Source organism: Heptranchias perlo, chromosome 15 (assembly GCF_035084215.1).
Source record: "Heptranchias perlo isolate sHepPer1 chromosome 15, sHepPer1.hap1, whole genome shotgun sequence".
Classification (NCBI taxonomy): domain Eukaryota; kingdom Metazoa; phylum Chordata; class Chondrichthyes; order Hexanchiformes; family Hexanchidae; genus Heptranchias; species Heptranchias perlo.
Window position 1 is genome coordinate 11,963,781 of NC_090339.1, and position 144,179 is coordinate 12,107,959.

Here is a 144,179-nt window from a genome sequence, read left to right on the forward strand (position 1 = left end):
CTAGTTTCAAGGCAGGCCCATTGATCTCTGTATCTGCCACTTTCTGTTTAGGCATCAGGTCTGGGACATGCGGAACTCCTCACTGGCTTCTCCAAAATACCTTATGGTCGTAGAGGTTCTACTTCCTCCATTCTCTGTGAGTCCATCTGTCCTGTTAACTTGCTATGTTGTGGAGGGATAGGCAGCTTTTCCTCCACTGGTGCCTGGCATAATAATGAGTTGTCTTCTTGTGTTTTGCATGATGTAGATTTATTTCTTATCTTGTAAGGTGCGTGGGAAAGTATAGATATGAAAGACAATTACCATTTTTGCTGTCAGATTCGCCCATTTCAGCTCCTGTTGCCCCTTGTCAGGTGTCAGCCATGGTTCAGTGGTAGCACTCTCGCCTCGAGTCAGAAGGTTGTGTTTCAAGTCCCACTCCCGAGACTTGAGCACAAAATCTAGTCTGACATTCTCAGTGCAGTTCTGAGTGAGAGCTGCACTGTCAGAGGTGCTGTCTTTTGGATGGGCGTTGAACCAAGGCCCCGACTGCCCTCTCAAGTGGACATAAAAGATTCCATGGCACTTTTTCGAAGAAGAGCAGGGGAGTTCTCCATGGTGTCCTGGCCAATATTTAACCCTTATCCAACATTACTAAAACATATTATCTGGCCATTATCATATTGCTGTTCGTGGGACCTTGCTTTGTGCAAATTAGCTGCCTTGTTTCCTACATTACAGCAGTGACTACACTTCAAAAAGTACTTCATTGGCTGTAAAGTGCTTTGGGATATCCTGAGGTCGTGAAAGGCGCTGTATAAATACAAGTCTTTCTTGATACTTTCCATTGGTTAGTGTCAACACTTGATCTCCAACATCTCACCATTCATGTGCCAAGAATATCCTATTACCAGGAGTTCCGGCGTTAAATTGGAACATACTGCTGAATTTCACTGGGTAACCTCCATTTAAATTTTTTGGACGAGCTCCCGGTGGGATTTCCACTTGCACTTGGGAGCTAACCATTGGGGGGAGGGGGATGTGTGAAACGGCCACTGCGGCAGGCGGCCACTGCTTGAAGAAGATTGTAGGGGCAGGTAATCTCATGCAAAACCAAAAATCCACAGGACCAAAGGTGTAGCAAAATCTTTTTTTTTCTTCCTTCCTTCCTTTCATCCTTTCATCCTTCATCCTGGAGAGCAAAGATAACACCTGGATTCTTTTCCAAAATAACAACTATTTCTTTAATTCCCTCTCCCCTGCCCCACCTGTCCTCACTTCCATCAACAAGTGCGAGGAGTGCATGGACTTTGTCACAAATGTGAAAAAAAATTGCACTGATGAAGTATGGGATGCTGTCCTGCAGCTGGGACAGAGCCGAAGTTTATTCTTTGTTTTCTATACAACAGACCCTGCAATGCCTTACCTGGAAGCACTGGATGTTCAAAACGTAGAATTTCCTCAGGGATTGTGCCAGACTCTGCCATGACACCAGCAGGAGACCAGCAGAATGCACCAAAAAATGCCAGGGACCCAGTTATGCCAGGCCTCTGTCATATCTGAGATTCTCCAGCCTGCTTTGTTAGGGGCAGAAGGCAGTGGCAAGGGTTAGGTTTTACATGGCATTCTGTTCCTGTCCATATTAAACTGCACATTCTCTGCCTTGCTACGAACAACGCTGGGGAAATTCACAAGTAATAGTCTAAAAATGGTACAACTGTGTGCATTTGCTGTTGTCCGTCAAGCTTCCTGTGTCACATTTCAACATCTCACTGTAATTCATGCAAATTTCTGTGTCACACCTGAATGACTCAAATTTCATTTTCCTAAGAGCGCAACAAATCAGAACTCTAGATAACTATGAGCTGTGAGGAAAATATACCAGCAGAAAAGAGCAGAAATTGAACTAATCAAATCACTCAAAAAAAAATCAGCACCTTTTCACCCACAGCGTATCAAAATTCTGCATGTGCAGTGAGGAAAGTTTACCAATTAAAAACAGGAGAAATGGAACCAATCAAATCACTCCTAATATTTTTTCAAAATTTGGCCACCATCTTTTTCTTCAGTGAACCCAACACACACAGGTAACATAAAGTTTATAGCATAATAAAAACATTAAAAAAATATATTTTACAATTATGCGATTATACTTAAAAATATTTTTTGAGTCTTTGAATTGCTCCTAAAAATGTGTTTGTTTGGAGGCCACTTCATATCTGAGCTGCTTATGGTTGTAGCTTAAGGTTGAATCCTCTGTTGCGATTGGTTTTGTGGCCCTTCCATCCTGATTATTCTTTGTAGCCTTCCCATTGCACTTACGTGGCTGTCATCCACACGGGCTGTACCTGCACAATCGATTTTTTTTCTTCACGTGCTTCTGGCTGGTTTTCCCTTCCTAGTCGTGCACTTGTAGAGCATGGCCATCCAACACATGTTCCGTGCAGGTGCGACTGATATTTTTTGATTCAGACAATCTTTTCCCTCCTTTAAGTGTTTCTGATCCTATGGTGCAATTGAGGCCTATTTAATATTGCCTGGCTGTTTTATATGGGGCAAACCTGGACGTTCTCATTTTCAGCTTTCAAATACTTTTTTGAGTCTTTATTTTCGAGTGTACACATTCGAAAACATTTTTTTTTGCTTGAAGTATTTGTTCACGTAGTTTGGATCTATTTCCACGATGGAATTTTAAACTTTGCTTGCCCACTTTCATGAGCTTTGTGTTATAATTTGAGTGCACTTTTGATGTTTCCATATTCCTTTCAGTCGCTTGAAAATTTGAACCACGCAATTGTGCACGGATGGTCAAGGCCCCAGAGGTCAACACACATGTAATCGGGGCCCTATTTTACTTCAGGTCCATTACCAGTTCAGTAGTTCAAGGTTTTTGTGATGATTTTCCACAGGTTTATGGCATAGTTTAACTTTCTTTTTGAATGTTTCTATGTTTATGTTAAAAATATTGTGATTTTTTAAAATCAAGTGCGTCATGAGGGTCTATTTTTCTCAGCCCAGTTCCAATTTTTTTCCCCAACTGTAGTTATTTTTTCATGTACCTTTTTGATGTTTTGTTTTTTTTTGTTCCCCTTTCTTTATTAATGATGTGGTTCACCTGACCTACCATCTGAGGTGAGGTTGGCCAGCTGTTATGTTTTTGGGTCTTTCCTAACCTTCTTACCCTAGATTATTTTGGCTGTTGTATCTTAGAACACTCTCTTGGGTGAGTCCCAGCTCTCCATATCATCGGAGTGTCTATCCTTGCCTTCAGATTTAGCTAAGATTTTAGGTAATGTGCCTGGGAAACAATTATCAACACTTTCTGGCAATTCATATTAGCTGCTGGACTTATCTTATTCATCCATATGCTTTCATATCAGTCTTCAAAAGCAGCAGTGCATCACATCACATTTTGTTTCAAGTTTCAAACATCAAGCAAATTTATTTTACAAAAAATGAGCAAACACAAAAGTATCCGCCATATAATATAGTTATATATTTACAATATACATCTTTCCGCCTAACTCCTCAAGTCGACAAAATAGTAAAAAGATTGCGGGGTCAAATTTCTACAGGGGTTCTTCCAATCGTCTGCCGTAACATCAGTGGATGATCCGCTGTTTCTCTACAACTTGCATTTATATAGTGCCTTTAACATAGTAAAACGTTCCAAAGTGTTTCTTAGGAGCGTTATCAAATGAAATTTGACACCGAGCCACATAAGGACAAGTATTAGGACAAGTGGCCAAAAACTTGGTCAAAGAGGTAGATTTTAAGGAGCGTCTTAAAGGAGGAGAGAGAGGTAGAGAGGCGGAGAGGTTTAGGGAGGGATTTCCAGAGCTTAGGGCCTAGGCAGCTGAAGGCACCGCCGCCAATGGTGGAGCGATGAAAATCAGGGATGCACAAGAGGCCAGAATTGGAGGAGCACAGAGATCTCGGAAGATTGTAGGGCTAGAGGAGGTTACAGAGGTAGGGAGGGGCAAGCCCATGAAGGGATTTGAAAACAAGGTCAAGAATTTTAAAATCGAGGCATTGTCGGACTGGGAGCCAATGTTGGTCAGCGAGCACATGGGTGATGGATGAATTGGACTTGGTGCGAGTCTAGGGTTTCCGTGGATTTTCTGACGAAATTATAATGGACGATCGGGAAAACCCCTGTGGAAATTCAGTTCCTGCAACCTTGTAAATAACTTTTCAACACACACTGTTGATCTTCTATCTTTCAGGAATATCAAACTGACTGGTATTGACTAGTTGCTTCTCTGGGATTTCAAACTGTCTCTCACATGTTATTTTTCACCTGGAGCTGGAGATTTACTAGTACCTTACAATCTGCAGACTTCCCTTACCATATAGCAATTAAACTATAATTGACCTTACACTGTATTTACTTACAAATAATTAGCTTTTGTGGCCTTAAAAGGACCGGCATCATTAAACGTGGCTCCAGGTATGGTACGATTATGAGGTCATGAGTTCAAATTCTACCCAGGCCAAGTTGTGAAAGTGACTCCAATCTTGCACTATGTGGTTCACTCTTAATACCCTCTGAAATGGCTTAGCAAGCCACTCAGTTGTAAATAACCGTTACAAAGTTCAATAAGAAGAAAATCGGACAGACCTTTTAGCAAAAACCAAGGACAAGACTTAGGCAATCTCAGCACAATGGACCCTGTAAGATTCTCCTTAGTAATACCAAGTTGGGAGAAGTGTTTCACAGACTAGTCAAGCAACAGTCTGACATAGCCACAGTCACTGAATCATATCTATCAGGCATCATCCCAGACTCCTCCATTACCATCACTGTCCATTATTATCCAGTCCCAAGGGAGTTAGGAGCACACTGTCGTACAGTTGGGTGGGTGTAGCCCTGGGAGTCCTCAGCATTGATTCAGGATCCCATGAAGTCTCATGGCTACAGATCAAACAACATCTGACACTCAGTTTGGGTTCCACCAGAACCACTTGGCTCCAAATCTCATTACAGCAGTGACACAGACATGGACATAAGAGCTAAATGCCAAAGGAGAGGTGAGAGTGTCTGCCTTCAATATCAAGGGAGAATTCAACCAGGTATAGCACCAAGGAGCTCCAGCAAAACTGAGGTCAAAGAGAAAACCCTCCAATGGTGGAAGTCATATCTGACACAAAGGAAGATGGTTATGATTGTCAGAGGCCAATTATCACAGCCCCAGAACATCACTGCAGGAGTTCCTCAGGGAAGCTTCCTACGATCAACCATCTGCTGCTGCTATCTAGGACAAGTGTCCCTGAATGGAATCCAAGCACTTTGCCAAAGAGTAGAGGGGTAAACTAAATGATGAGTTATCTCACATCGCTTGCAAGCACTTCAGGTGGCTGTCTTAATTGCTATTGGCATAGCGTTGGGAACAGATTGTTTCCTCGCCCTATTGGACATAATATGGCCCATGTACAGAAGCAATGCAACCGAACAGGGGAGATAAATAATATACTAAACAAGTGAGGAAGTTTGCTGAATAGATTTCTTCTTGAAAGGATTGCAAATTCATTTGAAATTAACAACTTTTCACAGGCTCACTTATACCTTTTTGTGTTTGGGGATTTATTTAATTTGCTACAGTACTGTGCCAGATTGATCATGTACTTATACATTGGTGCACCATGTATGATGAGCATACAATAAGATTACAAAACCACACACGCCAGTTTCCATTAAATTTGGCACTTTAGATGGCTTTCTTAGACATTTTTAATGCATCAAAATCTTTTAATTACAAAAATGGAAAAGCTCTATCTGATTGTAATAATTATTGTAATAATTACATTGTCTCAATTCATTTTGTACGTGAAGGGAGTTTAAATGCCTCTTGCCAGCCTTTATAGCACTGACTTATTTCAAAAATAAATACAAAACAATAGGATGAAAGAGAATAAGTAATATAGTTTGCATCCCAGAAAGCACAATTCTATCTGTGTGAGAAGTGAAAAATACAAGTTATTTGCACAAACTACTTCTTGAATGACAATCTAATTGTACTTGAACATTTAAAAAAAAAGGCTGCACTTAGCCCATTGCATCATTTACAGAAATATGGCTCCACTTAAACAATTTATTCCCCTGGTTCATGGAGGGTAAAATGAGTCAGTGTCCCGTTGGCCCCTGCTGGAAAGTATGCTAACGTAGGCAATAGGTTGGGATACGATCAGGCACAGCTGTGATGTCCCTAATGGTGGAATAACCTGCCAATAATCACTGCCTAGATTGCCACATGAAGAATAGTATTAGTAACATATCAGACAGCCACCAGTGCCTTGGAAGGATTCCCCGGGAATCACTGCCTGTAGAAGACAAGAAGGGACAAAAGGAAAAAAATTGGCAAAAAAAGTGACAGCACTACAAAAGAATTAACAAGACATTGAAAAGCAAGTGTGAGATAAATGAAATGTACTGCACAACTATCCCATTGCTATTCCATCAATGTGTTTCAGTATCAGAACAACAACTTACATATAATTACACAGAATGTACAGCGCAGAAACAGGCCATTCATGCCAACAGGTCCATGCCGGAGTTTATGCTCCACACAAGCCTCCTCCCTCCATACTTCATCTAACCCTATCAGCATATTCTTCTATTCCTTTCTCCCTCACGTGTTACCCAGCTTCCCCTTAAATGCATCTCACCTCAACTACTCCTTGTGGTAGCGAGTTCCACTCTCTGGGTAAAGGCGTTTCTCCTGAATTCCCCATTGAATTTATTAGTGACTATCTTATATTTGTGGCCCCTAGTTCTGGTCTCCCCCGCAAGAGGAAACATCTTCTCTACATCTACCCTATCAAACCCTTTCATAATCTTAAAGACCTCTAGCAGGTCACCCCTCAGTCTTCTCCTTTTGAGAGAAAAGATCCTCAGCCTGTTCAATCTTTCCTGATAGGTATAACCGCTCAGTTCTGGTATCATCCTAGTAAATCTTTTTTGCATCTTCTCCAGTGCCTCTGTACCCTTTTTATAATATGGAGACCAGAATTGTTCACAGTACTCCAAGTGTGGTCCAACCAAGGTTCCATACAAGTTTAACATAATTTATCTGCTTTTCAATTCTATCCCTCTAGAAATGAACTCCAGTGCTTTGTTTGCTTTTTTTTAATGGCCTTATTAACCTGTGTTGCTACTTTTATTGATTTATGTAACTGTACCCCCAGATCCCTCTGTTCCTCTACCCCATTTAGACTCTTATTTTCCAAGGAGTATGTGGCTTCCTTATTCTTCCTACCAAAATGTACCACCTCACTTATCTATATTGAAATTCATTTGCCAATTACATGCCCATCCTGCAAGTTTATTAATGTCTTCCTGTATTTTGTCGCAGTCCTCCTCGGTATTAACTATACCCCCCAATTTGGTGTCGTCCGCAAATTTTGAAATTATACTTCCAATTCCCGAGTCCAAATCATTTATGTAAATGGTGAACAACAGCGGTCCCAGCACCAGTCCTTGTGGAACAACACTTCCCACCTTATGCCAGTCTGAGTAACCACCTTTAACTCTTGGTTTTCTGTTTTGTAGCCAGCTTGCTATCCATTCTGCTACTTGACCCCTGACTCCACGTACTCTGACCTTAGTCATGAGTCTACTATGCAGTACCTTATCGAAGGCCTTTAGAAAATCCAAATATATTACATCTACTACCCTTGTCTACCCTTTCTGTTACTTCTCCAAAGAATTCAGTAAGGTTCATCAAGCATGACCCTCCCTTTTGAAATCTGTGCTGATTATTTTTTATTATATTTTCGGTTTCTAGATATTTTTCTATTACACCTTTGGTTAAGGATTCCATTATCTTTCCTACCACCGGCATTAAGCTAATTGGTCTATAGTTCCCTGGGCTTGTTCTAGCTCCCTTTTTAAATATAGGAATCACTGGCTTTCTGCCAGTCCTCTGGAACTATTCCCTTTTGTAATGAATTTTTATATATATGTAATAGTACCACTGCTATCTCTTCGCTAACTTCTTTTAATATGCGTGGTTGCAATTCATCCAGATCAGGGGCTTTATCCTCTCTAAGTTTGATTTATCAAATATCTTCCCCTTTCCATCTTAAATGTCTATGTATCTTTTTTTGATTTCTGCTTCTAACGACCATGTTAATCTCCCTAGTAAATACTGAGGCAAAGTAATTAATTAATATTTCTGCCATCTCGCTGTCATTACCTGTGAGTTTATCGTGTGTATCCTTTAGTGGCCCTATCTCTATCCTGATTTTTCTTTTGTTATTTATGTGGCTGTAGAATACTTTATTATTTCTTTTTATATTCTTTGATAATTTAATTTTGTAGTTTCTCTTTGCCTTCTTAATTGTTTTTTGACTTCTTTCCTAACCATTTCATATTCCCTTTTATCATCCTCTCCTTTGTTGTCTGTGTACTTAATGTAGGCCTTTTTCTTTAGTTTCAATTTTGCCCTTATTTCTTTAATTAGCCATGGTGTATCATTAATGGCTAGTTTGTTCTTGCTTTTTAGTGGGATATATTTCTCCTGGACTCTATTGATCACCATTTTAAATGTTTCCCACTGCTGTTCTATTCTTTGTTTGTCAATAACTTTTTCTAGTTTATTTCCCTTAGTTCTATTCTCTGTTTGCCAATAATTTTTTCAGTTTATTTCCTTAGTTCTATTCTCATCCCCTTAAAATCGGCTTTTTTTCCCAACTTATTACTTTGATCTTTGTCTTACTTATGTCTTTCTCAATTTTTATCTTAAATCTATTATGCTGTGATCATTATTGCCTAGATGTTTCCCTATGCTTACTTCTCTTATCTGTTCTGGTTCATTTCCCATTACTAGATCCAGCAGTGCTTCCTCTCTTGTTAGGCTTTTTACATATTGGGTGAGAAAGGAGTTCTGCACACATTGTAAAAACTCCATTCCCTGTACTCCTTTACCTACCTTTTCTTACCAGTTTATTTGGGGGTAGTTAAAATCTCCCATGGTTATTATTTGATGTCCTTTATTCATTTTGCATACTTACAAATTTCTTCCTCCATCTCCTTTCCACTATTAGGTGGTCTGTAGTATTTCCCGATTGCGTGATCGATCCCTTCTTATCTTTTATTTCAATCTGTGTGAATTCTGTTTTTATCCTTCTGTTAGTTATGTCCCTTTTCTCTACTGCCATTATATTATCTCTAATTAGTACAGCTATTCCACACCCTCTTCTTTCTTCCCTATCCTTACTGATTATGTTACAACCTGCAATATTTAGTTGCCCGTCATGTTCTGCATCATTATAGGAGTCCATTCACCATTGTATTGTCCAGTGTGGTGTCTCACAAATGAACAAATTCATGGAAATAAAATGCTAAATTTTGAACAGTTTTATTCATATCTCCTAGAAACTCATTACAGCCTTGGTCCAAACATAGACAAAAGAGCTGAATTCCAGAGGTGAGGTGAGAGTGACTGCCCTTAACATCAAGGCAGCATTTGATCGAGTATGGCACCAAGGAGCCCTAGCAAAATTGATGTCAATGGGAATTAGGGGGAAAACTCTCCAGTGGTTGGAGTCATACCTAGCAAAAAGGAAGATGGTAGTGGTTGTTGGAGGCCAATCATCTCAGCCCCAGGACATTGCTGCAGGAGTTCCTCAGGGCAGTGTCCTAGGCCCAACCATCTTCAGCTGCTTCATCAATGACCTTCCCTCCACCATAAGGTCAGAAATGGGGATGTTCGCTTATGATTGCAGTGTTCAGTCCCATTCGCAACCCCTCAGATAATGAAGCAGTCTGTGCCCGCATGCAGCAAGACCTGGACAACATCCAGGCTTGGGCTGACAAGTGGCAAGTAACATTTGCGCCACACAAGTGCCAGGCAATGACCATCTCCAACAAGAGACAGTCTAACCACCTCTCCTTGACATTCAACGGCATTACCATCGCCGAATCCCCCACCATCAACATCCTGGGGGTCACCATTGACCAGAAACTTAACTGGACCAGCCACATAAATACTGTGGGTACGAGAGCAGGTCAGAGGCTGGGTGTTGTGCAGCGAGTGTCTCACCTCCTGACTCCTCAGAGCCTTTCCACCATCTACAAGGCCCAAGTCAAGAGCGTAATGGAATACTCTCCATTTGCCTGGATGAGTGCAACAACAACATTCAAGAAGCTCGAGACCATCCAGGACAAAGTAGCCTGCTTGATTGGCACCCCATCCACCACCCTAAACATTCACTCCCTTCACCACTGGCGCACTCTGGCTGCAGTATGTACCATCCACAGGATGCACTGCAGCAACTCACCAAGGCTTCTTTGACAGCACCTCCCAAACCCACGACCTCTACCACCTAGTAGGACAAGGGCAGCAGGCAAATGGGAACAACACCACCAGCACGTTCCCCTCCAAGTCACACATCATCTGACGTGGAAATATATCGCCGTTCCTTCATCGTCGCTGGGTCAAAATTCTGGAACTCCCTACCTAACAGCACTGTGGGAGAACCTTCACCACACGGACTGCAGCGGTTCAAGGCGGCGGCACACCACCACCTTTTCAAGGGCAATTAGGGATGGGCAATAAATGCTGGCATTGCCAGCGACGCCCACATCCCATAAACGAATAAAAAAAAACTGGCCAAAACAATCAATTAAACTATGCTCAGTGGTAGCACTCTCACCTCTGAGTCAGAAGGTTGTGGGGTCAAGTTGCACTCCAGGGACTTGAGCACATAATCTAGGCTGACACTCCAGTGCAGCACTGAGGGAGTGCTGCACTCTGAAGTGCCGTCTTTCAGATGAGATATTAAACCGAGGCACTGTCTGCCCTCTTAGGTGAACGTAAAAGATCCCATGGTACTATTCGAAGAAGTGCAATGGAGTTCTCCCCGGTGTCCTGGCCAATACTTATCCCTCAACCAATACCTAAAACAGATGATCTGGTCACTTATTGCTGTTTGTGTGAGCTTTCTGTGTGCAAATATGCTGCTGTGTTTCCTATGTTATTAAAGTGACTTCAAAAGTACGTCATTGATTGTAAAACATTTTGGGACATCTTGAGGTCATAAAAGGCACTATATAAATGTAAGTCTTTCTTTTTTTATGTGCACATTGAAGCTTGTGTGAATGACAGGATCGGATCGGCCGCCCGTCTGATTTTTTTCCATTGTGGAAAGTCAAATCGAGTGGGGTGTGAAACATTCAGCTGATCTGATCCTGTCAGTTTTGTGCTGGGTGGCTTAGATTAAAATTACAGCCAATATATACATTTAAGATAAACATCCTAACATAGGATAAATCAAGACAATGAAAAAAGAACTTACATTTATATAGTGCCTTATCATATTTCTTGCAAACATTTCAAAGAGCTTCATGCATGGTTAATTATTTGAAATGCAGTCACTGTTTTTATGTAGACAAATAAGGCAGCAATGTCTCACAGACAGCACCGAAATTAATGACCAGGTAATCCGTTTTTGGTGGTATTGGCTGAGGGAGGAATGTTGACCAGGACAACAGGCAAACTCCCTGTTCTTCTTTGAATAGTGACATGGGATCTTTAACATCTTCCTGAACCACTGGAAAGGCAGATGGGGCCTTGGTTTAACTCCTCATCCAAAGTGGATTCAGGCAATCATCAAAAGGTAAGAAGAACTGATCAGATTGAGAAAGTTCAAGTGGAAAATCACAAAACGTGTTTTACACAAATCATTTTTGTTTGTCATTTTTTTTAAATGGAGGGAGGAGCATCGTCTCTATTTAGTTTTTGCAAAGTTTCTATGATGGAGATCAAGTTACATGTAGGTTTGCTTTGTTGGTCAGAAACATGTGATATTTCTTACTGCTCCATTTGATACAACATGGTGCAGCAAGAGGCCAGCATTGCTTTTTGGAGAGAAGACCACTATAGGTGCAAAGGAAAATGAGAAGCAAGAGCATTCACCAGGGCTGAATGGAAAGCAAGACACAAAACAGCAGAGTTACGGAGGAACCTCCACCAAATAATACATGAGCCCATTGTTAGTTAGCAGGTCATCTCTTTCATTGGATAACACGCCCACCACCTAAGTGACCCTTCCTCCAGTGGAGATGAATTGCAAGTTCCTTGGAGAGCACAGCAACATGCTGGCACATGGTTGTAGGTTACCTAAGCATTTGGTTCTGCGTTTTTCCCTGGTAAACTACGCTTCTACTACTGTCAATCTGCTGTTCTTGTCCACTTAAGTTGCTGATCAAGTTTTCAGGTGGGGAGTCAGGTAAAGTGATTTCCAATATCCCTATCAATATTTTTTTCACAATGAAGATGGTGCTGAGATTAAAATATAGAAAATTACCCTTTAAAACATCAAAATAATTAGGGAAAACAATGCAGTAAACATTGATGTTTCCTCAAAATAATGTTACAGGCAGAAACATTTTGGGATTTTTATTTCTATAGCCAGGAAGGGCTTTTATTTTATATAATTGATGATAAGTCAGATTCAGCTTGCAAACTGTTAACTCCCAGAAATATGCTTACTTGGTGGACCAATCCTCAACACAATGTTGAGAGATAGCTCAAAGGTCAGTTTTTGTTTTCTCTCTTCCTCTTTCTTGAGAGAGACCCTTCTTGTCAATGAGGCTGTCAGCCAGAGATGCAAACAGGGTCTAGAATGGTTGAACAAACCTGTATACCTTGTAACCTAAAGTTAGTACCAGTTTAGGGACAGTTAACTTAGAACTTGGCAACCCTAATTTTATCTGAAGTCTAGGATGTTCAGGAACTCAGCAGAGTGTGTTGTACTGTTTGTGGAATTGGGTGAGGGAGAGTTGCTGGAACCATATTTATGGGTAGGTTGGATTTTTTTTGAAGTTTTTATGCTTCATCAGTGACCTTCCCTCCATCATAAGGTCAGAAATGGGGATGTTCGCTAATGATTGCACGGTGTTCAGTTCCATTCGCAACCCCTCAGATAATTAAGCAGTCCGTGCCCGCATGCAGCAAGACCTGGACAACATCCAGGCTTGGGCTGATAAGTGGCAAGTAACATTCGCGCCAGAAAATGACCATCTCCAACAAGAGACAGTCTAACCGCCTCCCCTTGACATTCAACGGCATTACCATCGCCGAATCCCCCACCATCAACATCCTGGGGGTCACCATTGACCAGAAACTTAACTGGACCAGCCACATAAATACTATGGCTACAAGAGTAGGTCAGAGGTTGGGTATTCTGTGGCGAGTGACTCACCTCCTGACTCCCCAGAGCCTTTCCACCATCTACAAGGCACAAGTCAGGAGTGTGATTGAATACTCTCCACTGGCCTGGATGAATGCAGCTCCAACAACACTCAAGAAGCTCGAGACTATCCAGAACAAAGCAGCCCGCTTGATTGGTACCCCATCCACCACCCTAAACATTCACTCCCTTCACCACCGGCGCACTATGGCTGCAGTATGTACCATCCACAGGATGCACTGCAGCAACTCGCCAAGGCTTCTTCGACAGCACCTCCCAAACCTGTGACCTCTACCACCTAAAAGGACAAAGGCAGCAGGCACATGGGAACAACACCACTTGCACGTTCCCCTCCAAGTCACACACCATCCCAACTTGGAAATATATCACCGTTCCTTCATTGTCACTGGGTCAAAATCCTGGAACTCCCTTCCTAACAGCACTGTGGGAGAACCTTAGACTGCAGCGGTTCAAGAAGGCGGCTCACCACTATCTTCTCAAGGGCAATTAGGAATGGGCAATAAATGCTGGCCTTGCCAGCGACTCCCACATCCCATGAACGAATAAAAAAATGCATTTGTTATGCGATCTGTTTTATTTATAGACATATGGTGGGTGGGTGAGGAACTGTCACTGCTGCTCTGTCTTTGAGAATGTCGTTTTTTTAAAAACCAGAATGTTTTTTAAAATTGAGATGAACACTGAAACTGGTTTTGCATAATATGATTGGTGAATGACGAAGTAGAACAGAAGTGGGAAATAACCAGTTAGAAAGGAGAAAAGCAACTAACTAGAATGGAGGAAATAGGAACAGCTCAAATAGACGAGTCACGTGGGCAGCTTCTCTGTTTGAGAATCGGTATTATGTGCCCGAGGGGGCTGTGGCTTTTTCAGCAGCAAGCTTTGCGAAACCATGTTTAACGTTTTTGCCTGATCTCCATTTAGCCTCAACAAAACTATTGGCAACTGACGTTGGATATCAAATTACTTTGCAGCAAATATAGGTCTGGATTTTCCGATAGGGCTATGTTTCCATTGGAAAAATGTAATGAAACATTATCAGTATATATTTGAAACACTGAGATGAATTATTAAGTACATTAACAAGCTTTTTGTACTAAAGTACAAAGACTAGAGCAAGAGGTCAAGATAAACACCTGGTTGAAAGGTCAACTGATGAAAGTAGGCAGTAAAAGCGCAAATGTTTATTATAGGAAGGATTAGCAAAATGCTGGGAACAAGATATAAATAACACTACATTAACAGATTTTTAAAAAGGCATCAGTAGAAGGTAAAATGCAGTAAAAACTGATTTGGTATTGCTGATCCAGAAGGCTGGACGAGACATGACTAAGCTATGTAAGCAAAATGGCTCTTAATTTTATAAACAAGGCATTAAGCCTGTAAAGTCTTTTTGAAAAGATAATATTCCTCACGCAGCAGAGGGCCTGATGTGGAGATAGCAGAGGGCACAGCGAGCTCAGTCTGTTGGGGACCTTCCGAGTGACTTTTATAAACGATTTAGTAACAAACAGCGAGTGCTCGACTGGTCACTTGTTTTATTCAGACGCGGCTGTGATCAGCGTCCACTTGCGGGAAAAGGGTCGGTTGGATTTGGCTTGAAACGCGCTGCTGTCCACAACCCAACTCCTCTCCCCGGGGTCCCGCGATACATCATCCGCCCGCAGACCTGAAACATGTTGACATCGAGGCCGCGCGGGTTAATCAACGAAACCTAGGCCGCAGCCCGAGTGTTAACCGGAGCTCAGGGCCGGGCTGCGCTCGCCATTTACCGGAGCGACAAAATGCCAAATGTCCGAACACAAGCCTGAGAAGAAAGTGCCTTTGATCGACCCAATCTAAGGCACAGAGCGGCCGCCTCGCCACCGGGTGAAAGGCCCGTTACACCGCCGGTTCAACGGGTGATTTTCACCCCCGTTAACGGAAAAGCCGCCGGGACAAAGCGTCGCTCCGGCTCCGGCCGCCATTACCGCAGCTCGCTCAACAATCTCACTTTACAAAACGCCATTCCTCACCGATTGGCTCAACAGCCTCTTTAAACCGTTTAAAAAACCAGTAGGACGACTTCTACTGGGTGATTCCCGTGTCAGTCAATCCCCTTCACAGCTGATTCCGCCATCACTCCACTCAAGACCAACCAGCCAAAAGAACGTATCCCTTCGCCAACCCCCCACCCGGGGTGGCCCTGGGCTCCTATCGTTAACAGCAGAGCGACAAATTTATTCCTTTATTATGATATTTTAATCCTGCGGCAATCGAGTGGGTGCGGACTGGGCTTCCGTCATCGCGGGCTGAGAAAACAGCTTGGGATTAGTTCTCAACGGCGGAAGGGTGGGTTAGGAATGGACGGAGCCTGGCGGTGATGCGGCCGCTGTGCGTTGAATGGCGATTGAAGCGTGTGGTGCACGGAGCGGGGGCGAGCGAGCGGGAGCGGGCGGAGAGGAGCGGGAGCGAGCGCGAGCGGGGGCGGGCGGAGAGGAGCGGGAGCGAGCGCGAGCGGGGGCGGGCGGAGAGGAGCGGGAGCGAGCGGAGAGGAGCGAGCGCGAGCGGGGGCGGGCGGAGAGGAGCGGGAGCGAGCGCGAGCGGGGGCGGGCGGAGGAGCGGGAGCGAGCGCGAGCGGGGGCGGGCGGAGAGGAGCGGGAGCGAGCGCGAGCCGGAGAGGAGCGGGAGCGGGAGCGAGCCGGAGCCCGAGCCAGCGGCACAGCCCAGCGTCAGCTGACGGAAAACATGTCGGACAGGCGGGCGGACTCCAGCCGAGCGTCGCAGCTGGAGCGCGGTGGGTGTTGGTGTTTTTTTTTAGAGGGGAGGTGGTGGTGGTGATGATATGGGGGGGGGGACTGAGTGCCATTTTAATTAAGATCCGGCGCCCTATTGACTGTTTTTCTCTCCTTTCTTTCCCCCACCCGGCAGAGCTCTACTACCTGATCGCCCGCTTCCTCCTGTCCGGACCCTGTCAGAAGTCGGCGCGGGTGAGTTGATTCGATCGAGGCCCGTTTAGAAAGCCGAAGCCATACCTCTTTCCCTTGTATTTTAAACCACTTACCCACTCTCGTTCTTTTCCGGCAGGTCCTGATCCAGGAGCTGGAGGAGCACCAGGTAAAAGCAGCCGCTGCGCTGCGCTCTCTCTCTCTCTCCTTTCTCCCCCAGTTTAACCCCTCCCTCCCTCGTTTCGGGTGTAATTTTAATACCGGTTTGCGGGCCCCGAATCGTTTCACCGACTTATATTTTATCCTCTTCCCCCTTTACCTTCCTTCCTCCATCTTCTTCCTCAGCTGGTCCCGAAGCGCCTGGACTGGGAAGGGAAGGAGCATCGCAGGAGCTTCGAGAACCTGGTGAGAGTTTTTAAAGCACTCGGCAAAAAAAAAACTTTTTTTTCCCTTTCGGGCAAGTTGAATCTCCCGCAAAAAAAATCGACCCCCCTAAAAAAAAATGCGAACCCTTTAAAAGGGGAAAAAAATCGGCCTGTTAAAAATTTGCTGCTGTTGGATCTACACGGTCCGCTTTGGTTGTGCGGTACGTGACCTCGGAATCCGAAATCGATGCGAAAATCGGCCGTAAAATAAAAAGAAAGGAAGCGATTTTTAGTTAAAATAAACGCTTATTGTGGATAATGATTCTGGGGAGATACGAGGTTACGTAGAGATATTGGGATCTCCTCCAATCGGGGAGCTCCTCTGATCTGTCGCCGGGGTTGGGTGGAATGTGACGCCTTCTCCCATTGGCTACCTGGCGAGCAGGCTGGGATACAGGAAGCTGATGTCGAGCACGTCTGCCAATTCATTAGCATTGCCTTATACTGACTGCACATAATAGACAGCTGGAATATCTTACAGCAATGACTAGTCCATTGTTTGCCATCTTTTCTCTTTTCCAGTTGTTACTTTCGAAATTGTGCTGTAACATTTAAATATGTTACTCTGGATGTGATGAAGTGTATGATGTCCTGTGCGTATTTGTTTTTGTCCTATCCCTCATTGTTTCTGAAATAGATGAGTGACAATATAGGTTGAAAACAGTATAAAAGAATGTACAGAGATAGAAATTACAGCTTTGTTCTAAATCAATCCCTCTTCAGACTTCATTACATGCAATTAATGTAAATTAGACAAAGAATGACTGAACATTTGTTTTCATGTACTTTGTTTTTATTTTACACTAAATTATGTGTTTTTAATTCAGTGATAAAGAATTTCATCCATGCACAGATTTTTATGTATATATTCTTTCAAGGGATATATTTAATTATATGGTCTTATAGAAGATTCATTCTTAGAATTCATTTGATTTGTTAATTTATAATTTATTTCTTATTCCAGATATTGCGTTTTTATTTGAATTGTAATAGTAGATTTCCTGTACTAAACAATCTCATTTATTTAAACAAACTAGAAATGTTTAAATAAACAACTAAAACCCTTCAAGTTTAGTAATTTAACAGTACATTTTCATTTTGTAGATAGATTGGGTGTCTTGATTGCAAGTATTAATAGCTGCCATTTCCTTATTTAAGCCAAGAGAAAAGGATTTACTTTAATAACATTTATAGTATATAATATAATTTAACATTATTAGTTTGCAAAAGATACATCAAAGATATCAATGAATACTTGAGAATGCAGTTACTTTAGTATATTGCCAACTTTAGCTAGTTATATATGCCCATACTGATGATTCCCAGGTATTAAATATTGTAGAGAAGCAGCTGCCTGGATTTCTATATGTAGCTCATCAACATCGGTTCGCCACATTCGCATTCAACATTGTTGAATCCCCTTTGTCCACATTATCTGCAGTTCTTAACGCTGTGGCCCTGACATAGTTCAAGGCGTGCCTATGTTAGTAGGTCTAATCTATTTGGACTTCTAGAGCTAAATGGGAGCAAGGGCCTTTACTGGTCCAGTCCACATGCCACAACTGGATCTTGTACTTCAGAGGTGTACTGTTCAGTGCAGTTGGCTGCTAAGCCTTGTTTGGGGGTGTCTGATAGTGGGTACATGACCAAAAAGAGGGTAGCGAGAATATTGTTGTAGTTGTTAGGACAAGAAATTACTTACAGAAGCTGAGTCATTCATTTGGCTGCAAGATGATTGAATATTGTGCTTCAGGCAGTTTGGTTCAGTACTGAGTGAAATATGTCGGCGTATTTCTGGCTATTTAAATGCCGCTCTGATGCTTGATCTTTATGCACTTCCTGGCATTGCTGTACAAGCAGAGAGGTGAACGCTGAAGACGCTTTGGGCGCAGTGGTGATTCATTAATAATTATGAAAAGATGAACATGGGATAGTAGAAGCAACATTGATTTTGAACTGCTTAAGTTGGATCAGTTTCAGTGGAGTACAATATTGTTTAATTGAGTTTTATGGTGCCCTATGACTACATAAGCAATCGAAGATTCATAGTGCAGTGGGAATGAAATTCTCTTTTGCCATGACTTTTTAAAGGTTTGATTATAGTTATTTGATTTCCTAATGTAGCCAGACTGCTCTTGCAAGCTTACACCAAATTATATTAGAGAAATCAAAATAATTAAGAAAGATAATGCATTGAGAAAAAAAGTTCTGGAAGTGTTGTGTAATGTGAGAGCTGGAATTTGTGTTAAGAGTATTATAATTAGTTGTGTGTTGAGGTTTTTAGCCTATATAAGAATTTACACTTGGATGTATATATTCACAGTTGCAGTATGGTTATTGTGCAACCATCAGAAACCATTTGGCTTATAGTAATGTAAAATGTGATGTTTGAATATTTTTATATAAAGATGATGGATGGACTACACTGTGTACTTTGATATGAAACATGGCATGCCTACAACAATTTCTTACAATATGTTGAATTTCATGTATGTGCAATTACAGTGAGATGCTGTTAATTGTGCAGTAGTCTTTGACACATACTTCTTAGTAAGTGCACTTCTAAGAAGGATCAATAAGTAGTTGAAACTAAATTTAAAGGGAGATATAAAAGTAAACTAACATAGATAAGGCAAAATTGCAAAAGTGAATGAAATTTCATGCCAGGATAAAAGTGGTCATTTGTCAAAGTATCCATGGAACACTTGGCACAAAGGAAAGGTCCAAATGGATTATAATATGTTTTCTCACTGAATTCGTAGTAGTTAGCCAAGTTATTTTACCCCAGAAACGTTTGACATAATGTGCATCAGAAATAGATTGAAGTCTGCGGTCAATTTGGTATTTGACGATTTTAATAATATGTGCAATTTCTGAACCTGCTACTTTTGAGCAGCCTCTAATCATGTAGCATAAATCGTGGCAGGATAGATATTTTTACCTGCTCTTCACTTCGGTTGGTAAAGTTACATCTGTTTTGCTTTGTTCATTATTTGGATTAAGATTGCATAATCCTGAATTTGAGATTGATATATTAAGACTCTAGTTTGACATGTGAAATTGTTTTTTGTAAGAACTGCCTATTGGCAAGTCATTTCTAGAATCTGTTCGGCTGTGTTCTTTTCCTCAACTTTTTTGTTCAATGCCGTTTTGTGGCAAAAAGTATCAATTTTGCAATACGGACATGTGAAGTTTTGAGTGAAGTTGGTTTTAAAATCTGAATGCTGCACAATTTCTTTTCATAATTTACGGGCCTCTATTTGACTACTGCTTTGGTCATAAATGTCTCATGATGTTTGAGTTGGTGCCCGAAAATTGCAGTGCAGTACCAAATATTCATTGACTATCAATAACTTTTGGTGCTCTATACATATGAATTGGTACAAAAATTACACGCATTGTTAAAAAGAATTCAGGCGCCAAGACTCCCAGTTTAAACTATTACCTTTTGAGGGCTGATAGAAAATATTAGATTAAATAATAACAATTAAAGTGTGGTGGCTTTCTGTGTTTTTATTTTTAGTGCATGGGCAGGCAAAAATATTGTTTATTCCTGGGATTTTGCATCAGTTTTGGTCTGGTGATAATGCCTTTTCAATCCAAAACAGCTGATCTGAAAAATTACATTTAAAGTGCTGCTATACTACTTTTATGTTTATATGTAAAGCCGTTTGAGATGCCAATAGATGCAAGAGCGGCATTGCAACTCTGGAGTCAGGTTGGTGATCCTGACTCCTGTAAGAGATGGTTTCATCTGGCACTGAAGGCAGGAGATGCAAGATCACGTCTAGTAGGTAATCTCATAGCACCTAATCTTTGTACCGGGTGAAGTACTACTTCAACCTGGTGTGAAGCTGCATTGTTCAATCTGCAGTATAATGGGTTTTCCAGCTGCGCATTACAGGTAACTAATACCTGTAGTATAACCTTAGAGGCCTATTAATTATGTACATCTATATATTATAGTTCAGTTTATATCCCGGTTGTCCCCAGAATCAGGAGTTGGAAGGAACAACTTTTTTCCCTCTGGATTCCCACGAATTCCTGTGTTTTATATTTTTAAATTGCCGTCTGTAGATTTATTTGCAGTATGTGTGCCCATCTGATTGAGGTTAATTTTAAGTTGTGAACTCGTGCCCACCACACCCTTGGCTAAGAGTGCCCAAACTCAATGCACTAAGTAAATTTTTGTCCCAGCAGCTTGGAATGGAATCAAATTCTGGAGGTGAAAGATTAGAGGTGTAACCCATTGAGTCACCAATTTCTTCCATTCTTCTCAGATTGGTTCAGGCCAGCAGATCTAAAACCTAGGAACAAAGGAGAATTGAGTGATGTCATTAAGGGATCAGATCTCTATTTGTAACATTGTAGAATTATTTGGTGAATGAGAAATATAGCTTCCTTCTGATATCCCAGCGTTAGTAATTCTTTTTCAGTAGGGTCTTGGTCGTGCAACACATGAAACTACATTTCTGTGGCTTGGTCCATTGAGCTTTAGTTGCAATGTGAATGAATGTTACAGTGAAAGAATTGTATACTTGGTTGAGTACTGGGCAGTACCATAACTCTAAAGGAAGTTGCGTCTTGGTCACTTTTCATTGTAAAATTTGTAGCATTTTTCATACAAAGGTTTGCAATTTTGCAACAAGTAATAAACTGAGGAAATCTTCTCTGGGCTAAATCAGCCTGTCAGAATTTCATTAGCAAATTAGAATTTATCTGAAGTTGGCTTGGGAGCCGCATTTCAGTAGTTTGATCACTTTCTTTATCAGCGAGGGTAAGTAACAAAAATTGTAAATTTGCCAAAAGAAGTGTTTTATGAGCTTGAACTTTTTTCAAGTGTGTAAGTAATACATACCAAGAGTAATTTCTAATTCAGTTTTTTTTTGATCCTCTAATAGTTTGTGGCAATGCAAAAAACAATGATCTATTTGATTAAAAGCAACTTGCTGGAAATATGAGTGTGTGCCAACATAATTCTTTTTGATTTTGTTTAGGTTTTAGCCAATAAACATGTGTCTTCAGATCACTTGCTGCAAATTTGTCAGCGAGTTGGTCCCCTCTTGGATAAAGAGATCCCACCCAGTGTTCCTGGAGTACAAACGTTACTGGGTGCAGGGCGACAGTCATTATTACGGACTACAAAAGGTAAATAAAATGGAAAATGCGTTCTCTTGTTTACTTTGCTGCTGACTTTGGGACTACTGTTGGTGGCAAATTAAATGAATTGAGTTTAAATGCACTGGTTAATTTGTAGAAAAGAATGCAGTACTTCTCCAATCTGTTGTACTTTGAGGGTTATTTGGAAATAGCTTTATTGAAAGGATTACTAAGGTGAGAAATTATAATTGGTGAAAATGCAATCTTTGTAATATTGACACACACACACAAATATTTTTCTTCTTCATGTTATTTAGTTCCAAGCCAAATTAGGTGACTGAATTCTTGCATTTATTTGTGCTCTTAGTTCTAAATAACAATTAAGTGATGGTTCAGGATATGTTGTCCGTGGTGGGGGTGTGGGGGGTGGGAAGTGGGAATTGGCTGATGTAATTGAGTGATTTAAATAAGTATATGGGATGAGTAATAAAGTAGCTGCAAAACCACCGTATCATAAATCGATGCAGTGTAATCAAGTGGTGCGTGTGGGCTCCTTTGGATCTTTTGGCCTCTGTTTGCTTAAAATTCTGAAAGTTAGAAACATAGAAAATAGGAGGAGGAGTAGGCCATTCGGCCCTTCGAGCCTGCTCTGCCATTCAATTTGATCATGGCTGATCCTCCATCTCAATACCATATTCCTGCTCTCTCCCCATACCCCTTGATGCCTTTTGTGTCTAGAAATCTATCTAGCTCCTTCTTAAATATATTTAGTGACTTGGCCTCCACTGCCTTCTGTGGTAGAGAATTCGACAGGTTCACCACCCTCTGAGTGAAGAAATTTCTCCTCATCTCAGCCCTAAAGGTCCTACCCCGTGTCCTGAGACTGTGACCCCTCGTTCTGGACCCCCCCCAGCCAGGGGAAACATCCTCCCTGCATCCAGTCTGTCTAGCCCTGTCAGAATTTTATATGTTTCAATGAGATCCCCTCTCATTCTTCTAAACTCGAGTGAATACAGGCCTAGTCGACCCAATCTCTCCTCATACGACAGTCCTGCCATCCCAGGAATCAGTCTGGTGAACCTTTGCTGCACTCCCTCTATGGCAAGTATATCCTTTCTTCGGTAAGGAGACCAAAACTGCACACAATACTCCAGGTGTGGTCTCACCAAGGCCCTGTATAACTGCAGTAAGACATCCCTGCTCCTGTACTCAAATCCTCTTGCAATGAAGGCCAACATACCATTTGCCTTCCTAACTGCTTGCTGCACCTGCATGATTGCTTTCAGTGACTGGTGTACAAGGACACCCAGGTCCCTTTGTACGTCAACATTTCCCAATCTATCGCCATTTAAATAATACTCTGCCTTTCTGTTTTTCCTTCCGAAGTGGATAACTTCACATTTATCCACATTGTACTGTATCTGCCATGTATTTGCCCACTCACTCAACTTGTCTAAATCGCCTTGAAGCCTCTTTGCATCCTCTTCACAACTCACGATCCCGCCTAGTTTTGTGTCGTCAGCAAACTTGGAAATATTACGTTTGGTTCCCTCATCCAGATCATTGATGTATATTGTGAATAGCTGGGGCCCAAGCACTATTCCCTGCGGTACCCCACTAGTCACTGCCTGCCACCCCGAAAAAGACCCATTTATTCCTACTCTCTGTTTCCTGTTGTTAATGATGATGAACTAAAAGCTGAATCAAATCAGCACACAACCTTTGTTATTGCAAAGCTTTCATTACAACTCAATTTTGATTTATCTTGGCTGAAGCTCCATTAAGAAGTGTAGGAAGAACTATTGTTCTGTCACTTCCCAAACATTTTGAACATAGGTTTTACTTTAATTCAGATGCTTCATTGGTAACTTTTACTTATTATAGATTGCAAACATGTAGCGTGGAAAGGCTCAGCCTTCGCTGCCCTCCATCGAGGCAGACCACCAGAACCACCTGTGAACTATGGGAAACCTCCAAATGTTGGTAAGTCAGAAAGATAGTGAGATAGCTATTAGAAACACCTCACCAGCTTGGTGTGCTCATAGTTATTGTTTTTGCATTGCAAAATTGTGGGGGGAGCGGGGCAAACAAAGATGAAGCTAATGATGGAATGAGGGCTACGGTATCACTCAGCTCTTGCTGGCGGTGCTGCTGCTGAGTAGAGTAACTCCATGTTACCAGCAGAAACTTAAATAGAACTACATTATAAAGTGCACATTGAACATATAGAAAGTGTAAAATTAAAGGAAAAATGCAAAATTGATTGGGAATTTAAATTTTAAAATAGCATGAATTAAAGAGCCTATTTTCTGTTGTCAAAGTTTTAGGATACTTAATCACAAAAGCAAATGTTTTGTAATATTTAGTAGTCAGGTGCTTGGAAGAGAAAGAAAGTTATAAAATTGTGAATCTAATTTGGTACTTCAATCCTTGTTTAAGCTGCTGACTGGCAATAGGTTGTAGTTCAGATAATGGCTGGATAATTTCAGTCTTCTGAGTTAAGGGGCTTCATTAATTATTCTTGAGCCTTATTTCATTAACAAAGGGTACAATACATGTGAAAGAATGGTTGCTTAATTTTAAGGCATGATAAAGAATTAGCTAATGCAAGTTCATAGCGCAATGAAGGGGTATACATCCATTTTGCAGGCCCACTGCAGATTTAGAAATCAATTTTTTTTAAATGCAGAGAATCTTATTTTTCACATATTGCCATGACTGTTCTTTTGATTTGGGAAGACTGAGATCACATGAGACCCCCATAGATAGATACTCAACATTTCTCAATATTTGCTGTTTCAGTGAACATCACCAATGCCAGACAGCTGACGGGATGTGGACGGCGCAGCCATGTTTTTCCTGTTGTTGCATACCAGCATATGAAAATGTACAAGAGGATACTTGGACATCTTTCCTCTGTATACTGTATAGCTTTTGACCGTACAGGGAGGAGAATTTTCACGGTGAGGAAATCACTGAGCATTCAGTATGAGCAATAAACAAAGAGCACAGAACATATATTATCCTATGGAGTTAAATGGTAATCTCGGTGCTAAGTGACATGGTGAATTACTGCAGTGAATTGTCCAATTTCAAAAACATTTAAAAAAAATATGTACAAAATTATTGAATGTATTTTACTTAGGGTATAGGTCCAATGCATGTATTTGATTAAATTGCCAGTTAATAAAGGAATATTATTTAAAATATTCAGTTTATTTTTCATAAAGCAGATCCTTTGTGACGCTGCTCCCGGTAGATTGGACAGGTGGTATATTATAATGCACAATATTATTCTGTTGCTAAAGTGTGTGTGTGTAACCTAGTGTATCCCCTTAAGGTCCCAAGTTGTGATTTCTGGGCCAGTTAGAGGCTAATTGATCTTGGGCAGATCTTCTGGTTAGACTGGATTTTTAAAAATTTGAGTATGACTCATGGAGCCAACTAGAAGTTTCTGTTGAACTTTCTCTGTACATTAGAAAATTAATTTTCTTTTATATTAAAAGAAATTAACATACTTTAACATGTTGCACATGCATAATCTGTGTCACACTTGTGGCTGATTGCCACAAATATATATTTAAATATGGAATTTGCTACCACGAAGAGTAGTTGAGACGAATAGCATAGATGCATTTAAGGGGAAGCTAGAAAAGCACATGAAGAAGAAAGGAATAGAAGGATATGTTGATAGGATGAGATGAAGTAGAGTGAGAGGAGGCTTGCATGGAGCATAAACACCGGCACAGACCTGTTGGGCCGAATGGCCTGTTTCTGCCTTGTAAAATTCTATGTACTATTATGTAGCAACAAATCAGAACTAAACAGAAGGGGAATCTAATAATGAACAAACAGCTTTTTTTTAAAAGAAAAACTGTAAATTCCTACTAGTTTCTCTTCACTTCTCCAAAGAAAGGAGTTGGGAATTTACAAGCAGTTGTCAATCTATACCCACATCCCCCTTAGCATCGGCAATTGACTTCCAATTGACCGCAGGCTGTATATTTACAATAGGGCAAATGGTTAATATTTAAGTCTCAATTTGAATGCACATTAAAGTATATATTTGTATTTTCTATATATAGCGTAAGTATATAATATGTTTTTAAAAAATTTTGACGTTTCATGCATTAGTACAGCAGTGACCATGGATTGCAAGACCATTTTTGAAGCTTGAGTTCAAATACTTGGATATTGTAATGTGATTTAAGCTTAAATAACATGTAACTTGTATTCCAATGCTTTAAATCTACTGTACTATTTCTAGGGTTCAGATGATTGCTTGGTGAAGATTTGGGCCACAGACGATGGACGACTTCTGTCCACTCTGCGTGGACACTCAGCTGAGATTTCTGATATGGCTGTTAACTACGAGAACACATTGATTGCTGCAGGCAGCTGTGATAAAGTGATCCGTGTTTGGTGCTTACGGACGTGTGCCCCTGTTGCTGTATTACAAGGGCATACTGGATCAATAACCTCTTTATTGGTAATGGGATTGTATTCTGTTGTTCCATGCCTATTTGTGTCTTCTGAATTACCTACTTTTGGAAATAACAATTAAAGTATTTTCAATACATAATACTATGAAAAGTAAAATGAGATTTAAATAGTCTTAAACTTATTGATGCGATTCTTAAATAACATGTCTTAGTAAATTTAGTTCTCCACATCAAGCATAGCTATCTTGAGTCAATTTAGTTGGGGAACAAACCGTATAAGATTCGTAACCTCATATTAGGTTTAAATGTGATATCTTGCATTTTCACTTGATGTTAAGCAGTGGTGACAATTTGTGACTTGTATGACTTCACCAAAAGCAACTCTGCACCATGGATGCATATAGATGTATTGTTGTATTTTGTTGCTAATGAGGGCAAAATCATAAACGGGAGAGAAAATCAGCAGGTAGAAAATTAGACTAAATTTCCCATCTTGCTTTCTAAGTTGACAGCAGTGTTATTCCTTGCTGGGTTACAGTTCCACAGGTGTCAGTACCTTGCTGAGTGTTGGTAGGCTATACAGTCATTGGAAGCAAGCATCACTGGTGCGCCTGTTCCGATTCTTGCCTGACGCTCGTGCACACATCCAGCAGGGGTCTTTGGAAAGTGATCAAGGGCGGAAACCTTGATTGATATTCACCTTCCCAAGCTTGGGGAGCGGAGGCTAACTGCAGTGCCTCTACCTGTTGAGATCAGCAAGCAAAGCCCAGAATGGGGATCATACTGAGAACTCCCTGGCCCATATGGATCAGTTACTCACTGAACTTGCTGAGCCATCAGGGAAAGTGCTGACACCTTCAGTAATGGTACTGATTTTGTAGGGAGATGTTAGGGCAAAGTGCATGCCTAACGTATTTGATTAAAGGATATGTAAATTTTTAAATGGTGTGGTGGACCCATGCTCAACCAAGGAGTGATTCAGTGCCTGTAGGAGGAGAGGAAAGAAATTGCAATTTTTGGAACTCATTTTTCCCAGCTTTTATAGTACCAAATCAACAGATTAAAGTAAAAAAAAACTTCAAAACCCTGTCAGGATTTTCAAACGTCTTGTGTAAGATTCCATTTTCTGTATTCCAGTTTTGCCCAGGGACCAGAGGAACAACACGATACTTGACATCCACAGGGGCTGATGGAACAATCTGCTTTTGGCAATGGAATACAGAGACCATAAAATTTAAGTAGGTTTCTTGACAAATATATCTGCTGCTGCTTTGTGGACATGAATTGGTTGGCTTTTATTTTTAACTTTTGTTATTTATTAATTTATATACGATGAAAAGGTCTGACCGTTTTTATTCATACAGCTTCTATTTCATGTTATCACTGCTGCAAATTTGTGAATATGACGTATTTGGTCTGTTAATTGAGTAATTTAACAAGGTAGGTCTATCAGGTGAAGCTACCAGTGCATAAGTTCCTAAAAAAAAAACTCTAGTGGTCCAACCTTGTTGGCTTGTAGATACGGGCGTAGTGTGCTTGAGAGATGTTGCTCAGCCAATGTGCCTGGAATTGATTGTGTTTATTACATCCATTCATAAGTTAATAAGGAATCTCAATTCTATTTCTGTATATTCATTGGCTTCTACATGACAGAGCATTAATGGGAATATAATATTTTAAGTATTAAAAAGGAGTTCTCGTCAGTTTCTCCCATAATTCCTTGGACGATGAATGGTGTTGATGGGAAAACTGAACACATCTCTAGCCATAGAACTCATTCTGGAGGAGAACTGCCCTTAAATCAATTAGGCTTAATTTTCCTAGCTTGTGAGCTTCCTGGCTCCTCTGCATATGCTGTAACAATACCAAGACATGTTCAAACAATTGTTCCAGGTTTCCTCCACTAATACTGATAAATTACATTGGCACCCTTAAAATTAGTATCAGGCAATATTGGCTAAACCATTAGCCAGGTTTCTAATTGTTGCTGCAATAAGGGTCACAACAATGCTCGCTTTAAACACTAATCAGAATCTAGGAAGGAGAGAAATCGATTCAATGAATCAACTGCATGACAGCAATATCATGGTGTTTCTTAGCAGACTCGACTAAGAGCTACCTCATGCCAGTGCCAGAAATGGTGGTGACTTTTCTTTGTGGTCACAAAAATAAATTCTCATTAGGGTTCAATTGCAGAGCAGTAAAGTGAATGACAAACATAAACTTCTAGTGTCATGTCTTCCACACACAGATATGAAGGTATCAAGTTGGTCAGTTCCTGACATCTATCCTGACAGCTATCTAATTTCCTATTACTGCAAATTACTGGATCACGGCTCATATGTACGGCATTAAAAAAAACAGATCTTGCAATTTTATAGCACCATATCACACCCTCAGGATAGCCCAAAGAGCTTCACATCCAATTAATTGTCATTTCATAGAAAACATAGAATTATAGAAAATTTACGGCACAGAAGGAGGCCATTTGCCCCATCATGTACGTGACGGCTGAGAAACGAGCCATCCAGCCTAATCCCACTTTCCCGCTTTTGGTCCATAGCCCTGCAGGTTACGGCTCTTCAGGTGCATATCCCGGTATTTTTTTAAATGAGCTGAGGGTTTCTGTCTCTCAGGCAGTGAGTTCCAGACCCCCACCACCCTCTGGGTGAAAACATTTTTCCTCATTTCTGCTCTAATCCTTCTACCAATCATTTTAAATCTATGCCCCCTTGTTATTGACCCCTTCCCTAAGGGAAATAGGTTCTTACTATCCACTCTATCTAGGCCCCTCATAATTTTGTGCACCTCAATCAAATCACCCCTCAGCCTCCTCTGTTCCAAGGAAAACAACCCCAGCCTACCCAATCTGTCATTTGTAGTTACTGTTCTGCCACGGCCATTTTGCACACAGCAAAATCCCACAAACAGCAAATGAGATGAAAGTGCAATTAATGTGCTTTTGATGTTTGAGGGAGGAATGTTGGCCAGGAAGCTGGGAGAACTAGCTGCTCTTCATCAAATAGCCATTGATCTTTTATGTCCACCATAACCAGGCAGATGAAACCTTGGTTTAATGTGTATCTGAAAGACTGTTGGCTAATAGTACATGAATGCATAGGAACTCCCTGGTAGTAATTTGAATTTAATTTGACAATGCTGTGACTGGCTTTCAATGTTTGCTTTGATTTGTATTGAAGGAACAAAATGAATAAAATGCTTCTATTTTACAGTGAACATCCAGTGAAATTTACAGATAGATCCAGACCAGGAAGTCAAATTTCTTGCTGTTCCTTCAGTTCTGGTAGGTTTTTCTCCTAGTTTCACAGAGAAAAAGAACTTTTTTTTTGGGTACCTTTTTTCCCCCCATTATTCTTCCTCATTTTCTGCCCTCCCCCTGCCTTTTGAGGAAAGAATAACCATAATTACGCTAACTAGCTGTATTTAACTTTTCCTTTCCTAGCCAAAAGAAAATTAGCCTGGCGAATGAATCACTAGTTTTTTGATTGCTGAGACTCATAATTATTTGTGTGAGGACAGATCCAACTGTAGACTTTGACTGCATTGCAATTTTAAGTTTGTGTTTTATCTCTACCATTCTTTGAATGTTCTACCTAATAAAAGCCTTGAAAGGGAATGTGAAGAAATCTTTGCTACGTGATTGCCTAGTACCATGCTATGACCTATTATTCAAATTCCAATCCTCCTGGATTTTCTTTAAATGGCAAGCTGCCTATCTCAGCTCGGCTGTTTAGTATTGCACTGAGAGGACACCACACACTGGGCCAAAAGGAAGGAGAGAAGAGACCTATCCATGGGACTTTTCAATTACCAAATCGGGAGTGGCATTGACTGGCTGTGTGGTCCATGAAATAATGATGGCCTAAGTATAGGCGGCTTGTATTTTGTGACTTTAGTGAGAGTGGTCAGAGCAGCTAGGAATTGAAATAACTGAAGTTTTAAAAAAAAAGACACTTGTAGACATTTTATATGAATACCAACTTTATTACAGGATTAGAATAGGAATGAGAATCTTCTTGATCAGATCAGTTGTGCTTTGTTAAAATCTTTTTAATTGCAATTATAGGTGGAATGTTCATAGCAACTGGCAGCACAGATCATGTGATTAGGGTTTATTACTTGGGTTCTGGATCCCCAGAGAAAATTTCTGAGCTGGAGTCGCATACGGTAAGATGCTGAACATTGAGGTCACAATTTGTACATGTAGTTCTTAGACATCATGACCCAAAAATTTGTTTTAATTTACCAAGGTGACTGGTTTAAAGAGGGAATCTTCTCACTCCCATTTCATGTGTCTCCTTTTTTAAAAAAAAATGCACAAACCACCAAAAACTTGAGCACACTGTTTTAAAAAGATAATTCGGGAATAGTTTGAAGAAGTGTTCGGGATTGGTTGTGAGGGAGCTAAACTAAGAGCATGTGTGTGTATGCATGTGTCCACTGGGGAGGAGGATCTGTTTCTTAAGTTATGAACCTCAATTCAACTCCCTTACTTCAGGCTCTCTAAGGCTGCATTTACACGACAATTGCAGCAATGTTGAGTTTTACTATAAATCCAGAGTCGGTAAATGACCTGACTTTGACGTGTACTCCATTCTGTATCAGGCTGGAGATTGACTCTGGATTTAGCATCATTGTGAAGTCTTCACACAATTGTAGTGTAAACACAGCCTTACTGTTCTGAAATTGTTTCTCATTTTAATGATGTTGCCATCATTATTTCAGAGGAAAAGTATTACATAAACTCCAGGTTATTTTAATCTTAATTTGGTGTTACTGCTTTTTAAAAATTAATTGCCATTTTCCCATACGCATCTGTAGGTAAAACACCTCAAAAGTATGAAAACGATGACTTTGCTACATACCACTAAATAGTAAAGAAAAATCTGTCTCAGACACACAACAATCATATCCTTTGATTGGTGAATGCAATGTATTATAGTATGCTACAGCACAGAACGAGGCCATTTGGCCCATCGTGCCTTTGCCTGCTCTTTGAAAGAGCTATCCAAATAGACCTACTCCCCTTTTCTTTCCCCATAGCCCTGTAATTTTTTTTCTCCAAATATTTATCGAATTCCCTTTTGAAAGTTGTTATTGAATCTGCTTCCACCACCCTTTCAGGCAGTGCATTCCAGATGATAACCCTACGTTTACAAAAAATGTTTCTTCATGTCGCCTCTGGTTCTTTTGACAATCATCTTATATCTCTACTTTTGCTTGGTTTCATTGGTCAGAACATTGAATACAGGAGTTGGGCTGTCTTGTTGAAGTTGTACAAGACATTAGTAAGGCCACACTTGGAATACTGTGTACAGTTCTGGTCACCCTATTATAGAAAGGATATTATTAAACTAGAAAGAGTGCAGAAAAGATTTACTAGGATGCTACCGGGACTTGATGGTTTGACTTATAGGGAGAGGTTGGATAGACTGAGACTTTTTTCCCTGGAGAGTAGGAGGTTTAGGGGTGATCTTATAGAAGTCTATAAAATAATGAGGGGCATAGATAAGGTAGATAGTCAAAATCTTTTCCCAAAGGTAGGGGAGTCTATAACGAGGGGGCATAGATTTAAGGTGAGAGGAGAGAGATACAAAAGGGTCCAGAGGGGCAATTTTTTCACTCAAAGGGTGGTGAGTGTCTGGAACGAGCTGCCAGAGGCAGTAGTAGAGGCGGGTACAATTTTGTCTTTTAAAAAGCATTTGGACAGTTACATGGGTAAGATGGGTATAGAGGGATATGGGCCAAGTGCAGGCAATTGGGACTAGCTTAGTGGTATAAACTGGGCGACATGGACATGTTGGGCCGAAGGGCCTGTTTCCATGTTGTAAACTTCTATGATTCTATCTATGTCCTCTGGTTACTGATCCTTCTGCCACTGGAAGCAGTTTCTCCTGATTTACTCTATCAACACTGTTTGTGATTTTGAACACCTCTATCAAATCTCCTGTTTAACCTTCTCTGCTGTAAGGAGAACAACCTCAGCTTCTCCCGTCTCTCCACATAACTGAAGTCCCTCATCCCTGGTGCCATTCTGGTAAATCTCTTCTACACCCTCTCTAAGGCCTTGACATCCTTCCTGAAATGTGGTGCCTAGAATTGAACACAGTGTGTGCTGTCATTGTAGATTCTGGAAGCCATGCAATAGAAATACACACTTTTTTTGGTTAACAAAATGATTTTAGTACTCATTTTACCCTATTTTTAAATTTGTTCATACAAGCTGTATTAAAAGGAAGAAACTGAGAATTAAAAGATACAATAGAGTAGAGATTACCATCGGCCAAGATCAGTGGACAAATGCATAACATAGTCTTATGGCATTCCACTTTCTGCTATTGTAACAGAGGCCCTTATCCACTTATTTTAAATGGATTAACTTTTTTGTTAAAATACATAGGAGAATGTCATACAAATGCGGTAAAACATTTGTGTGCTATTATTGGCAGCAATAAATATGCTAGTATCTCTAATTTGGTTTTACATATTTGGCTAGCCTAGGCTAAGGCTGGCATTGCAATGAATACAGTGCTGCATAACTGGGTAATAAAGCTGGGAATGCAGCACCTTTTAGAACAGTTTAGAGAAAGTGTCTCAACTCATGGCCTTTAGGTTTAGCTTGGGGCTGAACATTAGTCATTATAATTTTCGTCAACAACTTGTTCTTTGTACAGTGCACAACTGAATTGAATTTTGGAAAAGACCAGAATCTCTTTTTTTTGTTCCCCTCAATCTCCTTTAGGATAAAGTGATCGCTATTCAGTTCTGCAACAATAACCACAGGTAAGTTTATGTCATAGAGGTGGTGGGGTGATCATTTTGTGATGGTTGCTTTTTAATTTTTTTTGAAAATCAAAAGTATAGCTACTTAAAAATTTTCTTGCATATTAGAAAATGTTATAAACAATGTATTAAATTTAAACTTACTGTCCTTGTCTGCAAGTTTTTCACACCCTTGCTCCCGCCCTATGTCTGTAAACTCTTTCAGCCCTATGTATCCCTTTCACCCATTGGTCCCCTGCCTGACCTTTTGCGCAATCCCTTTCCTGCCTTTCTTCGTCCCACCATTGGTGGTACAGCCGTCAGCTACCTTGGCTCCGTTTTCTGGAACTCCTTTAAATCACTTCACTTCTCCACTTCCTTATCCTTTTAAAAGTCTTCTCAAAACCACATTTTCAACCACACTTTCGGTCACTCCTCCAATTCTCCCTGCATGGCTTGGCGTAAGTCTCCTTGGCTCTTTGTTTATGAAGCATTTGGGATTTTTTTAATGTTCAAGCTGGTATATAAATGCCAGATATTGCTGTTATTGGTATTGGTCTACTCGAAGGGTGTCTGAAATTGCCATGCATAATTGTAGGAAATATTACACTGTGTTAATGTGCTGAGATTGAGAAATGGCTGCTTTAGTGTTAACCCTGCATGTGCTATATTATGATTTGCAAGAAATACATATTAGAGCAGGAAATATTAAAATATATGTGCTAAAGGGCTGTCCATTTGCAAAGGGCAAAAAGGATTTGGGTGTAATTATTGATTGTTCATAGGTTTTCAAGTCAATGTGAAGTAATCAACAAAGCAAATTAAATGCAAAGATGCTGACGAGCCTGCTTTGCATTTCTAGCATTTTTTCAAATGTACGATGTGCTTTGATGCCATTTGAATTTCACTTAAACTAAGCTATTTCAATCTTATATAGATTGGTGAGGGTACTTTTGTAATATTTTGGACATTTTTTAAAAGGTTATCACATATATACATAGGAATTCATTGAGAGACTAACCAGGTTGTTTCTGGGACTTGGGGCAGTAAGCTATGAGAGGAGATTTGTGAAATTAAACTTAAGATCAAAGTTGAAGGGGACATGATCCAGATTTACAGTATGTTAAGAAATTATGTAATTAAAAGCAGAGAATTTGACTTATGAGTTATGAATGTAGAAATGGAGGACATAGGTTCAAAATTAACAAGACTCAAGCAAGACAAGATTTAAAAAAAATCTTTCTTTGCCATTATATACTTAGTCAGCCACTTATGTGGAATAGACTCCTAGCAAAAGAAACTAATACTGTTTCGATAAACACCTTCAAAAATGAACTGGATAAATTATCTGTCTGGTAATGGGATTGATGGTAATGGAGGATAAATATCAAAGATCAAATGGCACATGGATTATGTGCTGCTCAGACCAAGGATATATTTGCCGAAAATTACTGTCCAGGATTGAATAATGGTGATGTAGGGACATATAGACATTCTATAGTTTTGCTTGGGTTACCTTTTGGATCAGGAATACATTTTGCAGAATTTTCCTTTCGAAGGTTACTAAGTAGAGTATGTGGCATATTATACACTATCTGTGGAAGGAGCAGGCTTGAATGGCTAATGGGCTGTCTCTTATTCCATATTTTGTTGTTTGGTTTTAATTTGAGTAAAAGAATCAAGGGATATGGAGCAAAGGTGGGTAAATGGAGGTGAGGTACAGATTAGCCATGATCTAACTGGCAGAACAGGCTCAAGGGGCTGAATGGCCTACTCTTGTTCCTATGTTAACATCTCAAATGTGGGGAAATGAGGTTTCAGTGATAATTGTTGATACTTTATTGAATAAAGGAGGTTTAAAAAGACCTATTCTGATTTTAAAAACCAAAATGAGAAAAATTAAAGTTCAAGTTAATGTAACGGCATCTTTAATTGATGAACTATTTTGCAAGTATTTAAAACATTCTTTTTTCTTCATCTTCCCCAACCCTGGCTAGTTTAAGATTTGTTAGTGGTAGCCGAGATGGGACAGCTAGAATCTGGCAGTACCAACACCAAGAATGGAAGAGTATAGTTCTGGACATGTTTACGAAATTACCAGGGTAAGTTATCACAGCATAGTCTATTAGAGTATTTTGTACCAAAAATTAATATACAGGTCTTCATCAACCCCCCCCCCTCCCCCCCATCATCCTGCGGAGAATGTAAAGCAAACTGTTCCATACGGTTATCTATCTTAGACCTTAAAGAGTCCTATTATACAAGTTGTGTGACAAAAATGTAATTTGAACATTGTGAATATAGATCAGTTCTTGCAACATTTAAAGCAACTCTACATAAACTGATGTAACTTTAGTAAACTGATTCTAAATATTTTTAGTCGTATTTTTAACCTGTTTGCTGTACAATAACAGCGTTTTTGGACCTATTGTGTTACAGAATACAGAAATAGGTATGCTTGCAGTTTGTCCTCATGATTGTTCGGTCTTAAAGATTTTTTTCGTTTTGTCACAGCCATCGTATTAGCTTTGCACTATCTATTATTGCCAAGTTAGGAATAAAGATTTTGGCATTTTATATTTTTACTCATTCTTGGGATGTGTGCGTTTCTGGCCAGGCTGGCATTTATTGCCGACTTATTTTTAAATCTTCTGCACCAGGAAGGAGGAGACATATTTGTATTGGAGATCTATCTCCAGTTTGTCTGAATAGTTGTTTGCCACTTTACTTTGTACACTGGTTTCCCTTGTCAGTGGGGAAATCTCTCTTCCAGTTGGGAGTGTGGTTGACTGAGAAGTTGTTCTCCCTACAATTTTGATTTTATTTGTGCCCTCAACCAGACATTAATTATGGACACAAGCCCAGTTAGCAGTTTTTTTTTACAGCTTGTGTTTCAAAAAGAGTAGTAGTAAAATTCAAGATTGTTTTTTAGTGTTGCCCTGATAAATCTCTAGAATTGACGCTCAATGTGTGAAGCTTTCAATGTGAGCTTCTGGTTTGAAAATATGAAAGCATATATATGTTTAGACTATTGTTACTGTTTTATTTTGTAAGTTATTGATAAATTTGCTCTGGATTAACTTTGGATCACCCTTGAAATGGGCCTTGGCACAATAGCAGCACTCAAGCCTCTTGTGTCAGAAGGTCATGAGTTCGTGTTCTAATGCAGAATTTCAGCAAGTAATATAGCCGTACATAGCCGTGCAGAACTGAGGGGTACTGCATTCTCAGTGGTGATGTTTTTTGGATGAGACATTAAACTGAGGCCTCCCAGGTGGATGTAAAAGATCCCATGGCACTGTTCGAAGAAGAGCTGAGGAATTTACCTGGAGTGCTGGCCAACATTTATTCCTCAACCTACACCACCAAAAAAAACAGATTTGCTTTTTGAGAGCTTTGCTGCGTGCAAGTTAACTGCTGTGTTAGCCTACAAAACATTCATTGGCTGTAAAGCACTTTGGGATATCCTGAGGATGTGAAAGGCACTATATGAATGTAGATTTATTCTTTTTCATTCATTCTTTTGTTACACATTGGTTCTTAATTTCACCTCCATACCTTGAGAAACCATTGACATAATTCAACAAGTTCATGTATAAGTTATGTCCTTACTTGTGCTTAAAACATGATCAAATCTTAATAGATTAATTACTTTATTGCAGGTAATATCATTCTACACATTTAGCCAGTTCCTAAAGTGAATGTTCGCACCAAAAGATTGTATATTTTATGCCAAAATTTCTATTCACTGGATAGAACATTGCGTTTAATTCTGTAGTCCTGAGGAGGTTTTAAAATGTATACCAACTACAGAAAATACAAAATCTGTTTTAATTCTGTAATCTGTCTTATCCCTTCTGTATTAGCACAAATGGTTAAATGAGCAGTCTGGTGGTAGGTGTTTAATTTTTGTTTTCCCTTATGTTAGGAACAATCCAATTCCTATGGAAGACAAAGTCAGTAAGTTGAAAGTAACCATGGTAGCGTGGGATCGCTGTGACAGCACAGTCATCACAGCAGTGAATAACTTTCATTTAAAGGTGTGGAACTCCTACAATGGACAGCTGCTTCATATCCTTTTGGTAGGTAAACCAAATAAATACTCTGATTTAAATGGTATATGATTGATTGATTGAATTAAATGGAGATCATGTTAGCTGTAAGTCTTGGAGGCTGAGGACCTATTCTTGACATCTATCAGTTCTACTGTGATACCCCCTCCCCAGCGCTGAGGGCAGACTGAGTGTTACACCAGAAACTCCAGTATCCAAAGTGGACTGGGAGTAAACTAAAATATGCAGGATAGTGTTTGATTTGTCTACCAACAGCAAATTCAAGGCTAAAAATTCCGGGTGACAGTAAAATAACACTCGTTGGCTAATGTGCATGAGTCATGATTTTGGCTGTAAATGTGGTGACACAATGAAGGTAAACCAGATGATTTATAAAAAATCATGATATTTGAATGTGGGTGCATTTATTATGCTGTCATTCTTCTACAGGGTCATGATGATGAAGTTTTTGTTCTGGAAGCTCATCCATTTGACTCCAGGATTATGTTGTCTGCAGGGCATGATGGCAACATATTCATCTGGGACCTTGCAAAAGGTACCAAACTCCGGAACTTTTTCAACATGGTAAGCATTTTCTCGAGTCTACGGGTGAAACATGAGGTGGGGCTAAATATCTCTAGGCATGCCATTCTGTACATAGACACTTTAAGAATTTTGGGTTTTTGCTTGTGCACTTAAATGCTTATATGAGAGAATTACATACTTATCAATTTATGGTTAGGTTTTTGTCAAACACTGTCAAATTGGTTCTGGCATTTTTTAGAATATTATTTGTGCTCAAAATGAGGCCTGTTAGAGCCCCTCAGATTGCCAGTCTTATACTGTGGGCCATAGTCTCAATTCACTTCCTTGAGAGTATCAAAACTCATTTCATATAGGGTCCTTACAACCCACAGACACAGAAAACCTAATTCCATCAATCTTGGTTGGAGTTGAAAAGCCAGTGTCTCACCCATTCAACCATCCGGTTCACCTTTGTTTTAGTTTTTTAATGCTTGTTTTACATTATTGCTACTATTCCATCTATAACTAATTTGTAAAATTTTACTAATTTTACTAAGTCTGGGGTTGTCAGACTTATAGTGGGTATTTAAGATGGAAAGCTTTGTTTAATCCATCAGTGTAACCAAAAGAGATTTTATTTATTTTCTACAGATTGAAGGTCAGGGTCATGGTGCTGTGTTTGATTGTAAATTCTCTGCAGATGGACAGCATTTTGCATGTACTGACTCTCATGGACATTTACTGATCTTTGGATTTGGCTGCAGTAAACCATATGAAAAGGTAGGTTTGTCAGTGCATGCATTCTGGAAATAACATTTGCTTAATTGAATCCATAGGTTGGCTGGTCCAAGAAAATAAGTCTCTGGGGCTTGCTGTTTGTTCAGCTCGTGCACCATGATGCTGGAACAAACGTTAATATTACAGTAATCGGCCTGCTCCGCTGTCGGGAAGAGCTTTATCTCTATCATATTTTAACCCAAAGCTATATTTTAACCCTAAGCTAGAAAAATAAGCATGTAAAACAATTTTACATGAAACTTAAAACACTTTTTATGTACTACCGTGCCTCTGTCCCACTATTTTTATCCTTTTTTGATTTTTAAATCTAATCTTAACTACTCTAACTCGTACCTAACTTTAATGTTAAGACCTTTGTTTATCCTGGCCCCTGTCCTCCATTTTGGAGGTGAGAGCAAGATGAAAAACTAGCCTGTATAGAGGCTGGTCTTTGCTCAGTTAAATACCTTGCTGGTTGCCTAAAAAGATGAAAATTGGCAGGATGTTGGATACGCAGTGATGCCCCTACCACAAAGTTGAAAATTAGAATAGAATCCTATAAAATGTGTAGCCTGTGGTTAACAAATAATTACACAATAAATGGTTTATCATTCAATCTGTACGAAAGCTATCAGTTGTGGTAGTGATTGTTGAGGTATTTAGAATGAAGTTGATTAGATATCAAAAACTGATACTGATACAGGAAGCATGGGTAAGGCACCCACATTGTTTCACTGTGTAAAGATTTAATATAGGCAAAAAGAATGATCAGTAACGTATGAAGCAAGACCAAGGAAGATCAATCTGTTGGACAGAGGAGGGCTCAATTCAAAGTTTTTGTCAGGAAAGCAGTAGATGACAGAGAAATGCAAAACCAGGAAAGAACTGTGATTCGATTTTTAAAAACCTGAAGAAACACATAAGTACAACATAGGGAGTAATTTCTTGCTTTTTACTTGTGGAATACTGTAGTTATTGTTGCTTAGACTTGTTCAAAAAGGAACCCAATAATGCCATTGAGCAGGAGTTTGGGGTTGGAGTCAGGGAAGATGTGAGGAAAAAAATGGCCTGTATGGGTTTTGATCAAAGATTGAAATGGTTAGGTGAGCTGAAGCAATTAATTATTTCATGTTTGCATGTTATATTGAATATACATTATGCTGAATGCACATCCATCGCTGGTGATCATGTGTGTGTCAGTTCACTAGGGAAGATGCAGAAAATGGTTGGTATTATTGCTGACATGGCATTTACTCTATGATAGTAACAACTTTATATGGGATGGCAGAACTATAAAGAGTATAGTATGGAAAGTTAGCTTGTGAAAGAAGGTTTAAAGACTAAACCACATACAAGAAGTCTAAGGAGAAAACCTGGCAAGGGACCATATAGCGCCTTTAACGTAATAAAATGTCCCAAGGCGCTTCACAGGAGCGATTATCAAACAAAATTTGACACCGAACCACATAAGGAGATATTAGGACAGGTGGCTAAAAGCTTTTTCAAAGAGGTAGGTTTTAAGGAATGTCTTAAAAGGAGGAGAGAGAGGTGGAGAGGTTAAGGGAGAGCCTAGGCAGCTAGAGGCACTGCCACTAATGGTGGAGCGATTAAAATCAGGGATGGGCAAAAGGCAAGAATTGGAGGAGCACAGAGACCTCGGAGGGTTGTAGGGCTGGGGGGGCAAGGCCATGGAGGGATGTGAAAACAAGGATGAGAATTTTAAAATCGTGGCATTCTCAGACCGGGAGCCAATGTAGATCAGCAAGCACAGGGGTGATGGGAGAACAGGACTTGGTGTGAGTTAGGATACAGGCAATAGAGTTTTGGATGAGCTCAAGTTTATGGAGGGTAGAAGATGGAGCCCAGCCAGGAGAGCATTGGAATAGTCGAGTCTAGATGTAACAAAGGCATGGATGAGGGTTTCAGTAGCACATGAGCTGAGGCAGGGGCAGAGATGGACGTTGTTACTGAGGTGGAAGTAGGCGGCCTTGATGATGGAGCTGATATGTGGTCAGAAGCTCATCTCTGTCAAATAGGACGCCATTATTAAAGTGAGATGAAAATATTGTAATGACTTTTAGTATATGTGAAACTAGGAAAAATGTATATAGTGTAACTATCCCTTTAGACAGAAGTGTTAAATGTCATGTATGGGGGAGGGAGAATGCACTGTGCAAAACCTAATTGGGGTTCTTGTGTTAGAATATTGGTAATAGTGTATAGGTTTTCTTTAATCGCTTCACTGGGGAACTGACTTCAGGAAATTAGGACAATTATTTTAAATGAGTATGATGACACTCCATAGACTGAACGAGGTCATGATAGGAAAAGATCGAATTATTTTCCCTCCTTCCTATTATGTTGGTAACATGCTGTTTTAAACACTTCAAATGCAGTAACAGTAGAGCAAGGCACCCTGGTGGTTTTACTCATTAAGACCGTGAGTATCCAAATCAGACAGTCTAGGAAGTTCTGAGTCTGTGTTGTTAGCTGATCTCAGCTGGACATAACCTGGGACGTTAATAGTTGGTTTCAGTGCCCCTGGATTAGGGAGAGAAACAATAAGCAGGATTTCTGTTCCTAAACACTATTCATTGTTCCCTGCTGGAAGTGTGCTTGTGTGTATGTGGTGAGGACATGATCAGGTTTGACTGTGGTGACCCCACTCTCCAATATATTCTTGGCACTCAGATTAATTTCATGCATGAGAATGCCCATTTGGGTAGGTGGGTCTTGCTTTGTCACTATGTGACTGGTGGCCACGGGACAGCACTCTAACAAGGCATCTCTGCCTTCAGGTAAGGAAGACATGGAAAACTGAAAAAGAAAGAGTAGAATAAAACTCTGAAAACTTTTTCTGTAGTCTTTTTCAAAAGAAAAGCAGTGACATATGCAAGGTAACTTAGAATTAAAGCCTGATCATATATTGGTTTATGAACCGCTCCATTATGTTGCCACTATCTGAATTCAATTGTAAACATTTTTTCCCCCCTCCCCCGCAATAGATTCCAGACCAAATGTTTTTTCACACTGATTACCGTCCTCTTATCCGTGATTCCAACAATTATGTCCTGGATGAACAGACACAGCAGGCGCCTCATCTCATGCCTCCCCCATTTCTAGTTGATGTGGATGGAAACCCCCACCCAACACGATATCAACGGCTGGTGCCTGGTCGGGAAAATTGCATGGACGAACAACTTGTTCCACAGTTGGGGTACATGGCAAATGGTGAGAGAATGGGCAAAGGGGCTGCCTGATAGCTTATTAAAAAAAATTATATAGATCTTCATTGCTAAATTAAATGGAGTAATTTCCTATTGTGTACTGGGCAAGTAATTTCACTCTTTGGAAAGACCACCAAAATTTACACATTTATAGTATTTGAGAATTGTAGCTTCTTTCATGAGTGTGAAAGACTCCCATGTTCTGCCTTTTTGAGTTGTCATTGTATGAGTGGTATAGTTTATAATCCTATTGGACACTTCATGTCCTACAGTGAAGCCATACCATGTGTATATATCAGGTATTTGAATTCATTGAAGTAAAACAGTACCCAGTGTTGCTGGGTCAAATGCAGGAATGCCATATGGTCAGATGCAGGAAGGTGCTGCAATGCTATGGCCTTGTGTACTGTAATCAGTTAACGTTAGTCACCAGTTCATGATGTACTTTCAATATGTAAATATTTGTTTAAATATACAAATAATTTCTATATCAGAACTGCTTTTCTTGTGATCACATAAAGAAGCTCGACTGCCTGCAGCTTGCATACAGTTCTGGATAATTAAAAGTAACTTGTTAAATATAAGCTTTGTCTAAATTTGTACATAAATGTAACATGAATTGGATGCATTTCAAGAACAGCAGTATTCTGCATTTTTTCACTCAGACTTTCAGTAACTCATGATTCGTACACTGGGCGGGCTATATCTTCCCTGTGTGTGAGATAATTTATACCTCTTTTTTTCTTCATTGAAAGTTCTGTAGTTTGCAGTTGCTATAAAAAAAAAGGGATTAAAGGTTCAAAGCCAATTTTGCTTTTCGTAGAATATAGGAACAGGAGTAGGACATTCAATTAGATCATGACTGATCTGCACCTCAACTCCGGTTCCCCTCTTTGCTCCATATCCCTGATATCCTTACCCAACAAAAATCTATCAGTCTCAGTCTTCAAAGCTCCAATTGTCCCAGCATCCACAGCCTTTTGGGGGAAAGAGTTCCAGATTTGTACTACCCTTTGTGTGAAAAAGTGCTTCCTGATTTTTCTCCTGAATGACCTAGCTCTAATGTTAAGATTATGTGCCCTTGTTCTTAATTCCCCCACCAGAGGAAATAGTTTCCATCAGATCTCTCCTCAGTCTTCTATATTCAAGGGAATACAAACTAAGTTTATACAACCTACCCTCATAATTTAACCCTCTAAGCCCCGGTATCATTCTGGTGAATCTGCGCTGCACTCCCTCTGAGGTCAATATAACCGTCCCGAAGTGTGGTGCCCAGAACTGAGCGCAGTACACAGAACGGGGTCTGAGCAAGGCTCTATACAACTGAAGCATAACTTCCTCCCCTTAGTACTTCAGTCCCATTGAGATAAAGGCCAACATTCCATTAGCCTTTCTGATTGCTTTTTGTACTTGTCTACTAGCTTTTAATGATTTGTGAACTTGGACTCCCAAATCTCTCTGCTCCTCTACAGTTCCTAGTTTCTCACTATTTAGAAAATACTCCGATTTACCTTTCTTTGGTCCAAAGTGAATAACCTCATACTTTCCCACATTGAACTCCATTTGTCATAGTTTTGCCCACTCACTTAATCTGTTTCTGTCCCTTTGTAACTTCCTGCTCCCATTTGCACGACTTACTAGTCCCTCCCAACTTAGTGCCACCTGCAAACTTGGATATACAACTCTCTATTCCTTCATCCAAGTCATTAATAAATATGGTGAAAAATTGAGGCCCCAGGACAGATCCCTGGGGAACACTACTTGTCACATCCTGCCATTTCAGAGTTTATACCCTTTATCCCCATTCTCTGTCTCCTACCTTCCAACCAATTTCTAACCCAAGACAGAAGGCTACCTTCTGTGAGCCCTCATTTTTGCTAATAATTTCTTGAGATTGAAGAGACAGGACTGAAAATATTTGTAATGCCAGTGCCTTTTATCCATCCCTCTCTAGTATAAAATATGTTTATGGATTCAGATGTATATTTTGGTTTTAGTTTCAAAGTTGGATGTTTCATGTCTTCAGTAAACTGAAGAGCATAGCTTATTGATCCCTTAGTTGCTTCATATTTGGGAGGAACTGGGAAGAGGAAGTTTGCACGTAATTGAAGTGGAAATGTAAGAGGTAAAAGCTATTGTTCTCTTCCAGGTGATGGTGATGTCGTGGAGCAGGTCATTAGCCAACAGACAGATGATCAGTATGAGAATGGCCAGGAACCCAGCGTTCTCGATGATGTTATTAGGGAACTCCAGCGAGAACATGACCTGAGGCTGGGAAGCGAAGGAGCAACTGGCCCTTACAGTAGATCAAACTCGCTGAACAGTGGTGGGTAACACTGCAGACATGAAAAATAGCAGAGCTCGTAATTCTATCCAGTTATATTGCCTCATTCACTGAAAGCAGATGCAATAACTGATATTTAAAAATATATATATTCCTCATTACATTGAAAATATGTAATGTAGGACAGAGTGCACTTTTAAAAAAAAAACTTTTAATGCACCAAACTGTAGTCGTCTTGAGTTGCGGTTATGCTGTACCAGTTTGAATCCTCTTTGAGGTGCTCGTTGCTCTTGATTTGATGTGCCTTCGCCATAGTGCAAGAAACACATTTCAAGTCAAATACTGCATTATAACTGGTTGATTGCAAATCATGTCAATCTGTTTTTGAAAAAGGATAAAATATTTCTGAATTTTTTTTTCCATGTGCTTTCAGTTCGAATGCCATAACCATTCGGTGAAGGGGAAAATGCCCTCTACAGATCTTTACGAAAGATTTGAGAGATTATGAGCATAACTTTAACCTAACCCGCCCAGCGGGAAACAATCGGGTTCGGGTTGGTCACCCGTTTTACACCTCATACGAACATAGGAATTAAAGAACAGGAGTAGGCCATTCGGCCCCTCGAGCCTGCTCTGCCATTTGATAAGATCATGGCTGATCTGATTGTGACCTCAACCCGACTTTCCTGTCTACCTACTATAATCTTTGACTCCCTTATTAATCAGGAATCTATCTAACTCAGCCTTAAAAATATTCAATGACCCTGTCTCCACCGCTCTCGGGAAGGGAGTTCCACAGACTCACGACCCTCTGAGAGAAAAAAATTCTTGTCATCTCCGTCTTAAATGGGCGACCCCTTATTTTTAAACTGTGGCCCCTAGTTTTAGTCTCTTCCACAAGGGGAAACATCCTCTCAGCATCTACCCCTTCAAGTTCCCTCAGGATCTTATATGTTTCAATAAGATCATCGCTCATTCTTCGAAATTCCAGTGTATTCAGGCCCAACTTGTCCAACCTTTCCTCATAAGATAACCCCCTCATCCTAGAAATCAGTTGAGTGAACCTTCTCTGAATTGCCTCTAAAGCAATTATGTGCTTTCTTAAATAAGGAGACCAAAACTGCACACAGTATTCTAGATGTGGTCTCACCAATGCCCTGTACAACAGTAGCAAAACATCTCTACTTTTATATTCCATTCCCCTTGCAATAAATGACAATATTCCATTTGCCTTTCAAATCACTTGCTGTACCTGCATACTAACCTTTTGTGATTCGTGTACTAGGACACCCAGATCCCTCTGTACCTCAGAGTTCTGCAATCTCTTTCCATTTAAATAATACGCTGCTTTTCTATTCCTTCTGCCAAAGTGGACAAGTTTACATTTTCCCATATTATACTCCATCTGCCAAATTTTTGCCCACTCACTTAACCTATCTCTATCTCTTTGCAGACTCCATAGGTCCACTTCACAACTTACTTTCCTACCTACCTTTGTGTCATCAGCAAATTTAGCAACCATACATTTGGTCCCTTCATCCAAGTCATTGATATAGATTATAAATAGTTGAAGCCCCAGCACTGAACCCTGCAGCACTCCACTCGTTACATCCTGCCAACCTGAAAATGACCCATTTATGCCTACTCTCTGTTTCCTGTTAGCTAACCAATCCTTTATCCATGCTAATATGTTACCCCCTACACAATGAGCTCTTATTTTGTGTAGTAGCCTTTGATGTGTCAAAAGCCTTCTGGAAATCCAAGTGCACCATATCTACAGGATCCCCTTTATCCACGTTGTGTGTTACTTCCTCAAAGATCTCTAAAAAATTAGTCAAACATGATTTCCCTTTCACAAAGCCGTGTTAACTCTGCCTGATTGCATTGAGATTTTCTAAGTGCCCTGCTATAACCTTAATAATAGATCCTAACATTTTCCCTATGACAGATGTTAAGCTAACTGGCTTGTAGTTTCCTGCTTTCTGTCTCCCTTCTTGAATAGAGGAGTTACATTTGTTATTTTCCAATCTGATGGGACCCTTCCAGAATCTAGGGAATTTTGGAAAATTAATACCAATGCATCTACTATCTCTGCAGCCACTTCTTTTAAGACCCTAGAATGAAGTCCGTCAGGACCTGGGGACTTGTCAGCTTTCAGTTCTAATGATTTTTTTCAGAACCCTTTCCCTGGCGATTGTAAATGTTTTAAGTTCCTCCCTCCCTTTCACCTCTTGATTCACAATTATTTCTGGCATGTTATTAGTATCCTCTGCGGTGAAGACGGACGCAAAATATCTGTTCAATTCATCCGCCATTTCCTTATTCTTCATTATTAATTCCCCAGACTCACTCTCTAGAGGACAAACGCTCACTTTACTTATTCTTTTCCTTTTTAAATACCTATAGAAACTCTTACTATCTGTTTTTATATTTCTAGCTAGCTTTCTCTTGTATTCTAATTTCTCCCTCATTATTCTTTTAGTCATTCTTTGCTGTTTTTTATATTCTGTCCAATCTTCTGACCTGCCACTAATCTTCGCAGAATTGTATGCTTTTTCTTTCAATTTGATACTATCTTTAACTTCCTGGTTAGCCACGGATGGTACGTTCTTCCCCTAGAGTCTTTCTTTCTCACTGGAATGTATCTTCGCTGAGTGTTATGAAATATCCCATTAAATGTCTGCCACTGCATCTCTACTGACCTATCCCTTAACCTGATTTCCCAGTTCACTTTAGCTAGCTCTGTCTTCATGCCCTCATGATTGCTCTTATTTAAGTTTAAAACACTAGTCTTAGACTTACTCTTCTCTCCCTCAAACTGAATGTGACATTCAGTCATATTGTGATCACTGCTGCCTAGAGGCTCCTTTACAATGAGGTTATTAATTAATCCTGTCTCATTACCTCGCCCCCACTATTTAGTTTAAAGCCCTCTCTACCGCCCTAGTTATACGATTCGTCAGAACACTGACCCCAGCACAGTTCAGATGAAGCCGGTCCCAACGGTACAGCTCCCAATTTCCCCAGTACTGGTGTCAGTGCTCCATGAATCGAAACCCATTTCTCCCACACCAATCTTTGAGCCACAAATTTAACTCTCTGATCTTATTTACCCTATGCCAATTTGCTCGTGGCTCAAGTAATAATCCAGAGATTATTACCTTTTGAGGTTCTGCTTTTTAATTTAGCCCCTAGCTGCTCATACTCCCTGCGCAGAACCTCTTCCCTCATCCTACCTAAGTCGTTGGTACCTACGTGGACCACAACAACTGGATCCTCCCCCTCCCACTGCAAGTTCCTCTCCAGCCCAGAGCAGATGTCCCGAGCCCTGGCACCGGGCAGGCAACACAGCCTTCTGGACTCTCGCTCTCGGGTGCAGAGAACTGTGTCTATCCCCCTGACTATACTGTTCCCTACTACCACTACATTCCTACTAACTCCCCCTGCTTGAATGGTGCAATGGTCAGTTTGCTCTTCCACCCTGCAGCCCCCGCTTTCGTCCATACAGGCTGCAAGCACCTCAAACTGTTGGACAATTGCAAAGGCTGAGGCGCCTCCACTTCTACCCCACTTCTACCCTTACTTGCCTCACTTGCAGTCACACCCTCCTGTCCCTGACCACTGACCAATTTAGACGACCTGATCCTAAGGGGTGTAACCACCTCTTGGAACCGAACGTCCAGGTATTTTTCCCCCTCCCTGATGTGGCGCAGTGTCTGCAGCTCGACCGTCAGTTCAATGACTTTGAGCCAAAGCTCCTCAAGCCGCAAACACTTACTACAGACGTGTTTGCCCTGGATCACACTCGTGTCCAGGAGGTCCCACATTCTGCAGTCGCTACATATCACCTGCCCTGCCATCTTTATTATGTGTTAATTAATTTATTCTTCTTAATTACATTTATAATTTATAAATCCTACTACTCCCAGTAAGCTTTACAACCTCGTCGGATTTTATTCTCCATTGAAGTCGATGTAGACTAAAATCAGGTGGGATGTAAAATGGGTGTCTAACCTGAACTTGCCCATTTTCCACCTGGGGGATTAGGTTAAAATTCTTCCCACCACCCCCGCCCCCCCAAACCTGTCAAGGGTTTGTTTTAATAGGATTTTATTATCCACTGTACAATTGTAGAGGATGTATTGATGAGGTCAATATAAGAGTACTTTGTAAAGTGCCAGTTTGCAATCTTTTTGTTTCCTCCTTAATATCCTGTTCAGATTCCACACAGTGGTGGTGAGCTGCATACTTTAGTTTTTTTTTTATTCGTTCATGGGATGTGGGTGTCGCTGGCGAGGCCAGCATTTATTGCCCATCCCTAATTGCCCTTGAGAAGGTGGTGGTGAGCCGTCTTCTTGAACCGCTGCAGTCCGTGTGGTGAAGGTTCTCCCACAGTGCTGTTAGGAAGGGAGTTCCAGGATTTTGATCCAGCGACGATGAAGGAAAGGCGATATATTTCGGGATGGTGTGTGACTTTGAGGGGAATATGCAGGTGGTGTTGTTCCCATGTGCCTGCTGCTCTTGTCATTCTAGTTGGTAGAGGTTGCGGGTTTGGGAGGTGCTGTCGAAGAAGCCTTGGCAAGTTGCTGTAGTGCATCCTGTGGATGGTACACACTGCAGCCACTGTGCGCCGGTGATGAAGGGAGTGACTGTTTAGGGTGGTGGATGGAGTGCCAATCAAGTGGGCTGCTTTGTCCTGGATGGTGTCCAGCATCTTGAGTGTTGTTGGAGCTGCACTCATCCATGCAAGTGGAGAGTATTCCATCACACTACTGACTTGTGCCTTGTAGATGGTAGAAAGGCTTTTGGGAGTCAGGAGGTGAGTCACTCACCGCAGAATACCCAGCCTCTGACCTGCTCTTGTCGCCACAGTGTTTATATGGCTGGTCCAGTTAAGTTTCTGCTCAATGGTGACCCCCAGGATGTTGATGGTGGGGGATTCGGCGATGGTAATGCCATTGAATGTCGAGGGGAGGTGTCAGACTCTCTCTTGTTGGAGATGGTCATTGCCTGGCACTTGTCTGGCGTGAATGTTACTTGCCACTTATCAGCCCAAGCCTGGTTGTTGTCCAGGTCTTGCTGCATGCGGGCTCGGACTGCTTCATTTTTTGAAGGGTTGCGAATGGAACTGAACACTGCGCAATCATCAGCGAATATCCCCATTTCTGACCTTGTGATGGAGAGAAGGTCATTGATGAAGCAGTTGAAGATGGTTGGGCCTAGGACACTGCCCTGAGGAACTCGCACAGCAATGTCCTGGGGCTGAGATGATTGGCCTCCAACAACCACTACCATCTCCCTTTGTGCTTGATATGACTCCAGCCACTGGAGAGTTTTCCCCCTGATTCCCATTGACTTCAATTTTACTAGGGCTCCTTGGTGCCACGCTCGGTCAAATGCTGCCTTGATGTCAAGGGCAGTCACTCTCACCTCAGCTCTGGAATTCAGCTCTTTTGTCCATGTTTGGACCAAGGCTGTAATGAGTTCTGGAGCCGAGTGGTCCTGGCGGAACCCAAACTGAGCATCGGTGAGCAGGTTATTGGTGCGTAAGTGCTGCTTGATAGCACTGTCAACGACACCTTCCATCACTTTGCTGACGATTGAGAGTAGACTGATGGGGCAGTTATTGGCCGGATTGGATTTGTCCTGCTTTTTGTGGGCAGGACGTACCTGGGCAATTTTCCACATTGTCGGGTAGATGCCAGTGTTGTAGCTGTACTGGAACAGCTTGGCTGGAGGCACAGCTAGTTCTGGAGCACAAGTCTTCAGCACTACAGCCGGGATGGAGTTAAAACCGAACTGCCTTTACAATGAGAAACACTTCACATCAAAAATAACCACAGGCCCATTGCCTTTGCTATATCCAGTGCACTTAGCCGTTTCTTGATATCACGTGGAGTGAATCGAATTGGCTGAAGACTGGCTTCAGTGATGGTGTGGATATCGGGTGGAGGCCGTGATGGATCATCCACTCGGCACTTCTGGCTGAAGATGGTTGCAAACGCTTCAGCCTTGTCTTTTGCACTCACGTGCTGGACTCCGCCATCATTGAGGATGGGGATGTTTACAGAGCCTCCTCCTCCCGTAGCTCCAAGCATCACTATACAACAGATGCATTAGATTTTGACGGCGTGAATAAAAGCATGTGGTTATTTTTGATGTGAAGTGTTTCTCATTGTAAAGACAGTTCGGTTTTAACAAATTCATTAAGTGTTAAAGTTATAGGTTTTTTTTTAAACTAAGGATGTGGCTTACAGCTACATTCGCAAAGTGATTTATAGTTGGAATCAACAGTACCTGATCTAATTTAGAAGGGAATAGTACCTACAGGAGGCTGGCAGATAGTATTTATGTACATATTTCTCTGTGGTAACTTACTTTTCAATTTTCTAGAATTATGATGGTTTGTTAATTTAAATTTTACCTGCGAAAGTTGTGAAACTTTGCTAATGGGAAACTGTTATATTTCAAATCAGTAGCCAATCTTTTTACATAATCCACTTCAGTCAGCCTCATTAGTAAGGCCTAGTTTTAGAACAAACTTCCTTGGTTATGAGAATCCTCTTACTTATTTAGGTCATGTTGTTTGCAGTGTCTTTGGACTTGACATTGAGGTTTTCAGCTGTAAATGTGAAACTTCTTTTTGTAACATGATCTAAAGTAACAAATGAACCACAAAAGCAATTTGGGATTTTAGTGGTATTGAGTTTTAATTGGCAACTTGCAACATTTTAAACCTAAGATGTTTTTCATGGCTGTGTTGATATGAGTCGTCCTGGGTTATTCAGTTGTGATTCTTTTGTTTAGGCGTCTAACTGTTCTGAATATTTTAGCCCATTTGCTTCAAATATATATTTAAAAGAACTGTTCCATGTTTTAGCCTTGCTGTCTCCACCAAACGTTGGACTTCGACGAAGTGGTCAGATTGAAGGTGTCCGCCAAATGCATAATAATGCCCCTAGGAGTCAGATGGCTACAGAGAGAGACCTGATGGCTTGGAGCAGAAGGGTTGTGGTCATGGAGCTTCCATCTGGAATTAGCAGGTAGGGATAAGTTAGGATATTGTGTTTCAGAATTTGCTTGCATAAGAAGTTACTTCACTTCCAGGTAAGCACTTGGAGACATTTCTAAGAACATAAGACACATTATACAAATGCAAGTCTATTTCTCTTTTATTTGAGAGTGTGTTTCCATTCAACTTTGGCTACGCTGATCAGCAGCAGTGATGTGCACTTTGTTTCGTTGCTACTGCAAATTATACATGGGTAATATCCAGGAGTCAATCTGTGTCAGCTGCGGATTTCAGTGATACATCTATTTTAATATTGGAGTAAGGCCTTTTCACTTAAAAGTACCTGAGGTACAATATTTTAGAGACAAATTGCCAATACAAGGTCCTCGCTCTCAGTCTGATTTCAGCACTCTTGAGTCTTCATGGCACTATTTGCTAGATCATCATCATTCTAGAAATGGGAAACATCCTCCATGTATCATGCACGCACCCCTTTGGCCCATGCCTGTACATTTCAAGATTTATATAGCTGTATGTTTCTTTAATCATGGCTACTGTGTAATACAGAGGTAAACGTTTTACTTCTGGGAAAGGATCGGTAAATTGCCAGAATGAATGTGCCATTATACAGCTCAGGAGGGATGGATGGGATCACTTCATGGTGTTAACTCTCAAACCATTTTAAAGTGGTGTCCCTCAAATGATTCTCCTTGGCATCCTGGAGTTACTTGAATGGTGCATGGATGCTGCACCCTATTGAATGAATGAAGATCCTACCAGGTGTAAAAGGTATAAAATTATTTGGGTAAATAATTTGTCCATGTGTGATTTTTCAGATGACTTTATTAGAGTATTTGTTTTCCTGTTTTTTTTTTCACTAGAAAATTCAGTCATTAAAATTATAGGTACACAAGCATTTTTTTTATATATAAAGAGTAGGATTAAGTTGATATACCAGCCTGTTGGAACATGAAATCTTAATGTATTGATTTTTCTTAAACAGCAATGGAGTTGTACTTTTTTGTTTGATCTCAAGGGACAATCTATGAAATGTAGCCACTTTTATGATTTGAATCCAGATTTGAACAGAATGTTTGTTTATTAGCAAACAAATTCAGCTTTTATCAGGATTCAGTTTTGTTTTCCTTGGCACAATATGAACCACACAAGTTTAGGAGAGCATAGTAAATCTGTACATCAACATTTTTAGGAAGAAATTAATGTCATCCTTCTATAAAAGTTGTCCATTTTCAGGTTTCAGGAGGAACTGCGACTTGGTAAAGGTGATGGAGAAATTAATCTGTACACAATTGAAAAAAAACGCAAACCATTACAACCAACACAGAAGGTAAAGAGAAAAAATGCGCTCATTGGTGGCAGAACTTTAATGTTCAGTTTTGTCAGTGCCCTTTTACTTATTTAGGTCATCTTGTTTGCAGTGTCTTTGGACTTGACATTGAGATTTCCAGCTGTAAATGTGAAACTTCTTTTTGTAACGTGATCTTAAGTAACAAATGAACCACAAAATCAATGTGCATTTTCAGTCGTGACTTTTTAAGAAGGAGACCCAATGACTGTTGGCAGCATTTAAAATTTAACATTCAAAATTTGAGAATTTATTAGAGCACCAAATTGCATTTCTTACCACAATGTTAGTAAATACTTTACACATATTGGCAGGAGGACTGGACTTGTCAATATCAATTCTCGAGAGCCAGCATAGATGTAATTGGAGGAATCGCCTCCTTGTGACATTGCGAATGGACTGTACTTGCAGACTGGCAAAATATTTTAGATAAGGTGGACAAAAATGTAAAGTAGTTGTGCAATGGGAGAGAGTAAGGGTCGGTACTGATCCTCCACCTTGTATTTAAATTTACAGCTTTTACACTTCTGGTGCTCTGTGATGGTTAACTTTAGCATTCCACTTTTTATTGAAAAAGTATGTTTTATAACCTTAAAGAGAACTTGGGGTTCAAATGGAAGAAACCAGGCCAACATATTGGACTTGTGTGTATTGGTATTCAGCACTGTTGGGTGTGAAATATTGGGCCCGAATTTGCTGTCAAAATAACGGTGAGGCTAATGGCGCTCGCCGTTATTTATGCGCAAATAGTACAGCAACTTCAGGCGAGGGGTAGATGCGCAGTTTAGTGCCGATATCCAAAAGTTGCTGTCCTAGTTGTGCCACTCCGCTGTTAGCTTCGTGAAAATGGCATCTCGCTGTCTGCCTCACCATTGAAATGCATTGAGCGGCGTGAAGTTGCTGTATTTGTGCGGTAGATACGAACTAAACTCACCACAGAAAGTTAAGTCTTGACCATTTCAGTTTAAGTACCCTTTTAACGATGTGATAAGTGTGAATTACTGCCAGTCAACCTTTCTGGCACTGAAAATTAACTATTAGAAGTGTAGGGTCTCATTCCTTCAGGTTTTAATTGTTGGAGATTTTAAAAATATAAAATTTAAATTTAAATTTTTAAAAAACTTTTCCTTTGTCTTTTTTTTTCTCTCAATCCAATCAATCTTTCCCTCTATTTCTCTTTCTGCACCTGATTTGACATTGAATTCACCCACTCTTAATTTACACTTCCCTCTCAGGTCTTTGACAATCCTTCAATCTCATTTATTTCACAATCCTTCAATCTCATTGGTTAAGGAGATACGCAGTTGCTTGCCCTGTTCACTCAGGTCCCAGATGCCCTGTTTGCCTCGCTGCGACGTTATCAGCTCACACTTTCAGCAACTTGCCACACAAAAAATTATAAACCTAAACACACAAGGACAAGTCTAACTAACGGCAGATGCAGTTAGATGCCCTGCTACAGCAAATTATGGCCCAATATTGAATTTCCTTCAGTCACGTTTCATTACATCTGATCGAGATGTTGCACTGTCTGTTTTACATCTAGCTTTAATCTTCTTAATCTGCTGTGGGACACAGTGCTGAAATTGGAAAAAAAACAGGTAAGTGGAACTTGGTTCAGTGAAACTGTTTTTAGTGAAAAATACCAATGTCCTTGGTCACTTCAGAATGAAATACAGTAATTAGAATTGCAACTTGCTTCTCGTGAGAATCTAAGTAATGAGCTTCCTCATTTGATCAGTCTCTACATACGAAAGAATCGACTGTTATCCAAACGATGGAAAAACACTCAGTTTCTTTGAAGAATTTGACATCATACTGGAGATATTTAAGTCATGTGATTTCCTCCCCCACAAAGTATATAGAGTGCCTCTTTGTGGAAGCATACATTGTTCTTTTTCATTGTTTACCACAGATCTTTCTGTTCTCAACACCACAGGGAAAAATGTAGCCACTTTTTATCTTTTCTCACATGCTTGTTTGTGGTAAGAAAGTAAATGCACCATTATGCACAGCTTTTGTGAAGCTTACGTAACTTTATTGAGTTTCAACATTTCGCAGTCACTGCCAACTTTGAATATTAAGCACTTATTTTTCAGATTTTAACTTCATTGATAAAGCCTTGCACAGACTGCCCATCACATCAGTAAATACATCTCTATTTTGTTCAACGTTAGTTTATGCAAGCTCCTGAATTAAAGATCTGTATATCTTCGCCCAGGGATTTTTCCAGTGGCAGAAAGCCATGAAAAGTGCCCGCGTTGTCTTCTGACATTGCAAAATTTCCAGTACTTTGTTCCAAGTAAGCGGAAGGGCTTGTTGTAAATTAACTGAAAGGAGACCTCACTGCATTTTTTTTTATTCGTTCATGGGATGTGGGCATCGCTGGCGAGGCTGGCATTTATTGCCCATCCCTAATTGCCCTTGAGAAGGTGGTGGTGAGCCGCCTTCTTGAACCGCTGCAGTGCGTGTGGTGACGATTCTCCCACAGTGCAGTTAGGAAGGGAGTTCCAGGATTTTGATCCAGCGACGATGAAGGAACGGCGATATATTTCCAAGTCGGGATGGTGTGTGACTTGGAGGGGAACGTGCAGGTGGTGTTGTTCCCATGTGCCTGCTGCTCTTGTCCTTCTAGGTGGTAGAGGTCGCGGGTTTTGGAGGTGCTGTTGAAGACGCCTTGGCGAGTTGCTGCAGTGCATCCTGTGGATGGTACACACTGCAGCCACTGTGTGCCAGTGGTGAAGGGAGTGAATGTTTAGGGTGGTGGATGGGGTGCCAATCAAGCGGGCTGCTTTGTCCTGGATGGTGTCGAGCTTCTTGAGTGTTGTTGGAGCTGCACTCATCCAAGCAAGAGGAGAGTATTCCATCACACTCCTGACTTGTGCCTTGTAGATGGTGGAAAGGCTTTGGGGAGTCAGGAGGTGAGTCACTCGCCACAGAATACCCAGCCTCTGACCTGCTCTTGTAGCCACGGTATTTATATGGCTGGTCCAGTTAGTTTCCTATCAATGGTGACCCCCAGGATGTTGATGGTGGGGGATTCGGCGATGGTAATGCCGTTGAATGTCAAGGGGAGGTGGTTGGACTCTCTTGTTGGAGATGGTCATTGCCTGGCACTTGTCTGGCGCGAATGTTACTTGCCACTTATCAGCCCAAGCCTGGATGTTGTCCAGGTCTTGCTGCATGCGGGCTCGGACTGCTTCATTATTTGAGGGGTTGCGAATAGAACTGAACACTGTGCAATCATCAGCGAACATTCCCATTTCTGACCTTATGATGGAGGGAAGGTCATTGATGAAGCAGCTAAAGATGGTTAGGCCTAGGACATTTCCCAGGTTCTACCAACCTTCTATTGCTGCTTTGCCTCCAACCTCGCCCTTTCTCACAGGTTCTCCTGTCTGCCTGCTCGCGATGTGTAACTGCCCTGAGGAACTCCTGCAGCAATGCCCTGGGGCTGAGATGATTGGCCTCCAACAACCACTACCATCTTCCTTTGTTGGCATATGTTGGCTTCAGTTGATGCTGGAAAAGACAATAGGATTTTAGTCTGGTGCCCTGAACCTTGGGTGCCTGAGATAATCAGATTTCTGAATTTTTCTTAGTTGTTGATCGAGCAGCACATTATTTCTGTTGCTGTATACTAATAAAACAGTTACTTTCTGTAATGATACTGTTTTCCTTTGAGTAGCTCACACTTTATTTTCAGAAGTTAGGACAGATGGTCCTCAGGAGTAAGTATTTTCAGGAGGGGTCTCTGGGAATGTGTTAATATTTGCAGAGGGTTCCCCATACAGAAAAGTTTGAAAACCACTGGTATATAGATACTTTGGAGTTCAGCTCAAATAATTTAAGATCAGATAAAGAATTAAGTACAATCCAAATTGAAAACATCTGCTTAGTCATGTTTGGTATGAGTTCAAGGACTGGGAAGGTATTGGGATCTTCCAGAATTTGATCTCTCCTGGATTTGCACAGCTGAGTGTTACTAGAGTAATATAGAGTCTGTATTGAAGCACCCTGTTGGAACTATGACTGGTATTTTATCAGGTTTTCTTAACTACGTTACTGACACTGTACCGAAGGCACAGTTTTCTCTTCATCCTCACCCCCCCGCCCCCAATGTGCACTGCAGACTGAGACCTTTCCCCTTTCTTGACAGTAATGTTGTATATTCAGTTGCAGGTCACTGCATCAACATGTGAGCTCCTACTTCTGGTAGGATTAGTGCTATCTGTCATAGTCAGTGTTGTCAAACACCGCCTTTTTAACCAAAGGTGTTGATTCATTGGGCTGATGCAGGTGGCCTTCTGACTCTAAAATGGTTGAGGGGCTGTTGAGACCTCAAGTGGGTAAGATCCTAGAGAGGAGCATAACGAGGAACCATTTATCTTACATTCCAAGTCCTCGGGCCCGATGTTACCAGGGCTGCGGGTTCTCGGTGGGCGGGCTATCGGGCGCGGGGTAACGCGCCCGGTGAAATAAGTCAGCTATCCGTGCGATCGTAGCCCAGTTGGATCCACTTACCTGCTCCTCCCGGTTCCCCACTGCTGATCTGCGCGTCGGGTGGGCTGTGCATACGCAGTGAGATCTGGCAGCTGGAGGAGCTCTATTTAAAGGGGCAGTCCTCCACTGACAGATGCTGCAACAAACAGAAAAAATCACAGCATGGAGCAGCCCAGGGGGAAGGCTGCTCCCAGTTTAATGATACCTCACTCCAGGTATCAATACATGGGGTGAGGAGGAGGGGGAGGACAGAGATCTTCCCCCCGGCGGGTGGGAGGAAGCGGCCTGCCTCTGCCACCAGGAAGGCCTGGCTCGAGGTGGCAGAGGTCACCTGCACCACCAACATATCGCCCACCTGCATACAGTGCAGGAGGCGCTCCAATGACCTAAGTAGGTCAGCCAAAGTAAGTACACTTACTCTTTCCCCTACACTCCGTCTGCCACATCACCGCCCCCACCCCACATCTCCTTCTGCACTGCCAACACTACTCTGTCACATCACCCCTCATACCCACTCAAACCTCATCCTCATCGTATCTGCACCTACTCACCTCGCCAGTACTCATCCCGCATATGTGCAGTAGGCAGCGTAAGGCAAACGTGTCGTGAGCATGAAGGGGATGCGCAAGGGTGTTTGAGGGTTTGTCATGGTTGTTACTTATATTGAATTTCTGACCAACTCACATCACATATTATATTCGCACCACTACTGCCATGTCTTTGCGAATCTTGTGTGGTCTGTGCAATAATGCCCTTTCTGAGGATCACTATGAAGACCCACAACTGATGCCACCCATTGTGTCACTGCAGAGTGGGTGTAGGTGTATTTGCAGGGCTCTTTTGTGCAGACGGCTGAGAGACGGCGGTGATGTCCCCGGTTGCACCCTGGAAGGATGCGGAGGAGAGGTTGTTGAGGGCAGTGGTGACTTTGACAGCGACAGGTAAGAAGATGGTGCTCGGGCCAGCCAGGAGCAGCTTGGCATGAAGGAGGCTGCAGATGTCTACGACTACATGTCGAGTGACTCTGAGCCTCCGTGTGCAATGCTGCTCAGAGAGGTCCAGGAAGCTGAGCCTCGGTCTGTGGACCCTGTGGCGAGGGTAGTGCCCTCTGCGACGCATCTCTCTCTGCGGTAGCCCTCCCCCCTGCTGTACAGGTGGATGTGTCACAGCACTGTGTTGTGCAGCTCCACGTGTCAGAGGTGGACGGCGTGGATGGCGAGGCTGGTGATGCTGTTCGCCCTCCGAGGAGGTCATGACTGCAGCCACGGCGGCCCCCATCCGGAAGATGTACATCTGAGGGGGTCGGCAAGGTAGGTACATGTCTCTGGACCCCGGGGTAAGTGTGCAAGTTGGTGACTTTGATTGTCAGGAGGAGGGTGGTGGAGGCCAGACTTTGTCCCAAGTGACAGAGTGGCCTCCTGCAATGAGTGAGGGTCTCCCCCCTCCGCACCCCGCACCTGTCAAATGGACCTTTGCAGCTGCCACAGCTGACAGCTGCAACAGGTCCATTTGAACTGGGAGTGTTTCCCCCAGAGTGGGAAACAGTCCCAGTTTGCTCTAAAATCCCACCCCTCCTCACATAATCCCTTAATCAGGTCAGTTAATGACCTGAACAAGCCAAATAAATAGCTTCAAGTGGCATCCCGCTGGCTTTAATTGCCTGCGGGATTCCCACCAGCGGGGGCTGCGCGCGCACGCCGGCGCATCAGCGGGGAACCCGGAAGTGCGCAGGTTCGAGGCAGGCTTCGGTCCCGCTCCGGGATTTCCCAATTTTCGGGGCCCCCCCGCCAGGAACGCACCCGATAGCGGCTGCTAAAATGCTGCCCCTCGTCTTTCAGATGATTACAACACCGATTATAAATGTGTGCATCCTTTTCCATAAAAGAATTATATGATTCTTTTTAAGTTACTAGCCGATCTCTCATGGCGTTGGAGTCAAAATCAAGTTCACTGTTGAAGTCAAGCAATGCAAGAGGGCGAGGAATAATTGACCGAATCAAGGAGGACTACAACACTGGAGGACAGAAGAAGTCAGGGAGGTTGAGTGGGATAAGGGAAGGGAGAAGTTAGAGTTGAAAGATTGGTTGGAGGCAGGGAGGGTAGGTAGAATGCAGTTGAAGGGGGAAATAGAGCCAAGTTAGAGGCAGTGGGAAGGGAGCATATGGTTAGAGTATAAAGGGGAAAATAGAGCAGGGTTGGAGGCTGTGAGAGGGAAGGTAGAGCATCATAATGGGGTAATTAGAGGCTGGGGGGGGAGGGGTGGCGGCAGGCGGCGGCTAACGCTTCTGTGAAGCACCTTGGGACATTTTACTACATTAAAGATGCTATATAAATGCAAGTTATTGTACATGTGCAGGTGTGAATGAGGAGACATCAGCCACAAGGAATTTTAAAAATAAATGCCCAGGGTAAGAATTTTTTTTTGAGGAATGTGCCCCAGTTCGGCACCATTAGTGGCCAACAATGGACTAAAGGCTGACAGAGTGGGTTTGTGGAGAGCAAAGGCACCTGAGAAGAGGCTGCAGAGTGCAGGCTGGGAGCACCACAGGCCAAGAGCAGGCCAGAGGCTGACATGGTTGCACGTGGAGCGTGGGCTTGGAGCCAGACGCCAATGGGGACAGCTAGCAACAAACCAAGTGGAGTGGCGAGGCAGACCTGGATAGTGACAGCCTCAGTTGTTCGGTGAAAAGCTGTAGGGGAGAAAGCGTCACAAGGCAGTGCCCTTGATGGGCCACAAAAATTATTTCTCCCATTAAAAATATTTATTATTTAAAATCAGTAGGTTTGATCTGTGGAACTGTACAATTTTTTTTGCCTGAAACAGGAGAGAAAAAGGTGGATTAAAATGAAGCTTCAAAGTTGATTCAGTGCTTGAAATGCAGTGTGACTACAAAAAAGAAGTTACCCAACATGTTGCATAAACCCTCAATGTTACTGTGCTATCTATAAGCATCGCATGCAATTCCAGCAAGGTGTGAACACAGTTAACATTTAAACTCCATGGGAAATATTTAGAGGTGACGGGGCATACTGATTTTAATAATATGCTAGTTGATCTCCTGTGGTGGTACACTCGAGAAATCAAAACCAAGTGTAGCCTTCAGGTGAAGCAGGGGATAATTGGACCAGGGTGCCCACATGTAATTTACTCCCCATTTGCAGGCCATACATAGTCATTTTTATATTTCCATTATAAGTTCCTATGTCTATGTTTATAATGGAAACTGGCTATGCAATACGAGTCACACCATAATTACAACACCTCACCAATGGTGCGCAGTCGTGCCTTAACTGCATGAGGGAATAATCACAGTGTGACAAGTTTACATGAGCAGTTTGCATTATAAATGTAGAGATTGGAATTTATAATAAGTTTTCTGTAAATGCATGCAAACATAACATTTTTAATATTAAATAGATATTAGCAAACCAAAAATACTCACATTTTGGCACTCGTATAGTATTAAAACTGGTCTTTTTGATATCAAAAAAATTGACTAGGTGAAATAAAAGAGCTTATTGAATCCTTAACTCCTCTGCCGTTTAGCTGTGATTCTTAACCCAGTTACTATCAAAGCAAAGAGAATGAGTATCTGATTATCTTGGAATTTGTACATCACAGCATTTTAGTATGGACCAAAATAGTGGCGCTACTCAGCATCTGAAATTTCCTGTATTGATGTCTAGAAAATATCTTGTCACGGTGACTGTGGTTAGGGATTTGAGGATATGAATAGCAAATTAAATTAATTATTATGCCTTAATGTAATTGTAACCTTATTCATAACTTTGCAGAGCGATGGTCAGGATTATTTTCAACGCTCAGGGAGGCGGATTCAACGCCGTAACCAACATTTTTACCAAACACGATCGACTGTAGAACATCGTACTCGTAATATTCGTCGAATGGAAGAACCTAATAATTCTTCAGAGGTCAGTAACTATGGACTTTAATTAGACTATTGTAAATCCTGTGGCAAATACTCTTACTTCACTTATAGAAACATGGAATCTTGAGCACAGAAGGAGGCCATTTGGTCCATTGTGCCTGTGCCAGCTCTTTGAAAGAGCTATCCAATTAGTCCCACTCCCCTGCTCTTTCTCCATTGCCCTGCAAATTTTCCCTTTTCAGGTATTTATGCAGTTCTCTTTTGAAAGTTACTATTGAGATTACACAAATTGGGGTTGTATTCTCTGGAGTTTCAAAGGTTAAGGGGTGATCTGATCGAAGCTTATAATATATTAAGGGGAACAGATAGGGTGGATAGAGAGAAACTATTTCTGCTGATTGGAGATTCTAGGAGTAGGGGGCACAGTCTAAAAATTAGAGCCAGACCTTTCAGGAGCGAGATTAGAAAACATTTCTACACACAGAGGGTGGTAGAAGTTTGGAACTCTCTTCCGCAAATGGCAATTGATACTAGCTCAATTGCTAAATTTAAATCTGAGATAGATAGCTTTTTGGCAACGAAAGGTATTAAGGGATATGGGCCAAAGGCAGGTATATGGAGTTACATCACAGATCAGCCATGATCTTATCAAATTACGGAGCAGGCACGAGGGGCTGAATGGCCTACTCCTGTTCCTAATTTTCCTATGAATCTGCTTCCACCATCTTTTCAGGCAGTGCATTCCAGATCATCATAACTCGCTGCGCAATAACATTTCCCCTCACCTCCACCCTGGTTCTTTTGCCAATTAGCTTACATCTGGTTACCGACCCTTCTGCCAATGGAAACAGTCTCTCCCTATTTACTCTATCACAACCCCTCATAATTTTAAGCACCTCCATGAAATCTCCCCTTAACCTTCTCTGTTCTAAAGAGAACAATCCCAGTTTTTAAAAAATTTTTTTATGGGATGTCGGCGTTGCTGGCAAGGCCAGCATTTATTGCCCATCCCTAATTACCCTTGAGAAGGTGGTGGTGAGCTGCCTACTTGAACCACTGCAATCTGTGTGGTGAAGGTTCTCCCACAGTGCTGTTAGGTAGGGAGTTCCAGGATTTTGATCCAGCGACGATGAAGGAACGGCAATATATTTCCAAGTCAGGATGGTATGTGACTTGGAGGGAACGTGTTTCTCCAGTCTCTCTACATAACTGAAGATCCTCATCCCTGGTACCATTCTTGTAAATCTCTACACCCTCTCCAAGGCCTTGACATCCTTCCTAAAATGAGGTGCTCAGAATTGGCCACAGTAGTCCAGTTGAGGCTTAACCAGTGATTTATAAAGGTTTACTATAACTTCCTTGCTTTTGTACTCTATGGGCATAATTTTAGCCTGGAGCCGGGAAGGGGGCCTTGGGTTGAATTGCGGACGGGAAACCCAGAAGTACGGGTTTCGACATCCTTACGATTTTGACGTAAGGACATCTTTTATTTTTTTTGACTGCTTCCCACCCGACAGGCGGGATTGATAGCCTGGTCTCAGTTGAATGGGAGAAGAGCAAGGAAGAGGTAAGTGTTAGATTGGATGGATTTGGGTGGGGGGGACACGGGGGCATCTGTGGGCATATGGGTCACTGGGGGGAGTTAGTCATCGGAGGGGGGTGCGGGGCGGGAATTAATCATTGGGAGGGGGATCGTGGGTCAGTCACTGGGGAGGGTTGGGAGCAGGGGTCGTGATCGTTGGTGGGGGGTGTCGGCGATCATTTGTAGGTTCATTGCAGGTGGGCTTGTTAGGCCTGTGAGCAGCACTCCTCCTCCGGGCCCACAAGCTGTGCTATAAAGGCACTTAGCTGCAGTTTCGGGCCATCTCACCTCCTCTCACGCGGCATGAAGGAAATGAATCAGGAATCCTGGCCCCCAGAGGCTAAAATCACAAAACCTCAAAAATGGAGGCCCACAACCTCCTTGAAAGGTTTTAGTGACCATCCCACCTCCTGAGGGTGGATTGATCGCCTGCCCCTCGTCCCGCCCCCTTGAAAACCGGAAATGAGCGGGTTGGGGGTGGGTTTGAAATTGTTACAATTTTCAATGGCCCCCCCCCCCCAACCCGCCTGTTTTTCCAGGCTAAAATCATGCCCTATGCCTCTATTTATAAAGCCCTGGATCCCGTATGCTTTGTTTTTACAGGCTTATCAACTTGCCCTGCCACCTTCAAAGATTTGTAAATGTAAATCCCTAGGTCTCTCTGTTCCAGCACCCCTTCCAAAATTGTACCATTTTGTTTATATTGGGCCCGATTTTACCAGGCCTGCGGGTTTCCGGTGTGTTGGGTTTCGGGAGCGTAGTCAACACGCTTGGTGAAATTAGTGTGTTGCTCGCGCGATCGTAGCAGGCAACACACTAATTGGATCCACTTACCTGCTCTTCCGGGCTCCGCGCTGCTGGTCTGCGCGTCGGGCGGGCTGCGCATGCACAGTACGATCTGTCAGCTGGAGGCTCTCTAGTTAAAGGGGCAGTCCTCCACTGACAGATGCTGCAACCAATAGAACACATTACAGCATGGAGCAGCCCAGGGGGAAGGCTGCTCCCAGTTTAATGATGCCTCACCCCAGGTATCATCAGATGGGGTGAGGAGGAGGGGGAGGACAGAGATCTTCCACCCGGCGGGCGGGAGGAAGCGGCCTGCCTCTGCCACCAAGAAGGCCTGGCTCGAGGTGGCAGAGGAGGTCACCTGCACCACCAACATATCGCCCACCTGCATACAGTGCAGGAGGCGCTTCAATGACCGCAGTAGGTCAGCCACAGTGAGAACACGTAGTCTTTCCCCTACACTCCGTCTGCCACAACACTGACCCCACCCCACATCTCCTTCGGCACCGCCAACATCACTCTGTCACATCACCCCTCATACCCACTCAAACCCCATCCTCATCTTACCTGCACCTAGTCACCTCGCGAGTACTCACCCCGCCACTAACACGCAGCCCAATCCTCATATAATCTCATGGCTCTATCCCATACGCACCCTCTCGTGCATCTCCCTCACGGCCAGCCTCACTCAACCTGCCATCACCTGTGCTGCAGCCACAGGGCATGCATCACATATGTGCAGTAGGCAGCGTAAGGCAAACGTGTCGTGAGCATGAAGGGGATGCACAAGGGTGTTTGAGGGTTTGTCATGGGTGTTACCTATATTGAATTTCAGAACAACTCACATCACACATTATATTGGCACCACCACTGCCATGTCTCCGCGAATCCTGTCTGTTTTGTGCAATAATGCCCGCTCCTGGGTATCACTATGAGGACCCACCACTGATGCCACCCATCGTGTTACTGCAGAGTAGGTGCAGGTGTATTTGCAGGGCTCTTCCGCGCAGACGACTGAGACACATCGGCGGTGTACCCGGCTGCACCCTGGAAGGATGCGGAGGAGAAGTTGTGGAGGGCAATGGTGACTTTGGCAGCGACAGGTAAGCAGATGGTGCTGGGGCCAGCCAGGAGCAGCTCGGCATGAAAGAGGCTGCAGATGTCCACGACTATATGTCGAGTGAATCTGCGCCTCAGTGTGCACTGCTGCTCAGAGAGGTCCGGGGAGCTGCGCCTCGGTCTGTGGACCCTGTGGCGAGGGTAGTGCCCTCCACGACGCGTCTCTCTCTGCGGTAGCCCTCCCTCCTGCTGTACAGGTGGATGTGTCACAGCACTCTGTTGTGGAGCTCCACGTGTCAGAGGTGGACGGCTTGGATGGCGAGGCTGGCGATGTTGTGCGCCCTCCGAGGAGGTCATGACTGCAGCTACGGCGGCCCCCATCCGCAATATGTACATCTGAGGGGGTCCGCAAGGTAGGCACATGTCTCCGGACCCTGGGGTGAGTATGCAGGTTGGTGACTTTGACCGTCAGGAGGGTGGGTGCTGGAGGCCACACTTTGTCCCAAGTGACAGTGCGGCCTCCTGCAATGGGTGAGGGTCTTCTCTTCCCCCCCCCACCTGTCAAATGGACCTTTGCAGCTGCCACAGGCTGACGGCTGCAACACGTCCAGTTCAACTAGGACTGTTTCCCCCAGTGTGTGAAACAGTCCCATGTTGATCCAAAATCTCACACAGTCCCTTAATCAGGTCAGTTAATGACCTGAACAAGCAAAATAAATACACTCAAGTGGCATCCCGCTGGCTTTAATTGCCTGCGGGATTCCCACCAGCGGGGGCTGCGCACGCACCCCTGCACGTCATCGGGGAACCCGGAAGTGGGCGGGATCGTGGCGCGATCCGGTCACGTGCCAGGGTATCGGGATTTTCGGGGCCCCCCCGCTGGAAACGCACACGAAACCCGCTGGTAAAATCGAGCCCATTGTCTCTCCTCATATTTCCTTTTAAAATGTATCACTTCACACTTCTCTGCATTAAATTTCATCTGCCACTCGTCTGCCCGTTTCACCAGTCTGTCTCTCCTCCTGAAGTCTGCTACTATCCTCCTCACTGTTTACTACATTTCTAAGCTTAGTGTCATCTACGAACTTTGATGATATGGGCCCTATATGGCCAAGTCCAGGTCATTAATATATATCAAAAAGAGCAGTGGTCCTAATACTGACTCCTGCTTGACACCACTGTATATTTCCCTCCAGTCTGATAAACAACTGTTCACTCCTCCTGTCTGCTTTCTGACTCTTAGCCAATTTCGTATCCACGTTGGGCCTCAGTTTTTCTAACAAGTCTATTATGTGGCACTTTATCAAACGCCTTCTGAAAGTCCATATACACAACATCAACCTTTATCAACTTTCTCTGTTATTTCATTGAAGAACTCAATCAAGTTTGTCAGACACAATTTGCCTTTAACAAATCCATGTTGGCTGTCATTTATTAAGCCGTGTCCTTCCAAGTGACAAGGTTGTCCTGGATTATGGTCTCTAAAAGTTTCCTCACCACCGACGTTAGGCTGACTGGCCTGTAGGCACCTGATTTACCTCCCTCCCCTTTTTTGAACAGGGGTGTAGTATTTGCAACCCTTCAGTCCACTGGCAGCACTTCCATATCCAAGGAGGATTTGGAGATTGTGGCCAAAGCCTCTGCTATTTCCACCTTTCCTTCCCTCAGCAACCTTGGATGCATCCCATCTGGACCAGGTGACTTTTCTACTTTGAGCGCTGCCAGCCGTTTAAGTAACTCCTCTTTATCTATTTCTGTCCTCCTTTACTGTGACATTGACAGCAACCTCTTCTTTCGTAAAGACTGATGCAAAGTACTCATTTAGTACCTCAGCTATGCCCTGTGTTGCCACAAACAGATTTCCTTTTTGGTCCCTAATCAGCCACCCTGCCCTTCCTTTGACTATCCTTTTACTCTTTTTTACATGTTTCTAAAATACTTTAGTGTTCCCTTTTATGTTACCTGTTAATCTTTTCTCGTACATTCTTGTTGTCCCTCATTTCTTTTTTAATTTCTCCTCTGCACTTTCTGTATTCTGTTTGATACTCAAACCTGACATTTATCATAAGCCTCCTTTATGTGCATCTTGTAGTAATTTCAAGTTACTTATGCAATTAATGCATGTGCAATATAAACCTGTAATTGGAGACTCCTGGCCACCAAGTTATTTATCAGAGAGGTCTGCAGTCAATCAGTGACCTGTCCCCTCTCAAAGATCTCAAACACAGCTGCCAATCAAACCCAAGACTTCAGGCTAGACTTTGATCTGTGTCAGGTTATCTTGAGAACATCACTGCAGATATGCTTACCCACAGAAATCTGATCCAAGCCCTTTGAAGTTATGGTGAAACAAAAGACAATAGATGACTGCGTCTCTCATAATTACCTTAAATCATCAGCTATCCATCAATATTAAATGGATAATCATTCTTTGACGATGGCAAAGATGTTTTGTGATTTAATGTGATGGCTCTGGTCAATTAAATGGTTAACATTCGAGGTAATCAAGTGTGCTTGCCGTAGAAACTCACACCTCTTGCAGTGGCTTGTCTAGTCTGAGTTCATGGCTTTTCTATTGAGATGTGTGTGACCTTCGGTGTTAATCCCTACCATAGGAACAGAAGTAGGCCATTCAGCCCCTCGAGCCTGTTCTGCCATTCAATTAGATCATGGCTGATCTTTATCTTAACTCCATCTACCCATCTTAGTTCCGTAACTCTTGTCTAACAAAAATCTATCAATCTCTGTTTTGAAATTTTCAATTGATCTAGCTTCAACAGCTTTTAGGGGGAAGAGAGTTTCAGATTTCCACTACCCTTTGTGTGCAGTAATGCTTCTTGACATCACCCCGATACGGCCTAGCTCTAATTTTAAGGTTATGACGTTTCTAGCAACACAAAATAAAAATTCAGTACAGACACAAGTCCCCTTTTGTCACTAAGAGGCTCCATATAGTCTATGACGGGGCAAAAATCAAGATCTTCCACAAACTAGTAGCCTTTATCAATCTCAGGCTTAAAACCTTCGCGTTGCAGCTGGTGAGCAACGGCTCTGGTATCTGGTACTTACTTGATCAGTTACCAGTGAGCCCTCTGGAGCAAGGATGCAAATGTTATTGGCACTTCATTCAAAGTTGTTTTCATTAGCACATTAAGATGGTGTCTGGTGACATTGTAGCTTCTCATTTTTGCTCAAACTCTACAGGCAAATGACCCATCATCTGATGGAAATGACCACTGGCACATTGTCCTTTTTAATACTTTGCTTCTTATTGCACGCAGGAGATGGAGACAATAGATGGAAGTGATGGGTCATCTGATGCTGAAGAAGAGTGGCAGAGTGAGAGCAGTTCCAGGTAGGAGGCCTTTGTTTTGAATTCTGCCATTGGAGTGTAAATAGTAACTCAGATTTATGTACACAATTCAACTGGCCTGTACTGTGTGTTACGCTGCCCCTCCTCCCCTCCTCTCTCTTCCCCCCCCCACCCCCCGCCGCCAGACTCTCAACCTATTTTATAGAAAAGTCTCCGAGATTATTTTATTAAGTATGAAATCATCAACACTTTAATGATCACAAAAGCAGTTATGATATAGCCTAGAATTTTCTTCCAGATTTTGAAGATTTCCTTCAACCAAGCATTGTGGAAGTTTTTGTAATACAATTGAGCTAAGGAAAACTGACTTTCAATCACTATAATGTTGAAGCTAATTGAACCAGACTGATGAATGCCTGTGTATTGCAAGAATTTAAGAATTCTGCCTATATGTCAATCCCAGGTTTTCAAGTTGTTAAACTCCAAGGATATTAAAAACCTGTTTGTTTTTTAAAAAAACTTTGAAGCTGTTTTATGGTATATTTTCCTCGAGAGGCACAAGTGATAGTACACTTTCTTGAAATTGGGATATAATGCTGGCAATGTGCTGGTGTAAGTTCACAGTGGCTCTTTACTTTTTTTTCATTTACTTTTCTTTTGTTTTTTAGCCTCTATTGTGCTTCACACTAGATCTGCTGAGCTTAACAGGCTCTGAAAATTATTTTAGATTTTAAGACCATTTTTCCAGTTAGTACTTGACTTAAGTTCTTTTCTCTGAGTATTAAGTACATTCCTATCACTGCGTGTTTCCCCACTTCCCAGATTTGATTTTTCTTCAGCCAAATTTTCTCGCCTCTTTCTGGCCCTCCCAACCACCACCAAAAGCATTGAATAGTTGTTGGGGTATAATTCAATGAGCACTTGGCCGCTGGTACTTCATTCAAGTGACCACTATTCATGCGTGCACATTGGCAGTGAATGTTGGCAGGCCATTGGACCATTGAGGCCGAAGGAATCATAGCTGAGCCCGATCCAATTTTTGCCCAACATCCATACATATGTACCTCTAGCTGGAGTTGTTGGGTAGTGATCAGGCGTTCTCGGGTTCAGTTGTCCAAACTGCTATTTTTTTGCTGTAATTCAGTACAGACCAGATATCGAAACTGAGACGTTCCTTGTGTGCATGGCTCAGCAACTCCTTGGATAAGTCACCATCAATAAATTGCCCAGGAATGTCCCGTCCACAAAAAGCAGCACAAATCCAATCGGGCCAATTACCGCCCATCAGTCTACTCTCAATCATCAGCGAAGTGATGAAAAGTGCCGTCGAGTGCAGTCAAGCAGCACTTACTCACCAATAACTGCTCACCGATGCTCAGGTTGGATTCTGCCAGGACCACTCGGCTCCAGACCTCATTACAGCCTTGGTCCAAACATGGACAAAAGAGCTGAATTCCAGAGCTGAGGTGAGAGTGATTGCCCTTGACATCAAGACAGCATTTGACTGAGTACGACACCAAGGAGCCCCAGTAAAATTGAAATCAATGGGAATCAGGGGGAAAACTCGCCAGTGGCTGGAATCATACCTAGCACAAAGGTTGTTGGAGGCCAATCATCTCAGCCCCAGGACATTGCTGCAGGAGTTCCTCAGGGTGGTGTCATAGGCCCAACCATCTTCAGCTGCTTCATCAATGACCTTCCCTTTGCAACCCCTCAGATAATGAAGCAGTCCGTGCCCGATAAGTGGCAAGTAACATTCATGCCACACGAATGCCAGGCAATGACCATCTCCAACAAGGGAGAGTCTAACCACCTCCGCTTGTCATTCAACAGCATTACCATTGCCGAATCCCCCACCATCAATATCCTGGGGGACTTAACTGGACCAGCCGCACACATACTGTGGCTAAAAGAGCAGATCAGAGGCTGCGTATTCTGCAGCAAGTGACTCACCTCTTGACTCCCCAAAGCCTTTCCACCATCTACAAGGCACAAGTCAGGAGTGTGATGGAATACTCTCCACTTGCCTGGATGAATGCAGCTCCAACAACACTCAAGAAGCTTGACACAATCCAGGACAAAGCAGCCCGCTTGATTGGCACCCCATCCACCACCTTAACCATCCATTCACTCCCTCCACCACCATCGCACCATGGCTGCAGTGTGTACCATCTACAAGATGCACTGCAGCAACTCGCCAAGGCTTCTTCGACAGCACCTCCCAAACCCGCAACCTCTACCACCTAGAAGGACAAGAGCAGCAGGCACATGGGAACAACACCACCTGCACCTCCAAGTCACACACCATCCTGATTTGGAAATATATCGTCGCTGGGTCAAAACCCTGGAACTCCCTACCTAACAGCACTGTGGGAGAACCTTCACCACAAGGACAGCAGCGGTTCAAGAAGGTGGCTCACCACCACCTTCTCAATGGCAATGAATGCTGGCCTTGCCAGCGACGCTCATATTCCAAGAATGAATAAAAAAAACTGGTGTCTCAGATTTAACGTTTAAAATGAAGCTGCATTGTAAAGCCCATTTCCTCTTATGATCAGTGAAGTGACCCAATGCATTCAATTATCAGCTGAGAGGATCCCCAAAAAGCATGTTTACTTCCTATTAATCACATTTTCTTATTTTGAGGCAAATCACGAACACGTCCTTAACCTATTTTAGATTTTTAAAAATCGGGCGAAATATAAAGAGAACAACAATATCAGTCAATCTAAAAATTGGAGTATGAAATCAGTGTTCAAAAGCAGGTGAGATTTGACTGATCCCTGCTTTTAAATAGCTTCAATGGAGTTTGTCCATTTCACTGAACAAATGGAGTTCAAGCAGATCTTGCAAGAAGCCCTTAAAATGTATTTTTAGATCCTGTTCATAGTGGGGAGAGAATAGACAAGAAATATGTGTCACACTTCAGAGGGAAATATTTCAGCATTCACAACCTCTTGCGTTTCCTTCTACTGTAATGGTCATTGCTGGTGTGGTGGAAATAATTCCTGCGCTTAGCACTTTACTGGTTTGATGATGCTTTTTCACAATCGGGCTCTGTTTCAGGAAGTTACAGTAAGATCAGTTATCCACTATCTCATACTGGTGCCAAAGTCTGAATGTTGATCTTAAAAGCTTACATTTCCCTTTTCTCAACATTCAAAATTTAGTGATTCATCAAGTGAGTATTCAGATTGGACAGCGGATGCAGGTATTAACCTTCAACCACCCAAGCGATTGGTGAGACGAACAGTACGGCATATTAGTAGCAACTCTGAAGATGAGAAGATGGGAGAAAGATTGGCTGTAAAACGCAATAAATCCAAACAGTCCAAGCAAAAGGTACAGGAATGTGTGTAACATTTTGGGATTTTTACCTGTATGACCTGGAAGGGATTTTTGTATTAATTTATGTTGCTGATATAAGGTAAGATTCAGTTTACAACAGATAATTCCCAGAGTTCTACAAGACATTTGGAATGTTGATTAGGGTGATTCTTTTGCAGGTTATATCAGTTTTGAAATGAAAGTTGTTGAGGGTAGGTTCCAGATTTCTCTTGAATTCATAATAGAATAGTTTTTATTCATTATGCCTGGCAAGAGCTTACCTGAATGTTTTGCAGATGCTGCAAGCATCCATACCAAGAGGGTAGCTTTTTGTTCAAGCTGGTAACTTTGATTTGGCAGCTCAGTGGACCAATCGATAATACCCAGAGTTGAGGGCAGGGTCAGAGGATGATCCTATTGTTTCTCTCTATCCCCAGTCAGTCAGAGAGACTGAGACCCTAGACCTAGGTATGAACATGCACAGTCTGTGACAGGTCAGGTGCCTGCTAGCTATGGGGTAGCTAAGTGAGTTCTCCCTAATACCATGGCAGGGATGCATGAATTTATTAATTTTATGGTGCAGGGAGTGATGGGAAATTGATGTCTCACTGGAAAACTGTCCTCAATTCATTTCACATATTCTGTGTAAAATAAACCAGTTTGGCTTGCAAGCACCCTTGTCTCTTTAGAGCGCATCTAAGTCTGCATTCCGTAAAGACAGGAGGGCACATGCGTTAGCATGTGCGAGATCGTTGCACATGCAACAAGGGGTCTGTATCATCCCTGGGTCCGTTTATTGTTTAACTAGATACTAGGCAGTAAACTTCCCATCGTAGGGGGCATTTGATCTACCTACAAAAGTGACCCATGGGGCTGAACTTGAGAATATTAAACGCAAATTCTTAGCTTGTCCCCTGATTTGTATGGGTCTGAAGAGTTTGCTTGGAGATAGTATGGTTTTGTTTCTTTTCTCCGTTGCCAGAGAATATACCTGTTGTGCAATGACTCGCTGAGGCTAGATACATAACTATTAAAATGTATGGATATTGCTGCACCTGTTTTTCAGAATGTACAGGCTAAGATGAGTTGACTCATTACCTGCTCTCATTCTGCATAACCCATGGACGCTAACGTATGATACTTTAATTATGGGTGACTAAAGACATATACTTTGGTAAATAATACAACTATAAATCTTATTCTGCAAAACTAAATGTGACTTTTATGTAATAGTGTATATAGCTGCCATTCACAATAGAGCTCAGCAAGGAGCTACCTGGCTTGCAGGCAGTGTTAATTTTTTTTTGTGCACTCCCTTCCTCCTCGTTGAACCTAGGCCTATTAAGGTTTCTGACTTGAATTTTATTTTCACAGTTCTTACCCATGTTGTTTGGAAAGGGTGAAACTGATCTATAATTTCATTCTTATCGATATTTTTGCTGTATCAAATGAGCAGATTTGCATTAAGAAGTGACTGTGTAAATAGCAAGGAAAGGTACCTTCTCCTTTACTTGCATATTATGAACTGTTGAAAGGATTTTATGTTTCCTACTTCCATTAAGCAGAGCACTGGGACTTTCAAACCCAATACTGTTTTCCCAAATTTGAATGTTACATATTGGAGATAAATCTTCACATGGTTTTGTCCATCTCTAGAGGCCAAGTGAGCTTCTTGCAATGGAAGGTGAGCCCTCTGAAGAATGGATTCCTCCAGCTTGGATCAGAGATACAATACCACGCAGGTCGCCATTTGTGCCACAAATGGGTGATGAGGTGAATGTTTCTTTTCAACTGTACAAAGTTTATTTGCTTTTTGGAGTTAACAGCTCTTGTATGTTTCTTGCAAAATAGTCTATTTTACAGCATTCAGACTCTGTTTTGCTGCTGAAAATTGTATTGCTGCATAAATTTATTAGCACCTTGACTTATCTAACGAAAAATCTAGTTCTTTGAACCACTTTTTATGCCTATTTTCAGCGAAGCTTGAAAGATTCTAATAAGTTAAAGCAGCTTTATCTATTAATGCATCTAGATAGCAGTAGTACATCTTTGGCCTCATTCATTTTTTATTCATCAGTTATCAATGAATTGCCCTGTTGTGCAACATTGTGTAAGAGTTGTCCAGACGTAGCCTTGTGTCCTCTCTTTTCAGAGTATAAATGCTGCCCTTAGACACAATCCTGTTTACGGCACTCAGCATTTTTCTGAGTCGTCTGATTCTGGGGAAGTTGATGGTGAACATTTGTGCACCAGTCCTGTGCATACTGCTGGCCAGATATTTGACTTCAGTACCTGCATGGTGTATCCATCCATTCAAACCTTACTATGGGTCTAGTTTGGTCCCCAATCTGAAGAGATGTCCTTGATTTTCTGGTCATCTAGTATTCCTCTTGTCTTTACGTTTGTGACCTACTACACACTTAGTTTAGATAGAGTTTACTTACCAGCAGGTGCTACAGATTCAACCTATGGCCACGACAACTAAAACTGTGATGGCTAGTGTCTGCTTGATAGCACTGTTTCATCTCTGAGTCAAAGAATGTTGTGACACTCCAGTACAGTTCTAATGGACTGCTGTGTTGTCAGAGATGCTGTTCATCAGTTGAGAGTTGACACCAAGGCCCTGGAGTTAGTACAGATGGTCCTTAAAGATCCTATGCTTTATTTGAAGAAGAACAAGGAATGTTCTTTTGAGTTCTGGCCAACATTTTGCCTTCAACTAGTATCATCAAAAAACAGATTAATTGATTATTCATCTTATTGCTTTCTGTTTTGCTAAAAATTACTGCTGTTTGCCCATGTACCAATAGTCGACACACTTCAAATTTAATTATATATGAAATACTTTGGGATGTGATTAGACGCTTTATAAATGCAAGTCCATCTGTCTTATCTTGCTCCAGGTGGTTAATACTTTGAAGTTAGTAAAACTGTTGAAAAGTTAAAAAGACAATGTGGTAAAGCAGATTTTTTTAAAAATTGCAAACATTAGCAACAACAGCAGAAAGTAAGTATACAAAAGTTATGCTGAGACATTATAATTCACTGGTCAGACCACACTTGAAATGCTGCATTTTATCCAGGTTTGGTTATCACAGCACAAAATGATAGACTTGCATTTTTCATCCCACATCATGGGAATATTGGCCAGCTTGATGTGGCTATGGTGAAAATGAGAGATCCCCTACTTCTGAGAGGAGGGAGCAGTGAGGAGGAAAATGGTGATGAATTACCTTAGAATACATTGTTAGTCCAAAGCATCCAGTACACAGAGGTGTTTAATGCGAGAGTCTCTAAAGCCTTAATGTACCGATTCTAAGGTCCTTGACTCCAGGAGTGGGACCCTTCCTCCAAGCCTTGTATAGGCCACAGCAGGATTCCTCATAGCTACATCCTTGTGAACTCCAGCCATAAAGGTCTGGGTCAGCAGATGCAAATTATTGACATCTAACCATAAAATAGATCAAGTGCACAAAGTCTGCTGAGATTTGGTATTCAATTCCAGTCACAAACTTGGCCATATACTTGAGATCTTTTGGCATGGTTCACCACTCAGAAAATGAAACTGCAGCTCTTTGACAGAGAGTAATGCAGATGGATTCACTCTGTTGAAGAATTTATCAACAAGGGCCTCATCAGATTAGGATGGCATACCACTAGGCCCATTGGCAGTTCAAAGGGCCCATAGCTTCAAGCAATTACTGAATCAGATTGGACATTTTCCAAAGTTGGTTGCTGCCACTGACCAAAGGAAGGCTGCCATCCTGCAGAATGAAATAGTGGCCCATGTCCCTGGGCTCAGCAGTGAGACCAATGGCTTTTGGTCTGCTCCTCCATAGACTGGCATGGCTCTGTTTCGCATCATTTCCACATTAGCTACAGTGGCAATTTTTACAACTGATTTATAATAGAAAAAGATATTTTTGTGTGACAGGTGGAGCAATTGCTGGAACTGTTCACAAATTACAGCAGAATGTGCTTGTTTTGACTGGAATGGCTGTATAAAGCAGAATTCATTTTAATAACTTTCATTTACTTAACTGCATAGGGTTTTGTGCCACCATCCAGGGATCCTGGGCATTGCACCCTAGAGTGTGATATTCATGATATTATTCTATTACTTTCCCACCTGCAGGAATATGCAATGGCATGGTGAAGCGTTGCTATGGATGTGTGTATGTCTTAGAGACAATTGGAAGGCTTACACCCTTCATTTCACAAACATCCATAGGATAGTCAGATCAGCCTACCTGTGGAATATCTACATGATAGCAGTATTATCAGCCAAAATAGAGAAATTACTAAAATCAGGTGTCAGCCTTGGCTCAGTGATAGCACTCTTGCTTCTGAGTCAGAAGATTGTGGGTTCAAGTCTGACTCCAGAGACTTGAGCACATAATCCAGGCTGGCACTTCAGCGCAATATTGAGTGAGTGTTGCACTGTTGGAGGTGCACTCTAGGGTGCAATGCCCAGGATCCCTGGATGGTGGCACAAAACCCTATGCAGTTAAGTAAATGAAAGTTATTAAAATGAATTCTGCTTTATACAGCCATTCCAGTCAAAACAAGCACATTCTGCTATAATTTGTGAACAGTTCCAGCAATTGCTCCACCTGTCGCACAAAAATATCTTTTTCTATTATAAAGCAGTTTTAAAAATTGTCACTGTAGCTAATGTGGAAATGATGCGAAACAGAGCCATCCCGTGTTAAAATGAGGCCCCGTCCGCCCTCGGGTCGACGTGAAAGATCCATGGCATTATTCGAAGAAAAGCGGAGGAGTTCTCCCTGGTGCCAACTTTTATCCCTATGTTCCAGTGATTTGTGAACCTGGACAGTAGTCAGTGAAAGAAAGTCACACTTACACAGTAGGTTCGTTAATCAAAATGATTATTTAATCATTTTAAAAAGTTCACGCAAGCATGAAGCAAATCAAGCAATGCATACAATCTTACTCTACCCATTATACACTTGTGGTCGCAACCTGATTATTTAATGATTGAAACAATTCACACAAGCAGCAAGCAATACATATGACCCTAAAAACCAAGGATTCAACATCAAGGCAGTTAATGATCAGCTGTCTCATAGCCCTTGAAGTTTCTGGTTGTTGGACATCCTTCCTCCAGGCAAAGCTTCTTAAAGCTCCTCCGACTGCAGTAAAGAAACTGCGACGATGTCCCATCTTTATATGATTTTTGCCAATTGGGGTGTGAGTGAAAGTTAAGAGAAGTCCCATTTTGGCCACTCACCCACCGGTGCATTAATGGTGGATGGTTGGCTGGACCACTCAAAACCGTGTGAACCCAGGTGCAGCCTTTTTACGTGTGAAACCTGTTGGAGCTTCTTGTCCGAGTGAACCCAGGTACAATCATTTTTAACTGTCTCAGCACTGTTTTTCTGAGTCAGTTGTTTTGAGAACCAACGGCCTGTTTGAAGCTTCTTGCAGCTTCTGCACATTGTTGCTTTCGTTCTTATCAGTTATTGAAAACCGAAGTTTCTGCACATTGCTCCCGTTGCAATTTTACAATGTCCAAATATGATGTCCCAAGGGGCAAAGTTATACCTTTCCTTCAAATATAATGTCCAAAGGCCCAGAAAGGTGTTGAATTCACAATGTTCAAGGGATTTTAACCCCTGCCCTTCAATCCCTCCTCAAGTAAACCTGTCCGATCTTCGGATTGATTCGCTTCATATACCTTAAGCATTGTTCTTAATTGTTAGGTGTTTTTTATTTTTTATCATTGGTTCACATTCCCGTTTAGGACGGGTTTGCCATGACATACGCAAGCAGAATATTTCCTTGCCATGTTTTCATACAAGCAAATTATCATCATAAACACTAGTATACATTGCGTACAGATTAAAGCCTTACTAATTATTCTAATCCCTAGTTGTTGTTCCACATTATTCAGCATTTCCCACCATTCATGGTCCCCCTAGCTTTTGTATATTTTGTTCTATAAATGCGTTAGCTTGTTCCATCTTCATCAGGTGGTCAAGTGAGGTGTGTGACTATGCCAGTGTGACATCGGAGGAATAGGGTGACCAAAGGGTACGGTGGCTTCCAATACCTCTTCCTGTAGTGTGAGATTAACGTGAATCTCCGTTACATTGGGTGGTTGCATTGGCATGAGGGTATGTTTCCTAACCTGAGTAATTTCCGTGGGTGTGAGGAAGAAAGGGGAATAAATGACAGGACCGAAGATGTTACCATGCCTGAATGTAACGTCACTGGTGGTTATACAATACCGACCTTGTGTTTGATAGGCCATATGGGTACCAGCCCACCTATTGATAACTCTTGCCAGGCATTCAGAGCCCTCATCCCCCAAGGTGAATTCGCAGGTAGACATATTCCGCTGGTGGATGTCACATTGACAAATCCAGGTCCCCGACACCAGTCTATAACAAGTCTACCCAGTTCCATTCTCCTTCCCTTCCATGTCCCTTTACCAGATATTTAGGAAAAGTGGCGAGTTCTTTAAAGGTAGCCCCCTCAAGTGTACCCACTGACTAGCTTGTCCCGTATATGAGGACTGCTATCAACAATGGGAAAGTCATTTTCCCTGTTCTGGTATTGCATAATTTTTGAACCAGATATAGTGTTCCATATCTTCTAGCATTACATTGGCCATAGTCTTTTTTTAATTATTTGTTTATGGGATGTGGACGGTGCTAGCAAGGCCAACATTTATTGCCCATCCCTAATTGCCATTGAGAAGGTGGTAGTGAGCTGCCTTCTTGAACCGCTGCTGTCCATGAGGTGAAGGTTGTCCCACAGTGCTGTTAGGTAGGGAGTTCCAGGATTTTGACCCAGTGACGATGAAGGAACAGCGATATATTTCCAAGTTGGGATGGTGTGTGACTTGCAGGGGAACGTGCAGGTGGTGTTGTTCCCATGTGCCTACTGCCCTGTTCCTTCTAGGTGGTAGAGGTTGCAGGTTTGGAAGGTGCCGTCGAAGAAGCCTTGGCGAGTTGCTGCAGTGCATCCTGTGGATGGTATACACTGCAACGATGGTGCGACGGTGGTGAAGGGAGTGAATGTTTAGGGTGGTGGATGGGGCGCCAGTCACATACCATCCCAACTTGGAAATATATCGCCGTTCCTTCATCATCGCTGGGTCAAAATCCTGGAACTCCCTTCCTAACAGCACTGTGGGAGAACCTTCACCACATGAACTGCAGCGGTTCAAGAAGGCAGCTCACCACCACCTTCTCTAGGGCAATTAGGATGGGCAATAAATGCTGGCCTAGCCGGCAACACCCACATCCCATGAACGAATAAAAAAAAACTCTGTCTCGGAAAATAACAAATAACCCTGAATGGATTAAAGCTATTTTGAGAGGCAAAGTCTTAGTTCAAATTATCACCATATTGTGACATTTGATGTCTGCCGATGTCTGCAGATATAGGGCTCGATGTTAGCAGAGCTGCGGGTTCACGGCAGGGGGGGCTATTCGCCGGTGAAATTAGTCAGCCACCCGCGCGATCGCAGCCTAATTGGAGCCACTTACCTGGTCTTCCGGGTTCCCCACTGCTGATCTGCGCGTCAGGCGGGCTGCGCATGCGCAGTAAGGTCTGTCAGCTGGAGGAGCTCTATTTAAAGGGGCAGTCCTCCACTGACAGATGCTGCAACAAACAGAAAAAATTACAGCATGGAGCAGCCCAGGGGGAAGGCTGCTCCCAGTGTAATGATGCCTCACTCCAGGTATCATTCGATGAGGTGAGGAGGAGGGGGAGGACAGAGATCTTCCCCCCCCCGGCGGGCGGGAGGAAGCGGCCTGCCTCTGCCACCAGGAAGGCCTGGCTCGAGGTGGCAGAGGAGGTCACCAGCACCACCAACATATCGTGCACCTGCATACAGTGCAGGAGGCGCTCCAATGACCTCAGTAGGTCGGCCAAAGTGAGTACACTTACTCATTCCCCTATACTCTGTCTGCCACATCACCGCCCCCACCCCACATCTCCTTCTGCACTGCCAACACTACTCTGTCACATCACCCCTCATACCCATTCAAACCTCATCCTCATCTTACCTGCACTTACTCACCTCGCCAGTACTCATCCCGCCACTACCACTCAACCCAATCCTCATACAATCTCATGGCTCTATCTCATACTCACCCTCTTGTGCATCTCTTTCACAGTCAGCCTCACTCAACCTGCCACTACCGTGCTGCAGCCACAGGGCATGCATCACACGTGCAGTAGGCAGCGTAAGGCACACGTGTCGTGAGCATGAAGGGGATGCACAATGGTGTTTGAGGGTTTGTCATGGTTTTTACTTATTCTGACCAACTCACATTACATATTATATTGGCACCACTACTGCCACGTCTTTGCGAATCTTGTCTGGTTTGTGCAATAATGCCCTTTCCTGAGGATCACAATGAAGACCCACAACTGATGCCACCCATTGTGTCACTGCAGAGTGGATGTAGGTGTATTTGCAGGGCTCTTTTGTGCAGACGACTGAGAGATGTCGGCGATATCCCGGGTGGCACCCTGGAAGGATGCGGAGAAGTTGTTGAGGGCAGTGGTGACTTTGACAGCGACAGGTAAGAAGATGGTGCTCGGGCCAACCGGGAGCAGCCCGGCATGAAGGAGGCTGCAGATGTCCACGACTACATGTCAAGTGACTCTGAGCCTCCGTGTGCACTGCTGCTCAGAGAGGTCCAGGAAGCTGAGCCTCGGTCTGTGGACCCTGTGGCGAGGGTAGTGCCCTCTGCGACGCATCTCTCTCTGCGGTAGCCCTCCCTTCTGCTGTACAGGTGGCTGTGTCACAGCACTCTGTTGTGGAGCTCCATGTGTCAGAGGTGGACGGCGGGGCTGGTGATGCTGTTCGCCCTCCGAGGAGGTCATGACTGCAGCTACGGCGGCCCCCATCCGGAAGATGAACATCTGAGGGGGTCCGCAAGGTAGGTACATGTCTCTGGACCCTGGGGTAAATGTGCAAGTTGGTGAACTTTCTTGTCAGGAGGAGGGTGGTGGAGGCCAAACTTTGTCCCAAGTGACAGAGTGGCCTCCTGCAATGTCAAATGGACCTTTGCAGCTGCCACAGGCTGACAGCTGCAACAGGTCCATTTCAACTGGGAGTGTTTCCCACAGTATGGGAAACAGTCCCAGTTGTCAATAAAATCCCACCCCTTCTCACATATTCACTTAATCAGGTCTGTTAATGACCTGAAATACCAAGGTAAATACTGTTCAGTGGAACCCCGCTGGCTTTAATTGCCTGCGGGATTCCCACCAGCGGGGGCTGCGCGGGCACGCCGGCGCGTCTGTGGGGAACCCGGAAGTGTGTGGGTTGGAGCCGGGCTCTGAACCCGCTCCGGGATTCCCCGATTTTCGGAGCCCCCTGCCAGGAACGCACCCGATAGCGGGTGCTAAAATGAAGCCCATAGTCTTAAATTCTTAACACCTCTGGATTGCTTCCTGCACCAACATTTTTGCGGTCCCGAAAACCATGGTCCCCTGTTTTGTAAGGAAAGCAAAACAGAAAATCCATTGTGGCTCTTCTTGAGAGCCCAAGGGGTTAATTTGTCACTTCACTGATTTCCTTTTGTAACCATGGGGTGGACAGTAATCTATTTAAATTAAGAAGCTTAAGAATGTTATACGCTTCACTAAAGCACTGCAACAATAGCGCTAAATGATCTATTTTAAAGAATAATCCCTTGAAACAAAACAAACCCAGAAAAACATGGGAGAGACTGCCCCGCTTCTCTGTCCTGTCTTTTTTTCTCTCTCTCTGAACTCATTGTCTTTATTAAGGGCCAATGAAATTCTTTGTACAGTGACTGTTCTTTTCACTTAGAAAGCTGTGACTCAGCCGATTGAAATGCCGGAAGTTCAAAAGGTAATTAACTTCAGCACTACAGACGTAAGGGTTAATTACTTCTTTCTTGTTAAAACCTATGGGGGTGGGGGAATTACATAGACTGTACAGCATAGAAACAGGCCATTCGGCCCATCAGGTCCATGCCAGTGTTTATGCTTCACATGAGCCTCCTCCCACCCTTCTTCATCTAACTCCATCAACATATAATCTATTTCTTTCTCCCTCATGTGTTCTAAGAAGTAGGAGCAGGAGTAGGCCACACGGCCCTTTGAGCCTGCTCCGCCAATTAAGCAGATCATGGATGATCTTCGACCTCAACTCCACTTTCCCGTCTGATCCCCATATCCCTTGATTCCTCTAGAGTCCAAAAAACTATCCAACTCAGCCTTGAATATATTCAATGACTCATTATCCACAACCCTCTGGGGTAGAGAATTCCAAAGATTTACAACCCTCTGCGTGAAGAAATTCTTACTTATCTCAGTCTTGAATGGCCGACTCCTTATACTGCGACTATGTCCCCTAGTTCTAGAGTCTCTAGCCAGGGGAAACAATCTCTCAACATCTACCCTGTCAAGCCCCCTAATAATCTTATATGTTTCACTTAGATCACCTCTCATTCTTCTAAACTCCAGAGAGTATAGGCCCATTCGACTCAACCTCTCCTCACAGGACAACCCTCTCATCCCAGGAATTAATGTAGTGAACCTTTGTTGTACTGCCTCCAAGGCAAGTACATCATTCCTTTGATAAGGAGACCAAAACTTAGAGGAGTCAATCGTAATAGCAGGTCACAGATGTGCAAAACAAATTAAGAAAACAGTGCTTTGTAAACGTTCAAATTGATTTAAATCAAGACCATGTGTCTTTAATTTAAACTATATAAAGCACAGTTTTTTTTTAAAAAAACAAAATCATTGGTAACATCACTATTGATTTTAAGCAGATTCTTGTCAGGAAGACAGCATTTCAGTTCGTTCATCTCCGTTTAAAAAGAGTAGGTTGCCTGGCATTTTTTAATCTACAAATGTTTCAAATAAAACTCCAATTGTTGTTAGTCCTTGGCATTTATTTAGGAGGTGTCCAAAATGTTATGGACTCTTACATAGCTAATCACGAGAACAAAGGGTGCTGTCAGTTTGCCAACAGATATTACATTCCAGTACAACCAAGATGATTAAACAAAGTAGAACCACCTCAAATATCCCCAAATTTTAACATATCAGTTCACACCCTCTGATTCTTAACACAACTTCAAACACGTTCACCCGACATTCACTCCTTTTCTACTTCAAATCATTAAGCATTTAAGATTCAAAATACCAATTTTATATTAGATAATCTCACGTCCAGAGTTAGAGACTCTCACGTAATTTACAATAACCAGAATTTCACAGTGGCCACAATAAAAGTCTGGTTTTCACAATTTAATAGGTTGGTTAACCTCAATACCTCCAATTTAATTCAGCAATATCAAAATTAAACACAACACAATACAGAACAGATAAAATTATCAAAATGGTATGTGCTTACAAAAAACCATTAAATTACATTATCTTTCATTTAGTTTGTTCTTCAGGCATCTTTCCAAAAGACTGTAAAAATACTAAATCTAACTGAAGAAAAAGTTAGCCTTTACAGCTAAACAAAATCTTGGTAACATTACACAATCGGTAACAGAAAGCAAGTATTGAAAGGGGGCATAGCCCGCAACAGTGAAAAGAAAGCACTCACAGGCTTTGGAAAACACAGTGCACTTAATACAAAAGACACATTCTGTAACTTGTAACTCTCTCCCTTTCTCCTTCTATATTCTATCAAAGACCAATTTATCCTGTTTTTTTTAACCAATTTTCAATTTCCAATGTTTCCTACTTAATTCAATTTTGAACCGATTTAAAATCTCATATGGGAAAGACCTTTTGACAGGCTTGTATGGCTGCCTTCAAATCCTCCCTTTGTTTCTCTACTTTTCCCAATTTTTCTAACATCTCTTGTTGGGCTGTCTGATTTAGGGTCAAATTACTTTCTTTAACTATTACCTGGGTTTGAAAGTACTCTATGTGACCTTCTAGGGCCTGGATCTGTTTTTCGCTATTCTGTCCCTCCTGTTTCCAATAATCAAGTGTCTTTCCCAATTGTTCCTTTACCTCTCCCAGCTCCCTCTTTAGATTAGATCCCTCTTTTTCTAACCATTGTTTTTCCTTCTCATTACTTTTTTTTGTTTACTATAGGCAAGTAGCCATACAGCTTTAGACCTTTTCAATTTCGGCCACTCTTCTAATATACGTATCCACCTATCATCGTATGCTTTGAAGGGATCTGACTGATGGTCCTCTACTGGGACCCATTCCTCTGTCCTTGGTAACTCCTTTGCTGTGTATTTTTGAACTGCCGCTTTCATTTTTATATTACACCCACCTCTGCCCAGAAAACCCTGTTTCTACTAGGACGTTGGACACAGTATTTTACACTCTTCGTCTCTTTTACACTTTCTTTGACTGTGTCAGGTCCCTGCTTATGGGCGCCAATTATCAAGGAATGGCAACTTTTCCAGTGATTCGTGAACCTGGACAATAGTCAGTCAAAGAAAGTCACACATATGCGGTAAAGTGAGTATTTAATGATTTTAAAAATTCACACAAGCATGAAGCAAATCAAGCTATACCTACAACCTTACTCTACCCGTTATACACTTATGCGGTCGCAGTGTGATTATTTAATGATTTAAATAATTCACACAAACTGTAATCAAATCAAGAAAAACATAGAACCTTAAAAACCAAGGATTTTGGCATCAAGGCAGTTAAAGTGATCAGCTGTCTCATAGTTCTTGAAGTTTCTGGTTACTGGACGTCCTTCCTCTAGGCAAAGCTTCTTAAAGCTTCTCCGACAGCAGTTAAGAAGCTGCCACGATGTCTGTGATCTTTATATGATTTTTGCCAATTGAGGTGTGAGTGAAAGATAAGAGAAGTCCTGTTTTGGCCATTCACTCATTTTTGCATTAATGATGGATGGTTGGCCGGACCACTCAAAACTGTGTGAACCCAGGTGCAGCCTACCTGCTGGAGCTTCTTGTCCGTGTGAAACCGTTTCGAACTGTCTCAGCACTGTTTTTCCAAGTCAGTTGTTTTGAGAACCAACGGCCTGTTCCAAGCTTCTCGATGCTTCTGCACATTGCTGCTTTCGTTCTTATCAGTTGTTATTGAAAACCAAAGCTTCTACACATTGCCTTTGCAGTTGTAAACTTGTCATGTCCAAAGGGCAAAGTTATCCCTTTTTGTCAAATGTAATGTCCAAAGGTGCATAAAGGTTTTGAATTCACACGATGTTCAAATGGTTTTAACCCCTGCCCTTCATCCATCAACCAGTATCGCTAAAGCAAATTACCTGGCCATTATGTCATTGCAGTTTGTGTGCAAATGGCTGCCACGTTTCCTACATTATAGCAGTGACTACACTTCAGAAGTACTTAATTGGCTGTGAAGTGCTTTGGGATGCCCTGAAGTTATGAAAGGTGCTGTATAAGTGTAAGTTTGTTCTATCTTTAATAGAAAGAATTCACCCTAATCAGAAGAGAACAGGTTTACCTTCTAGATATGGCATAATGCCCAAAAGAACTTGCCAATACTAGATCTGAGTCCTAAACCAATTCTATAGAGCAGGTTGAGGGTGAAACAGGAGCTATTCAAAAAGATCACTTTCTGTATATTACGGAAGTCCTGTTGAGAAATCTGAACTGAAAGTTGGTAGGGATGAGTGTGGAAGGAGAATTGTCCATTGAACAGAAATTGATGCATTAGCAGAAAATTCACACCTAAATTGAGTACCTGTGTTATTAAACGTTTTGGTTATTCTTTCAGGTTATATATTTTCGTCAAGGACATGAAGCATATGTGAAAGCTGTTAAAAAAGCAAAAATCTACAATGTAAACCTTCAGAAGCAACCATGGAACAAATTAGAACTCAGGGTGAGTGTGACTGTTTGTTTATAAAGGCAACTACCATGCATACTCGAGTATAAGACAATCTGCCCCCACTCTTTCCCCCCCCCCCCCCCCCCCCCCAAATTTGCACCTTAAAAAATAAATCCACGGTACGAGTTTAAGATTATATAGCTTTACTCATCAAAATTATTCCCTTCATATCAGCTAGTGTCCATAAATGTTTTCCATTTTCTTTTTGTTCATTATAGTTTTATTGCTGTATTTTGTTAATGGTATGATATTGACCTACAGAAGCTGTGTAACTTTGAAAGTTTCAAACTGATCCATTGATTTAAAAAAAACAGGCTGACAAGTACCTTAAATGACCAGAACTCAGTGAATTTAAACTGTTAAATCCAAAACAGAGCTGCTAATCAAAAATATATTTGAACAAATCACGTAATATTTGTACTTAATGGCTTCACTGCTCCTTTGGGCACCAGTTTCCAGCAAACTAATTGCAACAATTATATTAAGTTGAAGAGCTTGTTTTAACCCATTACTTACTGAAATTAAAGAAATCTTTTCAGAAGCAGATTGCCCTTTCATAATCAATCAGTGTGCATAACTTCATGATGTTGCAGGAGAAATAGAAAGGGCTTCTAAAATTGATTAACTTCTGTTTTTCATTTAACCCAGTCGATCTTGTATCTCTACTGATGTTACAGGAAAATCTTGCTTTTTAGGGGCAAACATTTTTCATATTTTTTCCCCAATCAATAGGAACAAGAAATTGTAAAGGTTGTTGGGATCAAGTATGATGTTGGGCCACCTACATTATGCTGTCTGAAGCTTTCTCTTTTGGACCCCATCACTGGCAAAATGACTGGAGAATCTTTCTCTATTAAGTAAGTAACTCTTAAGTTTCAAATAGGAAAAACATACAGTGTCTTATTTTTCTAAAAATGATAAACTGCAATCTTTCACTGAGAAACCAAATCAAGTTTTCTAAATCAGTATAGTGTATTGAAGAAATGAAGTTTGTGAAATTATAATTTTTTACTGTGTGTATTTATCCAATGATATTGGAGTGCAAAAAAAGGAGTGCCATGGCAGTGGTTGAGATGAGTCTCAGTAATGTTGCCCTGCTCAAGAGTTGTGGTTTGCAGTCATAATAAGAATAAAATCGGACGGACCACCTGACATCGGACCACTAGACACTGGACACGACAAAGGCAAACCAAGCCCAGTCAACCCTGCAAAGTCCCCCTCACTAACATCTGGGGACTTGTGCCAAAATTGGGAGAGCTGTCCCACAGACTAGTCAAGCAACAGCCTGACATAGACGTACTCACAGAATCATACCTTTCAGCCAACGTCCCAGACTCTTCCATCACCATCCCTGGGTATGTCCTGTCCCACCAGCAGGACAGACCAACCAGAGGTGGCGGTACAGTGGTATACAGTCAGGAAGGAGTGGCCCTGTGTGTCCTCAACATTGACTCTGAAATCTCATGGCATCAGGTCAAACATGGGCAAGGAAACCTGCTGATTACCACCTACCGTCCTCCCTCAGCTGATGAATCAGTCCTCCTCCATGTTGAACACCACTTGGAGGAAGCACTGAGGGTAGCAAGGGCACAGAATGTACTCTGGGTGGGGGACTTCAATATCCATCACCAAGAGTGGCTCGGTAGCACCACTACTGACCGAGCTGGCCGAGTTCTGAAGGACATAGCTGCCAGACTGGGCCTGCGGCAGGTGGTGAGCGAACCAATACGAGAGAGAAACCTACTTGACCTCGTCCTCACCAATCTACCTGTCACAGATGCATCTGTCCATGACAGTATTGGTAGGAGTGACCACCACACAGTCCTAGTGGAGACCGAAGTCCCGTCTTCGCACTGAGGACACCATCCAACGTGTTGTGTGGAACTACCACAGTGCTAAATGGGATAGATTCAGAACAGATCTAGCAGCTCAAAACTGGGCATCCATGAGGCGCTGTGGGCCGTCGGCAACAGCAGAATTGTATTCCAGCACAATCTGTAACCTCATGGCCCGGCATATTCCTCACTCTACCATTACCAATAAGCCAGAGGATCAACACTGGTTCAATGAGGAATGTAGAAGAGCATGCCAGGAGCAGCACCAAGCGAACCTAAAAATGAGGTGCCAACCTGTTGAACCTACAACTCAGGACTACATGCATGCTAAACAATGGAGGCAACATGTTATAGACAGAGCTAAGCGATTCCACAACCAACGGATCGGATCAAAGCTCTGCAGTCCTGCCACATCCAGTCGTGAATGGTGGTGGACAATAAAACAACTAACGGGAGGAGGAGGCTCTGTAAACATCCCCATTCTCAATGATGGAAGAGTCCAGCACGTGAGTGCAAAAGACGAGGCTGAAGCGTTTGCAACCACCTTCAGCCAGAAGTGCCAAGTGGATGATCCCCACCATCACAGAAGCCAATCTTCAGCCAATTCTATTCACTCCACATGATATCAAGAAACGGCTGAGTGCACTGGATATAGCAAAGACTATGGGCCCCAACAACATCCCAGCTGTAGTGCTGAAGACTTGTGCTCCAGAACTTGCCGTGCCTCTAGCCAAACTGTTCCAGTACAGCTACAACACTGGCATCTACATGACAATGTGGAAAATTGCCCAGGTATGTCCTGTCCACAAAAAGCAGGATAAATCCAATCCGGCCAATTACCGACCCATCAGTCTACTCTCAATCGTTAGCAAAGTGATGGAAGGTGTCATCGACAGCGCTATCAAGTGGCACTTACTCACCAATAATCTGCTGACTGATGCTCAGTTTGGGTTCCGCTAGGACCACTCGGCTCCAGACCTCATAACAGCCTTGGTCCAAACATGGACAAAAGAGCTGAATTCCAGAGGTGAGGTGAGAGTGACTGCTCTTGACATCACGGCAGCATTTGACCGAGTGTGGCACCAAGGAGCCCTCGTAAAATTGAAGTCAATGGGAAAATGGGGGAAAACCCTCCAGTGGCTGGAGTCATACCCAGCACAAAGGAAGATGGTAGTGGTTGTTGGAGGTCAATCATCTCAGCCCCAGGACATTGCTGCAGGAGTTCCTCAGGGCAGTGTCCTAGGCCCAACCATCTTCAGCTGCTTCATCAATGACCTTCCCTCCATCATAAGGTCAGAAATGAGGATGTTTGCTGATGATTGCACAGTGTTCAGTTCCATTCCCTCAAATAATGAAGCAGTCCCTGCCCGCATGCAGCAAGACCGGGACAACATCCACGCTTGGGCTGATAAGTGGCAAGTAACACTTGCGCCAGACAAGTGCCAGGCAATGACCATCTCCAACGAGAGAGAGTCTAACCACTTTCCCTTGACATTCAGCAGCATTACCATTGCTGAATCCCCCACCATCAACATCCTTAGGTCACCATTGACCAGAAACTTAACTGGACCAGCTCCAACAACACTCGAACCATCCGGGACAAAGCAGCCTGCTTGATTGGCACCCTATCCACCACCCTAAACATTCACTCCCTTCTCCACCGTCGCACTGTGGCTGCAGTGTGTATCATCCACAGGATGCATTGCAGTAGGCACATGGGAACAACACCACCTGCACATTCCTGTCCAAGTCACACACCAACCCGACTTGGAAATATATCGCCGTTCCTTCATCGTCGCTGGGTCAAAATCCTGGAACTCCCTTCCTAACAGCACTGTGGGAGAACCTTCACCACACGGACTGCAGCGGTTCAAGAAGGCGGCTCACCACCACCTTCTCAAGGGCAATTAGGGATGGGCAATAAAGGCTGGTGTAGCCAGCGATGCCCACATCCCATGAACAAATTTTAAAAAATTCTTCATATGCTGCCAAGAGTAAGTTATCAAAAAATGACAAGCTGCACAATAAAGAATTGACAGGAATTGATTTGTAAGTAAGTTCTTATGACTCAGATTTTTAAATATTTTTTGAATGAGATCGTAATTTTTTGGAGGACATTCCAAAGCACATTTTTTGTCTTTTCCATTAATTATATTCTTGCATAATTGTTTAGATGTCTAACTTCTGAATATACTGGACCTTTGTCCAACATATGCTTTATATTCCTTTTCATTCAAAGGCAACATCTAAATAAGCAATGTCGGATTCAGAATGTGAACATAGATCGCTTTTTGTATTATAATGTTGGAAACAGTGTCTCTGTATCCATTTTTACTGGCAATTAGCCTGTTCAAAATTTAAGTGGATGTGGAGAAATTGAAGTAAATGTAACCATTCCTTCTGATTCCTTCGATCCTCTCACATTTAGCAATAAGAAAAAGAACGTTCTACTGTCCTATGGAGTGTATGATATGAAACTACTTTTTAAATCGGCATTGAACATCCTTAAAGGAATATGTGAAGTTATTAATGATCTGAAATGGCAGGCTGCATGTGAGGCTAAATCAAAACAGATAACTTGAGAGCAGCTGGAATTTAACCATGGTCACTTTAAATTCCTAAGAACAAGTTAAACTCCTGAATTAAGCTATCCAAGCGGTTCTGCAGATCAGATTTTCAGTAGCTATGTTCCATTCCCTGACAGCAGATGGGGAAGAGGAAATGAGCAAGAACAGCTCAAGATAATTCCTTTTCTGTTACCTCTGTCTCCTGTCCCCACCACCCAACATGGTCTTTTCTCGGTTGTGAACAGTTGTACTGCACCGCCATTCAATGCCTCTCCTAAAGACCCAGTGTAGATGTTAAATTGTTCGATTCTCATTTTTAAAAAAAAAATTAGTTTGTATGAATTTTTAAGTGCATTGACCTTCTATTGGTGGTCTTACGGAATATCTTTCAATTTTTCAGATACCATGATATGCCAGATGTCATTGACTTTTTAGTGTTGCGGCAATTTTATGATGAAGCAAAAAGGAGAAACTGGCAAGCCGGTGAGTTTTCCTCAGTTGGATTCCTACTGTTGTCACTTTGGAATTGCCAGCTAAAAAAAATTGCTCTCTGCCACTTACTCACTTTCTCTACTGGTTAATCATTGGATTTTTTTTTAAAATGGCCTGTCGTTAAAAACTATCTGTTTAGTTCCAATAAAATCCCAGTTTTTCCAAAACTGCACTGACTTCCAAAATGGAAAGTGGGCATTTGAATGAATCCGAAACCAGCTAAGTAAAGACTTATAACGTTCGGCTTTAAAAATAGACAATATATCATCTGCTGTATTGCTGACGGTGAGTTGAAGGGTCCTCTTTTATAATGGGGCTGTTTATGCCATGAGAAGGAAAATATAAGGGCCACTAATTTACAGTGGCTGAATAATGCAAATTCCATATTTTGTTAAATGATATTCTGGCATTTTTTAGTGGTGCTTTGGATATCACATTCCACAACTGCGCATTATTCTGTGGAAACATTAAATAACCAGTTAACAATCGAGATGTACCATAGTATGATATCTGATATTTAGCAGTGCTGGGTATCTGATCTTTAACTTGCTAGGTAGGCTGCATTGGAGTCTGGTTCTGGGCTTTAAAAGAACTGGGGTGGGGGACCTAGAGTTTGGCAGTAATGTGATGGAGCTGCTGGGGATTGGCAGCGTAGAAAGCTGCCTTCATTTGGTACCCCTGTGGGGGAGGAACGAACCTAGGGTTTGACAGAAATGTGGAGGGCGATCTTGGGTTTTGGCAGAAGGGAAGCAGAATGTAAGGGTTCGCTCACTGTTGGATTCCTGGGAGTGAATTTTAACATGGAGCCGGGAAGAGAGAGGTTGGGGGGGGTGGTGGGGGTCGGACCAGAAGTATGGGTTTCCCGGATGTCCGTACAATTTTGACGTAAGGACATCTTTTTCAGTTTTTATTCAGTAGGTTTCCTACCCGACAGTCAGCCAGATTGACAGGCTAGCTGTCACTCGGATGGGAGAGCAGCCAGGGAGCGAATGCCAGCAGGTAGATTGGTGAGGGGGGTTGGTCATCGGGTTCAGTCATGGTTCAGAGCTCGCGGAGGAGGTTCGGAGCTCCCGGGGGGCTGGTCGGGAGTCATTTTTGGCAGGGGTGGGGGGGTGCGTGGTGGCTGATCGCATGTGTGGTCGGATCACGGCAGGCCTGGAAGAAACACTCCTGCTCCTCCTGGCCCACAAGCAGTACAATAAAGGCTTACCTGCTGAGCCGGGCATCCTCGCCTCCTCCTACATGGCGTGAAGCAGAAGGTCCGGAAATTCCGGCCTCCAGGAGTTAAAAATAAAAATGCTGTTAAAATGGAGGCATGCCGCCTCCTTAAAAGATTTTAATGACCGACCAGCCTCCTGAGAGCAGGTTGGTCACCCACCCCTGTTAAAACTGGAAGTGGCCGGGTTGGAGGCAAGTTGGAGTCGGGTTTTTCTTTATTACAATTTTTAACTTCCCACCTGCCCCCAACCCACCCGTTCTTGGGGTTAAAATTTACCCCCTGGTATCTGTTAGCAATGAGGAAAGGGGAGGGCATGAGAGCACTGACTGGAGGGGTGTGTCAGGTCTGGCATACCAATTTATAACATTTTCTAAGAGATCTCTGCAAATACTAAATTTGATATTTTGCGATCGGTTCTTGGAAGTGCATTTGTGTGCGTGTATCTCGCTTGGTTTCTCGTTAATAATTAGAATGTTTACATGTTCTAACACTTACCAAAACACAAGTGATAATTAGAGGCTGTGCTTCCAAAATTCCATCATTTTTGAAAGAAGTCAAATTAGCGCGTGTGTGTGTGTGTGTGTGTGTGTGTGTATTTCTCACTCGCTCTGCTTTTTAAAAAGGAACACTTGGTATAAATTTTGGCCTTCAAATAATCCTGGAAAACAACTTAATAGATTTTGTTGCACATGGAAGCAATCCAATATTTGACTTGCTTAAATGGTACTGATGCATTCTGGAAAACTATGCGCACTGCACATAGCCTGTAGGAGCTGCATTCAGCTGTGGGCAAAATATGAAGTCCAAAACCCAGGCTTTTGAGAGAAGCTGATACCTTGAAGTAAAAACTTTGATGAAGGTATTAAAGCAAACAAAAAAAATGGTTGAGAAATTTAATCATGTTATTGTGAAATATGTAATTATTTGAATTTATTTTGTTTAAAACCTTATTTTGGACATTAGAAATTTCAGTTATTGAAATTTCTAATCATTGATTTTAAAAAAAAAATATTTTGAGTTATTTGGTTATTTGGTTGATCAACAAACATGATGGTGGAAGTTGACAGTTTTTCTATTATGAAATGTTAACGTGAGTTTTCCACTATTAAAGCATGACACAGGAAGCAAGGTTAAAGTGTACAGGATGTGTGTGCCATACAAAAAATTTTAATATATAGATCAGGCGTGAAAAGGTTCGTTAGGGGGATAAAATGAAGTTAAATGGCAGATAACAGAAAAGAGAAAAGGATGATGCTGAACAGGGTTAGTTTTACTTCAAATTGAAATTGTTTATTTTAGGATTATTACAGTAACATAGCTACTCCTGACATTTGAGTAACCTTATTAATGTTTTAGTATCACATTGGTAAGCAGAAAATCTGCAAAACAGCCTGGCCCAGCAAGACCATCATATAAGTTTGTGTTTGGAGGCAGTGGTGGTGGAGATTGAGCAAGCGAAGCATGATTAATTGGGGAAGTAATGAAGCTTCAAAACTGGTATGAGAAAGTCATGTAAATAAAATGCTAGAAATACAGAGCATGTATGTCAGGATTTGAAAAGAGCAAAAACAGGTTCATGTTTTTGGGTTGGCTCTACGAATGCAAAGTTAATATTTAGCAGATTAAAGTACTGAAGGTTTATGACAGCTCTAGTCCCATTTCGTGTTCATTTGTTTTGCATTGCCAAAGAAATGCAGCTATTTATTGTGATGAACCTTCGCATTTCTTATATTCAAACAGATAAGGACCTGCCCTGGCTCAGCACAGTATGCTTCATAATGAATGTAAATTGTACCGCACATGCAACACATTACAGTTTCTGCCATTATGAACACAGCTATCTGATATGTATAATAGTTTTGTTACTTCAATCCATGATTACATTGAACTACTAAAGCTATAGCAGTGCATACTTGCAGCAGTGGAAAAATGAGCAGATGAAAATTCAGGTAGAGGTTAGGTTACAGTCACTATTAAATAAGTAGGGATATTTAAAATTGTTGTGTACTGTTTTACCAGGGGACAAGTTTCGCAGTATAATAGACGATGCCTGGTGGTTTGGTTCAGTGGAAAGTCAGCATCCTTTTCAGCCTGAGTATCCTGACAGTTTATTCCAGTGTTACAATGTTTGGTGAGGAGCTATTTTCTTTTGGATGTTGTTAATAACTTGCATAGATGTATTACATTTGATTTAAACCGGGTCAAGAGACGGGACTGCATACTATTGCTGGAATGATTTATTTGGCAGGACATATACAGTGTACTCCAGATGTCCAATACTTCAAATCAATTGAAATGCTCCTCTGGCATCCTGGCCCTTAAATGACTGATGCTGCCCTCGGTCCTCACTTGCTCCTCCACTCCCCCTTTGCGAAAAATGTTTAAGTTAAAATTGCTTTTTTTTAAAAAAAAAGTTGTATTATTTAAGTAGAAAATGGCAGATAGGAAACTTCAGTGTTCCTATGGAGAGTTTCATATTTTATCTGCTGCTACGAGGAGTAAGAAGATTTAATGTAAAGTAAAATAATTCCCAAATGGCTAATAGGAATTGAAACTACAAGTGCACTTGAGCGGCGTTTAAATCGTTTCATTTGCTACTAGGCAATTTTGTTTTAAATGAAAGGAGGTGCTCTTCACTACTTTTGTCATTTAAAAACATTTTGACCAATGATAAATAATTAATTACTGAGGGAAGGAATTTTAAAATTAAAAATTTGTAACCTATTTCATTTTTTAAAAATCCCTAACTGCAAGTATATGGGTACCCAAAACCAACATGGTTTAAATCCATGACCCATTATAAATATGACAGAGATAATAGGAGATTTAATAAAATAGAATCAGCAGTCTTCTGTCCATCCCTTTTATCTTTTTTTTTACAGTCTCTCTCCTTTGCCATTTTTAAAGCGTCCATTTATTCCTGAAGCTATTCCCCTGTTAAACTCATGGACATTCTTGTGTTCATGCTGTGCTCGAGCAGAGACACGTGACCTTTGTTTTTGCCGGGTTCTATTGAGTCCACTGGAGATACGATAAGAAAGAATTGCGACTATTCATTGGGACCCAGCAAAAGTTGGATCCTGGACACCAGCTCCATATTGATGGTGCTATTTACAGTTTCAGCTGCTGGACAGGATTAAATGAATGGTGTTGACTGTATATTCGTTTATTTGTTGAGTTTTATTTTTTTCTGGATATTTAATGAGAAATGGGAGAGAGTATTGGATAAGATTTTCTGGCAATCAAAACAGTTGAAAATGCATCAGTTGAACTTATAGTTCACTTTCAAGAAAGAAAGAAAGAGAAGACTTGCATTTATACGGAGCCTTATTGTGTCTTTGAAATGTTGTGACTGGTTTGTAAGCAAACGCAGCAGCCAACAGCAGCAAGATGAATGACCGGTTCAATTTTTGGTGGTGTGTAAGGGAGGGTTGTTGGCCCCTGGTGAACACACTGCTCTTTGAGTAGTGCCGTGGGAACCTTAACATCCTGAGTCAGAAGATCGGAGAATTGGGCGTCTGTTTAATGTTCTGTGTAAAGGACAGTACATCTGATGATGCAGCGCTCCTTCAGTACTGCAATGCCCTGTTGGCCTAAATTGTGCTCTCAAATCAGGAGCAGGGCTTGAATCTACAGCCTTCCGACTCGGAGGTGACACACTTAAAAATAGATGCAAGTTTTGCTGCTTATACTATCTTCATTGAGTAGCAGTTAAGTTCTGTGTTTTGACAATGGAGCTCTTTTAAAATGATAGTGTATATTGGTTTATTGTGACCTGGTTCTGGTTGGATCTTGTGTGTATCCTTTTAAGCTTTGAATCTGTATTTTAAAAGGTTTTAATTGATCTGTGGTATTTCTAGCTGGGATAATAATGAGTTGGAGAAGATGAGCCCGTGGGACATGGAACAAATTCCTGACAATGGTAGGATACTTAAAAGAATTTTTAATAGTACAGTATTGAAAACGCATATAATAGAATTAAATATACTTAGTATCCCTGCACTGTTCTTTGCATATTTGATGACCCAAATTTATTAAAATAAATTTCTAGTTATTTTACCCCTGTCATGCATTTTGGAATTTCAGAAAAAGAAAAGCTGTTGTAGGAGCAATTGTGGAATGTTTTCCCACATAAAATCAGGTCTCGAGATTCTTTGCTCTGTTTCAAATTACAGGTAGTAATTGTTCAATTATGGTGGCACAGCAGTTACAGTCTATTTGAAAGTTAATGCCTCTCATATATATGCAGCTACACAAAATAGTTGCAAATTTGCAAGTTAGTACACCCTTGCTGCAGTTTACTGTGTCGATATGATTATAAATGAGTTAGAAACTGGTTGTTGGAGTCTAAGTGGATAGTTGTGTTTTTTTACTTTTATTAAAATGTGCAAAGCAACTACCTTTTATCATCTATGGTGTGTGCTTTTGCAGCTACCTACCCCGAAGAAATTGGTGCCAGTGTTCCTGTTACTCCAGAGGAGCTTAAAGACTTGTTATATAAACCTCAGGAGGGTGAATGGGGATCCCGCTCTGCAGATGATGAATGTGAACGTATCATTCAGGGAATCGATCAACTGCTTACACTTGGTATTTGCCTAATGCAGTTAAATTCAATTTTAAATCATTAACTCCATCTATTATATGGAAAAGTTTAAAGTTCAGTGTTTCTGTCACAGTTTATTTCAAATGTTAATGTTTAGAAGATAAATACTTGTTTTAGAAAAATTAACCAAATATTAAGTATACAAACTTTAATTTATTTGACAGAAATAGCCGCACCATTTTGTGCTCCAGTGGATCTTTGTGCCTACCCATTGTATTGCACTGTGATTGCGTATCCAACAGACCTAAGTGCAATCAAGAAGAAATTAGAAAACGGGTTTTATAGGTGGGTATTTCTATTTTAATAAAAACAACTTTTGTTTTAATTCTTGGCATTTATTCCCCATTCCAAGTTACCTTGAGGAGGTGGTGGGGGCCGTCTTGAGAGATTGTTTATTATACAACTGAGCCACTTCTCGGCATTAAGTGTCTACCACGTAGTGTGGGACTGGAGTCACGTGTAAACCAGGGTCACAGACTTCTTCCCTAAAGGACATTAATGAACAAGTTACCAGATTTATTGAATTCAGTTTTCGATTCATTTTGAATTCAGATGAGATTTGAATTTACGATCTCTGGGTTGCTAGGCTAGTGCCATAACCAGTGTTTTGGATTTCTGAATATAGGCACCCTTGTCCTGAAGTTATGCTGTGAAATGTTAGCAAACAATAGCTTAACATTGTCATCTGAATTCCCCTCTCTGCTATTTTAGCAGAAGCGTGAGCGTTTTAAAATACATGAACGTACGCTTGCATCATATGTAATTTCAGGGCTCCAGTCTTTTGTTTGCCGCTGTATGTTCGTTCACATTGGTTTTAATGTTGCCTTATATGGTTACATGTAAGTTTAGGAAACCAAAAGTTGAATCCTGTTTTATTCATGGATCAAGGTTGGTTGTTACCAGTTAAAGTAGTTTTTGTTTTCTTCATTTAATCTTATTCCTCAGTTTATGCTCCATACGCAAACGGATTGGCCCAATCATCCAATGGGGGGAATAAAAGGCTGTGATTCCCTTTGAAAACTTTTTGGTAAATTTATTTCTCCAGATTTAGCATTAATGAATCCAGAAACCTACGTTGTGTACATTCCAGCAACACCATTAGAATTCTTGGGCCACACATTATTTCATCAGTACGTTAGATTTCCAGACTATATGTGCCTTTAAAAGCTCCAGTGAACCTCATTCAAGGTATCTAATTAGGGGCAGCCTCTTGAGATGGGGCAATCTCTGAAGAGAGGACAGAGGAGAGGGGTGGTCCGTCCATTTAATCACACTCTAGGATTTGATTACGGTTAGACTACTATGAAAGTTTGACTGTGGAGAACATAACCAATAGAGACATAACCCAAAAGGAACCTTCAGCCACGAAGAAATACTATCATCACAAATCCAAGTCTCACGATGGTGTAGAATTGTTCTGTTTCTTCATTAGCCCACACATCACCTGGAGCTGAGTCGACAGATGACCTACTTGCAGGCCTATGACAATGTCACTGGGAGTGGACTGTTGATGACACTTAGTGTAATTTATCTCCCCCCTCCCCGCATCGCTCAGTGCAGCTGAGATCAATTGTGTCCTGGGCCATATTCTTATTTATTTTTCCTTATCCTCCAGTAGTGTTTGTCACTTGTTTTGACATAAGAAAAAGTTCATTTTATATTTAGCCTTTGATCAGCTTTCCTGGCATTTTTATCCCTTCTAACATTTTTTTTAAAAAGTCATATTGTGATTACTGATTTTTTTTTTGCAAAGCAGTTTCATCTGTGGAAGTTTTTGTTTGGAACAATGCTTAATCTTTGCATTACTTTGTTAAATGCCTTTGCAGTATTTCTGGCTTTGTTACCATCACTGGACTTTTCTAGATTTGACAGCAGCCTCCTTTTTCCTAGGCCACTTCTCTTGCTCATGAGCAAAATGGCTGAGATTGGCAGTTGGGTGGTGTGGGTATTAAATCAATATCATCACAACGTGTTCGGTTTTCTTTCTTGTGAATGAATAGCAATAAAGTGCAAAATTATTACTGCACAAGGCAGGTGCAAGTATTCTTAAGCCAATAAATACTTGTGGCAATTGATGACTGATACATTTCACAGTGAAGTTGTACACTGTGCTGGATTGACAGTGGATATGCTATTAACTTTTATCTGAATTCTAGGACAATTTCTGCCCTAATGTGGGAAGTAAGATACATTGAACATAATGCTGGGACTTTCAATGAGCTTGACAGTCCTATTGTCAAGTCTGCCAAGTTAATTACAGATGTGTTACTTCGGTTTATTGGGTGAGTTGATGGTTTCTTTGAACTTAAGAAGATATAGCAAACTTTGTTGATATTCATAATGTTTGATTTATGCTGTGGTTTAGCACCTGTTTTGTTTTATTTATAGGGACCAGAGCTGCACCAATATGTTAGAGCTGTATGATAAAATTAAGACAGAGGAACTTAGCAGTGATGAAAATGACGAGGTAAAAGATCTTCCCAAGAGATTGGATCACTAACTACACTAATATCAAAAATTATCAAACTGGTTTACTTTCTCTAAGAGATTGGTAGTCGGCTCCACTGAGTGTCAAATTCGCCAGAAAGAAATTTTGGAAATTGGAATGGGTTCCCTCTTTAGTTAAGGTCAGATATGGAATAGATATTCTCCCTACAGAAGAAGATGATTGCGTAACATGCTTACCTGCAAGGCTCTTGGCGTAGATTTCGAATCCACTACCACTCCAGTTACTAGAACTAACTTCCACTCTCCCTTCCTACCTGTCGAGCTTCGGGCCCTGTTGGTAATTCTTTGAACATGGAACGACAGCTTACCCTTTTAATCCAGTCAAGTCCTCTGATGGAAGGCCTCACGCCCGCAAGCTGTAAAGGCTCCGATAGCATCGGAGCAAGGGAAGCTCCACTGGCAAACTCGCTCACAAGCACTGACTTTGTGGGAACAGATCTGAGGAGTACAGAAGGTTGAAGATGCTAACCAACAGCCAGATTACCTTCCACCCATCAGCCATTTGGGCCCTAGCCCTGACCATGTGCCCCCTCCAGATCAGAGCATGACTTGAGCGTCAGCGAGTTAGGATCCGGACTTCGACTTTATTCACAGTTCTCAATGAACTATAGCATGGACCTGCATAGTCAGCCCAAGTCATCCAGTTTGTACATGTGACACAACTCAACTTCTCTGTCCATCACTGTGTACGTTTTGGCTCCTGTATTGTCCCCAAGCTCCCCTTTCCTAATGTCAACCATCTCTTGGTCCAGCTGTGCTCGCTTCTCTCCCTTTATCCCATTTTATTTGTTCCCATCAACATCTGTCACTTCTCCTTACTGCATCGTTACCCACAACACTTGCCACTACTCCTCCGCTGACATTTTTTTGGCACCACCCCATGGGTTAAGTCCCTCCTGAATGGGGCCAGGGCATCCTCTCCTGTTAGCCCACAATGGCTTCTGCCATTGGCTGTCCTGAAGGAGAGACCTGCAGTACCCACCCATCTCCTTTTCTGGAAGGCTACCTCTCGAACCTTCTCCCCATCGCTCATTCTTTTCATACACCAGCAGTAGTGGTCTTAGCATGAGTAGAGTACAAGTCCTGGCTATTCTAACGGCTAGTCATAGAAAGAAAAAGAAAGAACTTGCATTTATATAGCGCCTTTCACGATGTGCCAAAGCACTTTACACCAATAAAGTACTTGAAGTGTAGCCACTGTTACAATGTAGGAAATATCATACTCCATACTGCGGAGACGACCTGGGAGTTCACTGAGGCTGACGTATTCTTTGCAAGTTTAAGCTAAACAAGGGCTTCATCTCAGGGTTTGCTTACTACTGTAGCATTGAATCAGTACTAAAGTGTCAATCAGTGGTTGTCTCCTCCAGCAGGATCATCAGCTGCTGAACTGAGGCCGCCATTGGTAGCTGTCAGCTTCAGCTAATGCTAGTCCAATCACCATGGCATCGGCTGTCAGTGGTATGATCAGTACTGAACCAGAAGTGGAAATTGCCTCTCCACCAGATCGTCTAGAGTTAATCTTGACTGGTCACATCAGTGCTGTTCCTGTGTTTGCAAACACATTGAGTAAGACTCACCCCTCCACAGCATTAAGTCTATCTCGGCCGCAAGAAATTGGTTGCATGTGTCAGGATTTGTGTGGTCATGTAAAGTAATGAGTGAAATTTTCTGAACCATCCATATACTACCATTAGATGTTACATGACAGATATAATACTTATCGAAACAAGCAAGTAGTATCAGCTGCCTGAATAAAGTTAATCTGAAAAATATACAAATTTTATCAGGCATTTTATTAAAGCTTCACTTAGATACATTTGTAATGCTAATTTAACTTTTTTTAAAAATAAAATTAGGAACCAGCTGCAGATCTGGATTCTGATGCTCCTGGAACCTCCTCAGACACAGTAGTGAGTATGCAAGTACATGCCTGTTTAAAACTGATTCCAGTTATTATTGTACCATTTTATTTGATTGATTTTCCTGTCCACCTATTTTAAGATACAAAAATGATGCCTGTTATTCTGTTGGATATGTTGTGCCCTAACCTAGTAATATAATGTAGCTTCTGCTATTCCTAGGAATTTTCACTAACTACTGTACTCATCTTAATTCTGCTATTTTAAAGATAAGAACTGGGAATCTAAAATAAAATCAGAAAAGGCAAGAAAAAGTTTTGACAGCCAGTCGAAAAGATAGCAGAAAAGAACTGATCAAGGGTTTAAGCCCAAATTGTCAACCCCTCTTCTGATGCTGGCAGACCTGTTACATATGTCCAACACTTTCTGCTGTTTAATACTAAATTATACAAATTTTGTTCATACAATCTTTTTAAGGGTGACCATTCACACCATCTAACTGAAATTAAGTTCTAATTTTCCCAAAAACTTTGTTGCAAGCAGTTGGAAATTTCTCCCTGTTGTACATTTGAACTGCTGAATAATTTGAAATGCAAATTCTGCAGTAGTTTTATGGGCGAATTATTCCAAAACTTGGTTTTATTCTGCAGCAGTTGTAGTCCAGATAATTTGCTAAGTCTTGAAAGTCTATTTTTAGAAATAGTTAAGTGTCAGATATTTCCAGTTTAATTAAGTGCACCCTTGGATGATGGGGTGAATTCATTGATCACCTGCTTTGGCGGTGAGGGGGTGGGAGTTGGAGCGTCACAGCGTTGTAGCTGCAGCTCTGACCTGTGCTTCTTTTGAATGCAGCTTCCTGTTTGGAGTGGAAGATTGATGAATTCACTCCTTATTTTTGCTTTTCTAAAAATTGCAATTTTTTACCTTTATCCTTTCAAGTGGACAGTCTAATCTTTCTATGTTGATGCTGCTCTTTTGTTCCCTCACCACGAGAGGGACTCCCTATTCCCCTCCCTCAGTGTACCAGTCATCCAAGGTCCCAAAGATAAAAAGACAGAGTGTGGTGACTTTCTGCATCACCCAGAATGATACATTTTCAAATACAATACCATGCTAACTTTTTGAAAAGTTTATAATTAGAGTGTAATCACACCTCCATCCCCCAGACAAAATTAACTGCCTTTAATTGAGTTTTTTTTTTAAACCTTAGCATCGGCTTCCAAGGCAGCTGAACAGAAGACCAGCATCCAGCATTGATGTGAATGCTTGGAAGGAACAATGCACAGAGTTTCTGAACCTCATGTTTCAGTGCGAGGACTCTGAACCTTTTAGGCAGCCGGTGGACCTCTTTGCATATCCTGTATGTGGTGTATATTTTTGAAATTCGCATCAGCTTTTCTTAAGTTTCTGCTTTAGAGGATGTATCTATTTATGGCACTTAAAGGGATGTGCTCCACCTTACAGCAGAATAATATATTGTTTGGTACATGGTATAATGCTCCTCCCTTATAAAGCAATGTGTCCTCTGACTTACTATGAATGATGGCATGGGAGATCTGTTGGTGTGTTTATAGCTTCAATTTTTTACTGAAAGGTTTAATAGAAAAATCACTTATGTTAACACAAAATCCTAATCAGGTAGTTAAACTCCTGCCCTAATGAATGATAAAATATAACAGTATAGTTCAAAAGAAATAATGGGCAGCCTTGCAGGTTGAAATAAACATGTCCATGACATGATGATGTACAACAATTGCTTATTTATTTTAAGATGTGTTTACACAAGTTCAGCATTGGTGTGAAGCAGTTGCAACTTCACATTGATATTAAACTTGTATAGTGTAAGTTCGGTGTTAAGGCCCGAGCTGATTCCAAAGCAAAGCGGCATGAGACACTCCTATGAAGCTTTGCTTCAGCGTTGGATGGGGGTTTGACTACAGATTCAAATTGCATTTACACTATAACTGCAGCAAAAACACCTCCCACTAATGCTGCAGTTGAAGTGCAAATGCACCCATAGTTCTGTTATTAAAACTAGTTTGTTCAGATTTGATCTTGGAGGTAATGGGTTCTTGATTCAGATTATCTATTGAGTAAGAATGTAACATTTCATGAGGGGCTGTACAGCTTCAAAATGGTTTGAGGAAAAATTCAGTGCTTGGAGCCTATTTTCTTTATTTGATACAAATCTTGTAACTCTGTCAGTCACTATATTTGTGTTTACACTTCCAATTCCCTTTGTAGGACTACAGGGATATCATAGACACTCCAATGGACTTCAGCACTGTGAAAGAAACCCTTGAAGGAGGAAATTACGAAACTCCTCTGGAGTTCTGCAAGGATGTTCGGTTAATATTCAGCAACGCCAAAGCCTACACACCCAACAAGAAATCAAGGGTAAAAGGAATATTTTCTTTTGGAAAGGTTTGTGAGACATTTACTGTTAACCCGTTCCTCACTGGGAGAGTAGTTGTCAAAAAGCATTAACATCGATGGACAATTTTTAAGTTTTTTTTTCTGGTGAAGGTAAAGAGTTAAAGTTCTTATTTTCATTATTAACCAAATTAATCATAGTATAGTACTCCACAGAAGGAGGCCATTCGGCCCATTGTGCCTGTGCCGGCTCTTTGACAGACCTATCCAATTAGTCCCACTCCCCTGCTCTTTCCCCATAGCCCTGTAAATGTTTTCCCTTCAAGTATTTATCCAATTTCCTTTTGAAAGTTATTGTTGAATCTGCTTCCACCATCGTTTCAGGCAGTGCATTCCAGATCATTACAACTTGCTGCGTTTAATATATATATAAAAAATTCTCTTTTTTTCCCCCCCCCCCCACCCCTGGCTCTTTTGCCAATTGTCTTAAATCTGTGACTTTTGGTTACTGACCCTCTGCCACTAGAAACAGTTTTTCCTTATTTACTTTATCAAAACCATTCATGATTTTGAACACCTCTGTCAAATCTCCTCTTAACCGTCTCTGCTCGAAGGAGAACAACCCCAGCTTCTCCAGTCTTTCCACATAATTGAAGTCCCTCATCCCTGGTACTATTCTAGTAAATCTCTTATTTCCCCTCTCTAAGGTCTTGATGACCCTTGCATTTATATCATGCTTTATGTACCCCCGAAATGTCTCAAAGCTCTTCACAGAATGAATTACTTGACCAGGACAGGGACAATTCGGTCAAGGAGCCAATGGGTCCCCAGGTTAGGGAGGGGCAAAACAAAAGTTCCTGTTCCTGAGTGCTAGCTACTGATTCCCGTTGGGGAAAATGCAAATCTATGGACAGAATCAAGCCCAGCTGTGTACCTCCCAAGGCCAAATAGAATACTCGTAGTCTGGGCTTCCATACGAAATACAGCCGCGTCAGCAAGATATCGGAGGGTGGCTGATTGAAACATGCCCCAGTAAGAGTTTTAGGGCCCGATTTTAGCACCCGCTACCGGGTGCGTTCTCGGCGGGGGGGCCCTGAAAATCCCGAAATCCAGGTGCGGGACCGGATCGCGCCTCGATCCCGCCCACTTCCGGGTTTCCTGATGACGCGCCGGCGTGCGCGCGCAGCCCCCGCTGGTGGGAATACCGCAGGCAATTAAAGCCAGCGGAATGCCACTTGAGAGTATTTACTTTGCTTGTTCAGGTCATTAACTGACCTGATTAAGGGACTGTGTGTGATTTTGGATAAACATGGGACTGTTTCACACACTGGGGGAAACACTCCCAGTTGAAATGGATGTGTTGCAGCTGTCAGCCTGTGGCAGCTGCAAAGGTCCATTTGACAGGTGGGGGGGTGGGGGGAGACCCTCAGCCATTGCAGGAGGCCGCTCTGTCACTTGGGACAAAGTTTGGCCTCCACCACCCTCCTCCTGATGGTTGAAGTCACCAACCTGCACACTTACCCCGGGGTCCGGAGACATGTACCTACCTTGCGGACCCCCTCAGATGTACATCTTGCAGATGGGGGCCGCCGTAGCTGCAGTCATGACCTCCTCGGAGGGCGAACAGCCTCGCCATCCACGCCGTCCACCTCTGACACGTGGAGCTCCACAACAGAGTGCTGTGACACATCCACCTGTACAGCAGGAGGGAGGGCTACCGCAGAGAGAGATGCGTCGCAGAGGGCACTACCCTCGCCACACGTTCCACAGACCGAGGCTCAGCCTCCTGGACCTCTCTGAGCAGCAGTGCACACGGAGGCTCAGAGTCACTCGACATGTAGCCGTGGACATCTGCAGCCTCTTTCATGCCGAGCTGCTCCTGGCTGGCCCGTGCACCATCTTCCTACCTGTCGCTGTCAAAGTCACCACTGCCCTCCCCAACTACTGCTCCACAGCCTTCCAGGCTGCAACCGGGGACATCCCCGATGTGTCTCAGTCGTCTGCGCAGAAGAGCCCTGCAAATACACCTACACCCACTCTGCAGTGACACACTGGGTGGCATCAGTGGTGGGTCCTCATAGGGATACCCAGGAGCGGGCATTATTGCAGGATTCACGAAGACATGGCAGTAGTGGTGCCAATATAATGTGTGATGTGAGTTGTTCTTTAATTCAATAGAAGTAAGAACCATGACAAACCCTCAAACACCCTTGTTCATCCCCTTCATGCTCACGACACGTTTGCCTTACGCTGCCTACTGAACATATGTGATGCATGCCCTGTGGCTGCAGCACAGGTGGTGGCAGGTTGAGTGAGGCTGGCCGTGAGAGAGATGCACGAGAGGGTGAGTATGGGATAGAGCCATGAGATTGTATGAGGATTGGGTTGCGTGGTAGTGGCGGGGTGAGTACTCGCGAGGTGAGTAGGTGCAGGTAAGATGAGGATGAGGTTTGAGTGGGTATGAGGGGTGATGTGACAGAGTAGTGTTGGCAGTGCTGAAGGAGATGTGGGGTGGGGGCAGTGTTGTGGCAGACGGAGTGTAGGGGAAAGACGGCGTGTTCTCACTGTGGTTGACCTACTGAGGTCATTGGAGCGCCTCCTGCACTGTATGCAGGTGGGCGATATGTTGGTGGCGCTGGTGACCTTCTCTGCCACCTCGAGCCAGGCCTTCCTGGTGGCAGAGGCAGGCCGCTTCCTCCCGCCCGCCGGGTGGAAGATCTCTGTCCTCCCCCTCCTCCTCCCCCTCCTCCTCACCCCATCTAATGATACCTGGGGTGAGGCATCATTAAACTGGGAGCAGCCTTCCCCCTGGGCTGCTCCATGCTGTAATTTTTGCTGTTTGTTGCAGCATCTGTCAGTGGAGGACTGCCCCTTTAAATAGAGCGCTTCCAGCTGACAGATCTTACTGCGCTTGCGCAGCCCGCCCGACGCGCAGATCAGCAGCGGGGAACCCGGAGGAGCAGGTAAGTGGATCCAATTAGTGTGTTGCCTGCTACGATCGCGCGGGCAACCCACTAATTTCAACGCGCCCGCTGGCCCACCCGCCGAGAACCCGCACCCCTGGTAAAATCGGGCCCTTAGTCTCAAGTTAAATGTTTCCATGTATTAGGTTATTTTAAGAAGTTGATAAAATGGGGATATAAAGCCAATGTGGTCTAATGCAGTAGCCTTCGGAGCTGATACTGATATAACTAATGCATTATGAACTGTTGCTTGTAAAACTTCTCAAATAATCCACATGTTTATACATTAGAGGTGACCTTTCACCAGCAAGAACAAAGGGAAAGGATTCCAAAGCTGCTTCCACTGGTTTTATATATCTATATCAAACAGAAATAATTTCTGGTGCTGCCTGTTTTTTTTAAATAAAAAGTCTGACTTTATCGTATGGCCATTATATCAATGCTTATCTTTTCTCTGCAACGGATTTGACTTGCTCCAGCAGTTACGGTGAGAAAGTAAACATTGGTCTCAGCACAGTAATGAAATTACTCACTTGTATATTTCAAAATCATGGAATAAAATAAATTTAGCAGATAATGCGGTCAGGATCTAACCTGTAAGATTTTGACTTTGGTGTTCTAACAGTTGGAAACCTGTTTCTATTTGGATGCATTACAAGTTACAGATGTTTACATGGTACAATTGTTGTGGTTACAGATATACAGCATGACACTCAGGTTATCTGCCTTATTTGAAACACAAATTAAAAAAATCATCTCAGACTACAAGCTAGCCTTGAAGTGCCAAAAGAAGAACAAACCAAGACAGATGTATAGAAAGAGATTTAAAAGCAGCAGCAGTAGTAGCAGCAGCAAGAGCAGTTCTCGGTCCAGCAGCAAGAGCAGTTCTCGGTCCAGCAGCAAGAGCAGTTCTCGGTCCAGCAGCAAGAGCAGTTCTCGGTCCAGCAGCAAGAGCAGTTCTCGGTCCAGCAGCAAGAGCAGTTCTCGTTGCAGCAGCAGAGCATCCAGGTAAAACAGTAAAACCTAGTGGAGTGGTATAACATTGCATATTTATATGCTGCTAAATAAACAGGAACGTTTTTGTGTAATTAGCATGACAAATGCAGTAACAGTACACAAAAGTTCGATCTTTGCCGGTTTTGAACATTGTGATACTAACATTTAATTTTGTGTGTTGCTGTAGTTTGGGAAAGGGAGGAAAAAGCAATTACTTTATCTGATAGGCAAAATCCTTCCACTTCTGCCCTACAAAAGTCCCCGTACCCAAACACATGTTACAGTACCAGTTCCCACTGACAGTTTGGCATGACTTCTATTTATCTAATGGTGCAAATTCCGTACCTACTTGTCAACTAACTTATATAACTAGTTTTGTTGTGGATCTGTCAGCTGCAAAAAGATGATGTTGGATTTCCAAAGCTGCTTATTTCCCCTTGTTTGTTGGAATAAGTTTAGTCCCTTGGATGTAAATATTCCTGGGAATGGGACATACTGACTTAGGAAGTAAAAGGAGCAGTGCAAATGGGTTGAAGAGGAGTTATTTGTATGCCTGTTTACCAGATTATTGTCCATTTTTGCTTTTTGTTTCATATTTTGTTAATTTCAAAGGCTGCTTTTGAGATGGTTGAGACTTGCATGAGGGGCAGACAAAAAAAGTTAGATTTAAAAAAAATGTTCTTTTGCAAGTAATTTAAACTTGGATCAACCAGATTCTATTTAAATGTTAAAAATCTTAAGACTATGAAACGGGGGTAGTAGATTATACAGTGCTATGATGATTTAAAAACTGATGAGCAGTATTTTTTCTACTACTAGCAGTTGAAAATTTTGAACATTTTGGTTGTATCCTAAGTATGGTTTAGGGAGACACGGTAATTTTAAAATCGATTCACAAACTTCAAGTTTCACGTGTGGTTAGTTCTGTGAGAGAGAAACTGGAAGTATTGATAACGTCACTGAGAACGCTCTCTTTAGTGGCAATTTTATTCTTGGCTGAGTAAAGAAAAGCCCTGCTTTGTTAATTACTAGTTTCACTTTTTACACCATGACTTGGAATTCAACCAGAAGTATCTATGCTGTTTTGCATTGACATGTAGGGCACAAAAACACTCAATGTACTAAATGATTTTCACCATTTAACTACAATATTGAAACCTAATCGAAAATAGTTGCACTTCAGAAGCTTTTCTTTATACTGGAATTATCTCTTATCTTTTTTTAATTATCACTTACAATTCTGTTTCTTACCTTTTAGCCTGGAGCACAAACCAGTGAACACTGCATCTAAAGCAGACCTGAATACCTCGCCACCCTGTTCAGTTAGAGCCATTTCACCAAGATCATCTCAAGGTGAGAGTCAGAATTTACCCAGAATTGAAATTTCAGTTACTATCAGCTGGTGATTCATTTGTACACTTCTAAAGTAGGTAATTTGTCCTATAGATGCAGTCAAGCCCAATCATAAACATTAATGTATTTATCAGTGCCAGTTAAGTGAGTAGGAGCTTTAATATTGAGGGTTCCTTTATTGCTCTCCTTCCTTTAATTCCATGTGGTAATGCTTATCAAAATGAAGTGCAGGACAAAAGAGGTGGAAGTGGATCTCAAAACTGGGGCATAGTAAAAAGCAACCCGAGAGACTGAACCTCCTCTGACTGAAGGACTGAGAGGAGGCCCAGGAAGTGCTTGAAGAAGATGCTGAGAAGGAAGAGGAACATGAATCAACTAAAGCTAGTTGAGGGAATTCGGGAAACACTTATAGATAAATATTACAGGATAAATTAGATAGTTCTAAAGTGGAGCTGGCACTGGTAAAGGCACACGGTGTTGAATGGCCACCTCTTAACGCTGAACTTTTTATGAAAGTGGCATTGTTTACCCATAAGCTTTTGTGTAGCAACAGTTTAAACCCTTAGCACATTTTCAGTTGTGCTTAAAAGAAAACAAGGTTAAACAGTGGCTCTTTAAAAGCAATTTACAAGCCCATTTTCAGCAGCAAACCTATAAATATAAACAGCTTCCACTAGTTTTTTATACATAGTAAACTTCTGCCACAGCTAAATTTAGTCTCTATTTTATTGAGGTCTCATTTAATTTAATTTTGACAATTCTACAGCTGTTTTGTGTGAAGTTGTCTTCAGCCATACAGCTGTTGTAAGGCTTTACTTCAGTTGCACAGTATTATAGTCTGATGGCATGCCAGAGTGGTGGGATGGAGGTTCAGTTCTCCTCTACTGAGCTCCACATTGGCTGTGTTGCAGTGAGGAACCACAGAGGAGTTGGGTCTCTTTCTCACAGGGAGTGAACATCAGCCAGGGGACAACTTGGTTTTGCTTACCTACTGAAAATGCATAACCAGCATTTTTTTAAAAAAAATTCCCTTTTCTTTCCTGAAGGTATTTACTCCTTGCTGGAGTATGCTAACACAAGCACAGTTAGCAAAGTGGCCGTTATTCTTTATAAGCCCTAACATTGAGTGCTGGCAGGTTTATTCGACTCGGCACGTATCACATCTGAGCCCAGTCACGTGCATCTCTAGCAGGGGTTGCTAGACAGAAATCAGAAGAGGGAATGTTGGCTTTTTTTTCTTCCTCCCTCTTTAGCACTGAGACAAATTGTAGTCATGCCCTTATTTTCTGAGATCAGCTAACTCAGCAGAGGATCAAACTTTGGATCTTCTTGGTCTGTCTCAGCTACGCACTGAATAAACTCCCAGCTATCAGGGAAGTCCCTTGGCAATCCTTTTGATGGAAAACTATTACCTCCTTGTAATACTGATAAAAGTTTGCTTAAAACGATAACCTAAACTCATGAAATGATGGATCGTGCTATACTGCTACACGGTTTGGTCAATGTATAATTGACTTCTCTGCAGTTTCCCTGTAGTTGAAAATTAAGTCCTAAATTATTTATTTTAGTTTACTGGTTCTGCATATGAATATGCAGGTATGCTGACCGATTTTAATTTTCCAGCTTCAGAAACGGATGATACCTCAGGACCACAAAATGATGAGGTTGAGCATCCACCGCTGCCACCACTTCCTGAGTGGGATGCACAGAATAGGATTGGAAGTGATTCAGAGCCTGAAAGTACCAGAGTAACCAGGAACACGTCTACACCTGTAAAACAAGGTAATAGAAAATAAATCTGTGACTTGTATTTTATGCAGTTATGTAGGTGTTTCTTTTGGGTGAAGGAACAAAATAAGAATTTATCTTCCAGTGGTCTGTTCTTCTATATGTTTATTAATCCTCCAAGCACTTGCAACATATGTTGCCATTTATAACAGAAATTCCAGTCCAGGCTTTCTATAATGTATTGCTGCCCAAGAATCACGACACAATGCAGGAGCCAACAGGCACAATACAAACCAACGTGGGAGCATCTTCAGATTTCCCAGCTTAGTGCCACTGCACTTTGTAATATTTGATTCGGTTTTTAAAAATTCACATCTGGCTTTTTCTGGGATTACACGTTTTTTGGCCCTGTATCTCCTTGTGTTGGTCCATGAAATGACACTGAAAATGATTCAGCAACAACTGCTGATGCTGTGGTTGACTGGTCCTGCCTATTTTATGGAAAATCAACTATCATTTGCACCTAGATGCCGGATGGGTTGAATGTGGCATTATTGTCTGACAGCAACCTCAATATTGCCAACTTCAGGCATGTCCCTACTGCTTGGCATACCCTCAGCATGTCCACTGATCTGGGTGGGAATAGACCTCTGGTCAGCAATGAGGTCTGTAAATCTCTGCCGTGAGGTTCTCAATCCACTCACCCAACATGTTGAAACCAGACAAGAATTTAGCTCAACCAAAACTCTGCTGCTCATATCTGATACTTTTCCTACATTAAAGGCACTATAAAAATGCAAGTTGCTATCATTTCTGCTCTGTCAGGCAGTTGAATCAGCTAGGGCTAGTGGGGGACACTTTGAATATCTCAGTTCACGTACAAACTTTGTCTCAGACATGTTACAAGAATTATCAATGTTTTTAAAAAGGGTTTAAATTAGGTACTTTACTGCAGTGAGTGAGATCTGCTTGTTTGTTCTTCTGTTTAATTTTACTGGATAAAATTATTTCATAGTGTTTAGCCTGCGATTTACGCTCCAACTCCACTCTGTTGGAGTTTTGATGGCCAGTCTATCAAAGATGAAAAGAATGAGAGATTTCATGCTATTTGAAGTAAGCTTCAGGGATTTATTATTCATCCAAATGACACCACATTCTACAATACTTTGCATAAGGTCACTTCACATAGAAGGTATGGGCATAACAGTGGAACTGATCCTTTTGCACTAGGCACAAGGAAAAGTGTTATAAGATTATTATAATCTGAGGTTAAAGGCATAGAAAACATTAAAAGTAAATAGGCATTTTGTATATTTTACTGCAAATGTGTCTTTTCTTCTTTTCAGATCAATCCTCTAATGGTCCTTTAGTTAACGGCCATGGAATGCGTGCTTCTACAAAGAGGAAGTTGCTGAGTGACTCAGAGGAAAGTAGTTCAGAGAATCTGAACAAAGAGGAGATGGAAGGTATTGCACAGTTAGGCAGCGATGCATCAGCCAAATCTGGCCCAGGATCTGAAAGCAGGTCAGAATCGGGTTCTGGGTCAGATAAAGACCACATTGAAGGAGATCATGATTACAGCAAGGTTGTGAGAAGAAAGACAACAGGAAAAGGAAGTATAAAAAGCAAAGTAGGAGTAAGGAGAAGGAGAAGAAGGAGGAAAAGCTTCAAATTTTCCACACCAACGAACAGATATAAACGGGCAAGATTGTTGGATGATTGGTTTGATGAAGATGAATTGTGCATTGAAAGATTGAATAAATGCTCCACAATAAGAACTAGAAACCAAGGCAGAAGGACTGTTTTGTATAATGATGACTCTGATGATGATGGCTTTGTACCAGCTGACGAACCTCTAAACTTAGGTATGTCGAGGTCAGGAAGAGTGCGACGGATGACCGAAAAGGCTAAGGCAAGTCACTTAATGGGCTGGAGTCACTAATTGTTAAAGCAGAGAACTTTTAAAATGAACTTATTTCATTTGTACTGCAGGGATTCGATATGCACATTATTTTTACTAATTTATGTGGGGGGGGGGGGGTGGAATCTTCACACTATATTTGTTTTTTTTTGTAGTGGTGCTTATCCGGTCGTCAAAATGCACTTCGGTCTTCCAAACCGATGCTTACCAACTGCTGAAGCAAACCTCAAAGACAGTATAGCCTTAATGCATTGAAAAATATCACTGTGCATCAGGGGCTTCAAAGTCAACAGCAGTTATGTGATAGGAAATTTCTATTTATCATGGCAATTTTTAGCATACCTGGACAGTGTTCCTGATGTCTATTTATAAACTGAACACGCAGCAGAATTTATTTAAATTCTAGCCATAACTTCTCACCATACAATAATAAGCCTGTCCTAGTTTTTGCACAATTCTTCCAGTCTCGATGGCAGCTATTAAAGGTTTACAGCATGAATATCCTTTCCACTAATTAAGGTTATGAGTTACTTGATCTGCACTGGCTTTTTTTTTTAAATTTAGGATTGAATTGTAATATATATTACACATGCTAACTTGTTTTTATTTTGAAGATGAATTTTACATTCACTAGTGGATTTTGTCTTCCAGTGATGGAGATAATGAGCAAATAATGGTTGGTGCCTTTGTAAATGTGTTGAATTTAATTTAAGTAACTGAGTGATGTTTCATAATGTTTTGCATTAATTCTGTACAAATTGAGGAATATGAATTTCAAAGCAAGTGGTGCCAACTGTTCAAATGTTTACACCCACCAACTAACATTGAGATATTTAAAAATGTGTATATCTTTTAATTTTTGTGTTGTGGTTTTTTAAAACTTCCCATTTTAATGGTTTTTTTCTACCCACTATTAGTACACTGTCCTCCTTCAGCAAAGAAAAATAAGAGGGTTATGTATTGCAGATAGTTTTGTTGCTGCTGACAATACTAGTCCTTGATCATCCCAACAGATCTCTGCAAGAAAAGAGATATCTGGTTTAATATCACCTGTCAGATGGAGTACCTTGCAGTAGTGAGTCACCCCATCTAGAAGCTCAACCAGCAAAAGATGCTCATGGTTAGCCAATATGGTTATTCTAGGGACTTGATTTTGGCTTCAGATTGTTTTTCCACTGACGTAAAATTCTGAAGTCACTGTATGTTTTGGTTGAAATTTTTGTAGGCGTGTAGAGTGAGATGATTTGGGGTGTCTGCTCAATCTCTTTCTTTCTCTCCCTCCCCAGAGTGTTGACCCAGTTTAACAAATCCAAAATTTGGATTAGAATTTGATTTAAAACTGTTTGAATTGCATGGGAAATTGGACTTAAGACTTTCACCAGTGAGGGAGTGCATGTGGGCCTTGAATCTGACCTCTTATTCTTCCCAAAGGGAATACCATCATCAATCGAAACACCAAGCTGCCCTTTTAAAAAAAATTACAAAGCTGAGTACACTTTAAAGCATTATCGTTTTATTTATTTTATGGCTGGCTTCTGTCCACATTTAATTTACCATTTTCTGTTCATATGTATTTGAGTACTGAGAGGTTGATATGTGAAACATCAGTTTGTTTATATACAAAGAGAACCAGCTTTATATAATAGGAGTGTTCTGTAGGAAAAATTTTGATTACAGGATTTTCTGAGAAAATCTGAGTTATCTGTGTATATTAGTATATCTTTAGCAAATGATGCTAATGATTTTTCCCTGCAGTTTGCATGTGACATTAGCATGATGGGGGTGCTATAAAACTTTTTTAAACAATGCTTTTGTAATGCAAAGTGTTTCACTAAAGTTGCTTGAGGAATGATGACCTATGTAATCAGAGTTGTACAGGACAAATCTGTAGTCCTGTTTATTTTTCTACAGAATGTGTACATTGAGCACATTGATTCCATTATTTTGTATAAATTACGCAAATCTTTGTAAACCAATTTGTTTTTTTGTAAATGTTCCAATCATGTCTGCACAATCAAACTTTCAATCTTACAGAAATACATTTAAAAAGAATATATTCTTGCTCACAGCAAACATTGAATAGCAACTCTAGTGAAATGCCTTATTAATTCTTCTCCAAAGATTCGATGGTAGGAAGGTAATGTGTGCTCCCCCTCCCCTTCATAAAATCATGCAGCACATTTTTCTAATTTGTGAAGAAACAATGTATTAACTTCTTTCAGTCCTTGCTGTAAATTTGAACCAAAATCTCCAGGTACGTGGTTTAAAAAATGGACCAGATTGCTTCAGTAAGTTGACTTTCGGGGACATCATTTCACCAAATCCTTAATCTTGGTGACAGTCCCTTTTTATATATGTACACATATAAATATATTTTAAGTCGTCAGCATTTCAGGGATTTTTCTTGCCACACGGGCAGACCAAATGTAATGTTGATATGCAATGATATACTGTGAGATACATTTGACAATTTTTGTACTGTAAAAAGTGTACATATGTAAGCTTTTTGTTTATAAAATAGTTACTACACTTGTGTTCACAATGGTGTGAGTTCCTATTTGCTTTCTGTGTTTACATTTTTTCCAAACTAGTTTTATTTGCGTTCAGATTTTTCTCGAGCTGAGGTTTTTTTTGTGGGATCGTACTAGCCTCACTCACCGATGAGTCTCTACCTCTAATGCCTCCCTATCACCCAATGCATTGAATTCAAAATCCTCATCTTTGTCTGCAATCTTCCTGTGCAACCTCCTCCAGGCCTGCTTTCCTATCTTGACACATTTCTTCTCAGGCTTAACTTTTTGTATATGTGTGGGTGTTTCTCTCCTCCCCTAACCCCACTATTGGTGCCATAAACTTCAGCCACTAGGGCCCTGCTCTTTCTCATTCTGTCTCTAAACCCTTCCACACCCTCTCCCCATCTTCACAGTCTTCTCTCAAAACCTTTTTCAACCATATCTTCAATCACCTCCCCTAACTCCTCTTCCTTTCAATCCTCAATGTCAGATTTACCCCATTGTGAAGTCCCTTGGGACATTTCACAATTTAAAGGTGGAATAGAAGTATAAGTTGTTCATTGTTCCAAAACACCATTTGACTTTTTTGTTCTGCGAAAATGAAGGCAAAAAGATTGACACTTGCCACAAAGTATTCAGATGTAACTTTTCAATTCCTTACTACCAAAAGTGAAATTAGATCAACATTCATTTTCTCAAACTGTTGTGGAAGTTTGCTTCAAGACCCATAGCTGCTTCAGAATGTAACAACATGAAATAGGCTTTTTTCATGTTTCTACGTGTAAGAAAATGACCTGACTGGGATTTGTTTAAGCCCCTCAGGAAAGTATAGCATGATATTAAAAAAAAACTTCATTTTCTTGAGGTCTGGGCAAAATTTACAAAATATTAACAACCATCTTTATAGAACTATTGATAGATTGTGTAAAAAAAAAGTTTGAACTTCAACTTTAGAAAATGACTATTGCTATTTAATTACTTAAAATACCCATTAAGGCTCATATATTAATCCTTTTTGATATTTTCCTCGCTAAAATTTTCTGTCCAACTCCATTTTGGGATTTGTGAATGTGCTGGTCACATTTTCTTCATAGTAAGTCTTCAAAAACTGTTGTGAACGTAGGGGTAGGTGAGACTGCTATTTTTGAGGGTGAGCAACCTCAAGATGTCGATCTGGTTTGGCTTGATAAGATCCAAACTAAAGCTGGCAAGTGCTGTAAGCTACCCATGTTGCAATCTAGGTGCTCTCCTTACTATTTGTTGTCCTGGCAAAAAGCAGAACTGAGCCTGTTATAATGTGAAACTTACAACTTTATGCATGACTTGAAGGGGATAGTAGACTGCACGACTGACTAACTAGTTCCTTTAAGTCTTTGAAACCAGAGATTATGTTGTTTGCCCACCCCACATGTTGTATAGAGCCTTGGCCAGACCCCATCTTTAGTACTGCATTCAGTTTTAGGCATTGCACCTCAGAAAGGATATATTGACCTTGGAGGGGGTGCAGCGCAGATTCATCAGAATGACACCAGGGCATAAAGGATTAAATTATGGGGACAAGTTGCATAAACTTGGCTTGTATTCCCTTGAGTATAGAAGATTGAGCAGTGATCTGTGAGGAGTTTAAAATGTTAAAGGGATTTGATGGGGTAGATACAGAGAAATTATTTCCTCTGGTGGAGGAATCAGAAAATGCCTGCAGTCTACTGACTTCCTTTTTAAACCTGTCCAACTATACTTTGTTCTTTTAAAACCGAACACTTAAGAGTAACCTTTTTCCAAATCCTTTTGGTGGAAAAATGATCAATAAATCCTAAAATGTGACAGAAATGAGTGACATTGTTGGGACACTAACCAGCCTGCACCAGACATATTTAGCATTAGCTACATTGAAAGGATGAGAGATGATAGTAAATATAATTAAATATTTCAGCTTAGATTGATCACTTTCTATTTTGATAAGTATTGTACAAACAGTGGGTGTATAAACTGCAATTAACAAAAATGCCCATAACAGGAATAGCCCAGAGTCACTTCCCCATGGCATGAAATATCAAAGTGACATCCTGCCTCATTCTTGGACATAATCATCAGCTAAAGGTGATGTAGACTAGGGAACAGGTTTCCAGCCTGCGCTTTCATTCGGAAGATGTCATGTGACATGAAGACTTCAAATAACAGGAGAGAAAATGAACGTAAAAATCACAAACGCTAGACACAAAAAATACCAAAAACCGTAAACAAAAATGAACTCAAATTGCATTATGATGAAAGAAGGAAAGAGATCGTTTGAAATTGAACTGTGCCCATTACCAGTATGATAAAACTGATTCAAATTTTGCCTGGGTCTCTATCCAAAGCGTTAACTTGTCCTCTTCACAGATGCTGTCTGAGCTGTTGAATGTTTCCATTTTCTGTTTTTTTTTGCAATAAAAATATTTATCTACTTGGGAGCTATATACAATTGTATCTTTATCAAAAGCAAAATACTGCCTGACCTGAGTGTTTCCAGCATTTTCTGATTTTGTACCTTTATCAATGAGGTAAGGACAACAGATTGGTACTTGTCTGCGGTTTTCCCCTTTTTTCTTTGGAGGAAGTAGAAAATGGAGAGAGATGAAGAACCTGTGACTGGTAAAGATTCCTGTTTCGTACAATTTGTGAGAATAAAAGTGCCTAGCTCTAGTAGTTGCACAGTTTACTTCTCTTAATTCAAAGTCGCTTAGTTCAAGTTACCCAATAATTCATTTTTTAAGCACTTTGCTGTGTTATTTATGTTGTCTGATTCAAATTATTGGATAATTCAGTTTTTTTAAATCAGCGGATTGTAGTTGGAGATGGTAAGAATTGCAGATGCATTTTATTACATTTGTTGTGGATCCCAAATTCGTTCTGCGATCCATGGTGAGCAATCTCTTTAATAATGTAAATATAAATCTCTAACAAGAAACTCAGTGGCTCACAATAGCACAATTATAGAAAGATCTGTGGTATAGATCAAAATTAATTATTGTTTATGTTGAGCTATCATTCCACCAATGGAAAAACTTCCACTATTGTGACCCACTTGTACAATGATTTGATATTTGCTATAAATCAGACCAAAATACAGTCACTCCACTCACATTTCCACAATTCCCTGTTTGAATCCCTCCCACTGTACCAAAATAGCCCTTACCAAAGTCATGAATGACATTCACTGTAACTGTGTTGGTGATGCATTATCCTTCCTTGTCCTCTGCAGCCTTCAGCATCCTCCTCCAAGAACACAGCTTCATTGACCAGCTCAGTGGGACTACTCTCGCTTGGTTCCACTATTACCTATCTGATTGTAACCAGAACATCTCCACCAAGGGCTTCTGTTCCCAACTGTCTGGAATCTCCTTTGCCTCCTCTTCATCTACATGTTTTCCCCCCCGACAACATCATCCACACACGAGGTTCGATTCCACATGTAAGCCGATGATATCTCTCCACAACCTCTCTTGACCCCTTAACTGCCTCTGCTGTTCTGATTTCCTCCAGATAATCATTGGGAAGACTGCCACAAATTCCATATTCTTGCCACTGACCCCATCCTTTCTCAGACTACTGTCTCAGACTGAACCACACAATCTGCAACCTCAGTGTCCTGTTCAATTCCAAGCTGAGTTTCTGAACCCATATCCTCCGCATCATAAAGACCGCCTACTTTCACCTCTAATATCACCTACCTCCGCCCCTAACTCAGCCCATCTGCAGTTGAAATTTCCAGGCATATCTTTGTCACCTCTGGACTCGATTACTGCAATGCTCTTTTAGCTGGTTTCCCATCCTCCACTCTACACAAATTCCAGCTCATCCAAAACTCTGCTGTCCATATGCTATTCCACACCAAGCCCTGCTTCCTCATTGCCCCTGTCCTCATCGACTTACATTGCCTCCCAGTCCCTTAATTCCTCATTCCTGTGTGTGAATCCCTCCATGGTCTTGCCCGCACCTATCCCTATAACCCCCTCCAACCTCTCCATTTCTCGGAATCCACCTTCCATTTGTCCTACAATTGACGGCCAAGCCTTTGGCTACTTAGGTCCAGCTATCTGGAATTCCCTCTCCAAACATCAGTTTCCCTCTCCTTAAAAGCCAGCTCTTCATCCAAGCTTTTAGTCAACCGTTCTAATCTCTCCTCCTTTGGCTCAGCATCTGTATTTTGTTCCTCACATCTCTGTGAAATGCCCTGGGATGCTTTTCTGCATTAAAGTAGCTATATAAATGCAAGTTGTTGTGAAATAGGCTGGGAGTAATATTTTAAAGTTTTTGAAAGAATTTGTGGCTAAAATAATTATATCTGATCAGTCTCAAGTTTAAGTGATGATGAATTGCTCTGAGTCAGTGGCCTGAGAAAGGATGGAGTTGGTGGCAGTCTTCCCAATGATTATCTGGAGGAAATTAGAACAGCAGAGGCAGTTAAGGGGTCAAGAGAGGTTGTGGAGAGGTATCATCGGCTTACTTGTGGAATCTAACCTTGTGCGTGGATGATGTTGTCGGGGGGAAGCACGTAGATGAAGAGGAGGCAAAGGAGATTCCAGAGCGTTGGGAACAGAAGCCCTTGGTGGAGATGTTCTGGCTACAATCAGTTACATAATAGTGGAACTAAGCAAGAATAGTCCCACTGAGCTGGTCAATGAAGCTGTGTTCTTGGAGGAGGATGTTGAAGGCTGCAGAGGTCAAGGAAGGATAATGCATCACCAACACAGTTACAGTGAATGTCATTCATGACTTCCTTAGGGCTATTTTGGTTATATGTAGGCTTTTATAAAGTTATAGAGGCCATGGAGGGATTTGAAAACAAGGATGAGAATTTTAAAATCGAGGCGTTACTACGCTGTAGGTCAACGAGCACAGGGGTGATGGGTGAATGGGACTTGGTGTGAGTTGGGATAAGGGCTGCAGAGTTTTTTCTTTTTATTTGTTCATGGGATGTGGGCATCGCTGGCAAGACCAGCATTTATTGCCCATCCCTAATTGCCCTTGAGAAGGTGGTGGTGAGCCGCCTTCTCGAACTGCTGCAGTCCTTGTGGTGAAGATTCTCCCACAGTGCTGTTGGGTAGGGAGTTCCAGGATTTTGACCCAGCGACGATGAAGGAATAGTGATATATTTCTAAGTCGGGATGGTGTGTGACTTGGAGGGGAACGTGCAGGTGGTGGTGTTCCCATGTGCCTGCTGCCCTTGTCCTTCTACGTGGTAGAGATCACTGGTTTGGGAGGTGCTGTTGAAGCCTTGGCGAGTTGCTGCAGTGCATCCTGTGGATGGTACACACTGCAGCCACGGTGTGCTGGTGAAGGGAGTGAATGTTTAGGGTAGTGGATAGGGTGTCAATCAAGGGGGCTGCTTTGTCCTGGATGGTGTTGATTTTCTTGAGTGTTGTTGGAGCTGCACACATCCAGGCAAGTGGAGAGTATTCCATCACACTCCTGACTGGTGCCTTGTAGATGGTGGAAAGGCTTTGGGGAGTCAGGAGGTGAGTCACTCGCCACAGAATACCCAGCCTCTGACCTGCTCTTGTAGCCATAGTATTTATGTGGCTGGTCCACTTAAGTTTCTGGTCAATGGTGATCCCCAGGATGTTGATGGTGGGGGAATCAGCGATGGCAATGGTGTTGAATGTCAAGGGAAGGTGGTGAGACTCTCTCTTGTTGGAGATGGTCATTGCCTGGCATTTGTCTGGCGCGAATGTTATTTGCCATTTATCAGCCCAAGCCTGGATGTTGTCCAGGTCTTGCTGCATGCGAGCATGGACTGCTTCATTATCTGAGGGGTTGCGAATGGAACTGAGCACTGTGCAATCATCAGTGAACATCCCCATTTCTGACCTTATAATAGAGGGAAGGTCATTGATGAAGCAGTGGAAAATGGTTGGGCCTAAGACACAGCCCTGAGGAACTCCTGCAGCAATGTCCTGGGGCTGAGATGATTGGCCTCCAACAACCACTACCATCTTCCTTTTTGCCAGGTATGACTCCAGCCACTGGAGCATTTTCCCCCTGATTCCCATTGACTTAAATTTTACTTGGGCTCCTTGGTGCCACACTTGATCAAATGCTGCCTTGATGTCAAGGGCAGTCACTCTCACCTCAACTCTGGAATTCAGCTCTTTTGTCCATGTTTGGACCAAGGCTGTAATGAGACCTGGAGCCGAGTGGTCCTGGCGAAACCAAAATTGAGCATCGGTGAGCAGGTTATTGGTGAGCAGCTTGATAGCACTGTCGACGACACCTTCCGTCACTTTGCTGATGATTGAGAGTAGACTGATGGGGCGGTAATTGGCCGGATTGGATTTGTCCTGCTTTTTGTGGACAGGACATACCTGGGCAATTTTCCACTTGACGGGTAGATGCCAGTGTTGTAGCTGTACTGGAACAGTTTGGCTAGAGGCGTGGCTTATTCTGGAGCACGAGTCTTCAGCACTACAGCCAGGATGTTGTCGGTGCCCATAACCTTTGTTGTATCCAGTGCATTCCGCCGTTTCTTGATATCATGTGGAGTGAATTGAATTGGCTGAAGATTGGCTTCTGTGATGGTGGGGATATCGGGAGGAGGCCGAGATGGATCGTCCACTCGGCACTTCTGGCTGAAGATAGTTGCAAACACTTCAGCTTTGTCTTTTGCACTCACGTGCTGGGCTCTGCCATCATTGAGGATGGGGATGTTTACAGAGCCTCCTTCTCATTAGTTGTTTAATTGTCCACCACCATTCACGACTGGATGTGGCAGGGCTGCAGAGCTTTGATCTGATCCGTTGGTTGTGGAATCGCTTAGCTCTGTCTATAACATGTTGCTTCCGCTGTTTAGCATGCATGTAGTCCTGTGTTGTAGCTTCACCGGGTTGGCACCTCATATTTAGGTACGCCTGTTGCTGCTCCTGGCATGCTGTTCTACACTCCTCTGACTCAGGGTTGATCCCCTGGCTTGTTGGTAATGGTAGTGTGAGGAATATGCTGGACCATGAGGTTACAGATTGTGCTGGAATACAATTCTGCTGCTGCTGATGGCCCACAGCGCCTCTTGGATGCCAAGTTTTGAGCTGCTCGATCTGTTCTGAATCTATCCCATTTAGCACGGTGGTAGTGCCACACAACACATTGCATGGTGCCCCCAGTGTAAAGATGGGACTTGGTCTCCATAAGGACTGTGCGGTAGCACTCCTACCAATACTGTCATGAACAGATGCATCTGCGACAGGTAGATTGGTGAGGACGAGGTCAAGTCGGTTTTTCCCTTGTGTTGGTTTGCTCACCACCTGCCGCAGGCCCAGTCTGGCAGCTATGTCCTTCAGGACTCGGCCAGCTTGGTCAGTAGTGGCGCTACCGAGCCACTCTCGCTGATGGACATTGAAGTCCCCCACCCAGAGTACATTCTGTGACCTTGCTACCCTCAGTGCTTCCTCCAAGTGGTGTTCAACATGGAGGAGGACTGAAGCTGATGGAGGGCGGTAGGTGGTAATCAGCAGGAGATTTCCTTGCCCATGTTTGACCTGATGCCATGAGATTTATGGGGTCCAGAGTCAATGTTGAGGACTCCCAGGGCCACCCCCTCCTGACTGTATATCACTGTACCACCACCTCTGGTCGGTCTGTCCTGTCGATGGGACAGGACATACCCAGGGATGGTGATGGAAGAATCTGGGATGTTGGCTGAATGATATGATTCTGTGAGTATGGCCATGTCAGGCTGTTGCTTGACTAGTCTATGGGATAGCTCTCCCAATTTTGGCACAAGTCCCCAGATGTTTTGAGGGGGGCTTTGCCTTTGTCGTTTCCGGTGCCTAGTCTTCTGTCTGGTTTTATTGTTATGACATTTTGTCGCGAGATTGTACAACTGAGCAGCTTGCTAGGCCATTTCAGAGGGTGGTTCAGAATCAACCACATTGCTGTGGGTCTGGAGTCACATATAGGCCAGACCAGGTAAGGATGGCAGGTTTCCTTCCCTAAAGAGCATTAGTGAACCAGTTGGGTTTTTATGATGATCTGGTCGTTTCATGGCCACCATGGGTACAGTAGCATAGTGGTTATGTTACTGGATTAGTAATTCAGAGGCCTGGACTAATATTCCGGAGTCATGAGTTCAAATCCCGCCATGGTAGCGGGGGAATTTAAATTCAATTAATTAAATAAAAATCTGGAATTAAAAAATAGTATCAGTAATGGTGGCCATGAAACTACCGGATTGTCATAAAAACCCCTCTGGTTCACTAATGCCCTTTAGGGAAGGAAACCTGCTGTCCTTACCCGGTCTGGCCTATAGGTGACTCCAGACCCACAGCAATGTGGTTGATTCTTAATCACCCTCTGAAATGGCCTAGCAAGCCACTCAATTGTTCAAGAAGGTGGTTTACTACCACCTTCTCTAGGGCAATTAGGGATGGGCAATAATTGCCCAGGGATGTTCTGTCCACAAAAAGCAGGATAAATCCAATCAGGCCAATTACCACCCCATCAGTCTACTCTCAATCATCAGCAAAGTGATGGAAGGTGTCATCGACAGTGCTATCAATCAGCACTTACTCACCAATAACCTGCTTACCGATGCTCAGTTTGGGTTCCGCCAGCACCGCTCGGCTCCAGGCCTCGTTACAGCCTTGGTCCAAACATGGACAAAAGAGATGAATTCCAGAGGTGAGGTGGGAGTGACTGCCCTTGACATCAAGGCAGCATTTGACCGAGTGTGGCACCAAGGAGCCCTAGTAAAATTGAAGTCAATGGGAATCAGGGGGAAAACTCTCCAGTGGCTGGAGTCATATCTAGCACAAAGGAATATCAGCCCCAGGGCATTGCTGCAGGAGTTCCTCAGGGCAGTGTCCTAGGCCCAACCATCTTCAGCTGCTTCATCAATGACCTTCCCTCCATCATAAGATCAGAAATGGGGATGTTCGCTGATAATTGCACAGTGTTCAGTTCCATTCGCAACCCCTCAAATAATGAAGCAGTCCGAGCCCGCATGCAGCAAGACCTGGACAACATCCAGGCTTGGGCTGATAAGTGGCAAGTAACATTCACGCCAGACAAGTGCCAGGCAATGACCATCTCCAACAAGAACCCTTGACATTCACCAGCATTACTGTCGCCGAATCCCCCACCATCAACATTTTGGGGGTCACTATTGACCAGAAACTTAACTGGACCAGCCAGAAAATACTGTGGCTACAAGAGCAGGTCAGAGGCTGGCTATTCTGCGGCGAGTGACTCACCTCCTAACTCCATCATCGACAAGGCACAAGTCAGGAGTGTGATGGAATACTCTCCACTTGCCTGGATGAGTGCAGCTCCAACAACATTCAAGAAGCTTGACACCATCCAGGACAAAGCAGCCCCTTGATCGGCACACCATCCAGCACCCTAACCATTCACTCCTTTCACCACCAGCACACAGTGGCTGCAGTGTGTACCATCCGCAGGATGCACTGTAGCAACTCGCCAAGGCTTCTTCGACAGCACCTCCTAAACCCGCGACCTCTACCACCTAGAAGGACAAGAGCAGCAGGTACATGGGAACAACACCACCTGCACGTTCCCCTCCAAGTCACACACCATCCTGACTTGGAAATATATCGCCGTTCCTTCATCGTCGCTGGAACTCCCTTCCGAACAGCACTGTGGGAGCACCTTCACCATACGGACTGCAGCGGTCCAAGAAGGCGGCTTACCACCACCTTCTCAAGGGCATGATGTGGAGATGCCGGTGATGGACTGGGGTGGACAAATGTAAGGAATCTTACAACACCAGGTTATAGTCCAACAAATTTATTTTAAAATCACAAGCTTTCGGAGATTATCCCCTTCGTCAGGTGAATGAGTGAAAAGGTTCTCAAATCGCATATCTTATACTAGGCTGGGACAGCATCACACCAATCAAAAGGTGTCGTCGTTATTCAAACAGACCAGTCACGGAGAACAGCACGTCCCAGTACACTGGATATACATTGTGTCAATTACACAGACAGGCAGAAAGAAATCCAAAATGGCAGAGAGAAAGAGAGAGAATATTAAAAAATATAATTTTTTCCCCCTTTTTGCTGGTGGGGTTACGTGTAGCGTGACATGAACCCAAGATCCCGGTTGAGGCCGTCCTCATGGGTGCGGAACTTGGCTATCAACTTCTGCTCGACGATTTTGCGTTGTCGTGTGTCTCGAAGGCCGCCTTGGAGAACGCTTACCCGAAGATCGGTGGCTGAATGTCCTTGACTGCTAAAGTGTTCCCCGACTGGGAGGGAACCCTTCTGTCTGGCGATTGTTGCGCGGTGTCCGTTCATCCGTTGTCGCCAATGTACCATGCTCCGGGGCATCCTTTCCTGCAACGTATGAGGTAGACAACGTTGGCCGAGTCACAGGAGTATGAACCATGTACCTGGTGGGTGGTGTCCTCTCGTGTGATGGTGGTATCCGTGTCGATGATCTGGCATGTCTTGCAGAGGTTGCTGTGGAAGGGTTGTGTGGTGTCGTGGACGCTGTTCTCCTGAAAGCTGGGTAACTTGCTGCGAACGATGGTCTGTTTGAGGTTGGGTGGCTGTTTAAAGGCGAGTAGTGGAGGCGTGGGGATGGCCTTAGCGAGGTGTTCGTCGTCATCGATGACATGTTGAAGGCTGCAGAGAACATGGTGTAGTTTCTCCGCTCCGGGGAAGTACTGGACGACGAAGGGTACTCTGTTGGTTGCGTCCCGTGTTTGTCTTCTGAGGAGGTCTATGCGATTCTTCGCTGTGGCCCGTCGGAACTGTCGATCGACAAGTCGAGCGTCACATCCCGTTCTTACGAGGGCCTCTTTCAGCGTCTGTAGGTGTCCATCGCGTTCCTCCTCGTCTGAGCAGATCCTGTGTATTCGTAGGGCCTGTCCATAGGGGATGGCCTCTTTGACGTGGTTGGGGTGGAAGCTGGAAAAGTGGAGCATCGTGAGGTTGTCCGTGGGCTTGCGGTAGAGTGAGGTGCTGAGGTGCCCGTCTTTGATGGAGATTTGTGTGTCCAAGAAAGAAACCGATTCTGAGGAGTAATCCATGGTGAGTTTGATGGTGGGATGGAACATGTTGATGTTATCGTGTAGTCTCTTTAGTGATTCTTCGCCGTGGGTCCATAGGAAGAAAATGTCGTCGATGTATCTGGTGTATAGCGTTGGTTGGAGGTCCTGTGCAGTGAAGAAGTCGTGCTCGAACTTGTGCATGAAAATGTTGGCGTATTGGGGTGCGAATTTGGTCCCCATGGCTGTTCCGTGTGTTTGGGTAAAGAACTGGTTATCGAAGGTGAAGACATTGTGATCCAGGATGAAGCTGATGAGTTGTAGGATGGCGTCTGGAGATTGGCTGTTGTTGGTGTTGAGTATTGATGCTGTTGCAGCGATGCCGTCATCGTGGGGGATACTGGTGTAGAGTGCCGAGACGTCCAACATGGTGAGAAGTGTTCCTGGTTCAACTGGTCCGTGGGTGTTGAGTTTTTGTAGGAAGTCTGTAGTGTCGCGACAGAAGCTGGGGGTTCCCTGTACGATGGGTTTCAGGATGCCCTCGACGTATCCAGAGAGGTTCTCACACAGGGTTCCGTTGCCTGATACGATAGGACATCCGGGTGTGTTGGCTTTGTGTATCTTTGGGAGGCAGTAGAAGTCTCCCACGCGGGGAGTACGTGGGATGAGAGTGCGTAGGATGCTTTGAAGGTCTGGATCGAAGGTCTTGATCAGTTTGTTGAGCTGGTGGGTGTGTTCTTTGGTCGGATCTGCGGGTAACTGTCTGTAGTGTTCCTGGTTGTCCAGTTGTCGGTATGCTTCTTTGCAATTCTGTGTAATTGACACAATGTATATCCAGTGTACTGGGACGTGCTGTTCTCCATGACTGGCCTGTTTGAATAACAACGACACCTTTTGATTGGTGTGATGCTGTCCCAGCCTAGTATAAGATATGTGATTTGAGAACCTTTTCACTCATTCATCTGACGAAGGGGATAATCTCCGAAAGCTTGTGATTTTAAAATAAATTTGTTGGACTATAACCTGGTGTTGTAAGATTCCTTACATTTCTCAAGGGCAATTAGGGATGGGCAACGCCCACATCCCATGAACAAATAATTTTTAAAAATTGGTGGCTAAGGAACAGTGTTTGTGACAGGGACCAAAGACAATGGCTTCGATCTCCCCAACATATAGTTGGAGGAAATTTTTGCTCATCCGGTACTGCGCAAGCAATGTGACAAATGAGAGACGGGTGGGGGCGAGGGAGATAGTGGTGAGGTCGAGCTGGGTGTCCTCAGCATACATGTGGAGCCTGCTATCGTGTTTTTGGATGATGTCACCGACGTGCAGCATGTAATTGAGAAATAGGAGGGGGCCAAGGATAGATCCTTGGGGGACTCAGGTAACGGTGGGGGTGTAGGAAGAGCAGCCATTGCAAGTGATTCTTATCTTCGACTGGATAAGAATAGAACCAGGCGAGCAAAGTCCCACCCTGCTGGACAATGGAGGAGAGGCGTTGGAGGAGGATGATGTGGTCTACCGTGTCAAAGGATGAGGAGAGATTGTTTACCACGGTCACAGTCACATAGGTTGTCATTTGTGACTTTGAGAAGGGCTGTTTCAGTGCTGTGGCAGGGGCGGAAACCTGATTGGAGGGATTCAAACATAGAGTTGCAAGAAAGGTGGGCATGGATTTGGGAGGCGATAATGTGTTCAAGGAATTTGGAGAGGAAAGGGAGGTTGGAGATGGGATGGTAGTTTGCCAGGACAGAGGACACATAAATCTATTTTGTGTGTGTTGTGTGATTATGAACCTAGTAAAGTGCAATCCTTTAAGCCTTAGGCTCACTCAATTATCAAGAAAGATTTGTGCCAATTCATTTGCCACAGCAGGATTCTTGGTTTTAACAAATCTTGGTTTATCCCAAAATGTATGTAAAATCTTAAGATACTGTTCTCTATTTAGACACAAGGTGGCAGCATGATACCTGAGAAACTACATCGGAAACTAAATCCGAATCTGAATCTGCCGTGATTGTAACTAATCTTTTTACCTCCTTAAAAATTTCCTATGCGGCACACAATGTACCTGACCAATTTTAATTTTACGCAGTGATCATTGTAAAGTGAATGTGTGTGAAATAAAGCTCCCATTTTGTTCTTTTTCTGTGTTTGTTACTTTGAGACGCTATTGGTGTGTTCGAGCTGATATGACTGCTCGATACCGAGGTGAATCTTATAGAATGCTGTGTCCAGCTGTCTGCTCGTTTCCACTTTATCTCATAATTTTCCAGAGTAACTTCCCTTTATTTTAAACTCCAAATGTATAGTCCTTCTGTGGAAAAACATGCGATAAAGTACAGCTAATTAAAGGAAACATTTACGTTTAAACAGAGCCTTATTATTTCGCTGAAAAATGTAACAAAGTGCATAACATACAATGGATCACTTTGAAGTCCAGTGACTGTTATGTACGTAATCATGTTTGGTTCATTACCTTTTCTGAGTATATAATTACTTTTTCATCTGTCTGATAATAGAAACATGTTTTTCATTTCATTGTACAGTCAAGTCTGTGTAATGTTGTAATTTTGTCCTGTCCGACAGAGTATAACATTATACGTACTATAACAATAGGCAGTTTCCTTATAAACATTTGCAAACACTTCCAGATGGTTTTGAAGGCTTTTACAATTTCAAGGATAAGGAAAAAAAAGTAAAGAAAATCCAATATTTTTCTTTAATCTCACTGCACTAAGGAGATATTGTTTTAAATAATCAGTTATTTTGGACTGTTTTAGCTTCAAAATTGAAACACTAGCGACTGCTTCTTCGATTTCATTTTGGAGGCAAACAAATTATTCGATGAGCACTGCATCTAATATCGAATACCAGAGAGCATCTTGAGATATGATGTGGAGATGCCGGTGATGGACTGGAGTTGACAATTGTAAACAATTTTACAACACCAAGTTATAGTCCAACAATTTTATTTGAAAATCACAAGCTTTCGGAGGCTTCCTCCTTCATCAGGTGAATGTCAAGAAATCCTCAAGAATGAGGATGAGGATTTCTTGACATTCACCTGAGGAAGGAGGAAGCCTCCGAAAGCTTGTGAATTTCAAATAAAATTGTTGGACTATAACTTGGTGTTGTAAAATTGTTTACATCTTGAGATAGGCTGATGGAGGATCAGGAACGAAGTCATCATCTTCAAAATTCTCGCTATCCTCACGATTTTCACCATTTGATTCCAGCTGGGGTCAGCTCAAAGCTTCGATGGAGGTTCGAGTGATCAAAGAGTTATCGACTGTGCTGTAGCCAGTCTGAGGAAGGTCCGCAGGGATCACGCCTGCTTGCTGGAGTCGCTCCCCAACGCCGTGCAGCTCAGGGCCAGCTCCAAGTTGTTCGAGCGCCACCAAATTCTCCTCTTTGGGATGACATAATAGAAGTGTTTAAAATTTATGAAAGGATGGGACTAGGTAGGTAGAAGCAGTCTGTTTCCAGAAGTTGAGGGTGTCAAGAACGATGGTCCAAAGATCCAAGAAGATTTAGAACACAGAGCAGGAGAATATCTTGACACAGAGAGTTGTGAGTCTGGAATTCACTTCCAGGATTAGTGGTTGAGGCAAAAACCATGTCAACATTCAAGATTAGATTGAAGGAAAAGGGGTTGAGGAGATATGGGAACAGGGTGGGTAAAGGTGATTGGAACTATTTGTTTGAATGGAGGGCAAACGCCGACATGGATCCTTGGGAGACTCCGGAGGTAATGGTGTGGGAGCAGGCAGAGAATGGCCTATTTCCGTCTTGTAAATTCAATGTATTTCTTTTTTGACCGTACCCACATGATTGCAATACAGACAAAATTAAGATATTTGGATCTCGTGTGTGAGTAGATTCTACAGCAAAAGTTACAGAAATTGAACTGGCTGAAAAGGAAAAAATGAAGGAGAAGGTGGATCAAATCCTGAAACATGGGATAAATTGTTTTATCAATTGCAATCCAGGGAAGTGTTGAATATTTTTGAAACATCTTGGCTGCTAACTTTTGCAGAACAGGAAGCTTCTCATCTGACCATATTGGCGCTCAGAAGAAGAGTCACGGGCTCTGCTCAATTTCCCACCAACGCACTTCCTGTCGCAAAAGGTGCAAGCCCCCCTGCAAGAAGCTTCTGGAAAAGTCTCACTTTGTCGCGGTTGAGCACATTGCAAGGCCGTTCTTTTGAAGTAATGAAGGCAGAGTTGCTGAAAGCCACTCATTGGTCATTTCAGCAGTCACCTCATTGGCTTCATATGAGTTATGGCATGAACTTTTCTCCAGCTCTTGATCTTGGACTATTTCTATGATTTTTGAGGAATATGTTAGATCTCTGGACAGGACATTTAGAAAGGCCGCTAAACCCAATTTCTTCCGCAATTTTGATGGCATTTTCCAATAAAATTTGTTCTGAAATTCCATGGAGATTTTTTTATCGCACGCTGCTTTGAACCATTCAAGAAGTTCTGCTCCAATGTCATTGAGTTTAGACATATTGAACCATTTCATGTCACTTCTGACTTGTTTCAAGATAGAATCTCGTTGTTCTTTATAGATTTTGCAGATGGCTGGCTCAGTAACACCAAACTCGTTTATAATCCAGTATGTGACTTATACTTTTTTGTCCAGAGCAGTGATAATTTCATACTTGTGGCTCAAGTTCAGATCTGTGCACTTTCTTTAATTACTTGATTCCATTTTCACAAAAATGACTGGTGCTATGGATGCTAAAATATTGTACTAAATAACTGCCTCTCGTAGGAAGCCCTGCCCTTGTAAGAAGGCGGAACAATTATGAGCAAACAATCTGGCCTGGCCAATCTGTGGTTGTTAAAATTTGCACACACGATGAAAACTTTGGAGAATTACACACTAACTCGAGAGAGAGCTGCACACCAACAAAGAGAGAGTTATGCATCAACAGAGTGAGCAAGCTGCACATTGACAGAGAGTTATACACCGAGATATAGAGCTACACAACAATAGAGAGCAAGCTACACACCGAGCTACACACCAACAGAGAGCTATGCACTGACCAAGAGAAAGAGCAACACATCAACAGAGACACACACTGACCGAAAGAGAGAGAGCTACACACCAACAGAGAGAGAGAGAGAGCATGCTGCACACTGAGAGAGAGCACCACACCAATGGAAAGCTACACACCGACCAAGAGAAAGAGAGAATAGACTTTGGCACTGGCCTCCCACAAGAAAATGAGCCAGCCTTGCAATTACTATTTGTGAATTTATTTTTATTCTTTTAAAAATTATATATACTTTGGTTTGTTTTAGCTTCATCCCAGATTTAAATTTTCATTATTTTTTTTTCCCTTGTCAGATTTGGGGCCCAAAGTGACAGATTAAAACCATGGCAACGCCAATGCATCCAGGTGACCCCCCCTCCCCACCCCTGCCCCCCCCCACAAACCTGGAAATAAATCCCTCAGAGTCCAGTTGACTGGGTAGCAAGGCCTCAAGATTTGATGTTGTTTTATTATTTTTGTTGTTTTGTTGCTAATTGCACTTAATTAAATTTGTATTGAATATTAAATTTGCTGAATAATTGCTACTTCATAAACCATTTTCTTTCCTGTTTAGAAGTGAGCAGGCTTGAGGATCTACTCTGTAAAATTTAAATTTATTTTATTCAGTACTTTTCACAGTATCCATAAATGAAATCACATTTATTAAATAATTATCTCCACCTGTGAGTCATTCTTTCTTTCGAGAGGGGACGGACTTTTGTTTGTTGCTCTGCAACTGTATTTAATTAAATCTTTGTGCTGTTGAACTCTTCTAGTAAAATTTTATGGGCTATAAAACTCAACCCCAATGTCCTGTTGAATAGAGACATAGCAGCCATGATATTTTCTTGGCCTCACTGTGGTGCTTTCTTGCTAGATTGATCACTATCTATCAGCTCAGTGAGGAACTGACAAGACTCCGATCCCCATTGGCAGCAGCGGAGCAGAAATAAGAGTCTGATCCATACCAGCGGAGGGGGCAGAGATAAGTATCTGATCTATATCAGCACAGGGGACAGAAATAACAGTCTGATCCATATCAGCACAGGGACGAAATAAGTGTTTGATCCATATCAGCAAAGGGGACAGAGATAAGAGTCTGATCCATATCAGCACAGAGGCAGAGATAAGAGTCTGATCCATATAGGACAAAGTCAGCATAGCTTTATGAAGGGGAAGTCATGTCTGACAAATTTGCTTGAGTTCTTTGAGGATATAACGTATAGGGTGGATAAAGGGGAACCAGTGGACATAGTGTATTTAGACTTCCAGAAGGCATTCGACAAGGTGCCACATAAAAGATTATTACTTAAGATAAAAAATCACGGGATTGGGGGTAATATTCTGGCATGGGTGGAGGATTGGTTATCGAACAGGAAGCAGAGAGTTGGGATAAATGGTTCATTTTCGGACTGGCAACCAGTAACCAGTGGTGTTCCACAGGGGTCGGTGCTGGGTCCCCAACTCTTTACAATCTATATTAATGATTTGGAGGAGGGGACCGAGTGCAACATATCAAAATTTGCAGATGATACAAAGATGGGAGGGAAAGTAGAGAGTGAGGAGGACATAAAAAACCTGCAAGGGGATATAGACAGGCTGGGTGAGTGGGCGGAGATTTGGCAGATGCAATATAATATTGGAAAATGTGAGGTTATGCACTTTGGCAGGAAAAATCAGAGAGCAAGTTATTTTCTTAATGGCGAGAGACTGGAAAGTACTGCAGTACAAAGGGATCTGGGGGTCCTAGTGCAAGAAAATCAAAAAGTTGGTATGCAGGTGCAGCAGGTGATCAAGAAAGCCAACGGAATGTTGGCTTTTATTGCTAGGGGGATAGAATACAAAAACAGGGAGGTATTGCTGCAGTTATATAAGGTATTGGTGAGACCGCACCTGGAATACTGCATACAGTTTTGGTCTCCATACTTAAGAAAAGACATACTTGCTCTCGAGGCAGTACAAAGAAGGTTCACTCGGTTAATCCCGGGGATGAGGGGGCGGACATATGAGGAGAGGTTGAGTAGATTGGGACTCTACTCATTGGAGTTCAGAAGAATGAGAGGCGATCTTATTGAAACTTATAAGATTGTGAAGGGGCTTGATCGGGTGGATGCAGTAAGGATGTTCCCAAAGATGGGTGAAACTAGAACTAGGGGGCATAATCTTAGAATAAGGGGCTGCTCTTTCAAAACTGAGATGAGGAGAAACTTCTTCACTCAGAGGGTGGTAGGTCTGTGGAATTTGCTGCCCCAGGAAGCTGTGGAAGCTACATCATTCGATAAATTTAAAACAGAAATAGACAGTTTCCTAGAAGTAAAGGGAATTAGGGGTTATGGGGAGCGGGCAGGAAATTGGACATGAAGCTGAGTTCGGATCGGTCAATGCCCTGTGGGTGGCGGAGAGGGCCCAGGGGCTGTGTGGCCGGGTCCTGCTCCGACTTCTTGTGTTCTTTAGATTTGTGGTTGGGATCAGATCAGCCATGATCTTATTGAATGGCGGAGCAGGCTCGAGGGGCCGATTGGCCTACTCCTGCTCCAATTTCTTATGTTCTTATGTTCTTATATCAGCACAGGGGACAGAGATAAGAGTCTGATCCATATCAGCAGAGGGGGCAGAGATAAGAGTCTGATCCATATCAGCACAGGGGACAGAGATAAGAGTCTGATCCATATCAGCAGAGGGGGCAGAGATAAGAGTCTGATCCATATCAGCAGAGGGGGCAGAGATAAGAGTCTGATCCATATCAGCAGAGGGGGCAGAGATAAGAGTCTGATCCATATCAGCAGAGGGGGCAGAGATAAGAGTCTGATCCATATCAGCAGAGGGGGCAGAGATAAGAGTCTGATCCATATCAGCACAGAGGACAAAGATAAGAGTCTGATCCATATCAGCACAGGGGCAAAATAAGTGTCTGATCCATATCAGCACAGAGGACAAAGATAAGAGTCTGACCCATATCAGCACAGGGGCAAAATAAGTGTTTGATCCATATCAGCACAGGGGACAGAGATAAGAGTCTGATCCATATCAGCACAGGGGACAGAGATAAGAGTCTGATCCATATCAACAGAGGGGGCAGAGATAAGAGTCTGATCCATATCAGCACAGGGGACAGAGATAAGAGTCTGATCCATATCAGCACAGGGGGCAGAGATAAGAGTCTGATCCATATCAGCACAGAGGACAAAGATAAGAGTCTGATCCATATCAGCACAGGGGCAAAATAAGTGTTTGATCCATATCAGCACAGGGGACAGAGATAAGAGTCTGATCCATATCAGCACAGGCGACAGAGATAAGAGTCTGATCCATATCAGCACAGGCGACAGAGATAAGAGTCTGATCCATATCAGCACAGGGGACAGAGATAAGAGTCTGATCCATATCAGCACAGGCGACAGAGATAAGAGTCTGATCCATATCAGCACAGGCGACAGAGATAAGAGTCTGATCCATATCAGCACAGGCGACAGAGATAAGAGTCTGATCCATATCAGCACAGGGGACAGAGATAAGAGTCTGATCCATATCAGCAGAGGGGGCAGAGATAAGATAGCCTACTACTAATCTATTTTACTGTGATTCATGGTAATGATTTTGAGACCGTGATCTGCAACGGTTCAAGAAGAAGGCCCACGGCCACCTTCTCAAGGGCAACTAGAGATGGGCAATAAATGCTGGCCTTGCCAGTGATGCCCATATCCCGAGAATGAATAATAAAAATAATTTTTAAAAACTGACTTAGACCTGAAATTGAAAATCTTCATAGTACATTCATGGCAGCAGCGGAGCAGAAATAAGAGTCTGATCCATACCAGCGGAGGGGGCAGAGATAAGTATCTGATCCATATCAGCACAGGGGACAGAGATAACAGTCTGATCCATATCAGCACAGGGACGAAATAAGTGTTTGATCCATATCAGCACAGGGGACAGAGATAAGAGTCTGATCCATATCAGCACAGGGGACAGAGATAAGAGTCTGATCCATATCAACAGAGGGGGCAGAGATAAGAGTCTGATCCATATCAGCACAGAGGACAACACCTATGATTTTTATCATCAAAATTAATAAGAAAGTATATGAATTGATATTTTTCTGCCTGTTAATGTACAAAAAGCAATTGATTTCAGATACTTGATAGAGACTATGGCCCTGAATTGTCTCTGTAACTTTGCAGATGGGCATAAACAGGCTCTGAGCCATGTTTCTGGTGAAGTTACAGCAGAGAGCCTGAGGAAATTCAGGGCTATAAGGTATATTTTCCAGCAAGGAAAAATTTTACCTACGCGCACAAACATCTCTCCATTGCAACTTCCTCGCTGTTGAAAAAAATAACCTGGCTTCTTATAATGCTGTCAACCAGCAGAGAAATATGTTGATAAATTGGAAACTTTGTTGACACCCAAATGAATCATTTGGAATTAATCATTCGGATTTGTTGATCCAGAAAGGATCTTTTGACAGTTTGCAAAAATAAAAGGGCTGATACTTCAAAACTCTCAATTTAACATTTAACATTGATTTCAGACTGCTCCATAATGAATTAATGGAGTACTGTGGGTGGCTTTAGCATTGGTGTTTGGTCATTGGCAGTGTCTTTATTACTGACTGCACTTTCCCTGCTAATAAGCAATTAGACTTCACTGGAGCTTTAGTCACGTTTTGTCATGTTGCCAACAGTGACAAAGAATCAACTACAATTTCAGGATAATTTACATTTCAATCTAAGGATTCGTTTTTGCTTTTAAGTCAACACCCACACTCTCATATGTAGCCTCACCAGAATGTTCTTTTCTTCGCCCTTTAAGTGCGGAATTTCCTTTACATCTTTTCTTTGCTTTCTATCACTTTCTGTCAGCGGAAATACAATTCTGGAAATTCAGTATCGTTAAAAGGAAACGAGCACAAATGCATCTTTCAAATTAAACCCTCCGCTTCCAGTTTGCAATTTGTTTTTTTTTACCACTGTAAAGCCTTTACAACTTTTGAAATGGACACTTCTTTCATCTAGAAAAGGAAAACAAATTTCTAAAGGCTAATATTATAGAAGTGGAATTAGGTTACAATCATACTGTCACTTTGCAAAGGTGTCGGTCCCACTCCAATGAGGAGCATGACTCCAATGCAGTGTCAGTGTGCTCAGGGAGTCCCTTGCAGAATTGTTTTAAGGAGGCCTTTGCCCACTCTATCAATACATTTAAAACGTGACAGTCGGGATACTATTTGCTCCTCGATCCGACCCGAGGCATTTGACACACAAGCTAAGACCCAGAGCAGCTCTGTTTAAAGTCCTGCAGAGTTCCCTCTCCTAGCAGTCACCTCTTTCTGTTTTTGCAGGTAGAAACGACTATCACAGCCAATACAGGCGGTCCTGCCACTGACCTGCCACTGAGAAGAAGCAGGAGATTAGATAAATGAGCACTGCATTTAGCAACCATTAGAAAAGGGGGAGCACCATGGTAGCAAGCACTCAGTACAGGAACAGCTTGTAAATATGCACAATGAACGACTTTTGGCACTGCAATTGTTGAGCACGGACTGACACGTGTGGTGGATTTGGTGTGTAGGCAGCAGAGAAATGTAAGGTAGGTCTGTCTGGGAGAGCAATTGGGGTTTGTAAGTGTTGCATGGTTCTTCACATTTATTGCTGGGTTTGGTGAAGGTGTTGCTATGGGATAGGGAAACAATAGCACATGCGAAGGTTTCTGGGATGAAGGCCTCATGAATTGCTCTTGCCAGTGCTACCATTGTGGGTTTTTCCTCAGTTTTCTTGGTATCCGCATCGGCAGCATCTGATATGTGGTCTTCATCATCCACTTGCTACCCCCTCAAGATGGATTCCTCTTTCCATGGCAATGTTATGAAAGATGCAGCAAGCAAGTGATGACATAGAAGAATTTGGCTGGCACTGCAGCACTTGTCCAAACACCGGTGGCCTTACTTCAGAATGCGAGTGTGTTCCCTATGACAGCACTTCTGGCGGCAAAGGCATTGTTATATTTTCTCTCAGCTAGCAGGCTGGACAATGCAACGGAATCATTAACCAAGGCAACAGAGGGTTATAGACGACTGCTTCAGAATGAATACATCATGACTGCTGCCTGGGAGTCTGGCAGTCACTTGCACTATGCAGTGCCGGTGGTCACACACCAGTGGGACGTTGATGGAATAATAGCCCTTCCGATTCATATAGGGGGCATTGCTGCCAGGAGGAGCCCAAAGAGTTCCATGAGTCCCATCTAATGCCTCATGCACATTCAGATCTACCTGTACATCTCTGCCCTCAGTTGGAAACTTAATATGGTGTCAGCCATGGCTCAGTGGTAACACACTCGACTCTGAGTTGGAAGGTTGTGGGTTGAAGTCCCACTCCAGTGACTTGAGCACAAAATCTAGGCTGATACTCCAATGCAGCGTTGAGGGAGTGATGCACTGTCGGACGTGCTGTCCTTCAGATGAGATGTTAAACCAAGACCCCGTCTGCCCTCTCAGGTGGATGTAAAAGATCCAATGGCACTATTCAAAGAAGATCAGGGGAATTCTCCCTGGTGTCCTGACCAATATTTATCCTTCAACATAATTCTCATCACTAAAAACAAAACAGGTTATCTGGTCATTTATCTCATTCCTGTTAGTGGGACCTTGCTGTGCACAAATTGGCTACTGTATTTCATACATTACAACAGTGACTACGCTTCAAAAGTAATTGTTTGGCTGCAGAGCGCTTTGGGACATCCTGAGGTTGTGAATGGTGCTATATAAATGCAAGTCTTTCTTTATTTATAGTTGTTTGCTCTTGCTCTGTTAGTTGCTGGATTCAACAAATGCACACCAGTGCCATCCTGGAGTGACCCAAAGGCAAAGAAGTTCAATGCAGTGGTAACTTTCACAACATACAGGGAGGGCCATTCTCACCATGGATTGTGGCTGAACATCATTCACCAAAAGGCCACAAAAGCTCTTTTACCACCTTCCCGGTATAACAAAGCCTTCAAAGGCACTGGTCATCAATGAGATTCAAAAATAAATCCATTATCGCAGGAAGCACCAGGTAAGTGTCCTCCCCTTTGTTCTGACTAACTTCCCTGGCATCCAAATGGGCTTCACGCCCCTCCTCCTTCTCCTCCTCCTCCAAATAAACCAGGTTACAAATGGATTCCGAAAGGAATCCCACAGGAGTATGCAGCCTCCCCTAAGGGATTGATATAGGTTTTTTGTGGCAATCCCCTTTTACCCAGAAAATTCCCAAGAATGCCTTTCACAGAAGGCCTATTCACTTGAAGTCCTTGAAGCTCAATAGTTGGAAATGAATTCTTTTTTTTTTCTGCATTGCTAAGGCCATGGATGCGTCACCTGCCAAAAGTTAAAATTCAGGTTGTGAGGGTGGACTAAACTGCTAGAGTTTTGCCAAATTACCTTTGCGGCTCATGGAGAAATTTTATACAGCTTTATCTTTTTGGAGGTTTGCCTATGGCTTGTTACTTGCTTTGGTAGATTTGGTGTGGGTAGAATCCATGCTCGGGCAAAGTGTGTATAGTTTGCAGAGGGAACAGGCATGATGGGCTGAATGGCCTTTTTTCATTCCATACTTATCTTCTTATTAGAAAAAAAAGTCTCAGTTTTATTACATTAGTCATTAAAGCAATCTTAAAATCAAATTGTGAATTACTCTCTTCTATTTTGGTATTGTAATACTGACCTGGATAGATAAGTAATAAAGAAGTTATAGGACTTAATTCTTTATGGGCTTCCTTGGTCTTTCCTCCAATTACATAGCTTCTGCTTTCCTACCCTAATGTTGCTTTCTGATTTGGAGAAGTAGGAGCTAATTTTAACTTATTGTTTTGAGATATAGTTTTTACTGTGGAGTTACTGGTCACCCTATGGCCTCCCTTCATCAAACAACTGAGGCTGTGACCATGACTGTGTTACTTGGGAATGGGAAGAATCACAGGGCTACGGTAACAAAAGCTCCCAAGGGGGAACTTGCCTGCTTGACGATGGACCAATGCTAATATATGTTGGAGGATGACTAAGATCACGCAAAAGGAAGGTAATCTCACCTTCTGAAGTCTGTCATTAGAAATTTCCAGCTTCTAATCAGGAAACTGGGCTGGGAATTTTCTTGCGAGATCTCTCGAACAGCCATCGTAACTTCGGCGGAAGATCGGCGGAAACCCCGTTTATACATCTATCGGAGTTACGGCAGCCGATCGGGAGACCCTGTCAAGGGAATTCCAGATGTTTACAAAATACATTATATCGTTTCTTAACATTTAGGTATTATTTTTGGATGGCTTTAATACTAAAGATTTTTCTCCCCCCCGCCCCCCCCCCCCAACAATTTTCATTCCCATTTATAAATCCCTCACCAATCATTTGCCCACAGGGTCAGTGATAACATGCTTTCAATCCTCTGCCTCTGCCGTTTTGAAGCAGTCAATAGGAAGCATAGAGGTCATGGGTTGATTTGTTCACTCTTCCTTAGGAAGGAGAAGCATCTTCTCTGTTCAGGGCACAATGATGTCCCTCTTTCACAGCTCATTTAGTTGCTTCTTTACTGCTCAGCGTTTCCTTATGTCTGAGAGCTTCTCACCAACACGTACTATCTCACCACATCAATATTGTGCCTCTCAAAAAATTCGTTCTGACTGGTTTGTACTTAATTAAATGCGGTGACTTACTGTAACTCCAGCAGCTACAACACAGCATAGTAATCCCCAGGTCTATCAGTCTGCTGAATTTACCAATATCCTTACAAAGGGGCCTCACCAAGAGATCAGGAACTTACCGTGCATGTCACCCTCTGACAAAGTGCACACCCTATACTGGGGTGTCTGAACCTTTGTTCTTTTGTGCTGCATAGGTTTAGTCCACGTTCCCGCTAATCTACATAGATGTTAAGTTGCTGTTACTAAGAGATCTTGAGGTTCTGAGGCAGTGGCACTAAAACGACACATGCCAAACCTCCTGACCCATAAAATTCAAAAAAGGACAAACCAGCAACGAGAAAGTAGAAGCGCAAATAGGATTGAGCTGCCTGGGCTCGCAGGGGGCTGGATTCGGAGGGTTTTGGAGCTGCAGACAGACCTTGGAACACAGGCTGGGCATCCCCGTTCTATATGACTAAGACAACTAAAACTAAGGATCGAAAGCCAGCTTGAAGATTTTTGTAATGGGATGAAATATCAATCTCACAACATGTCTTTGTCAAAGAATAGAAGGCAGTGCCACAGTAAGTTAGGATCAGACTGGAATTTCATGACCTAACACAGAGCCAAGTGTTTCTTTAATGGAGTTCAGCCTCCGAACAAAAATAAAAATCCACAGTTGCTGCTTTAATTCCATTCAATGGTCAGAACCGGATTGTAAAATAACATTTTTACTGTTTCTTGTCTTTATGTTGAGTTATTAAGTCTTCATTTTATCTGGCTGAGTCATTGCTGAAAGGAGCTCTACTTTGGGCCAAACTGGCTTGGACCTCTGAATGTAATTTAATTCTTCATCTGCGGCAGGAGGCCATCTAGAAGGGAGAAAGTGGTGAAAGTAATTGGGGACAGTTTGCCCAGAGATGAGACTGAACGTGTGGCTTAGATAAATATTGTAGTTTGTTATTGGAAAATCAGCAAGCTATTGAACTAAAGTTATTCAGTCTTATTCTGTGGTCAGATAAATGGACAAGTACTCCCTCAGGACTTATTTCTTAAATTGTCTGCACGAGAGTTGCAATATAAAGAAAATAAAAAAAGACTTGCATTTATGTAGTGCCTTTCATGACCTCAGGCCGTCCCAAAGTGTTTTACAGCCAGTGAAGTAATTTTATGAAGTGTAGGAAAGGCGAGCTCCTGAGATTAAATGGATGGTTTCCCATAAATTTACAATAATTCAGAGCTCTTGATACAATCGAATGGTGGTAAATACTAATATGTAGACATTCTGAGTGTGAATCACTCATGCGTTTTAATATACAGTGAATCAGGATCATGTTGTAGGGGGTCAGGAAAAAGCAGCTGTGACTTTCTCAGCACATCTGAAGTCGGTAGCTGTGACCAGGGTTTCAGGAGTGCCACTGTCCTGGAAGCAATTTCTTTTAAGTAAAGTATCTAATTTTGGTTGGTAAAATGTTGATAGTAGAACTACAGTGTTTCTGCCTTTATTCCTTTAAAATCCAATTGAGGAGTACTGCTCCCTTAATGCTCTGCAACAGTGATAACTGAGAGTAGATGTCCGTGCTTTGTTTGCGTCCCTTATAATTGCTGCATGTGGTTGAGCTCATGGTTGACTCCAAAGTCTTATTTACTTTAAAGTGACTCCCAGAGAAGCTGATGGACGAAAGCATTGGAGATATTTCGAGGTGCTTGGCTGTGCGCTAAATGTGAACATCTGTTACGTGTCAAGAGCAGCTAAAACCTGATGACAAAAGATGTTTGCCAGCAAAAAGTAATTTCAACTAACTGGAGCAGAATGACATAACAGGTACATGTACGCTGAAGTGAACCTGATATACTCTAATATCATTGTGGTGCAGACATGGAGACTGACTCTGGTCTATTGCTGATCTGGAGTCACTGTTATTGAATTAATTTTGAAGTCTGGTGAAACATACAATCTCAAGAGTTCCCATTTGGGTGGAAATTTGAAAAAACTGTATTCAATTATCAAATAATCTTTTTTCTTTTATAAAAAGATTCCAGCCTCTGAATACTTCTATTTAAAGAGACCACATTCTAGCTTCCAAAACAACTTCCATTCAATGCTCAGAGTGCTCATCCAGTGTCCAGTTCCCAATACAAATTCTTTCAAATAATTTCATTCTCAAAGTGATGTTTCTCACTCACTAAGGGCAGGTATTGATTAGTTTGCAGAGAATGTAGAATGAGCCTTGGTCACCAAATCATGATGATGTCACACTAGTGTACCTGACAAACTATCTGGGAGGACCATGCTTGCTCCTATCTTACAAGCAAACCTTTTGACCGTTCTGTTCCAGACAACGCAATCCTATATCCACCTAAATCCAACAAGCGTCTTGCTTTAAAATGACATAAAAATCTAGAAGTTCTATGTTTTCTCTTTTCCCCAAACTATTATGTTAGCATTTATAGTTTAGATATTTTATCCAGTAGTGCGAAGCTTTGTGACATCATCTGACGGTGAAGGGATGCAGAGAATTTCTTCAAATCAGCAAATGGCTGCTCTCAGTAAATGGAAAACATTTATTTTGAAACACGTTTTTGTTATGCAGGTGAGATTAGCATGAGGGATTGCACGGAGGAGCAGGGCAACACAGTGGGCCAGAATTTTCTGTCAAAGTAAGGGTGAGGCTAATGGCACTCTCCATTATTTATGCGCAAATGCCACAGCAATTTCAGGCAAGGGGCAGTTGAACGCAAATATCTGAAAGTTGCTGTCCGAGATGCGGCACTCTTCCATTAGCTTACTGAAAACGGCATCTCGCTCTCTGACCCACCATTGAAATACATCGAATGGCTTGAAGTTCCTGTATTCGTGCGGTAGATACGAATTAAACTCACCACAGGAAGTTAAATCTTGTCCATTTCAGTCTAAGTAACCTTTTAACAACATGTTAATTGTTAATTACTGCCAGTCAACCTCTCCAACACTGAAAATTAATTATTACAAGTGTGGAGTCTCATTCCTTCAGATTTTAATTGTTGGAGATTTTAAAAATGTAAAATTTTAAATTTTAAATTTCATTTTTACTTTTCCTTTCTGTCTCTTTTCTCTCTCTCTTAATCCAATCTTTCTTTCCCTCTCGTTATTTCTCTTTCTGTACTTGATTGGGCATTGAATTCACCCACTCTAATTTACACTTCCTCCTCAGTCCATGCGCTGTTTCGTTCACAATCCTTCAATCTGATTGGTTAAGGAGATACCCAGTTGCTTGCCCTGTTCACTCAGGTCCCAGATGCCCTGTCTCCCTCGCTATGACGTTATTAGCTCACACTTTCAGCAACTTGCCACACAAAAAATTTGAAAACCTAAACGTGGAAGGGCAAGTCTAACTAAGGGCAGACGCTGTTAGATGCCCTGCTACTGCAAAATCTGGCCCCATATGCTTTCGCTCCTGGAACCTGGGTTCAAATGTAGCCCAGAATAATGGGGTAAAAGTCTCCACTCTGCCTACTGTAAGTGTCCAAGATGGAAAGAGAGTCCAGACAGTCTCAACCCAATTTGTAGAGACTGTAGGTTCAGATTCTCAATTTTACTCTAAACTTAAAAGAAAAATGAAGGTATTCTGATATCAGGGTGTAAACCTGGTTGTTTGGGCAGGGCAGAGGGACTTCACTCTACATCTGGCCACGTTCTACCTGACCCAGAAAAGCAAAAATGCATTTGCTTGGAACAAGATATTGAATCCAACAGACAGTTTGATTAGAGGTTGATTGGAGGCTATTGGTTCCCTTTAAATTGTGTTCTGTCTTTCTGACTAACTTTTCTAGTCCATTAAGAATTGCGAGAACAAATGGTTAGGAATGGGTTTGAAAGTTATAAGGATAAGTGCTGACTGAGATGATGGAGCACTGTGCACCACAGAATGGTGTTAAAAGTCTGTGGGCGCTAAATTTGGCCGCGTAGCGTCTGTTGTTTCGGCGCTACACGGCCTCTCGAGGTGCCAAGATGGTGTCTTGGCTGCGCACGCATGTTTCCAGCCTGACGTGCACCGGACGCCATCTTGCTATAGGAGTTAGCACATGCGCAAATACCGAACACTGACTGCATGTAAAGTAAGGAAAAAATGGATACAATCAGTGTGCAACGCTGATTTAAAGTGATAGACACCATTTTGGCACTTAACGCTCAGCTCAACTCACAGTCTCAACCCCGACCATCTGAACGTGTCTTAGAGTGCCTGGAGGACCCCCAGCAGCGCTATTTAAAGAGACCATGTAGAATTTACAGGTTAGTGGCTCGATTATTGCTTCTGGCTGCCAAGACATTTGTAACTGTTTTTGGAGGTCTCCTAGACTTGAATACTAGGACGCAGTGAAATACCTAACATTTAGATCTAGGACATGCAGGAGTAAATTTAGGAAACGCAAAGGGTGGGAGAAGTTTGGAACGCTGTTCTGCAAACGGCAGTCGATGCTTGCTCAATTGTGAATTCTAAATCTGAGATTGATAGATTTCTGTGAACCAAGGGTATTAAGGGATATGGGGCTAAGACGGATATAAGGATTTATGTCACAGGTCCGCCATTATCTCATTGAATGGCAGAACAGGCTCGAGGGACTAAATGCCACTGCCACTTGCTGCCTCCTGATATGCGCCACCTTCTCCTGCAAGAAAGTGGGACATGTGTCTGGGTGATGTGCCCATCATGGTTGAATAGCTGCCAGTGTGTGTGATCTGTGAGTTGTGGGTGTACAGCTTGCAACAGTGGTAATGAGTAAGGGTGCGAGGAAGCATCTGATTGGAAGAGTTGAGTACTGATGGAAAGAGTTTGTTGGTAGGTGGGTGTTGGGGGATTTAGTGCGTGGAGCAGTGGATGCGGCTAGTGGTGCAGTTGCTGGGAGATGCCACTTGACAGTTGACCTCACTCAACTTGACCACTCATGTCAAAGCAATGAGCTTCTTCCTACACTGCATCCATGTTCATGGTGCTGTGCGCCTGACATTGACTTCATCCCCCACTGCCTTTTGTGCATGTGTCTTGCCCCCCCACTCCCCTTCTGTCCACCTCTTGCACCAAGGCCTCTAGTGCATCAGCAGAGAACCTTGGTGCACGCACTCTCGCAGGCCTGGTACAAACTTAGATTGGCAGATTGGTGAAGTCTGGCATGCAGATTGGAGGATATGGGATTTAGTAGTGCGCAACCTTTATTCAATGTTTTAACATAACTCATCAGTGTGTAAACATAGGGACAGGACCTGCATCTGTGTTTTACGTGTGCAATGTCTGATCTCCATTCAGACTCCATGCAGACAGCAGAATGTTACTTTTAGCAAATAACAGGTACCGGCTATCTTTAAGAGATTTGAAGAGACATCCTCCCCTTAAGAGATTGGGGTTCCCTTTGCTGGTGGAAAGAGCGAATTGCATTGAATCGACGTGCAAGGCCTGGATTCAACACAGATTGACGGTGAGTACTGAGGCCAGACAAAGTTCTCGTCCTGCCTGCGCAGGGGCCATTGGGCGCGGGTTAATAACAGATCACGCTACCTACGCCCAATAATAGACCCTATCGAACTTTTCCCCCTGTATGTTTTCCTTGGTATGGGGTTGTTTTCAGCAACCAAGGCTTATCTGGAAAGAAGAAAGAAAGGAAGACTCATATTTATATAGCACCTTTCGCATCCTCAGGATGTCCCAACGCACGGGACAGCCAATGAATTACTTTCTGATGTATTGTCACCGCTGTATTGTAGGGAAAAGAAGCAGAAGACAACATGATTGTGTGGAGCAAAGACATTGTAATTTACTGTTCTATTAGTACGTCAACTCCACATAATTTGAATGGATAGGGAAAGAGTCGTTCAAAACCTGTAGCACTTTTATTCTCTTATGTGTTCCTTTTAGTGGAAGCAATCCCATGGGAATCGAAATGCAATGTCCCCTTTAACCATAAGGGGGCAGATTTTCGTCTTCACCACTTGGGCAGTAATCTGGTGGAGGGGATCACCCGCCCATTCTAGAACCTGCCTGATTCTCATTCCACTGACTAACATTTACCCCAATGTGTGCTGTAAAGAAAGAAATTTCATTTACATAGCGCCTTTCACAACCTCAGGACATCCTAAAGCACTTTACAGCCAATTAAGTACTTTTGAAGTGTAGTCACTGCAGTAATGT

At 42.2% G+C, this 144,179-nt stretch overlaps 1 protein-coding gene across 2 annotated transcripts; it reads left to right on the top strand.

Annotated features, from left to right (window-relative positions):
• Positions 1–15,835: 15,835 nt before the first annotated feature.
• Positions 15,836–113,357, top strand: brwd3 (bromodomain and WD repeat domain containing 3). Of its 2 annotated transcripts, none has more exons than XM_067996843.1 (40): positions 15,836–15,970; positions 16,105–16,163; positions 16,261–16,290; positions 16,467–16,526; positions 21,544–21,694; positions 23,531–23,629; positions 24,449–24,609; positions 25,914–26,135; positions 27,226–27,326; positions 29,322–29,392; positions 30,176–30,276; positions 32,852–32,892; positions 34,869–34,973; positions 36,800–36,953; positions 37,374–37,508; positions 38,100–38,228; positions 41,231–41,456; positions 43,602–43,778; positions 50,617–50,779; positions 52,003–52,096; positions 60,413–60,550; positions 67,216–67,289; positions 70,418–70,589; positions 72,231–72,347; positions 84,282–84,389; positions 85,128–85,252; positions 89,198–89,280; positions 92,528–92,639; positions 94,369–94,430; positions 94,940–95,095; positions 95,276–95,396; positions 97,268–97,393; positions 97,500–97,578; positions 99,479–99,532; positions 100,692–100,841; positions 101,726–101,905; positions 105,515–105,825; positions 107,072–107,166; positions 108,790–108,948; positions 110,241–113,357. In XM_067996843.1, the coding sequence occupies exons 1-40, from the start codon at positions 15,922–15,924 to the stop codon at positions 110,834–110,836; spliced, it is 5,346 nt and encodes a 1,781-aa protein (XP_067852944.1). In that variant the 5' UTR covers positions 15,836–15,921; the 3' UTR covers positions 110,837–113,357. The 2 variants fall into 2 exon arrangements, with proteins under 2 accessions (XP_067852944.1, XP_067852945.1); XM_067996844.1 differs by having other exon boundaries at positions 101,726–101,878.
• The last annotated feature ends 30,822 nt before the right edge of the window (positions 113,358–144,179 follow it).

Bases quoted from the DNA above. Each gene is read 5' to 3' on its own strand.
- brwd3 (XM_067996843.1), top strand. From the start codon at position 15,922: ATGTCGGACAGGCGGGCGGACTCCAGCCGAGCGTCGCAGCTGGAGCGC. The intron at 23,630-24,448 runs GTAAGTCAGAAA...TTGCTGTTTCAG, and splicing joins TGGGAAACCTCCAAATGTTG to TGAACATCACCAATGCCAGA. The intron at 97,579-99,478 runs GTAAAAGATCTT...AAATAAAATTAG, and splicing joins GCAGTGATGAAAATGACGAG to GAACCAGCTGCAGATCTGGA.